Raw genomic sequence first — 104,990 nt, forward strand, 5'->3', positions numbered from 1 at the left:
ACACAACATCTTTGTTGGTATGTGGTGCTGAGGATTGAACCTGGGCCGCACGCATACCAGGCCAGCACGCTACTGCTTGAGACACATCCCCAGCCCTTCCCCAAACTTCTTCTCCCTGATCTTCTCCTTCCTGATCTCTCCTCCCTAATCTCATTTTCTCTGAATCACCTCTATAAAAGCCCCCTCTTCTTGCTGAAGGGCAGAATCACCGTCTTTGGGACAGGAGTTCCCTGTGTTTCTCCTTTGCTAGCCAAGCAATAAACTGTCTTTTTCCTTTTTCTCAAGACTGTGTCCTCGTTATTGGACGGGAATCTGGGATAAGGAGAGTTCTGGGCAACAATAGTTTCAGAGGTCTCAGTCCATAGATGGCCATTACCTCTGTGCCAGGGATGAGGCAGAATATCACGGCTGGGGGTCGGGGGAATGACTCAAGATTGACTCCAGGAAGCAGAGAGAGACTCCACTACCCAAGGACAATTTGTATTCCCCAGAGGCACAAGGGCAATGACCCACCTCCTCCCACCATACCTTACGTGCCTTCAGTTCCTGCCCAGTTAATCCCTATGAGGGAATTAATTTGGTGGGGGAACTCTGGCTTATTTATTATCTGCCTGCAGCAGACCCGGGCAAGCTAGTGCTCTGAAGTTCTGGGCCCCAAGCTGAGTCACACGTGTTGGCACCCCAACTTAACCATCACAACATTGGTGGGTTTGAATGCTTGGCCTCCATGACCAAAGACCATGTGCAGAAATTTTATGGGAAGTAGTTCACAGGTGCAGTACTAAGACCGTAAAACAGCATGATCATGAAGTGGCCTTTCGCACAGGCGGCAGTATCTCAAGATGACTTGAGTTTATCTTCCTAAGAGCTATATATTTTAGGAACTACAAAGTTATAGTTTAGACAGCAGTTAATTGGCCTAGCAATTAAGTGATGTAGCTACCTTCCTAGAGGTCAAGTAAGAAGGAGGGCTGGGGCTAGGGCTGGGGCTCAGGGGTAGGGCACTTGCCTAGCACATGTGAGGCCCTGGGTTCCATCCTCAGCTCCACATAAAAATAAATTAATAAAATAAAGATATTGTGTCCATCTACAGCAACAACCACAAAATTTAAAAAACAAAACAGGAAGAAAAGACCCTTTTCATAGGCACCTGTTGAATTCAGGCCTGCAGAGCCTGCCCAGAGGTGTTTACATATCAACAGGGCATCCTCAGGCTCCTGGAGACAGATACTTACAATCCAATAGGTAGGGACCAAAGTGAATCAGGTTCCCCACAGAAAGGCTGCCCAGGGGGCGGAACTTTAACCCTCCTCCCCACCTTTTTTTTTTGTGTGTGTGTGGTGCTGGGTTTGAACCCAGGGCCTTGTACGTGTAAAGCAAGGACTTCACCAGCTGAGCTATTTCCGCCAGCCCCCACCATTGGTTTTCTCATCCTGTTCTTAAAATTTCATTTTATAATCAGGTCTGGATTCTCTCTCACAAATTCACCGGGTGAAGGCTCCGATGACCCAATCATTTCACCTCTCAATCTTCTTGTCTCACACATGAGCTTTTGGGGGTCACTCATATCTAAACCATGATGTGGCTGCAAACCACGGAACCAAGGCTGTTCCTGTCTTAGGTGTTTTCAGAGCTGACATGTAGGAAGCGGAGGCAAGGCACTGTTTTGAACACCTTTCAAGGCTTGGCCCCTGTGAGGTGGTGCTGCTGGTCTCACTTTACAAAGGAGGAAACTCAGGCAGAGCCAGGTTAGGTGACCTGCGGGAGGCCACGGGGCCTTTCAGCGGCGGAGCTGAGATGAACCTAGGCAGTCCTGACACCCTGCGTCTGAACCTCTGAACTCCAGTCCAGGTGACTCCTAGGTCTCTCCAGTTCTAGAATTCTAGGAACATAGAATCCCAAGCCCTCTGCCACTCCAACCGCTGATGAGGGAGCGGGGCTCTGGTTCCGGGCTCAGGGGTCTCCACCTCCCACCAGGTGACACTGGTTGTGATTCCCAGCCTTCCTCTGAGCACTGCTGCACACTGGATTTTCCCAAGGAGGAGACCCTCTGGGCAGGAGATAAAAGAATGTGACCCCCACGGGCCTGGGCCCAGGATAAGTGGCTCTGTGAACCAGGCGAGCCAGGACCCACCTGCCAAGGGCACCGAATGTCAGCTAGATGAACGCCCTGCGGCCCCTGTGCCCAGAGCCCTGACCGTACACTGGCCAGCTGGCAGACTGAGCTCTGTGGCCCCTTAAGTCCTGAGCCTGCAGAGGGCCAGGCACAGCCAGAACAGAAGGTCTTCACTTCTTGAGGAGGGACCTTGTCACAGGTGGAATTTTTGCTCTTCCCTCCCCTCTGACCCTTGAAGAAGGTCCCTGTCTTATGATGACAATTCCAGATGTTCAGAGCACTCTACATGGTGGCAGCGTTTGGTTTCTCACTGCAAAATTCTTCCAGTTTTTGTCCCCCGCTCCCCCCCCCCCCGCCCACGGGGGTGGAGGATGGTATGTTTAACATTTTTCATAATAAAATCCTGGAATGAAACACTCCTGGCAGCTTGGTTCCTTCTGCTCCAAGTGCCTCCTGGCAGATACCTGCGCGCTCACTCCCCTGGCAGGCAGGCAGGTCCTGGGGTCCTGGTTCCCGCCCCCTCTCAGGAGGGTTCCCCCCATGCCCAAGTGCAGCACAGCCAGCACATGGGTGGCTTGTGCCTGTGGTACCAGCTGCTACAGAAGCAGGTGAGACTGGAGGATCCCTTGGAGCCCAGAAGTCCAAGGCCAGCCTGGACAACATGGTGGGACCCCACCTCAAAAATTTAAAAATGAAATCAAATCAAAGGGCAGCACTTACTCCACCCCTTCTGTTCCTGGTGCTCCCCTCACTTTCTTGCGGGCCCTTCTGAGGCAGTGTGGACTTTCACTTGTGCATTTATCTGTTGATCGCCTTCCCCTATAAGAATCTGCACAAGTGAGAACGGGGACTTTGGAATGCAGTGGCATCCTTAGCACCAGCAGGCTAGCTTCATACAAGAGGTTCAAAGCATAGAAGTTAACTAGTGAGATCAAAAGAAACACACAAAACTCAATTTATCTTTTTCTTTGACCAGGTCTGAGATAGCTCTCCCCTCTGGCTCCAGCCTCGAGCCACCCGGTGGGGCAGGAAGGTTTACACAGACTAGCAGGAGAGAGAGAGAGCACGCCAGGGAGTGGCCTTTTATTGGGGAACAAGAATTTCAGGGGAAAATTCCATCCAATGAAGGTCGAGGGGGACAGCATTCCAAGGTCAGGGACAGTGATTGGTCTCAGGGTCAATGGTCAGTCACACCCCCACAAGGATGAGCACCTAGAGAGGGTGGGGATTAGTTCCGACACAGAACGCCTCACACCCAATCAGGGAGGTGCCCGATCACATTCGAGAACAGCTTCCCACACTGCTCACCTGAGCCGAGCGCAGCCTGGGCAAGATCCAGGAAGTAGGCAGGTCCTCCACTCCCCACAGGAAGGTTGTCTGCATCAGGAGTGACCTCACTCCCAGCATGCCTGGCTAGTGTGGCTAAGGCATCACCATTCATTCACTCTAAAACCATGAGCTCTGGAGTCAGGCCACTTGGGTTCAAATTCTTGCTTTTCTAATTTATTAGCTGTGTGACCTTGGGCAATGTGGTCAGTCTCTTTGTTTCCTCATCTGTAAAGTAGAAAAAAAATCTGTTATGATGATTGAACAGAGTCTTGCATAGTGAGGTGTGTAGAAAATGGTCCATAAATGTTAGTAATTATTATTATCATGCAAACTTGGCATATTTACTGTAGAAAACTGAAAATATAAAGACACATAAAACACCTATGACTTCAATATCTCTAAAAACTGGCACTACATTTTGGGTATATACCCACTCAGATGTTTTCTTTCCTTTTTGGGGGGGCAGGGCGGATTGAACTCAGGGTTATTCTACCACTAAGCCACCTTCCCAGACTTTTTTATTTTTTATCTTGAGACAGGGTGGGGCCTAAATTGCTGAGGCTGGCCTCTAACTTATGATCCTCCTGCCTCAGCCTCCCCAGTCACTGGGATTATATGCATGTACCACTTCACCTGACTCAGAGCTTTTCTATGCATTTAGATTTGTGCCTTTTTATTCCCCCTACAAAAATGGTGTTATATAGTACACACTGTTTTGTAACTTGCTTTTTTCATGAACAGTATATGATGAGCAGTTTCCAAGTCAGAAAAAAAATCCTACAACACCACAGTCTGGTGGCTAAGAGCCCAGATTCTGGCAACAGACTGCCTGGGTTTGAATCTCAACTCTGTCACTTACCTTAGGCAAGTGGATTAACCCCTCTGTGCCATGATTTCCTCATCTATAATGTGGCCAATAATAATCTCTATTTCATAGAGTGTTTGTGGGGATTAAAACAAAATGTGTACGGTATTTGGAGCAGCGACTGTGCTATGTATAACCTTTCTATACACTACACCGACTTCCATGATAGAAATGTGCGATAATCTGTTTGACCAGCCCTCTTTGTGGAATATCTGGGTTGTTTCCAAAATGTCCCGATTGAACTCAGGGATGCTTTACCATTGAGCTACAGCCCTAGTACCCCACCTTTTTTCTTTCTTTAGAAACAGGGGTCTCAGTTGCTGAGGCTGGCCTCAAATTTGTGATCAATTCTCCTGCCTCAGCCTCCCAAATTGCTGGGATAACAGGCACACAGCAACGCAGCTAGCTCTCAACTGTCCCTGTTAAAAACAATGCAGTGAACATCCTCCGTATGGACACATGTATGAGAGTTTGTCATCCACTGTTGGACTCTGCTGTGACTCCTGCAGACCAGGAACAGAGCTCTAGGCAGGTGGGTCTGAAGGAATCCTAGCTGCTAAAGGAAGCAGGAAGGTCCTTTCGTTATCTGTGAAACATGACCTCTCTCCAGGGCTGCCCTGAACTCAGCTCTAAATGCAAGACCCAATCCCTTGCTCATCAAAAAGTCCCAGGAAGGCTGGGGTTGTGGCTCAGTGATAAAGCGCTTGCCTAGCATGTGTGAGGCACTGGGTTCAATTCTCAGCATCACATATGAACAAACAAATAAATAAAGTCCACGGACAACTAAAAAAATATTAAAAAAAAAAAAAAGTCCCTGGAAGAGACTGGCCTTAATTCCTACCCGGTTCTTGGTCAAGTGAATGAGAGCAAACTATTTCCCCTTTTCACTCGTCTATAAAATGGCCTCTGAGGTTCTCCTTTGCTCCCAGGTCGTTGAGTTGTGGGGGCTGGAGGCGCACTAGCATTCTCTGTGCCCTTAGAATTCCAGAGGCCCATCTCAGGGTTCAGAGTACACCTGGCTAGAGCCAAAGGGGCTTCAGGGAGGGTGGGCCAGGAAGAAAGAGCTGGTGGAGAGGAGTGAAGAGTATGGAGAAGACAGTTTTACTCTGGCCTGTCCTTGTACTCTTAGCAAGAGGGCTATTCCTGCCTTCCCACCAGATAGATCATCACCTGTAAGCACCAACAGCCAGATACAGCTCCAGGGTCTGTGCCTGTAGCCTCAAGGCTACCCGTGCTCAGCTTATTCTTGAGCTAAACTGCTCTACTATATTAATGATGTGACCTTGTTTTCTATGAGCCTCAGTTTTCTGTAAAACGGAGCTATCATGATCTGCTTTTATTTATTTATTTTTAGAGAGTATGAGAGTGAGAGACAGAGAGAATTTTTTTAAAAAATATTTATTTATTTATATATTTAGTTTTCGGCGGACACAACATCTTTGTTTGTATGTGGTGCTTGAGGATCGAACCCAGGCCGCACACATGCCAGGCGAGCGCGCTACCACTTGAGCCACATCCCCAGCCCCTCATGACCTGCTTTTAAACATAGGTTAGAAGCATTTCCAGAGGGGACCCTAGCACAGGGTGGGCAGGTGACTCAGCCAAGGATACCAGTGAGTTGTCATCTGAATTGAGACTGTAGCCCAGGCCTCTCTAGACCTTTGTACTGCTTCTTCTTAGCCCATCCCCCCGAGATTCTCTCCGACCTTTCTCTGCTTCTATGTAGCCTCAGTCACACCTGCCCATTGCTCCCAGCCACTGTGTACTTCTGTCACAGCCCAGGATGCCCTTGTCAGGAATCTGTATGGTGGCGGGCTAGACACTGAGGTCCAGAGAACGGGCACGTGTCCCCAGTGCCTGTGTCATCTTTCCCCTGGGTTACTCACCAATCCATTCCAAGCCATGGCACTGTCTTATCAGGGACACGGCTGGGAGTGGAAAGGATGACAGATATGGCCTCTCACCTCAAGGAGTTGACTGTCTTAGTCTCTGGCCCAGGTTATATGGAATTCTGTCATCATCGCAAAGAGGGATATTCAGATCTGGCTCCCCATGGAGTCTGGAGACAGGTCCTAACAAGGTACCTGTCTCCCTTCATCCATTCAAGCCTCCAATCCTACTGATTCAGGTCCCTCCTGTACTTTCCTCAGTGAACCCTCTGTCCTGGCAGCTGAAGCCTTTTCCTGCTGCTCCAGAAAGAATTATGTTCATGTCCTTTCTAAGCACCAGGCAGGCTTGGTGGAACTGAGCTCACAATTTCTTATTCTTGGTCACCCAGTGACACTTTATCAACACGCTGGAGTAGAGGCAGGGATGAAAAACAAGTGTACTGTTAAGAGCAGTTACTTGCTTTACCTGCTGCATGCCTGGCTCTGAGCTCATTATCCTCCTAGTCTGAGTACAAACCTGAATGAAATCAGAGGCTCTGAGAGATTCAGTAACTTGCCCAAGCTAGTAAGTGGCCAAGCTGGAATTTCAACCCTTGTCTGAAAAAGCAGATGCCCTTGCTATTTTCTAAACTTCTGCCTCCACAGGGTATAGATCTGATGCCCAAGGAGATTTTTGTTTAGGTGGATGGATAAACCTCACCTATGAAACCACACACCAGAGGCAGTAGTGATGGAAATGCTCTGTGTGGAAGCAAAGACGGAAGGAAGGGATATAAAGGTACATGGGTTGAAGAACAGTAGAGATATCTTGCTGGCCTGGGAGACATGGAAGAGAGTATCTCCCCATGGAGACCAGCTCCGGATGCCACACTAAAGAAAATGGATTTTCTGTTCCAGGCACTGGGAACCTCTGAAGGTTTGTGAGCAGGAGGAAGTTAACAGAGAGCAGCAATGGAGGACAAAGCATTGGTGGGTGCTGATCAACAGGTGATCATAGGGCAGAGAGAAGTCTGCTGTGTCCCAGGACAAAACAACAGGGCACCTTCTTCCTGGAAGTTTTAAAAATGTGCTCCAAGGCCAACTGCTCCGATGTTGTTGAGAAGTTAAGATAGTGAAGCCACTTGGTAGGATGTTCTGCAACCACCAGAAACATTTATAAAGGATGTGTAAAATGCTTATGTTAAAAAAGACACAATTAAATTTCTAATATGAGCACTATTCTATTTAATAATAGATTAAAAATATCAACTATGGAAGAAAATTGGGAGAAAAAATAAAAATAAAATACGATGCCAACAGCGGTGGTTCCCCCTCTTCCAGCTACTTTTCTTCGTTTTCCCCAGTTTTGCCAAATGACTTACATTCTGCTTTTTCTTTTTTCCACTTAAAAAGAAATCTTCGTTGTCCTTCCTAGTTGTTGTTTGGCATACATACTACGTGGCAGAGGAGTTAGGAGGAGTAAATGAGCCAACAGACGCAACTTGCCCAGCACCTTGCCCGGCACCATGCCCGGCACCACAACCGCGCTCCCGGAGCGTGCGCAGGGACGCTAGCTAGGCGTCCCCAACTCGGAGGCACCGGGCCTGAGCCCGGACCCGCCACACACCTCCCGCCCCCGGCACACACGCCCCCAGGGACAACGCTCGGCGGCCGCGCCCTCGCGTGTCGCACTGACTCCGAGCCAGCGAAGCGCACCGCCCGCCGGGTCTGCGGACGTGGAGCCCTGGCCGCGCCGCCCCACACGCCCCGGCAGCCTCGCGCGACGTCGCGGGCCCCACGGCCCCGCCCCCGTGACGCAAACCCGGGGGCGGGACCGTGCAGGCCCCTCCCATCGCGGCCTCCGATTGGCTGCCGCGCTGTCACCACGTCGCGGGAAGCTGGCAGGGTGTGTGTGTGTATGTGTGTATATGTGTGGGGTTTGCTTTGTCATTCGTACTGTGTGTGTGTGTATGTGTGGGGTTTGCTTTGTCATTCGAACCCCCGTCGCGCGCTGACGCGGCCGGCTTGACCGAGCGCTTCAGCGTCTGCAGAAGGGACCCCGGTGCTGCTCCCGGTATGCTTCCTTACATAATGACGCGCTGACTGAAGCACATGTCCGCGCAGAAACCCCACTTGCGGAAAACCCGGGCCTCCCGATTCATACATTGCTAGACGAGAGCCTACAGTGCCACACAGCACGGTGCGCTCTGGTACGGATTGCCAATCCGAAGCGCAATCCAATAATCATGAGGCGTACCTTCGCAACAAGGCATAATATAGGATGTTATATTTATAGGGCCTATTTATAAGCCTCTATTTAAATCTTTTCTGATAGGCCCAGCCATGGGTCCAGACACCATAATGATTGGCGCATTCTTCTGTCCTTCAAAGAGGCGGGTTCAAGAGTCCGTTTTGCCTCAGCGGGCCCTACTATTGGCCGTCAGCGACGCAGCGGCGCCTTCGATTGGCCCCGCGGGCCGTCCGTCGGGGCCAAGGAGGTGGGGCAGGCGGCTGGCTGGTGCTGGGCGGGCGGGCCCCGGAATTGTCATTTCTTTGTTTCCGAAGGCGGAGGAGGCTCTGAGCCCCCCCTCCCCGTGCCACCCCCTCCCCCCGGGTGCTGGCTCCATGTCTGTGTGACCGGCCCCAGGGGTAGAGTCCAGGCCCGACGCGGGGCGGGCCGGCGGCGGCGGCGGCGGCTGAGGTGAGAGGCGGCGGTGGCGGCGCGGGCACCGGCCCCCCAACGGGAGGATGAAGCGGCGGAACGCCGACTGCAGTAAGCTTCGCCGCCCCCTAAAGCGGAACCGGATCACCGAGGGCATCTACGGCAGGTGAGCGGCGGCGCCCCTTCCGCCGGGCGCGGCCCCGCGGCCCCGGGCCGGCTCCGGAGGGGCCGGTCCCCGTTATGTAACCCCGACTAGGCCGCACGCCCGCGCCGGGGGCTCTCCGGAGGATCGCGGCCGGGGAGCCGCCGGTCGGCCCGCCGGGGGTCCGCCCCGGGGCTCGGGGCGTGGCGAGGCCCGCGGGCCGGGCGGGAGGGCGCGGCGGGCGCGGGCTGGAGCAGCCGCCTGCCGCCGTTGGCAGCGTCCGGGCCCGCCGGGGGGAGGGGAGGCGCGCCCCCTCCTCGCCTGGCGCCCCCGGCCCAGCCCGCGGCGCCCGGCAGTCACTCCGGGCCCCGACGGACCTCCGCTGGCCCGGGACCCGCTGTGGCTAGGGAGTTTGCGGGTGGGAGCGCGAGGCGCGTGGCCTCTGTGCCCGGGGGAGGGGGACTGACAAAGTTGGGAGCTGACAGCGGCCCCGGCCCCCGGGGGCTGCGGACACCCTGGGCCGGGCCGCGCCGGCAGCTCTTTGCCTTCTGCTCCCCTCATGGGATCTTAAACTTGTCATCAGGAACCGAAGCTGATACCCCCAAATCATGCCCTGTGGCCCCGCTCCAAACTGGGGCTGATGTCAGTTTTGTCAGCAAACATTATTTTTGACAATGTCAAGCAGATATTTTTCCTTGAACCTTTTAAAAGAGGTTTTCTCCAAACTGAGATTTCCCTCTACTCTCTTTTAAAGGAAAGCAGTGTTCCTTTAAATAGAAATTGAATTCAGACCTCTGGAAAGGACAACAGGTTCATGGGGCAACTCAGGGACTATCATAGTGTCCCCAAGCTGGATTTGTGTTTTCTGGTTCTTTTCAGAATGTTCATTCTCAATGGTACTTGCCTTGAAAAAGAAACGATTTTAGTGGAGAAGCAATGAGTTTGTCAAGGAAAATTCTCAGCATGTAGATATAGGCTTAATTGAGTCCTCATGGTGCTTTACAATTTAACTCTTCAAACTGGGACTTAGAGAAACATGGGAAGTAGCTGATGACACCCAAGTTGCCTTAACATAACTGTACACCTTGCACATGCTGTTGTTTACACATTTGGAATGATTGCTTTCCACAGGCAGCTGACCGATGTAAATAAACATTGGGGGTTTTCTTCAAGTTTAGAAGCATTAAGAAATCAAAAAGTTCTTGGATATACCCTTATGTAATGAACCATAACTAGTAGGAATAATTCATTCATTCAACAATAAATGTTGAGTGAGCAAGCAGTGTTCTAGGCAGCCAGGATACAGCAGTAGGTAAAATAAAACAAAATACATCCTAAAATCTATCAGACCTGACTATTTTAATGGTAAAAGCAAAAACGATTTCTCCTATAGATTTAATGGGTTGGGAGAAAGATCTCTTCAAGTTACACGTAGTATATATTCTTGAATAAAGAAAGACTTTTTTTTCTTTAGTGGTTGAAAAAGACCTGAACAACTTCACATTACTAGAATAGAAAAAGTGTATTAAATGTAGTTGGTAGACTTAGGACAACTGTGGCATTTGAATGGCTGCTATTTACAGTAACATAAGATGATGTACCTCCATTTATAGCAAGAAGATTGAAAGCCTGTATTATTCACATTTTTTTTGCTGTATTTCAGCTTCTTGTTGTATTTAAACAAATATACCCAGTTTACTACCTACACCATCGTAGCCACTCAGTGTGAATTAATATTGAAGAAGTGAATTCATTGTTTAATGAGGACCTATTATTTTTTACTGATGGCTTTTGGAAGTTGAACTTTAATACTGTAAAGGTTAATGGTAATACTCTATGCAAGTTACTTAGTTTCATTTGTAAAATTTTTAAAAACCAGCCATACCTCAGCTCTCAAATCAGTCTGCTCTTTTCTGTTTGGTATTCTTTTAAGTTAAATGTTGATAAAAGAACCTTAATATATTTCGTCCTCTTTCCTGATTGGGGCATCATATATCAAAAGAATATTTCAATTCACTTGATTCCTAGTTTACATTAAAAAATATTGAACTGAAGAACAAGATTACATTTTTTTCCAATTGTTTTTAAAGAGAGATTTGGAAAATTTCCAGTTATTTCCAAAGCAAGCCAAACAAGTGGGCTAGATATAAATTAGGATGTTTGAGAATTCATGAATATCAAATTTCTGTTCATGATCAAATTTAAGACTACTGAATTGTTTTCATACCATCTATTGCCGATTTTGTTTCTCAACAAAACAATCTCAATTTTAGTGTCCATTAAACAGAGTTTATCCCTGCCCCCACTGCCCCCCCATGCTGAGGCTGTTTTGAAAGTTTTGATAACCACTGTCTACTGTGGCATGGCATAGCCTAACCTTTCGTAGCTTATTTCATGTTCTCAGCCTGTACAACTTTCTGAGCCTGGAAGAGAGCAGCTGGCTGAAGACAGCACTGGGCTACAGGCTTCAGGAAAGCCAGATTCAGACACAAAATCCCAGCTTTGGACACGCAGCATCCACTACTTTGAGCCTCATTTTTCCCATCAGTTAAATAAGTTTTAAGGACTAAAAAAGATGTCTCTAGTTTGTGAAACTCTATAAATTCTAGTGTGGTGTGCAAATATTATTTGCTATGTTGTTGCAATCACAGTTTAACATGTATGGCTTATTCTTTTTTTTTTTTAATTTTTTTTAGTTACTGATAGACCTTTATTTAATTAATTTATTTATATGTGGTGCTGAGATCTAACATAGTGTTTCACACATGCTAGGCAAGTGCTCTACCACTGAGCCACAACCCTAGCCCCTGGCTTATTTTAAAAAGGCAGGGGAAACTAAAATTCGGTGCAACTATAAACAAAAAATTGAGTAGTCAAAACAAGAAGTCAGTTACTGCTTGGTTTTACTTTTTAAAAATCCTGTTGCTGAGACACTTTTAATCATGGTCTTTTGTCCAGCAACTGTTACAGAAGCGATTGTCAAATGATATTTACTGTCAGTATTATGGCTGTGTTGGAATTCTCTTTTAGGGGAAAGATATAAAAAAATTAATATTAGATATTATATTAGTGCTATCTGCATTTGTATGTATGCCTGTCATTTGAAAATTCAAGTATGCTTTAGAAATGTTATTCCAGTTAATAATCAAGAATAAGATCTTTTGGTGATTTTTTTTTTTCATATTGCTAAGGGCTGAAATTCAGTGTAGTTTTTTTTTTTTTAAATATTTATTTATTTATTAGTTATTGGCGGACACAGCATCTTTATTTGTATGTGGTGCTGGAGGATCGAACCTGGGCCGCACGCATGCCAGGGCTACCGCTTGAGCGCGCTACCGCTTGAGCCACATCCCCAGCCCTCAGTGTACTTTTTTAAAAGTCTGAACCAACACAGGTTCAATCATAGAGTAGGCAGTTGGTGTTCAACAAATGTTGAGTGAGCAAATGAATACATGAAAATAAGCTAATCTGTTCCATTCATTAAAAACCTAATTGTTCAGTGAGTTGTGGAAGCTATAGGATAAGACATAGTTCCTTGTCTTCAAGGAGTTTGCTTTCTACTTGGCCGTAGTAATACCCTCTTTAAAAAAAAAAAATGTTAGTGCCTTATAATCATACATAATTGTGGGATGCATTATGCTGTATTTGTAAATGTACGTAATATAGTTTGATCAAACTCATTTCTGCCATCCCTTTTCTACCTCTCATAATCCCCATAGTAATATTCTTTTAGATTTATACAGTGGTTTAGAGGTTCCAAAGAAGTTTAAGTTTCAGTCAGGTAAAATATTTCTGTTAAGCCACATTTTAGCTTAGTGTTTTGGTAGTTAAAACCTGACACATTAACAAGTATATTTTGTCCTGTGCTATTTTATGAAGTAAGACTGTTGCCACTAAGTGTGGGAGTATTTTCTAACTCAAATGGGATAGATACTTGGAAAATTATGAAAATAAGTCATTAATAATGAAAAGTCTCCTTAACTATTACTCTTCTGAGGTCCTTGGATTTCCTTGTGATTCTTTGCCTTTGGTCTACCTTCACACACAGACACCTGCCACTCCCCCAGCAGCATCTCTTGTAGCAGCAGTTCTTCAGGCGAGGTGGGACTGTTGCTGTATAGAGAAGCCATAGGGGCTTCTTGATACTTCTCCCCACCCCTCATCTCTTGGAACTACTGACTTTATAATAGGAAGAAAAGGAGATAAAAATGTAGTAAATAGAAGATGGGGCAGAAACATTTATATTAAAAGTATATTCTGAGTCTCTCCAGTTAGAATTATTACTTACACAGCAAATATATTAAGACTTTTAAGTAAGTCCTATGGTTAGCTTCAGGAAATATTTTATATCTTTGTTACTGGTGGTTGAAGGAAGCATACCTTCCATGTAAATTTATGACTACTTCCTGTGCTGATTCTGCTTGTAGTGTTGCCTGAAAGTAATGTTTTCACAGCTTAATGCCTTAAAACTATTTGTAGGAACTTATGACTGCCCTAGTGTATATAATACTTTTCCTCATCTTTAGTTTAAGAAGTGTTCTCTGGTCTTTGGGACACTTCAAAAGTGACATTTTAAAATGGTCACATTTGCATCCTCCTCAACTTCCCACTTTTCCTTTTCTAGACCCTTGTCTAAATAATCTGGTCTTTAGAGATTTCACTTGACTGCTTTTCCTGTTTCTTTAATGATGCTTTTTTTTTTTTTTTTTTTTTTTTTTAGCCTGGTTTTAGACTCCTTTGGGCTATGGTTATTAAAGTCACCAGAGGCTACCTGCCTTGATTGTACACGTGTTCCTCAACGAGAATCCCAGATACCAGTGTTGCAATCTCACAGCCTAAAAGCATTTCAGTAATCATGGTAGGCTTTACCTTCAGCAGTATTGAACCTGACATGAGAGAGAGATTCTGTATTGTTTTATTATTATTATTATTATTTGGTACTAGGGATTGAACTCAGGGCTACTCGACCACTGAGCCATATCCCCAGCCCTATTTTGTATTGTATTTAGAGACAGGGTCTCACTGAGTTGCTTAGCGCCTATCCTTTGCTGAGGTTGGCTTTGAACTCTTGATCCTCCAGAGCAGCTGGGATTATAGCTGTGCCCCACCATGCCCAGCTGGAAATGTTATTTCTATAAAGTGTTCAATTTTTTTATTTTTTTAATATTTATTTTTTAGTTCTTGGCGGACACAACATCTTTGTTGGTATGTGGTGCTGAGGATCGAACCCGGGCCGCATGCATGCCAGGCAAGCGCGCTACCGCTTGAGCCACATCCCCAGCCCTATAAAGTGTTCAATTTGAAAATTTTTTTTTAATATTTATTTTTTAGTTTTTGCAGACACCACATCTTTGTTTGTATGAGGTGCTGAGGATTGAACCCAGGCCACACACATGTCAGGCGAGCGTGCTACCGCTTGAGCCACATCCCCAGCCCTGAAATTTTTTCTGCAATGTCATAGTATATTTACATTAAGTTTACAAATTGGAAATTTATGAATTAAGATATTGAGTGTTTATTCTCATAATGTACATATTCTCACTTTTTAAAGGCTTGGTTCTCTTGGAGGATTAAGGAATTATATGATTTGAAAATATATATATATATGTGAAGGCATATAAAGAAGAAAATATTTATATAAAGAAGAAAGCATTTAATAGGATAAGAAAGTTGAATATGGTAGATAAACACACAGGCTTTGAAGTCTTAAGGATGTAGGTTCAGATAATACCTCTGCTTCCAGTTGTGTGGTGTGAACTTGAGCCAGTCATTTACCTATTTTAACTCTAAGTTTTCTCATTTATAATACCTGTTTTTATAGGGAAGTTATAAAGCTATAGTAGTCCTTCCTTTCCGTGGTTTTACTTTCCTCAGATTTTTCTCTGTTTTTGGTTTGGGGATTGAACCTGTCATCACTTAACTATGAGCCACATCCCCACCCCTTTTTAATTTTTTTTTTTTTTTTTTTTTTTAGAGACAGGTCTGAGTTGCTTAGGGCCTCACTAAGTTTCTGAGACTGGCTTTGAATTCATTATCTTCCTGCCTCAGCCTCTCAAGCCGCTGGGATTATAGGCTTGTGTCACTTCGAGGCTACTTTCCTGTTTTGTTTTGTTTTTTTTGAGGGGGTACCAGGGATTGAACTCAGGGGCACTTGGCCACCGGGCCATATCCCCAGCCCTATTTTGTATTTTATTTAGGGACAGGGTCTTACTGAGTTGCTTAGAGAGATCTCACTTTTGCTGAGGCTGGCTTTAAACTTGTGATTCTCCTATCTCAGCCTCCCATGCCTGGCTTACTTTCCTCTGATTATTACCCATAGATACCCAAAATTGGAAGATGTTTAATGAAAAATTCCATAAATAACCAGTTTTTAGGTTATTCGTAAGTTAACATTGTTTTTATAATTAGTTATTGTTACTTTCTTATGGTGCCTAATTTATAAATTAATCTTTATCATGGGTATATATGAAAAAAACATAGTATGCATAGAGTTAAGTACTATCCAAGGCTTCAGGCATCTACCGGAGATCTTGGAAAGTATACCTAGAAGATATGGGGGGAATACTGTAATTGAGAAAGGTCACATAAAATACTCGGCATAAGTATGGAGATTCCTTGGAAAACTGGGAATAGAACCACCATTTGACACAGCTATCCCACTTATAAACAGCATACTACAGGGACACAGCCACATAAATGTTGATAGCAGCATAATTCACAATAGCTAAATTGTGTAACCAACCTAGATGCCCTTCATTAGATGAATAAAGAAAATATGGTATATATACACAATGAAATATTACTCAGCATTAAAAGAGAATAAAATTATGGCATTTGCAGGTACATGGATGAAGTTGGAGAATATAATGCTAAGTGAAGTTAGCCAGTCCCAATAAAAACAAATGCGGAATATCTTCTCTGATGTAAGGATGCTGATTCATATGGGGATAGGGGAAGAAAGGGAGGAATAGAGGAACTTTAGATAGGGCAAAGGGGAGGGAGGGGAAAGGAGGGGGCATATGGGTAGGAAAGATGGTGGAATGAGACAGACATCATTAACCTAAGTACATGTATGAAATCACAAATGGTATATCTTCTTTGTGTTCAACCAGAGACATGAAAAATTGTGCTCTATATGTATAATGTGAATTGAATTGCATTCTGCTGTCATATAACTAATTAGAATATATAAAATTTAAAAATAAAAAAAATACTTGTCATACTGGCTTTGTTATCTTATTTAGTCTCTTTAAAGGCATTAGCTTCAGTTTCTCAGGTGAGGAAACTGAGGTTGCCAGAGGTTTAGTTTCTTGCTAGAGACATATATCTCCTCATTCCAAAGTCTGTCCTCTTTTTGTTTCATTGCTTTGTGTCCCTTCATCCTTTCTAAGTGGTGCTTATGTGTCATAATTTATATGATCCTCTCAAACTCCTTCTACACATAGGGCAAGTGTCATAATGTTTATTTCCATGTGAAACAATAGGTGGGTTTCAGGAGTAGCTTGCCCAAGGCCATTAATCTTTTTTCCTTCTCAAAAAGAGGATCTCTCTCTCTATTAAGATTTTAAAAAGTAGACATGGTAGCTCAATGCAAAATATGATCCTGGACCAAGATTAATTTATCTTTCACTATAAAAGAAATTAGTGAGGTAATTACTGAAATTTGAATAAGGTCAGATATAGATCAGATAATAGTACTATATTAATGTTAATTTCTTGGTTTTTTTTGACAAGGATTCTTTTTTTTATATTTATTTTTTAGTTTTAAGTGGACATAGTATCATTATTTTACATCTATGTGGTGCTGAGGATGGAACTCCGTGCCTCAAGCATACTACGCAAACACTGAGCCACAACCCCATCCCCAATTTCTTGGTTTTGATAATTGTGGTCCCATTGGAGAATGCTCTTGTTTTGGAGAAATTTAGGGATAAAGTAGCATTACATCTACAACTTATTTTCAAATAATTCAGGAAACATATGTAAACATATATAGGGAGAGAATGTTAACAAATTTGAATGTCTTACCATTTGTGGAATCTGGGTGAAATGTACAAGGGAATTCTTTGTGTTAGTCCCAAAGTTATTTCAGAATGAAAAGTTGAAAAGAAGTATCATATGCTTGTTAAAAAACAAGTAAAAGCAGTATGATGATACAGAAGAATAATGTGAAAGCCCTTAGTAGTTCTGTCTTCGCATAGTTGCTGCTGTATGACTTATAAATATAGGTTTTTTTCTGTATATAAACAAACGTATATTTTTTACTTGACAAAAATAGGCTTCTATTTTACATGTTCACTTCTTTATATAGAGATTTACCATAAAGACATCACAGGTTTCCATGTAGAATGAACACAGTTCTTTGTGGTCGGTCTCCTAACTTGTCTTTCTGTGCTTTTTCAATAGTTTCCTGTAGCCTGTTAGAGTTCCCTGTTCCTCATTTTTTTTTCTTATAAAATAACAATAACTGTCTCACCTACTTCACAGTTGTGGAGATAAAATGAGATAATTAATAAAAAAGCATTTGGGAAAGATTACAAGTGTGATTAAAAATGTAAGGTATTGTTAATTAGATTATCACTATCAATGATAGTAATATTTGATTCACTTTTGAAGTGAATTTCAAATTTTATACAATGTTGACACAGCTCTTTTAGGGCTTGAGCATTGCTTTTATTTTTATTTTTCTATTTTGTTTCTTTATCTCTCCCCATCCTAAGCCCCATAGACTTCACACTGTTAAAAGTATTTTTGGCTGGGTGGGTTGGCGACACTTCTGTGACCCCAATGATTTGGGAAGCTGAGGCCAGAGGATTGCAAGTTCAAGGTCAGCCTGAGCAATTTAGTGGGGACCTAAGCAACTTAGTGAGACTGTCTCATAATAAAAAATAAAAAAGGATGGGAATGTGGCTCAGTGGTTAAATTTCCCTGGATTCAATCTCCAGTATCAAAAAAAAAAAAAAAAAAAAAGAAGAAGAAGAAGAAGAAGAAAGTATTTTTGAAGCAGAAATTCTAAAATTCCAAACTTTCCACTTAGATTAGGTTATAATACATTGCTATATAGTCCTTTATAAAAATACTATATCACAAAATTCTTAAAAACTTTTAAAATTTATTCCCATTCTGGGAAACTTTTATCTTTTGTTTCACATTGTTATATTAGTCGTTGCAGTGGCTGTTTAGGTATTTGTGTCTGTGTGTGCAGCCATATGTCTGTATGTCTAGGCATGTGTCTGTATGTGTGTTTGTGTGTGTGTGACTCTAGAAAGGCTTCCTTTGTTTTTTTTTTTTTTTTTTAGAGAGAGAGAGAGAGAGAATTTTTTAATATTTATTTCTTAGTTTTCGGCGGACACAATATCTTTGTTTGTATGTGGTGCTGAGGTTCGAACCTGGGCCGCACACATGCCAGGCGAGCATGCTACCGCTGGAGCCACATTCCCAGCCCAGAAAGGCTTCCTTTGTAGGAGGCTTAAAAATAGAAAAAAAAAAATATAGAATAGCTTGGATCATCTCAGCCTGCTCCCCTTTTATGGATTGTACACAAGGATATGCTTTCAGACTATAGCAGTGGTTCTACTTTTTTTTTTTTTTAAATATCTTTATTTTGTTTATTTATTTTTTGTGGTGATAAGGATGGAACCCAGGGCCTCACATGTGCAAGGCAAGCGCTCTGCCACTGAGCCACAACCGCAGCCCTGTTCTACTCATTTTTATTTAGAGGCTCACACACAATTATCCATAATTCAGATTTCTCAGAAAATTTTTTTGTTTTTATTTTAGGACCTTACTTAATGCTCTTAAAAATAACTGAAGCTGGGCTGGGGTTGTAGCTCAGTGGTGGAGCACTTGTCTTGCATGTGTGAGGCCCTGGGTTCAATCCTCAGCACCACATAAAAATGGATAAATAAAAATAAAGATACTGTGTTTATCTACATCTAAAAAAAATATGTATTAAAAACCAAACAAACAAACACAACTGAAGCCAAGCTGGGCACGGTGGCACAGACTTATATCCCAGGGACTCAGAAAGCTGAGGCAGGAAGATTATAAGTTCAAGGCAAGCCCCAGCAACTTCGTGAGACCCTGTCTCGGAATAAAAAATAAAATGGACTGGTGATGTAGCTTAGTGGTAGAGCACCTTTGGGTTCAGTCTCCAGGACTACTCAAAAAAGATCGAGAACCTCAAAGAGCTTTGGTTTTTAATCTATCAATATTTATTGTATTAGAAATTAAAATGACAAAGATTGAAAACATTTATTAGTTCATTTAAAAATCACAATGATGAACCCATGAGAAAAGAAGTGTGATTTTATATTTTTCTGTACCTCTTCAATTTCTGGCTTACTAAAGGATACTTTGAGAACCATTGCTGGAGTCAGACCCAGTAGCAGGTAGGCCAAATGGGATGATAGTCTGGCACCCAGAATAAGGCTGATTACATTTGTTTCTTTCTAGTGAGGAACAGGCAGAACAGATTGGAAGCAGGTGCATGGTAATCCTTTAGGCAGATGCTGTGTTGATATCTTTGTTGCTGTATTTGTTGTTTTGATCAGACACCCTCTTAGTCACCTGTGCATCATCTCTTCTATTTTCATTTTAACTGTGCACATTGATAAAAGCCCTATTGGTCCTAAACTCTTCTGCATTGCAGGTCATTCATTCAAGAAGAATTGTTGGGGGAAAGAAGTTCAAGTTCCTGTAATGTAGTGTGCTAGCTGCTGTGCTGGGCACTGAGGGTATGAAGTGGGGAACACAATGGCCAGATCATTTCGTTTGTGTAGACTTTACATCTAAACAGCTATTATACAAAATAGTATTTAATTTTAATTGGTTAAATACTTTTATAGTACAGGATGCTCTGTGAGCATTTAATGGGGTCCCAGTATTTATTTTGGGGCCAGTAATGCTTTTTTGAGGAAGTGATATGATACTCATGCTGTGTGCTGAAGGATGAGCAGCAATGGAAGTTATTCTTTTATATTTATTTGTACTTAGATGGGATCTTCTCTGTGATTCAGAAAGAATTGTAGAAAAATGGAAGAACTGACCCTGAACAGTTTCTGGTTGAGAGAAGGATGGTTAACAGTTTGGAGATAAGCACTGATTATCTGTACTGATTGTCTTCTTTCTGAGACATGGAATTTAATGGAAGTTCCATGACAGCTTGAAGTTGCCTTAATCCATTTCCTTTTGCTCTAACTGAATACTTGATACTGAGTAATTTATTTAAAAACAGAAATTTATTTCTTATGGTTGTGGAACATAGTTCTAGCATCTGTTTGGCATCTGGTAAGGGCCTTCTTGCTGTATCATAACTGCTCAAGTCTCTCTCGTCTCCTCTCCCCTCCTCTTCTTCTTCTTCCTTTCTCCCCTCTCTCACTTTCTTCCTCCTCCTCCTCTTCCTTCACACAGTCTCACTTTGTTGTCCAGGCTGGCCTTGAATTTGTAATCCTCCTGCCTGAGCCTCCCAAGTAGCTGGGATTACAGGCAAGAGCCACTAATCCTGGCTCTTCCTCTTGTCATAAAGGCATCAGTCCTATCATAGGGTTCCCATCCTGATGAGTTTATCTAATCCCAATTACTTTCCAAAGGCTCTACTTCCAAATAGCATCTGGTATGTGAATTTAAGGATTAAATCTCAACATGAATTTCAGAGAGATTTTTAAACTATGGCATGGAAGTTGTGTTTTTCTCAAATTTTAATGTATGCATAAATGGCCTAGAGGTCTGGTTAAAATACAGGCTTAGATTAAATAGGTTTGGAATGGGCCCTGAAATTCGGCTTTTCTAAACAGTTTATACATGATGATGATGCTGGGTCATGAACCATACTTTGAGTAGCAAGACTGTGTGTAATTACATCAGCCCACGTGAAACTTTAGCATGAGTATAAGACATATAAGGGGCTGGATAAATATTCTAGAGATGATGTCCAGTAGGAAGACCGTATTGGATAAGAGATAAGACAAAGCAGCTGGGTGTAGGAAGTATCTTGCCATATACTGAATGCTAAAGGTGATTTACAGTTGCCATTACCAAGAGGTCAGGAAAGCTAGGATTGAGATAGATGGCTACTAGTACAGTCAGTGAAATATTCCACAGGCTTATTTCTGTGGTGAGGACCAAGTGATCTAAATGGCTATTAGTCTGTGCAGGGAAAAGGTCAGGTACTGAGGATTGATGGCCTTCCTATGGTAATTATGTGGGCTCCAGAAAATGATGTAGGTGACAAGCAGCTAGAGATACTGAAGAGAAGGTGCACTTTACTTGGAAAAAGAAGAATGTTCTTTTTTTTTTTTTTTTTTAAAGAGAGAGTGAGAGAGGAGAGAGAGAGAGGAGAGATAGAATTTTTAATATTTTTTTTTTTTAGTTCTGGGCGGACACAACATCTTTGTTGGTATGTGGTGCTGAGGATCGAACCCGGGCCGCACGCATGCCAGGCGAGCGCGCTACCGCTTGAGCCACATCCCCAGCCCCAAGAAGAATGTTCTTTACCACTTCGTATTAATCATAGATTATTAATCTATAGATGGAGAGTATTACTAAACGAATTCAGGCAAAAAAATGGTTGTAAGTAGCACGATAGGAATAGAATAAAAAAATTTATAGAAAATATCCACTTTGAAGACTTGACACCATAAGCCTAATAATTGCATTTGCCTTTTCTTTATTTCATTGGCATTCAGAATAGTTTACAAGATCATCAGAAGATATTACTGGCCTGCCCTGTTTCAATATATAATTTTGAAGAATAATTTTTTTTTTTTTGCGGTTAGGCTTTACTATTTTATCATTATTAGCAAATTTACTTAGATTTGGAGACTCAAAATAATATCAAGTTAGCTATAAGTCATATGAACCGTATAAAAGTATATTTAATTATATCTTCTTCAGGGCTTAAAAGAAATATTTTGGAATTCCATAATGGTTTAAATTCCCCTGTGGAATATCATCACTTTGAATTTGGCAGAATCTTAGAACCTTCAGAATTTAGATGGAGAAGGATTAGTCAGGGTTTCTACACTGATGAGCAGTCATTTTAGATTACTATCTTTTAACTTTTTATATGTACCTACAGAAGGATAAACATGATTTTCTGATGTAAAAAGCTAAATGAATACTGAATCAGGCAGCTTTCTTAAATTTTCTAAAACTCTTTTAAGATTGAAATGGTTCAATAGAATTTAAGATTATTTCTTGAGAAAATCAGCTTTGTTAATTAGGTTGTCTTTTGATTTTAGAAGTAGGCCCACCTGAAAGGGGAGCCTGGGGAAAGCTGAGGGTGTGGCATATGTTTGTAAATGGTCAGGTTTCCTTATTAGATATTTTTACTTCTAAACTAAGACTCATTAAGAACTAGGAGTCTAGAACATCAAAAGTATAAAAGTAGTTGCTCGAGCAATTAAATGTATAAGAAACCCCTCACCTTGAAGTTACAAAATTGAAAAAGAATAGTCACCAACAAAGATGATTGTTTTTGTATTGCCTTAGTTTTAAATGATCCAGTTGCTAAAAGTATTCAAAGCAGGCTGCTATTCTTTTGGATAATGCTTTCTAAACAGTGAAATGGAGTATTGCCAGCTAGACTGGGATTCTGCCATGCCTTGGGGGAATTTTGGGCAGAGAGCATTTGGTATCACTGTTCCTTTTCCAGCTGGGGAATGGTACCATGAGGTACACGTCTCATTCAGCAACATTCCAGAGACAGCTCCCTGGGAAAAAGGATTAACCAGAAAAATTAATACACTTTCATGCCCCTTTTAATTAATTAATTAACTAACTAATTAATTTTGTAGTTTTGGGGATAGTACACAGGGCCTTACACATTCTAAGCAAATGCTCTACCATTGAGCTACAACCAGCCCTATGCTATTTTTTAAATGCTTTAAAAAGATGACCAAGGGCTGGGGATATGGCTCAAGCGGTAGCGCGCTCACCTGGCATGCGTGCAGCCCGGGGTTCGATCCTCAGCACCACATACAAACGAAGATGTTGTGTCTGCCGAAAACCAAAAAATAAATATTAAAAAATTCTCTCTCTCACTCACTCACACTCTGTCTCTCTCTCTCACTCACTCACTCTCTCTTTAAAAAAAAAAAAAGATGATCAAGAGGCTATCATACCTTGTTTAAGGTAGAAACAGTTCTAGACACAAAAAAAATTCCTTTTAGTTTTAAAGTCATGTAGCTTGGAAATCTAGTTTCAAACTAGATTTGTGATCCCTAATACCTGCCTGACTCAGATGTTCCTTCTAATAAAATGTGCTTTGCTCTCTATTGGGTCAGTTTTGAATTTAATGAGAGAATGAGATTGAGGGCTCTGTCTTCCACAGGGTGGTAGAACTGTAGTGAGTGAAGCTAAAAGAATTCTTAGAATTCAAGAATGTGTTCTTTGAGTTTGCTCTGGGTTTCTTGATTTTAGGCAAGTCTCTATGGAAGTTCAGGAATTAACATTAGAAATAAATCTTATATGACAAAATATGCCTCATTATGAATATTATATCATGAAGGGCAAGGGTGTCTGTTCTTGATATCTTTTACCCTAATGGCTTCAAAGGGCACAGAAAAAATCCTCAATGCTGGATCTTGCCCCCCACTCCCATGTAACTCTTTTTGTATCCTATTGAAATATCCTTCAAAATTATTTATTAAAAATCTTGATTTGAGCTGGTGTATAGCTCAGTAGTAGGACATATGTTTAACATACATAAAGCTCTAGACTCAATTCCTAGCACCCAAACAAAAACAACAACAAATTTTTGATTTTGTTGATATTTATTCAAATAACTAATTTGACCATTTCAGTATTGGAATGTTTGCACTGCAAAATGCCATGCAAGTTTCTAGCCCAAGTCAAAGTGAATTTTAGGTATTTTCAATCTGTTTATTTTGAAACCTTTATTTTGGGGTGGGGGGTGTGTGCTGGGGATTTAACCCAGGGCCTTGTGCATGAGAAGCAAGCACTCTACCAACTGAGCTATGTCCCTAGCCCTAGAACCTTTTTTTTTTGGGGGGGGGGTACCAGGGATTGAACTCAGAGGTACTTGACCACTAAGCCACATCCCCAGCCCTATTTTTTTGTATTTTATTTAGAGACAGGGTCTCACTGAGTTGTTTAGAGCTTCATTTTTTGCTGAGGCTGGCTTTGAACTTGTGATCCTACTGTCTTAGTCTCCCGAGCTGCTGGGATTACAGGTGTGTGTCACTGTGCCCCGCCCTAGAACCTTTTTTAATACCTCAGTTTGATCTGTTCTAGAATCATCAGGATTGGGAACATAGAAATAGGTACAATTTAAAGACCTGTATTATCCATTGTACAACTAATGGACTGGAAAATGGATTTTTCAGATTTCATGAAAAAATAGCAATTTTTTATCCATGTCCTTACCTCTTTTTTGAGCTTAGTGCAGTGGTTAGTTGTATCCTGACTGGCATGTCAAAGTTGTTCTGTTTAACATAAATCCTAAGGGAACTAGGAACACACACATTTACTTCTCAGCTAGAACAAGGCCTGGATACTTAAAGAGTTTTTTCTTCAACATGTATTTTTGCACCCTCACAGTCCTTTGGTAGTGATTGGCATCTGCTCCCTCAGTTAGTTTCTATTTTGGGAAGTCATTTGGTTTTTGTTTGGTTAATGCAGATGTAAACTATATGGAGAGGCAGGAGAAGGGGAAAAAAGACAGAATTCTTCAAGCATATAGGGGTTTGCATCAACAATTTCAAAGACTTTCAAACAGATGTAGAGGGGTGGAGAAGCAGCACATTTGAAGTCTTTCAACCATGACATTTTCTGCTAATGAAGAACAGCTTGAAAGCTATAATTTTGAGAGTGTTGCAGTATTTTAAAGCCAGACACTTAGCACATTTTTAAAATAGTGTTGAGATTTAAATGTTTTTTTTTTTTTTCCATCTTAAATGGGATTAAGCAATTTTGGTCATCATCTTATCTCAATAGTTATGAGTCTCAGAATGAACACTAGAGCTTTTTAAAATTTGGATAGGCCAATGGCAGCATCTCTATTTGTGCTTTATTTCTATTGCGCTCATGGTAAAAAAAGTTATTTTGTTTGTGTCTTTTAAACCGAAACAGTGCATTTTCTGTTTCTAGTTCTTCACAAATGACCTTGAATTAATTCTTTATTTTTATATTTTGCAGTACATTTTTATACCTGAAATTCCTGGTAGTGTGGGCACTTGTCCTCCTTGCAGATTTTGTCCTGGAGTTCAGATTTGAATACCTGTGGCCATTCTGGCTTTTCATCAGAAGCGTCTATGATTCCTTCAGATACCAGGGACTGGTATGTTTACTAATATATGCTTTCCAACACTCAGGGATTTGATGACCCTTCTCAGAAAATCTTCAATATCTGATGGTGACCTATTTACAGTAGATTTTATAAGCAATGTTTAGGAGACTGCTGTACTAGAATGAACTAATAGGTCTATGGACTGAAAACTGGCCTCTTGGGCTATTTTATCTAACCCCAGGTATTCATATCTTTTCCTTCTAGCCATTCAAGTAGAAGGAAGAGATTGGATAGACACTTAAGTAAGGAGATAGTACTGGAGGAAGCACTAAATTGTTCAGTTCTACACAGAAGTGCCTCTGAAATCACTGGTAGTAATGGAATTGGAGTTAGAAAAGTGATTCTCAAATTTTTGACTCAAGACCCCTTTACATTCTTAAAAATTATTGAGTACTTCAAAGAGAAGTATTCATGTGGATCATATCTATCCATATTTTTAATATTATAAATTAAAATAAAAATTAAAATGCATATTAACTTACTGAAAATAACAGTAGTAAGCCCATTATGTTAATATAAATTATTATTTTTTTATATTTATTTTTTTAGTTGTAGTTGGACACAATACCTTTATTTTATTTATTTATTTTTATGTGGTTCTGAGGATCGTACCCAGGGCCTTGCACAGCACTCTACTGCTGAGCCACAACCCCAGCCCACAAATTATGTTTTTAAACAAACAAAAAAAAAAATTAAAAATATATTAAAAATAGAAGAATGGCTTCATTTTTGCAAATCTCTGTAATGTCCGGCTTGATGGAAGACAGCTAGATTTTCATATATTGTTTCTGAACTCAATCTATTGCAATACCAAATGTCATGTAACTTTTAGAAATTTCTACTATACACATGAGTGTGAAAAAGTCAGATTATATCTTAGTATTATTACAAAAGCAGTTTTCACTTCAAAACCATCTGGAAGGATCTGAGACCCTCCAGAAATCCCCAGACCGCATTTTTAGAACTACTGGGTTAGCAAGGGCACAGGCCAGGACTTGTTCTTTGGGTTTGTGTGTTGGTTCCATTGTTGTTTCATAGCCACACCTTAAATCCGTAAATCTCCAACTAGGCCTGGTGCTTTGGTCAGAGCAAATCCATGCTTTAAAAAGATGGTGTCAAGCTCATGTCCAGCTGGTAATAGATAGTGGTAACCAGAGGATGGTAACCAGAGGAAGGGTACATTATTAAGATTAGTAACATCAGCTTATGTCTTACTAATATTATGGTTCACCTGTGTTCCAACAAGCCTATCCTTTAAGAATAAGACTCTTGTTGGGTGTGGTGGTATATGCCTGTAATCCCTGAACTGCAAGTTCAAGGCCAGCTGCAGCAAGTTAGCAAAGCCCTAGGTAATTTAGTAAGACCCTGTCTAAAAATTAAAAAAATAAAAAGAGCTGAGGATGTAGCTCAGTGGTAAATTATCCCTGGGTTCAATCCGCAGTGCCCACCCTTCCCAAATAAAAAGGCTTTTAGCTGGGGTGTGGCTTGCTGGTGGAGTGCTTGCCTAGCATACCGAAGCCCTGCATTTAGTCACCAGCCCTGAAAACAGAAACGAGACTCTCTAGGAGTGGTTTGTGAGGGGAGAGGCTTTTCTGGGTTAAAATTCTTATTCTTTCAGGTAACCCTCCCATAGCTCATTGTGGTCTAGTCTCAGTTTGTTCTGGTCTAGTTCTTCATGATTGAAAGACCATAAATGGCACTAACTCTTTAATGTTGATTTAACCACTACTTTTTTATATGAGGGATTTTAAATGTTTTAAAATGACCTGTTATTAATTTGCTCTGTTTTCATTAATTTTGTTCAATAAGCTTTTAAAAACCAGTGTTTGAAAATAACAAGTTCTAAGATGTGATTTCTTTTCTTCCATAGGCCTTCTCAGTATTTTTTGTTTGTGTAGCATTCACATCCAATATAATATGTCTGCTCTTCATTCCCATACAATGGCTTTTTTTTGCTGCTAGCACATATGTATGGGTTCAGTACGTATGGCACACAGGTAAGTGTTAATTATTTCTTAGATGGATAGAAATCTTAGGTTCAAGTTTTTAAAATATGGTTATTTCTTTTTTTTTCTTTTTTTTTTTTAGAGAGAGGGAGGAGAGAAAGAATTTTAATATTTATATTTTAGTTTTCGGTGGACACAACATCTTTGTTTGTATGTGGTGCTGAGGATCGAACCCGGGCCACATGCATGCCAGGCGAGCGCGCTACCACTTGAGCCACATCTCCAGCCCAGAAAATATGGTCATTTCTTTGAAAAAATTATTTACAATTGATTTTATGTGTTTTAAAGTTGCCTTTTCTTAATAGATTATAATATACTTTTACAAATTTTTTTGTATTATTTCAATCAAAAGTCTAAGCCTTTATGATTTGATGTCTATAATAGACATTTCAATCACCAACTCTTATTATGAAGATATCCTTTTTTAAAAAAAAGTTGAAGTGGTTTTCGTTTAAAAACAATTGAAGACAGCTGTGTGCCAAATTTTAAAAAAGGTTCCTAGAATAGGTGAACCCATAATTTGACAAAAGAATCCTCACAGTAGCCTTGGCACATGAGGGTTTTAACTCTGATTGAAAACCTACAATGATAAAGAATTTAACTGCCATTCCTGGTACTCTATTACCCATTTGGGGGCTGCTGTGATAGGAAGTTCTTCTTCATAGTGAACCAAACTCATCCTCCTTTTATTTTTAACCCAACATGTCTCAGCTATTTGGAAGCTCACTGATTCTCAGAGGATCTGAAAGGGTTTTCACCAGAAAAATATATGGGTCTGTGAAAACTTTTGCCTTAACATTTCAAGGGGTCTATAGACCATCCCCTCAAGCCAAAACTAAACCTCTCCCACCTTAATGGGTGTAATCTCCCTTCCCAGTTAACATTTCTTTAGAGATCTGAAGTTCCTGTCATATTCTTTTAAGTCTTTTCTGTTGGCGAAAATGCCTGGTTTCATCAGTTTTTCCCTGTGTGGCATTTCAAGCACACGTCACCAACCTGATCTCTCTAGTTTTTATAGGTTCTGTGTATTATATTTCAGGTATGTTCTAACTAGAGTGGAGCTACACAGCTACCTGCTGCCTTCGTAGAGCTACACTGTTAGTTCAAACCAAGAAAGATGAGATATTTTGACAGCTCCAGCCCACTGTGTTAGCTGGAAAGTGGCATGCAGCGAGATTTGAGGATTGGTTCTCAGAGTCACACTTGTGTACAAAGTTACATGAAACTTAATTCTTAGGCTCAGCTGTAACCTGTAGGGTTTTGACCACTGAGAAAGTGCCAAATGATAAAAGCTCTCTGGAGCAGCATTCATACTCTTCCCAAAGCTCCTAAGAGGATGATGTGAGCCCAATTAGAAGACACAATTGAGCCCTGTTATTCAAAGTATCCATTATCCACTGTATGCTTGATTTTCTCCATCTTGAGCACTCTTTTGTATTTGACTTGATTTATAAGCTACCACAAGCTGTTTGTAGTCTGCTGTCCTCTAATTAGAGTGATTTTTCTTTGCACCAGTTTTTACTTATGTGTCCTTGGCCTGAACTTGGTTTTTTTTTTTTTTAGAGAGAGAATTTTTTTTAATATTTATTTTTTTAGTTTTTGGCGGACACAACATCTTTGTTTGTATGTGGTGCTGAGGATTGAACCCGGGCCGCATGCATGCCATGTGAGCACGCTACCGCTTGAGCCACATCCCTAGCCCGGACTTAGGTTTTTCTTAAAAAGCAGACTCAATACTATCTCTGTGAACCTAAACCAAATTCTGGCCTTTACTTTTCTCGTCGACAAGATGAGGAGGTAGGCATAATTGTGAGTGAGTTGCCATTTACACTAGCTCTGCTCTCTAGGTCTCAGTTTCATGTCTTGTCATATGGAGGTGGAATAATCTAGATAATGTAAAAGAGAGACCCTTCTAGTGCAAATATTTTGGGACTTTGAGGAACTATGGTGATTCTCTAAATTTCTTGATAATATTTTAGTAAGGGAGAGGAAACTAAGCATATAACTCTTAGTAGAACCTTTCAGGAACTGTAGTTGAGTGAGTGACCCACCAGATAGCAGGTAGTTACATCATGAAATGATACTTGGCTCTCTTCAGCCCTTGGCTCAATTCATTAGAATAACTAAATTGTGAAATATGTTTTAAGTTGGAATAATTAGTACTGAAAAAAACAAGCAAAATAAAATGAAAACTTGTAGTTTTATTGGGCCTGACAAATGAGTACAATTTATATAACTTGGGGCTAATTTTTTCTCTAGTTCTTAAAATTTTAAATTGTTTTTTAAGAATATTAGGAATATAGGGGCTGGGGATGTGGCTCAAGCGGTAGCGCGCTCGCCTGGCATGCGTGCAGCCTGGGTTCGATCCTCAGCACCACATACAAACAAAGATATTATGTCCACCGAAAACTAAAAAATAAATATTAAAAACTCTCTCTCTCTTAAAAAAATATTAAAATTCTCTCCTGGGGCTGGGGTTGTGGCTCAGTGGCAGAGTGCTTGCCTCGCATGCATGAGGCCCTGGGTTCGATCCCCAGCACCACATTAAAAATAAATAAAAGTGAAGATATTGTGTTCATCTACAACTAAAAAAAAAAAAAAAAAAAAAAAAAAAAAAAATTCTCTCCCAAAAAAAGAAAGTTAGGAATATACAAATTATATATGGCCACAAAATAATGATAATACACTGTTGTAAACTTTTTCCTTGCTATTAAGAGAAAAAAAGGCCGGGCTGGGGATGTGGCTCAAGCGGTAGCACGCTCGCCTGGCATGCGTGCGGCCCGGGTTCGATCCTCAGCACCACATACAAACAAAGATGTTGTGTCTGCCGAGAACTAAAAAATAAATATTAAAAATTCTCTCTCTCTTTCACTCTCTCTTTAAAAAAAAAAAAAAAAAAGAGAAAAAAAGGCCAAGATACAAAACTGAATTTATAATAGAATTATTACTCTTATTAAAAAATGCTTCCAGTGTAGCTTTATTTACTGAGTAGATGTAGAAATATGAACATTTGTCTTTTTTCTGTAATCTGCTTATTATGTTTATAATAACTGAATACATTCATACAGGAAATAGGGAATATAAATTTTTGAAATGATTCTAAAAATTTATATTATAGGTTGCTATTTTTCTTTCTATATTCTGAAAGTACCTATTTTTGCTGTGTTAAGTCCATAAGAATGTTTGAAGTCAATAATCACCTTCACAGAGCTTCCCTTATTGATTTAACTTAGGGACCAGGCTTAAGAGGATTTTGGTTTTTCTTAAAAGCAGATTCAATACTATCTCTATGAACCTGAACCAAATTTTGCTTAAGTTCTGGCCTTTACTTTTCTCCTCAACATGATGAGGAAGTTAGGCATAATGATCTTTCTAGTTTCAAGATCCTATGATTTTTTTTTTTAATATTTATTTTTTAGTTCTCGGCGGACACAACATCTTTGTTTATATGTGGTGCTGAGGATCGAACCCGGGCCGCACGCATGCCAGGCGAGCGCGCTCCCCTTGAGCCACATCCCCAGCCCCCTATGATTTTTTTCATCTCAAAAATCCGTAGCAGAAAACCTTTAGGTCCCTAATTTTTCCCCCTTATGCCTATGTAGTCCACATTTATAATTATCCCGTTGTTAATCATGTCCTAATGTAAATGAATCTAGTCTGCAGGTTTTGAGTCCAAGTCATTTCCCAATATTTACATCTTGTTTATTCTGTTGCAGGTTGATTTTCCTCCCTTGGAAATTGTTTTTAATTACAAAATGAATATGAGCTGTGGTTAAGAAAAACACATTTTCAAATAGTACTTAAATGTCCGAAAAATACTATATTGTTTTACTGTTACAGCTGATTCATATTTAAGAATTTTATTTTTTAAAACATTTTGGGTGGGGTTGTGGCTCAGCAGTAGAGCACTCGCCTAGCATTTTCGAGGTGCTGGGTTCGATCCTTAGCACCACATAAAAATAAATAAACAAAATAAAGGTATATGTCCAACTACAACTAAAAAATTAAAAAAAAATACTTTAAGGAAAAAAAACCTCATAATTCCATGAGAATACAGATCTTTTCCATTCTTCAGATAATCTGCAATATATTTAAGTATATAAATACATTTATCACAATTAAATAGCTGCCTATTGATAGACATTTAAATTAAAATAAAGTTTTTATTATTGCAAATAATACTATGATTAATATTCTTAAACATTTATCTCAGGGCTCTTATATTTCTGTAGGGTAGAGTCCTAGAAGTGGAATTTCTGGAATAAAAGTACAAGTTAAACTGGGTGCCGTGGCACATACCTGTAATTCCAGTGGCTCAGGAGGCCGAGATAAGAGGATTGGGGCTTCAAAGCCAGCCTCAGCAATGACAAGGTGCTAAGCAACTCATTGAGACCCTGACTCTAAATAAAATATAAAATATGGCTGGGGATGTGACTCAGTGGTTAAATGCCCCTGTGTTCAATCCTAGGTACCCAAAAGAAAAAAAGTACAAGTTACATCAAAGAAGTACAAGTTGCCACAATTTTGATTATTGTCAAGTACGAGGCTAAACCTTTCCTCACACCTTTCTTGTACTTTTATTAGACTTTAAAGTTTTTTCTCTAGTGGGTTAAAAAAAAATGAATGTAATTATTTTATTTTGTATTTCCCTAAATTGTACTTTTTCATATTTTTTCTAGTCATCTATGTTTTGTGACTTGTAAATTTTCCTCAGTTCCTTTTTTTTTTTTTTGTTTTGTTTTTTTGTTTTTGTTTTTTGGTGGGGGTGGCGACAACGCTGAAGATTGAACCCAGTGCCTTGTACACACTAGGCATATTTTATGCTGTTCTATTACAGTTCCCTGACATCCACACACTCGTTTTTGTTTTGGGATGAGGTCTTACTGTGTTGCCCAGGCTGGCTGAGAACTTCTGGGTTCAATGATCCTTCCCCCTCAGTGTCCAGAGTAGCTGGGACTACAGATGTGGGCATCCCCCACCCCCACTTTCTTCAGTACCTTTTTTTAATTGATTTGTAGGAGCTTGTTGTATGTTAGGACTATGAATATTTTGTTTTATGTACTTTCTGCCAGAATGATTGCCTTTTATTTTATCAGTGATTCTATGAAAATGTTTGTCATATAAGAGCTTTTAATTTGCATCAGATTGCTTTTTAGTTTAGTGGAAAGTCTCAATGAAAGTTATTGTAGTTGAATCAGTGTCCCAAATAACCCATCTGTTGTGTTAGTTAATGTTTCATTGATGCTTGTTTCTCTGCTGCTTTCCCACAGAAAGGGGAGTGTGTTTGCCTACAGTGTCCCTCTGGATACTCTTTGTTTATATTGAAGCAGCAATTAGATTTAAAGATCTCAAAAATTTTCACGTAGACCTTTGTCGTCCATTTGCTGCTCACTGGTAAGTATTATCTATACTCAATCTATAATTTACTTCTTAGTGGAATGTTAAGTTCAGCTGTGAATTTTTTCTTATCGTGAGTCCAGGAGCAGAACAGCACTGGTGGTAAATAGCATGGACCCTCTTTTCAGGCAGATGAGTGCTGGAATCCCAGTTCCTGTTCCAACAGCTCTAAACTTCAACTTTCTTACTTGTGTCTCCTGGGGTCACAGGAAAGAGTAAATGAGGTGATACATGCAAACTATTTAACTTAATGCCAAGTACATTGAAGTCTGATAAATGTTAACTATTTTTATTATAATCTGATATGATTCCAAAAAGTCTTCATGAGAAATACACGGCTATTTTATGAAGCTTAAAAGAACTTAGAATTTCCTTATTTATAGAGTAAGAGAATATTACTAATAATTCTTCAAGGAATATTATTTCTTCTTATGAAATAAATGAATATCAAGTCATTTTTCATTTAGGCTTGATCAGAAACTTTTTTTTTTTTTAAAAGAGAAAGTGAGAGAGTTGGGGGGAGAGAGAGAGAGAGAGAGAGAGAGAATTTTTAATATTTATTTTTTAGTTTTCAGCGGACATAACATCTTTGTTTGTATGTGGTGCTGAGGATCGAACCCGGGCCGCATGCATACCAGGCGAGTGCGCTACCACTTGAGTCACATCCCCAGCCCAGAAACTTCTTTTTTTAAAATATTTGTTTAGTTATACATGGACACAACATCTTTATTTTGTTTACTTATTTTCATGTGGTGCTGAAGATCAAACCCATTACCTCACGTGTGTGAGGCAAGTGCTCTGCCACTGAGCCGTAACCCCAGCCCCAGAGACTTCTTATTTCCAGAAACTTTTTTTGCATTTATTAGATTTTTGTTTGCACTTATTATGGAAATCACCACTAAATGTATGTTTCTCTTAAACACACCATTTTTTATTTGCTAATATTTATGGAAAACCTAAAATAAACAAGAATCAACTAAAAAAATAAATATTGTTTCCAATATTTTTAGTCTTCTTACTAACAAGTGAATTAAATAACCTGGTCATTAAAACTTGTCACTTTAAATTTGTAGTGAGACCACATTTAGACTAATTACAAATTGATAAGGTTTAATGTTAATGAAGCTTAATGTATGTTCCACAATATTTGAAGAGTTTTTGAAACAGTATGAGGCAGGTGATAAGCTGAATTAAATATTTCAACTTTCTATTCCAGAAATTAAAGTTGTTGGTACACTTGGTTTAATTTGGTGACACAACCCAAATGTTAGCTTTCATATTAGATACTTATTTAAATTATTCTGGAATTTATGTGTGACAGTGTTTGTGGACTAATTTTCCAGGAATATATGGTGTCATTACCCCTGAGACAGCAAGACTGTGTCAAAGTAGTTACCTAAATTTGACCCTGCTTTCTAGTATTAAAACCTAAATGATATCTTTTTGAATTTTTATCTATCTATTTATTTATATGTGGTGCTGAGATTTGAACCCAGTGCCTCACACATGCTAGGTAAGCATTCTGCCACTGAGCCATAACCCCAGCCCCTTGAATTCTTAATACATAGAATGTTTACTTGTGGCCACCCATAAATTGTCTACCCTTTCAATTTTTAAAAGCATACAGATGTCTCAGTTACAATGCATAAGGCAGGTCAGTGTTTCTTCAAGGCATTAAGCTCTGCATCTGAGAGTCAGCTGTGGTGGTGACTCCTTGAATAGTTCAGCAAACACCAGAGTCTGATGGGAAGGGTTTTCTTTTGGTCTAGGAGTTCTGTTGATCCTTTGGGGGCTTGTTTTCCATGCAGCTGCCTCAGATTTCCACAGACATTTAATAAATGTAGACATGACATTTGTGTGTTTATTGAATACTTCTTCAACTACCATCATCAACTAAAATTTATTTTTTGATTCTAGGAATTTATTTTCTCATTTAAATCATGAATAGCCTCATGTGCTTGATGCATGTGTTGTTTGTTTTAAAGTTTGTTTATCTGTTTTCTAGTATTGGGTACCCTGTGGTGACTCTGGGCTTTGGCTTCAAAAGTTATGTGAGCTACAAAATGCGGTTAAGGAAGCAGAAGGAAGTGCAAAAGGAGAACGAATTTTACATGCAGCTTCTTCAGCAGGCCCTCCCTCCAGAGCAGCAGATGCTACAGAAGCAAGAAAAAGAGGCAGAGGAAGGTAGGTCTTTACCCTAAAGCTGTTGACTAAAAGGCTAGTTGTGGTTTTTGACTCTCAGTAGAATTATCTTTTAAGGAAAAATAGCTAGAATTTTAGATTTTTCTACTTTTTGGTGTTCCTTCTCAGGGCCATTGTTTGATTGTAAAATAAGGAGTGTAGATGATTTTTTTTTTAGTTTTAGGTGGACACTATCTTTATTTTATGTGGTTCAGAGGATCAAACCCAGTGCCTCATGTATGCTAGGTGAGCACTCTACCACTGAGCCACAACCCTAGCCCTTGATGAAATTTTTTATCTATTCTCTGAAGGCCATCAGCTTATAATTATAACTATGTTTATTTCATAATTTTTATTTTTAATTTCTTATTTTATGTCATAAATTTTTTAAAACACTTATTCTCGGAAACAAAATACATAACTGTAAATTTGTAATTAAAACAAGCCAAGAGGGTTGGGGTTGTAGCTCAGCGGTAGAGCGCTCGCCTCTCATGTGCGAGACCCTAGGTTTGATCCTCAGCACCACATAAAAATATAAATAAGTGAAATAAAGGTATTATGTCCAAAAAAAAAAAAAAAAACAAGCCAAGAACCAAAGTATAAGCAAGATAGAGATGTGGACATAGGAAATTGAGTTTTATATGTCAAAAGTCTTCAATGTAGAGCCAAGACTGATAGGTTCTATTCTTGAGTTTCTTGCAATGTAATGTGGATTTATTATTAATTTTTGTTTTCCTTTTGTACTGGGGATTGAACTCTGGGTATTTTTTTTTTTTTTTTTTTTTCAAAGAGAGAGTGAGAGAGGAGAGAGAGAGAGAATTTTTAATGTTTATTTTTTAGTTCTGGGCGGACACAACATCTTTGTTGGTATGTGGTGCTGAGGATCGAACCCGGGCCGCACGCATGCCAGGCGAGCGCGCTACCGCTTGAGCCACATCCCCAGCCCTGAACTCTGGGTATTGAGCCACATCCCCAGCCCTATTTTTTAATTTTATTTAGAGACAGGGTCTCACTGAGTTGCTTTGCACTTGGTTTTGCTGAGGCTGGCTTTGAACTCACAATCCTCCTGAGCCACTGGGATTACAAGCATGTGCCACCACGCCCAGCATAATGTGGATTTTAAATTGGACCATATCTAATGGAACCTGTCTTGTGGGCATTTAACGAATATAGATAGATGAATTCACAGTAATACTAGTTTTCTCAGTTTAGGAGTTGGAAGTTTGAGGTCATGTTTTTTGTTAATTAATACATGTCAAAATCTTTCTTTGTGGTACAGAAATCTCTTATGTAGACCTTTAACAACTTGGAATGTATAGAGCTGATGCAGAATATTCTTTACTAGTGATCTAATAAATAATATAGACTATTACCTCAGCACTGGACTTAAGAAAAAGGATATATGTTCTGCATCTTAAAATCATACCTCTTCTTTTATTTTATTTAATTTCTGTGTTTCTGTAAACAACAAAAAAAATGTCTGTGAAGTTGCTAGAAATTTATTCAATAGGCATCTTTTAAATAGGGCCTCTTAGGAGAAAATCTGCCTTTATTAACTCCATGTCAGACAAGTTTGATTTGACTGATATATGAAGTATGACTTGAATATAAAATTTCTTATCCTACTTTAAGGCCCAACCATAAAAGACTTCATATGTGATGGTGTTTGATAAATGATGATGATTTTCAAATTTTGCATCTTCTCCAATGTGTTTAGATTGGCTTCTTGAATTCAACACAGTGTGCTGTGACTCTTGCTTCTAAATGAGTTTGCATATTTATATGGTGAATTTCTAACCATAACTAATACAATTTGTTGAATCAGTACAGTATATGTTTTTAAAAAACTAAATATTCCGGTATGGGTTTTTTTTTCTGTTGGTTTGTTTTTGGTATTGTAGCAGCCAAAGGATTACCTGATATGGATTCCTCGATCCTTATACACCACAATGGAGGCATCCCCGCCAACAAAAAACTGTCCACAACTTTGCCAGAGATAGAATATCGAGAAAAAGGGAAAGAAAAGGACAAGGATGCCAAAAAACACAACCTTGGAATAAATAACAACAATATACTACAACCCGTAGACTCTAAAATACAAGAAATTGAGTATATGGAAAACCATATCAATAGTAAAAGATTAAATAATGATCTTGTGGGAAGTACAGAAAATCTCTTGAAAGAGGACTCATGCACTGCTTCCTCCAAAAATTACAAAAATGCCAGTGGAGTTGTGAACTCCTCACCTCGAAGTCACAGCACCACAAATGGGAGCATTCCTTCCTCATCTAGTAAAAATGAAAAGAAGCAAAAGTGCACTAGCAAGAGCCCAAGTTCACACAAGGACTTAATGGAAAACTGTATTCCTAATAACCAGCTAAGCAAACCAGATGCACTGGTAAGGTAAGTGTGTGTGCTGTGTCCCTGCCATCACTTTCCAATGAACTTGATATGTTCTTGAAAGACAGTCTCCCCTATGGGCCTGTAGGAACTATTGGTGATCAGATATTGTGAATAGGTGAATGGTGACATTTGGTGTTTGTTTTGCATAGGTTTGTTAACCACCTGATGCCATTGTCTTGCAGCATTGACTTAACTTTTTCATGTGCTCTAAAAAAGCAATGATGGTGATTACTTCCCATACTTGACAAATTTACATGTAACCATTCTCATAGGTATCAAAATAATCCATGTCCTTTTATGTTTGTATATCCAAAGTTGTTTTTGCCCTGTTCATGCAAATTTCTTTATTTGTCAAACAGATACAGATAGTAGGGGTGGGGTCAGAAAGTTCTTTACCACCTTGGGCTTGATTTATTTATTTTGTTTGTTTTTCTGCACATAGAATGTGAATTATTCCTAGATAACTCTGGTAAAATTAGGTTTGAAAAATAATCTCTTTGTAAAATGTCCATAGACAAATACAAGGTTAGATGGGGATTTTAATCAGAAGTGTTTGTTTTCTCATCTCTAATTAGAAGAATAGCATTGTTATATGACCCTGCCTGGTTCAGACTGTTAGGCAAACACAAATATGTTGCTTTTACCTAAAATCTTTATCTGGAAACTGATATCTGAACTAGAGCTTTACTTGTTATTACTAACTCAAGCGGGCAATTATAACTCTACTCATCCATAAATTATATTTCACTTCCAGTGGCTTAAAGGCCAAGTATAATTTATTCTAGGAGGGAGGGTTTCTAGTATTATAAATTTTGTTAACCAGATTATTAATTTGTTTTAATTTTCTGATTGGCAACTGGATTAAGGGAAATATATTTAGTTTCTACTGGTATAGGCTCTAGAAGTTTCATAGTGCCATGCTACTTTTGCAAGCCCACATGGCTGATGCTGGGTTGGGCATCCTCGCAAGTTTATATGAGATTCTGACCCCCATCATGCCCTACAGAGAAAATGCTAAGCAGAGAACCCTCCTCCTCTCCATGGGAGAAAGACCTGTTAGTGGACCTTCTATTTCAAAAGGAATTTCCTACAAATCTACTAGATGCTATAGATAAAAATCTGTCACAAGCTATTTTTTTAATATATGTATTTTTAGTTGTAGATGGACACAATGTCTTTTACTTTTATGTATTTATTTTTATGTGGTGCTAAGGATCCAACCCAGGGCCTCACATGTGAGGCAAGCGCTCTACCACTGTGCCACAACCCCAGCCCTGCCACAAGCTATTTAAACATCCCTTTCTTCTTATTATATGATTTTAATAATAGTAGACAAGCCAAAGAGTTTTCCTCTGTTGGTTTTTGCTGAGAGTGGTTAAAACTCAGTCTTGTGGGGTGTGGTGGCACACACCTGTAGTCCCAGTAGCTTGGGAGCCTGAGACAGAAGGATCTCGAATTCAAAGGCAGCCTCAGCAAAGGCGAGGTGCTTGAGACGCATAGGGCTGGGGTGTGGCTCAGTAGTTGAGTGCCCCTGAGTTCAATCCCTGGTACCAAAAACAAAACAAAAACAAACAAAAAAAACCTCAAGCCTTGCGATACTTGGGCCCTGGTGGTGAGGTTGTTTTGCTATCTCATATATCTTTAGTAGAGAATATTGAGGGCCCAAATGGCTAATTGGCCAGTAAACTAGAAAGGATGCTGTGTTTTTTGTGCCCCTCTATCTGCTCCTGGGAGGTATGCTTCCTCCTGTGGTCACCATTGTGTACTATGCCTTGACCTACAGGGCCCCAGGGCATTAATCTGTTTTAGAGAACTACTTGCTATCAAATAAATATAAAATGTTACATTTAAGTAGTTTTGTAAGCTTCCATGGGATTATTTTCAACTTGCTATTTATTTTTTTTTTTGGGGGGGGGTACTGGGGTGTTGAACCCGTGGGCACTGAGCTACTTCCCTAGCCCTTTTATTTATTTATTTTTATTTTGAGAGAGGGTCTTGCTAAATTACCAAGTCTGGCCTTGAACTTGTGATCCTCCTGCCTCAGCTCCTAAATCACTGGGGACGACAGATGGGTGCCACCACACCTGGCTTATTTTCAACTTTTAATGCAGTATAAAAATAAAGAGATAACCTAAATATCCAATAGTGCAAAGTATTTAAATAAATATGGCCCATTCACTTGGTGGACTTTTAATACATTATAAAATTTTTGAGCCTTATTAAAGAATATATGAGAATATACATGGTATGTTTCATAAGAAAGGAAAAAAAACATTTTAATTAAAAATAATTTTTTTCTTATATACACAGAAAAAGAATTGGAAAGGAAAAGAACCAAAGTGTTACAAGTTATTGCCCATGACAATACTGGACATTTATTTTTTATTCTTACTTTCCCACGTTTTAAAATTTTTCCATGAGGAACAACAGTGAAAGAGTTTGAAGGAAAGGTACTTATCAGCATATTATCCAGCTGGCCTGGAGAGGCCTTATCTCACTTCCTCCCATACTTGCCTGTCTCCTCCAGTTTGACTTCATATGTTTTCGAGAATGGTAATTAGACTGATGGATCTAAATCTGCCATGTTTGAGTTGCTAGCTAGGGGGTGTGTGTTATCTTCAGATGGAGAAGGCTAGACTCAGTGGTCTCTAGGGCTCCTTCTGCCACGAACACACCTGGGCCGACACTGAATACACATGCTCTTTGCTTCTGCAGGCACACCAGGGGTGTGCACAGCTCCAGGCTGGCTATAACTTCCACAGAGATGCTTTCTGTCCTCTTTCAAATGTTTAAGAAAAATTTTGAAAACTAATATTTATTATTTTAATCATTAACTCTACTACAATAATAAATTAATTGTAACACATTCTATACCTGTTTGTCTTAACACCAGGTTAAGAGCTGCTATTTTTGAGGGACCAATTCAGTGACTTTGAGTAGAAAATTAATTGCTAGTCCACCTCTTTTTCTCTTTTTTACCTCCCTCTCACCCTCTTTCCCTATTTCATCTTTCTCCATCCCTTCCACCCTTCCTCCTTCTCTTTCCCTTTTTTTTCTCTCCCTCCTTTCTTTTTTTCTCTCCTTCCTTCTCTTTTTTTCTTCCTTCCCTCCCTCCCTTCCCTGCCCTTTCTTTCTAACAGGGTCTTGTTAAGTCGCCCAGGCTGGCCTCAAACTTGAAATCCTCCTGCCTCAATTTACAGGTGTGAGCCACCATGCCTGGTCCCTGGTTCACCACTTCCAAGGAGAATTTTTTGTGAATTGTTGTGTCTGTCCAAATAAGATGCGATGGCATTCACTGTGAGAGGCTTGCAGTCCTGCAGGTCTTTTCTCAGACTCTCCAGGCTTCAAGGATGTTCCTTAGGATGCTGTATACCACAGGTTGGCAGACACAGCAGCACCCAAGCCAAATCTGGCTCACTGCCTGTTTTTGTAAATATAAATCTTGTTGGAACACAGCCATGCAGATTCATTTACTTAATGCCAGTGGTTGCTTTCATGCTACAGTGGCAGAGTTGTGTAGCTGTGACAGAGACTGTATGACCTGCAAAGCCAAAAATACTTTCTGGCACTGTACAGAAAAAGTTATATGACCTCCATTGTACAGTAGTTATTTGTTTGGAGGATCTTTCCCCTTTATTAGACTGTGAGCTCTAGAGGACAGAACCAAGGCCTCTTTTGTTTTTTTATTTCTCTGTAAAAATAAAGTTCTTAATAATCTACTCAGAATGCTGAGGCAGGAGGATTGCAAGTTCGAGGCCAGCCTGGGCAACTTAGTGAGACCCTGTCTCAAAATAAAACAGGGCCAGGAATGTAACTCAGTTCCTCCTTGCCCCTGGGTTCAATCCCTAGTACAGTATGCAAAACAAAACAAAATTAATGTTCTTAGTGAATGTTTGTTGAATAAATGAATAACATGAGGGCAAGGAACTGAGCCAAGGCAGAAGGCTTTAGTCTACAAAGAAGCAGAAATCCCAGCAGCTTGGGAGGCTGAGATAGGAGAATTGTGAGTTCAAAGCCAGCCTCAGCAACCATGAGGCACTAAGCAACTAAGTGAGACCCTATCTCTTAAAAAAAAAAAAAAAAAAATCAAAAAAACAACAACAACAAAAAAAAACAGGGCAGGAGCTGTAGCTCAGTGGTCAAGTACTCCTGAGTTCAATTTCAATCTGGGGTAACCACCTTCCCCCCTCAAAAAAAAAAAAAAAAGCAAGAGAGAGAGAGAGAGGGGCAGGCAGATTGCTAAAGGAAAGGAATAAGAGAGAATGTGGGGAGCTTGGGAATAATAAGTGTTACCTATAGAATTCTGCCCTGGAAAACTCTGAGAACTTACCGAAGCCTGTCCAAAGTCCTCTTTTGGTTGGGGAAATACATACTTTACGAAATGAGTCTTTTTCCTAGTTTAATTAATGAATTCTTTACCGAAGGTTTTTAAAAAACAGACTTTTAATTTTATGGGAAAAATTCTAGCCAAAAGCAAACAAAGTAATGAAAATCAGTCATTTTTTTTGTAAATTAGAATAAGATTTTTAAAATTTCCAGTGGTCAATTAAAATATATTTCAAGTTTCCTCAACACTGTAAACTTTTTTTTTTTAAATAAGCACTCTACAGATCAGGGCTGAGAATATAGCTTAGTCAGTAATCTTTTTTTTTTTTCTAGTTTTCAGCAGACACAACATCTTCGTTTGTATGTGGTGCTGAGGATCGAACCTGGGCTGCACCCATGCCAGACGAGCGTGCTACTGCTTGAGCCACATCCCTAGCCCCTGCAAAAAATTTTTTTACAGTTATGTTTTGTTTTTTAATTCTGGGGATCAAACCCAGAGCATTCTGTCACTGAGCTATATCCCCAGTGCCCCCTTTACCCCCTTTTTTTTTTTATTAGTACTTTTTTTTCTTTTTCCTGTGCTGGGGCTAAAAATCCAGAGCCTAGCACATGTTAAGCAAGGGTTCAGCCACTGCACTACACTGCCCTTCCCCCTTATCTTATTTTGAGACAGGGTGTCACTAAGTTGCTGAGGCTGGTGTCAAAATTGTACTACCTTCACTTCCTGAGTAGCTGGAATTACAGGTGTGTACCACCAGGCCCAGCTGTGAAAAAAGTTCCTAATAAAGTGGGGGGGAATAGTCCCACCACTATAACACAAATCACTGTTAAAATTGTGTTGTATTTAAAAAAATATCTCTATATATGTATATATATATATAGATACTATTTATTTATTTATTTATTTTTGAGAGAGAGAGAGAGAGAGAGAATTTTTTTTAATATTTATTTTTTAGTATTTGGCGGACACAACATCTTTGTTGGTATGTGGTGCTGAGGATCGAACCCGGGCCACACACATGCCAGGCGAGCGCGCTACCGCTTGAGCCACATCCCCAGCCCTATATATATTTTTTAAATATTTATTTTGGTTGTAGATGGATATAGTAACTTCATTTTGTTTTTTAATTTTTATGTGGTGCTAAGGATCGAACCCAGTGCCTCGATGTGCCAGGCAAGCACCCCACCACTGAGCCACAACCCCAACCCAATATATATAAAATATATGTATTTTAGTTGTAGCTGGACACAATACCTTTATTTTATTTATTTATTTTTTACTTTCTTTTTTTTTATTGGTTGTAAAAAACATTACAAAGCTCTTGACATATCATATTTCATACATTTGATTCAAGTGGGTTATGAACTCCCATTTTTACCCCGTATGATTGCAGAATCACATCAGTTACACATCCACATTTTTACATATTGCCATACTAGTGACTGTTGTATTCTGCTACCTTTCCTATCCTCTACTATCCCCCCTCCCCTCCCCTCCCATCTTCTCTCTCTGCCACATCTACTGTAATTCATTTCTCTCCCTTGTTTCCCCCCCCTTCCCCTCACTTCCTCTTATATGTAATTTTGTATAACAATGAGGGTCTTCTTCCATTTCCATGCAATTTCCCTTCTCTCTCCCTTTCCCTCCCACCTCTCATCCCTGTTTAATGTTAATCTTTTTCTCATGCTCTCCCTCCCTGCTCTGTTCTTAGTTGCTCTCCTTATATCAAAGAAGACATTTGGCATTTGTTTTTTAGGGATTGGCTAGCTTCACTTAGCATAATCTGCTCTAATGCCATCCATTTCCCTGCAAATGACATGATTTTGTCATTTTTTAGTGCTGAGTAATACTTCATTATGTATAAATGCCACATTTTTTTTATCCATTCATCTATTGAAGGGCATCTAGGTTGGTTCCACAGTCTAGCTATTGTGAATTGTGCTGCTATGAACATCAATGTAGCAGTATCCCTATAGTACGCTCTTTTAAGGTCTTCAGGGAATAGTCTGAGAAGGGAATAGCTGGGTCAAATGGTGGTTCCATTCCCAGCTTTCCCAGGAATCTCCATACTGCTTTCCAAATTGGCCGCACCCCTTTATTTTATTTTTATGTGGTGCTAAGGATCAAAGCCAGTGCCTCACACATGCTAGGCAAGTGCTCTGCCGCTGTGTTATGTTTTTTTATCAGCTAATTCTGCTACTTGTTGCCATAGTATTTGGTATTTGTGTAGAGTTTTTTATTTGTTTATTTGTTTTTTTAAGATTTTATTTTTTAGAGCAGTTTCAGTTTAAAGTTCATAGAAAAATGAAGTGGAAGGTACAGAGATTTCCCGTTGGTCCCCGTCTCGACATTATTAACAACATTCCCTGCCAGAGTGGAACATTTGTTATAATTGATGAACCTACTTTGACACACATCATTATCACCTGAATGAAGTTCATAGTTTGCCTTAAGATTCACTCTCAGTGGTAAACAGTCTGTGAGTTTGGACAAATTTACAACAACAGTTATGCACCATCATGATGCATCCAGAGTGGTTTCCCTAAAAGTCCTTCTCATGCCTATTCATTCCTCTGTTCCTTCTAATCCCTGTCAAGCAGTGCTATTTGACTAATGTTTTGCCTTTTCCAGAATGTCATATTATTTGAATCATATAGCATATAGCCCATTTAGACTGGCTTCTTTCACTTAGTAACATTCATTTTAGATTGGCACACACCTGTAATCCCAGGTACTTAGGAAGCTTAAGTAGGAGAATTGAAAAGTTTGAAGCCAGCTTGGGCAACTTAGCAAGGCCCTACCTCAAAACTTAAAAAAACAGAGCTGGGTATATATATTAGTGGTAAACACTGCTGAGGTTAATTCCCAGCCTTGGGTGGGGTGGAAGTGGGGGATTCCTCCATGTCTTTTCATGGTTTGATAGCTCATTCCTTTTTAGGACTGAATGACCCGTTGTCTGGAAGTATCATAGTTTATTTATTTATTCATCTACTGAAGAACATCTTTATTACTTTTAAGTTTTGGAAATTATGAAAAACTGCTATAAATATGTGACAATCCAGCTTCCCAATTCTTTCTTTCATGCCTTCTTTCATTATAGTTGTATGCGTAGTTTTTGTGTCCTTAATTTTTCACTTAAATTGTTATCAAAATCATTTTCCCAACTTAACCTCATTTTCTTGTGGTGTGGAATATTCCAAGACAGTTCTGTGTGGCCATCTGCAGCTGCTGTCTAAGATGGGCAGATCAGGTAGGACATCTGAACTGCTACCTGGGGTTGGGAGGCCTGCAGGCAGAGGATCTGCAGTTTGATTTGCATTTGGCACAAAGCTCCCTCTTAAGTACTACCCGAGACAGTGAGGCTCCTTTCTGGTAATGGTTACTTGTTTTAGTTTTCTGGGTAAGCGAGAGAATTCAAAACTCCAGGTTAACAAAATGTAAAGTGATCCTTATTCTGTAGAAATGTTGAAGCAAAGTCTCTTCTAAATTGATTTCCTTTCCATTGCTTTTTGTATCCAAAACAGAAGATTCTCTTTTCTTTAGTGTTGTTTTTAATATGATATCAACTTATTAAAGTGGTTGTTTTGTATCAGGTGTGAGGAGTCATTAAAAAAGAAGTATCCAGAGTTTACTTGGCAAAATATCATAAACAAAACTAAGCAGAATTAAGAACAGGTTTTTATGTTTTGTTTTGTTTGGGCTTATCTTTTTTTTTTTTTTTTTTGCAATTGGAAGACATCTAGACCAGTTTTCCCTGACCCCACTGTTTTTTATCTGTGAAGTAAAGGAGTTGTAGAAGATTAAGTAGCTAGTGCAGGGAGGCCAGCTCGAGGGGTAGTGCCAGGACCATACTGAAGTTTCTTGACTTCTACACTTTCAGTTAAACTTTTTAAATGCAGGATGTATATCAACCTCCTTTGTTTTTCTGCTTCATGTTTTTGTTTTTGTGGTTTTATTTTAAATGTACATACAACTAACATTGGCTCAAGGATTGGCACCAGAGTTCAATTTTATGATCTCAATGCTGAAATCTATGGAAGAAATGTTTAGAACTTCAGACTTTCTTTACTTTCCTTTCTGCTAGAAGGGTGACGTCCTAAGTGTTTTAAAATTTTTTGCTCTTGCCAAAGACACAAGGATATACTTATCTGTAATAAATTACAGGGGCCTGCTACTTGTGTTCTCAAAAGCTCATATTAGGCCTAGTTTAGGAATCAGTCTGGCCCACACAACCCAGAGCAACCCAGCATGGGATTTGCCATTAATTGCTTGAATAGGTTTAGCTTGGCAACAGCAGACCTAAGAACCCGAATGGAAAGACCAGGGGTGAAAGCATTAGCTTACCTGCAGAAAGGCCCCTATTGACTAGATTCCTCTTTCTGCTTAGGAGGCCTGGGTTCCTCAGGTGTGGGCACTGCTGTGATGGTAAGTTCCTAAAATTGTGAGCTGTGGAAGAGGGAAGTTCCTTTTCTTAAGGGGAAAATGGAAATCTGGGTGAAGTTGTAACATACTGAACACTCAACTCTTATTTCTTCCTAAAATTCCTGCAGTTGTTTTAGGCACACCATAATGTTATTACTAAAACTTGGTTTGCTCCTACAATTAATTCTGTTTGTTGACTTGAAAGTCCAGGGTGGGGGTCGGGTAGGGAGAGTGGAGAAAACTTTTCCCAGGATTTTTCCTGAAATCTTTTAACAAGTGATGTCCTGCCTCTGAGGAGGAAAATAGAGAAATGCTTACAGAGATTTCAATTTATTCATCTGCGCTGAGGATATTTAACTTACATGCATATCCAGGAACATTATCAGATCCAGATCTTAAAGAAATGCTTTTAGAGTTTATAGATTGAAAATATAACTTACAATATAATGTTCTAATTCATCAATGAGTTATGTTGATTAGTATTTAATAGTCTATGATATACTTAGTAATCTTTGTTATGTGTATTTCTTGTTTAAGCTTTGAGCAAAATATTGACCTTCTGGCCCACATAAACCTGTGTTTATATTTTATGATTTTAAGTTTCTCTTTAGAAAGGCAACAAAGACAGCAAAAACCAAAAAATAGTCAGCTTTCCCCCTAATTTGTGGTTGGCACAGATTGTTCAGATGTGAAAATTTGACTGATAGTTCACAGACTTTCGTATTTCTGAATCTAATTGTCTTCTTGATACCAAGATTTAAGATCTCTGTGTAACCTTACTGTTAGAAGGCCCCTTGTGGTGTTTGCACAGTTTATAGTGTTTCCTGTTTTCTATTTGCCCACATTATGTAAGATGTCTGCATACAATTTAAAATGATATATCCACTGAAAAGAAGGAGCATCATTTTATTTATTGATTGCTATATGGGTAGATAGAGTGCTCTGGGTTCAACCGCCATATCTATCTATCACTGGGCTATATCCCCAGCTCTTTTTGTTTTTTATTTTGAAATAGGGTCTTGCTAAGTTGCGGAGACTAACCTCAAATTTGAAATCCTTCTGCCTCAGCCTCCCAAGTCACTGGAGTTACAGGCGTGTGCCACTATGTCTAGCTGAAAGAGACATAGTTTTAGATGCTGATTTTTAATTGTCAGTAGATTCAGTATAATTTGGTGAGAATAACTATGAAACAGCAAAATGAAGGAATACTCTAGGGAGGTCCTATTTTGTGATCTTTGAGAAGTATTTCAAAGCAACAAGGAATATTGAGAGCTAATGTTCTTTGCTGGAAGAACAGAAAGTTCCTAATTCTTTTTACTGTTATCTGTCTTTCTATCTTTCCTATCCCTTTTTTTGTATATCCCATCTACTCTTAATCCTGGGATGGATTAAGAGTAGATGGGTTAAACAACCAGTGACATGAAAAATTGTGCTGTTTGCGTAGTATGAATTGAATTGCATTCTGCTGTCACATATAACAAATTAGAATAAATAAAATTAAAAAAAGAATAATGTATAATGTAATACATTACAAACTTCAATCTTCACAATCTTTTTGAAGATTGAGGTTTGTAATATATAAAATCCTTAATCTGTTACTATATTAATTCTAATAAAAATGTTTTAAAAAGTTACATAAGATATTGTTGTAGTTTACAGATTGTAGGTAAAAAATGTTCTTTTTGTCTGTAAGATAACTGGTATTAAAAAAAGGAAAAGAGGTATATAAAGATCTGTGTCAGGGGGCTGGGGATGTGGCTCAAATGGTAGCGCACTCGTCTGGCATGCGCGGGGTGTTGGGTTGGATCCTCAACACCACATTAAAAATAAAGATATTAAAAAAAAAAGATCTCTATCATGCCTTAATCTAATTTAAGGGGATCAGGAAAATCTTTGTAATAGGAGTCTGACTTAAGTCAGACATATTAGCAAGAATTACCCAAGAAGAGAGGATATGAAATTTTGATCAAGAAAGATATTCTAGGCAATTGTCAGAGCAAGTAGAAAGTCAGGAAAACAACAGAGATAAAAATATAATAAATATTTTCAATGAAAAAAAAAAACAACCAGTAGATGGGAATGGCTCCTAGCCCCAGGGGGGAGCAAGAATGGTGCTACAAGTTGCCACAGAAAGTGAGCAAGTTGCTACAGAAAGTGTGGAAGAACACTCAGAGACAAAGCAAGAGTAGAATCTAAACCTAAGATGTGACTCGGAGGAAGCTGGCAGAGCAGGTAGTTCAGGAGCTAGAAGCTCTGAGCAGTCCCTGGACTGGGAACTAGGAGGAAGGGGCCTTATTTTTGAGCCATTCCATTCCTCCTCCAGACTCCAAATAGTCCAAAGTGGGGAATCAGCACTTAAGGAAGAAAGATAACAGATTCTCTTGAACAGTGGAAACCTGTCTTAAAAGAAGGCAATGAGCTGGTACAGTGGTACAGGCCTGTGATTCCAGAGACTTGGAAGACTGAGGCAGGAGGATCATGAGTTCAAAGCCAGCTTCAGCAACTTAGTGAGGCCCTAAGAAACTCAGTGAGACTCTGTCTCTAAATACCAAAAACCCCCCAAAAAACTGGGGGTACTGGGGATGTGGCTCAGTGGTTAAGTACCTCTGAGTTCAACCCCAGTACCCCCCAAAAAAAGAAGAAGAAGGAAATGAAATGAAAAAAAACCTAGGGTTGATTGTCAAAGGAAAGTCGGGAGTCGAAAAACAGTTTATATAGTGTGAACTCGTTACAAAATATGGGTAGATGTGTTTTTAAGGTACACAAAAATTAAAATAAATACCAGATGCTCAGTTGTAGTTTTAGGGGACGTTTACTTCCTGCCTCATTTCTTTCTGGATAGTTTGAATTTTTACAACCGGCTTAGTATGTCCATAATAGAATGTCAACTCAGTGAGGGCAGAGTCTTCCTTTCCTCTTGACCATTACATGGACCTTGTCATAGAATAGGTGCTTGGTTAATATCTGTTGAATGAATATTTCCTTTGTGTAGAGAAAATAGTGGAGAGGAGGTAGCTGGGGCTCAGTAATTTCATCACAGTGCAACTCAAAGGCTTTTTGACATTAGGAAATGTAAATATTACTGAGGACCAACATCCAGTGTCAAATGATTTGTAGTTTTTGAGAAGGTCATTATTGATTTTATCTTTTTTAAAATAAAAGGCTTGAGGGCTGGGGCAGAGATCTTGCCTAGCGTGTGTGAGACACTGGGTTTGATCCTTAGCACCACATTAAAAAATTAAATAAAATAAAGGCATTCTGTCTATCTACTACTACAGAAAAAAAAAAAAAAGAAGAAAGGCTTTCTGCTTCACACACCTTTCCATGGTATTTTCCAGGAAGTTGTAGAGTTTGTTAGTCTGTCAGTACTTTTTCTCAAGGCTTTGTAGAAGGTGTAAGAAATTCTGTAAATTACATGTGACAAGGGGAGTGAAATCCTGAGAGACTGCTATTAAGCAGGCCATTTTCTCTGGCAGTGGGTTGGTTATGCTCTCAGCCAAGAACATGCAGGAAACCTCCGTTTGCCTTGTTCCATGCCTCTGTCCTGGGGGTGGGTCTGGTTCTCTGTCTATCTGCCAGCTCTCTTTGTGGCAACTGAAGAGAGTTCAGATTCCACATTTCTGTTCCACCTTTCTCTCTAAGGAAATCTCCCAGGTGAGGAAATGTGTTTGTCTGCTCATATATTACCTCCAGTGCTGCAAAGAGAGCGGTGCATTTGTTTGTTCTCTTATGCATTTGAATATATTTTGCCTATGTGTCAGAATAGTTTGAGAAAGAACATTTGATCTTGGGAGGCAGTGATTTGGGCTTCAGGGGCTTTCCCCTGGCTGCTGCTCTTGCACTCACCACCTGCTCTACAGCTGCTGGGGTGATGGCTCCTGTGAGTGATGGCTACTGAAATGGGCCTCTGCTTCTATAGGCATAGAGTAATGATTTATAATGGCATCATTTCTAATTGAGAGGAAAAATGTATGAAATTTTAGAATAAGGACTATAAGGGGCTAGTGATGTAGTTCAGGAGTAGAGTGTTTGCCTAGTTATTTAGTGAGTTGTTACTAAATAATTTAGAAATTATTAAGTAGAAAAAAATGTTGAAAAGCTGTGTATGTATTTAGAAAGTTTAATGTGTATTTCATCTTTATTGGAACATGTTTGATTTAGTTTGTCATTGTGCCTGAGCAGATATACATTGGCAGACCTGATTTATTTACTGCTATGTTCGTAATATTTTAGTTTCCATAGTTTTATTTAGTTAACCCTATTTATATTAATTTATAATAAAGTTGGGGTTTATTTTAACCACTGCAGAACTTTATTTATTTATTTTTAAATATTTTTTTAATTGTAGTTGGACACAATATCTTTATTTTATTTATTTATTTTTATATGGTGCTGAGGATCGGACCCAGGGCCTCGCACATGGTAGGTGAGCACTCTACTGCTGAGCCACAATCCCAGCCTAGGACTTTAAAACCTATAATATTCTGTGACGTAAATATGAATTTTTACTTAAATACAGCTGTTTTGTGACTTGAAAACCATACAGCATCTTAGAAACCAGGTATAAATGAATTTAAGCAAGCAGATTACCTAACGTCTCCTTATCCAAGGAGTCAAAACAGGAAGGAGATTATGTTGTGTAGATTATGAAATAACCCACAAATTATTTGGAGGGGTCCACAAAAGAAACATTGTAAAGTTGAGTCCTGGGTGTATATTCTATCAAAACAGTGATTTCTGAAAGTTTCCTGACTAGAATTGAGAAGGAACTACTGCAAAACTTTTGGTTTTGGAAAGGCTTTGTGTTCAATACAGAGTCAGGGCCTCTGCTGGCACATAATGAATTGAAATTTCCAGCTAAGGGAATTATGGGGAGATTCCCTCAAGAGGAGGTAACCTCAAGGAAGAGGAACCATGTTTTTAAAATATTGCTCATGCTGTTATTTAGAAACTGGACCTTTGGATACTTTGCCAGCCAGTGTGGGCATATTTCAGTATTTGAAAAATCTCTTGAGGATCTTATCGTCTTGAGGCTTTATCGTCTAGTCTGTTGAGACTCTTAGGATTAATTGTTTTTTCTTTCTTTTTTAAGGAAGAACAGCTCCTCTCCTCCATCACAAAATACATTTCATCTTTCTTGTTAATGTAGGAATAGATTCAAAACAGAAACTAAACAATGAATTGGAAAGGAGCGCTTCCATTGACACCCCCCCAACGCCCACATACACAGAGGCTCTAGGACAGACTCACACTCCTGCCAGAGTGGAAAATAGGCCCAGGAGTGAGTGCAGCAGGAGGGGGAGTGCTCTGGGGTCTGTGTCACCATCATCATTCAATACTGCATCCTTCACACCCAGGAGTTTGAGAAGGAGTTTGGGAGCATAAACTCTTCCAAAGGGTTCAGCCAGCTGTTGCCATGGGAGATTATAGGCCCAGTGTTGCCAAATCTTCTAATATTTTGGAGATGCCAAAATAGATATCTATTTTTGTAAAATCTTTTAGTTTAAAAACTTTTTTTTCCCCTTTTTCTTTGAGCATCATGTTGGAAAGGGCTAAATAAAACATGTTTTATGAGCCAGATTGTTTCACCAGTTTGCAAACTCTGCTCCCTACCCTTCTTATGCTTGTATGTTGTTCCCTCCTACTCTCTAGCCAATCAAAATTTGATTCTCCTATAGCAAGTGCTTTGGGCTTTTCTATCAGGAAGTATCTGGTTTTGTGTAAACTAATCTGCCATGCTTAATGGGACCTTTTTGCTTTCCTAAAAAGCAAGCAACATATTAATAGCACCTCCCCAGAGTGAAAGACCACTTCCTACCATGGAATCCCTATACTTAAGTGTAAACTTTAAGACAATTGAGGAGAAGCAATAACCTTGGGATAAGCAGGGTAGTTTGGGGCCATCTGGCAGCATTCCTCAACCAGTGCAGAGAGCTGCTAGATCACCTGTGGCTTCTTCCATGTCAAAATGTTTTTCTATTGTGTTTTTGAAGCATAAACCTAGCATAACTCAGGTTGTGGGCTGGGGTTGTGGCTCAGTGGTAGAGTGCTTACCTAGTATGCATGAGGTACTGGATTCAATCCCTAGCACCACATAAAAAAACTAAACAAAATAAAAGTATTGTGTCCACGTATAACTAAAAATATTAAAAACAACAACAACAAAACCCTCAGGATGTGGGCCTGGTTATTCATAAACTTCACAGGCTCACTGGTTTAGAATCTGGACCTCTCAGCAGTGCCCTGGTAAATGTAATATGTGGTAATGCTGAGTCCACTGCTGGGGCAACAGCTGCCTCCTGTGTCCGGTGTTTTAAGAGATCTTTCCATAGAAAGCCATAACCGGATGAGATGCGATAGCTCTGCAGTCTACAGATTTAGAAAAAACATTCTTTTGATGGGAACTGATAAATAACAAGTAGTTGGTGTAGATTTAGGAACTGAGGCAGTCTTTGTTTCAGAAAGGTAAGTTCCCCTTCTTTGGAATGATGTTAAAAGATAATGAAGTAAAGGATTTGGGTTTTCCAAACTAAATCTTTCAGGTTATTCTGAAACTGACCTGACAAGGCAAGCCTAAGCATAATGGGGAATGCTGGACAGCCACAACAAGCAGACCAGCAATGTCCTCTTTTAAAACCATTTTTCTTCTAATTATAAAAATAATGATTAAAATGTTAAAAATATGTTATAGCATATTTATTATCTTTGATTCTGAAGGTGAAGAGATATGACTATTTAATATAGCTCCTCCCAGCATCTTTTTACAAAACTAAACCCAGGGTTGGGGATATAGCTCAGTTGGTAGAGTGCTTGCCTCTCGTGTACAGAGCCCTGGGTTCAATCCCCAGCACCACAAAACAAAACAAAAAGCTAAACCATTTTGTATGTTGTGATATATGTATATATATATGTGTTTGAGTGTGTTATATATACAAACATTATATTTAAATGTCTTATAACTTGTTTTTCACTGACTTTATCCTGTGTATTCTCCCATGTTATCAAATGATCTTTAGTGACTTTTCTTTCTTTTTTCCCCCTCTTTTGTAGTACTCAGGATTGAACTCAGAGTTGCTTCATCACTGAGCTATATCCCCAATGCTTTATTTATTTATTTATTTGTTTGTTTGTTTGTTTGTTTGTTTGTTTGTTTATTTATTTATTTATTTATTTATTTATTTATTTATTTATTTATTTTTGAGCCAGGGTCTCCCTAAGTTACCAAGGCTGGGCTCAAATTTGTGATCCTCCTGCCTCAGCCTCCCAAGTTGCTGAGATGAAAAGTTTTGTGAAAGCCTCAATGATTTTTCAGTGATTTAGGTTTTTAATGGCATTCAGATTCATGAATACACAATAACTTATTTAGCTGGTATTCTGTTAAATATTTAAGTTCTTCTGTTTTTTGTTTGTTAAATATTTAAGTTCTTCTGTTAAGTTATTGTATATTCAGCATATTTGGTTTTACAACAAACATGCTTTTACACAAATCTTCCTGTGCCTCTTGGCTTGCCACAACTATGAGCATTTTAGACATTTGATACAAATCATCAAATCTGAGCACATTCCTTTAAGTACCTTATTAAAAACCGCTCGTTCTTGACACTAGTAGCTTTGTTCCTGAAGAGCTTCAAGAAGTCTGCACCATATTATCCTGAGTGACCAGTTGTGTGAAAGAATTATTTTTTTGTCTCTTTTTCTAGAATTCTTTTTCTGTCTCTGTTTCCATTCCTTAAGGAAAATTAATGTTTCCTTTTGTGGAGCAGAGACATAAGGTACTTTGTAATATGATTTCACCTAGTAATGAGGTCATCAGGCTGTTGACTATTTCTGGATGATTGTGCCTGGTAAGCCTTGTAGTCACCACAGTGAGACCCGAGGCAGCTTCATTTTGGTGTTTCCAAAGTTGTGATTTATAGAATGTACTACAGCATTGCTTCAAGTTAGTGTGATCCTCACTGTGGATGGGCTGTGTCACCATATGCTTGGCATATACTTGATCATTCACAGAAGTGAATGACCCATATGCTATCCTTTCCATCTGTGTGAATGACCCAGAGGCCAGAGGAGCATTTGGGACACAGGATATTTGGTATTTCTTCTGGGGACAGAGTTTTGATTTGTGAGCTCAACTTTCAGCTGTGCATTTCCTCAAGTCTTTGTGATCATTGTGTACCAGGGATTCCTAATGGAATTAGGTACTTATCCAAATGAAGCAATTGTTCTTTATTCATTCCTTTAATTTTTTTTGGTACCAGGGGTTGAACCCAGAAGCACTTAACCACTGAACTGTATCCCCAACTCTTTTTATTTTATTTTTAAAAATTTATTTATTTAGCTGCGCTGGGATTGAACCCAGGGCCTTGTGCATGTGAGGCAAGCACTCTACCAACTGAGCTATATCCCCAACCCTTTTTTATTTTGAGGCTACGTTGCTTAGGGCCTTGCTAAGTTGCTGAGGCTGGCTTTGAACTTGCAATCTTCTGCCTCAGCCTCTGGAGTCACTGTTATTACAGGTGTACAGCACTATGCTGGCTCATTTGTTCCTTTCTTGTTCACCTACTTTCTTCATAAGCAGATCTCACCCTGTCTCCTTCAGTTGCTATTTAAGTTAAAAACTTGATGGTCTGCTGTAGATAACTTCCAGAGCCTCCTATGTCATAACACCACCCGTGTTCTATTCTGAGCATTGAAGAGACGGGCGCAGCTTGAGGATTAAGAATTAGAGAAACTTAAGAAAATACAGTTCCTGCTTCTAATTTTACAGCACAGTCAGTTTCTGGCTCCAAAGAACTTACAGTCTTCTTAGAAATAAGATACCTAACACAGGAAAAGACTAAACACCAGAATGACATGAAGTGCTAGCAGTGAGGGCTTTAGGGCTCCACAAGAATGAACCTGGGGTACCTCGTGCAAATTAGTTTTTGTGGATGTTTTATAACTAGGCCTTAAAGAATGGATAAGAGTGAAAAATGGAGATCTTACTTCTCATGGGGTGACATCATTAAGGCAGAAGGCACTCATTGTCTGAAAACAAGGAGTGGGTCATTTGGGTTGGTGTGTGCGGTTCAGAAGGAAACCAGCCTCGGTCCCTGGGCTGTATATCTTGGAGAGGGCTTTCTGAAAGCTCCTTTTCCCTCAGAGCTAGCAGCAGGATTGATTGAGTGCATCCCTGTTGCCAGTTTTTAGTGCACAGAGATAAAGCCAAGCTGAGGCTCATCCTCCCGTGGGCTCACAGGGCCCGGCCAGCAACCAAGCCTGTGGTTTTCTGGAGTGCATGTGGGCATGACTGCTAGAGTGCTCAGAGAGCCTGTCATCCGTAGGTGAAAGCCTGTGTAGAGTAGCTCTGCCTCTTTTTTACAGAATTGGCTTCATGGGTAAATTTTCTGCCTTTGTGCCTTCAGCTTCCCCTGTGCTCCCAATTTCTTCAAAAGCAGGAACTTACTGGCAGGGCACACTGGAGATTTTAAACTTCAAAGAAGTTACAGTATTTGTTGTGGGCTGTAATTGAAATCATTTATCAAAAATAAGAATTCCAAACATTTAGACTCAGTATCTGTCTACCTTTTCAGATACTTACATACCCTTTTCAAATAAAAGTGGACACTTGTATACTGTACTTTGTTTTTCTACCTGCTGTCCTTCCAGATACTCAAAGATGTTTTTGCTATTTAGCCTGCCTAAGGCTAATATTCGACTTTCTTCTCTTGGTCAGTTAGGAGATTATTCCTTATTAAAATGTAAATCTTTTCCTTTTTATAGTTAAATTAATTATTAGTTACAAAATATTGGGAAGAAGCTGAAATATAGTTGAGTTAGAGTGGGTAAGAGGAAGCCTCAATTTGATAAATCTGCTTTGATTTATCAAATTTATCTGACTTGGGGACCTGAGGAAGCACTGTTGTAGATGGTCCTGCCTTTATTAGTAATACGCCAGGATTCAGAGGTAACCTCAAAACATCCTTATAAATTATCAATAAAAAATATCCTTTTAAATTATCAATAAGATAACTAGAAAGCTTACCTGGACCTAATATATAATATATAAAAGTTTAGAATCTAGGTTTATACAGTTGGGCAAAAATGAACATAGTTTGGTACACGTAGACTCCACCTTTGCCTTGGGCCCTCTTTGTATTCAAAGTGGTGATGACACTCAGCAGGCCTTTGTGAGGGTGAAAACTGGTTCCCCAGGAGCTGGGCAAACAGGAAGTGCATGCTTCCTGGTTAAGTCTTACTAAAGTTTGATTAAGTGCCTGGCCCAATATTTTGGGAGGATGGGTGGAGGATGAGATTGTAACTCTTCTGGGGAAAGTTCTCTTTTATCCTTTCAGGTTCCATAGGGTAGGGAAGAGAATAGGACTTGGCTCTGATAAGAAGGTTCCAAACTTATAGGTGAATATTTTTCCTCAATTCTTATTTACTGAAATTAGTTTCACGTGTTATAAACTCTTCCCTCTAGCTCATTTTATTTCTGACCACCTGCTTCTAATTTAGGTTGTAGCTATTGACAGTTTAATAAAATCTCAAAAATAACATTTGAAGATTTTGCACTAACCTCTTAACTCTATTTAATCAGAACTGCTTAGTACTTAATACTAATTCTATATCTGTATTTTACCTGGGAAGTATTGACCTTCACCATCTAGGAACTAAGTATTCTATTTAAAAGAAATAGGAGTTATCTGTTCAATAAATGCCCCAGCACTTGACTGGCTTTATTTGGTTCAATTTATTAATTCACGCAGTTCTTTCAAAACTCGTGGCACATATCTACTGAGAAAATGCAAAGTTTGAACCATATCTTAGAAAATAGAATTGTAGAGTGTATCCATACAGTGGAACACTATACAGCAATTAGTTATATGGAAATTTTCTAATAGTATGAGAGATACTTAGGATATATAAGTTGTATATGTGGTACTTATTTACCAATATGAAATATATTTACATGTATGGAAAAAACTTAAAAGACATACAGAAGTACACTGAATATGAACAGTGAATGGTTCTGTCTGGATGAATGGATTGTGAGTTATTTACATTTTTATACTCGATGCTTTCCTATTGTATTCTGTTTTTTATACTGACTTGGTATCATTCTTTTTTTGAGGGAGGTGGGTACCAGGGATTGAATTTAGGAACCCTAAACCACAGCCATATCTCCAGCCCTGTTTTGTATTTTATTAGAGACGGGTCTCACTGAATTGCTTAGCACCTTGCTGTTGCTGAGGCTGGCTTTGAATTTTCGATGCTCCTGTTTCAGCTTCCTGAACTGCTGGGATTACAGGCAAGCAGCACTCTGCCCTGCTCTGACTTGGTATTATTCTTGCAATAAAAAACAAATCCGATATGAGGTTGTATATTGTTTTACTGCCTACCTCAGTAAAGATTTGAAATAGGTAGTGAAGCTTCAAGGTTAAATTAATGCTTTCTGTAGAGAGGCAGTGAAAAATTGCTCATCATAATTTTAAAAGTTCCTGAGAGTTTTGCTACTAAGCACTGTAAGTTATTTTATATGTCATTAGTCAGTGTTCCTATAGTTCACTATTTCTTAAATCGGAAAGCTGATGTTAACTCAGAGGTTTACTTCAACCGTTTAGAAAACAGTAATTCATAATTTTATGAAGTGAATGATAGCAGTTAAAAAAATCATGAAATATTTTACTTCTACATCTTGTGAAAGTATATTTTATTAAGAACAAAAACAAAAAGTAACCAAAAAACCCTTTTCTGCTGGGCATGGTGGTGCACGCCTGTAATCCCAGCTGAGATAGGAGGATCATGAGTTCAAAGCCAGCTCTGTGCCTCTTAGTAAAATACAAAAAATGGCTGGGATGTGGTTCAGTGGTTAGTGCCCCTGAGTTCAATCCCCAGTATAAACAAATAGTATGTGTGCAATGTAACACACATATACAGCTGTGCACAAACTTTACATGTAAAATTTATGAATTTTCACAAAGTGAACATACTCTTTTATTGATAGTGTGCTGTTTGTCTTTGAAAAAATTTTCATAGAAGTTCCACATTTTAAAAATACATTGTTGAGTGTTTGGTGGGTTTCAGAAGCTGTGTGTAGTACTTGTTGATCTTATGACTGCCTTAGCTTTTTGGATTTTGCAGTTTTCTAGGAACTCTGAAATTTGCTGCAAAATAAATATTGTTGTTCTTAGTTTATGGTAGAAAAATGGCTTTTCAGGATTTAAAAATGAAAGAAAGCAGTAACTACAAAACAATTGACTGTAGCCTCTGCAGATTTAGTTTTGCTGTCATTCCCAGCTGTGGCACAAACTTTGCCTCTGTGGGCTGGGCATGTGGAACTTGATTCCTGTGCCTCTGCATAGAACACAGTTTAGTTTGCTAATCTGAAGCAGCAAATTAGCAGGCATCTGTTAACATGTCAGCTTTGGAAATCCTAGACCAGCCCGGGAAGAACTTTAGAGAGTGCCAGGCTCAAATGAGGAAACAGGCCTGGAAGGTGACAGCCTTACCCAGGGTCACAAAGTTGGCACCAGAGCCAAGTCCAGAACCCTGACCTCAAATCCTGCCAAGTTCCTTTCTCAACTGAAAAATTACCTTTTCTACCAAAAACTGCAATCCTTTAACTGCAGTTGACATTGACATTAAGGAAAGTAATTATCTAACTTATTTTCAACTGAAGTTCTTAGTGGGGATAATCTGACAGCATTGAATTGTTTTGGAATATGTCCCTTGGGTTGCTTCAGGTGAATGAGGGGCGATGTGGCAATGGTATAAATGCTAATCTGTACTGGTTCAGAGTAGTCCAAGAGTACTCTGAACTGGAATAACCCTGGCAATAGGGAAAGTGTAGCATGACGTCAACTGGTGACCCTTCCTGTGGGAGTGAGCTGTGTCAGGAGACCTAGCAGTGCTTCTGGAACACAAGGTTCCCAGGCCGTATTTCTTGGCCATGCTCCCAAGCACTGGACAGGAACACTTAGGGCTTGCACCTATAAAATGACCATCAGTGTTTCATGATTTGGGGTACTTGAGAATTTTCAAGCTGTTCAATGGTAGATAGGGGAGTAAAGCTGCCCTTTGGCTTTCTAAGGGAGGTCATTATTGAGTAAGTATGGGTCACTGTGGTAGTCCCCAGAGTTTTATTGTTTAGTAAAACATGTCTAACATCTGTGAAGTGCATAGTTCTCGAGAGAACACCAATGCTTTGCAGAAATCTTGGTTCTCTTAGATTAGTGACATGTTCAAGTTTTTCTTTCTTTCTTTTCTTTCTTTCTTTCTTTCTTTCTTGGTGTTAGTGCCAGAGATTGAACCCAGGGCCTTGTGCATGCGAGTCAAACACTCTAGCAACTGAGCTACCTCGTGTCTCCTCCCCACACCCCCGTGTTCAAGGTTTTAATCAGGGGCTGGGAATGTGGCTCAGGGGTAGTGAGTGTGTTTTGCATGCAAAAAGCCCTGGATTTCATCTTCAGCCTAAAGATGAATAAATAAATAAATAGAACAAAGTGACCTTTGTCTACCTGTGAGTTTTGTATCCTGGTAGAAAGTCTTTTCAGTCTCACATGGCACGTTCTTACCCTGACCGTCAGCACCACAGTCCTATCTACCACATACTTTCCCTCTCTGATTTTAGTACAAGCCTTCCTAAGAAGCCACACCTAGTGCTTGCCCCCAGATATCTATGGCTGTCCTGGCTCTGAGTTTTTGACTATGTACCACTCTCCCCGGTTTAGAATGTCCGGCCTCCCCTCTGTTTCTCCAAATCCTGTCCAGCCTACAGGGCCAACTCAATTCTCATTCTCTTGGCAAAGCCTGTCCCAGCCTTGTCTCCACAGAGCCCAGGTAGCACTTCTGTCTTGTGCTACGGATGATGCAACTGTTTTTGGCCTTGTGGAAAATAGCATGGAACTCTGGGGCTGCTGCCTCCGGGATCTTGGGCTGCTAGGATTTCCTGGCCTGGGAATCCTAATTGCACTTTACCAGTATGGAGATTAAATGAGTGCACAGCACTAAACCCGTAGGACAGGGTCTGGTCCATTTGTCCTTGTGAAACAGCAGCTCCTGTTTTTTATTCCTTCTAGCATGAATTTTATCATAGCCTCCTTTTTAGAGCATGTCAGTTGTTCCTTTTTTCATTCTTTTCCACAGTCTCCACTAGCAAGAACATTTTTAGCAAGGAGCTAACATGTCAGGATGTTGGATGTGAACATTGTTTTCTTCTCAGCCATGGTGGGAGGGAATTTCAGACCCTAGAGGCTGAGCTTTCAGAGTATCTCAGAGCTGTAAGGGTGGGTCATGAGCTGGTTGTTTTAACATACTCCCCTTGCTGAGGGGCATGGAAAAGTCATCCACAGGGAGGCCACCCTATCCTGCAGCCACACTTTCTGCCTTCTCTCATCCTTTATTAGCATATGCACAAGTACCATCTTTACCCATCAGTGTTGCAAACATTTAGGGCAAATCAAATTACCCTTAGTAGAAAAGGGTAGGGACTTAGGTGGTATCCTGCGGTAAAACTAAGCAGATTTCATACAGAAGTCCGGTGGGACAGTTTGCCTCCCACTCAGCAGTTCAGGACTACAGGCAGTGTCCTTCACCCAGCCCTGGGTATGTCCCCTCCCAGATGAAAATGCTACATTTCTCCTTCTCCTAGGCTGGAACAAGACATTAAAAAGTTAAAGGCTGACCTGCAGGCCAGCAGGCAAGTGGAACAGGAGCTCCGCAGTCAGATCAGCTCCCTCTCCAGCACCGAACGAGGGATCCGCTCAGAAATGGGCCAGCTCCGGCAGGAGAACGAGCTGCTGCAGAACAAGTACGCGCACCTGGCGGGTCTCTGGTGGCCGGACGCACCCTCCCCAGTTCCCCATATAAAATGACCATCAGTGTTTTTACATGTTCCCAGGGATGGGAGCACAAGCCTCCTGGTGACAAAGGGACCTGGCAGAGAAGTTTCTAAATAAAATGTTTAAAATATTTAATGTACTACCAGATGTTCTAGGTCTATAAAAACTTACTTCATTGCAACAAAGGTTTATTCATATTTTGTCCTTCTCATTTAATAATTTAAAATAGTTTCCATGATAAGTAAAGTTGTTAGGAGTAGTCACAGTTGGAAAATCTTGTTCCTCTGAGTGACAATTTCCAGAGGGGCAGATTATATCTACTTTGACTTATAGAACTAAAAAATGACATTAAACTTTGATTTTCTTGAAGAGGCAATCAAAAAGCCAGATCTGGGTGAATTCTCTTAAGCTTTCCATTAATTCATTCTGGAATTACTTGACTCAATGTAGAGCTGTCTTTTTTTTTTTTTTTTTTAATATCTAAGCAATATGTGCCCATCATAGTGATTACTATTATAGACTCTGGGCTTTTCCTGTTGGAAGAGGAGTCCTGCATTTTTTTAATGTAACTTCAGAATTTGAGCATTACAGGCAAAAACTCTCTCTAGCATTAATAAGGAGGAATGTTACCTCCTCACTTTGATATGTAAAGCTATGGGTGACTCCAAAGAGACTGATTCAGGGACATTAAGAAAATGTCTTACAGCTGGTAAGAAAAATCTGCAGTAGGTTCCATCATGATTGTATTCAGGATAAGAAAGACTCCTCCCTTCTAGCCTTATTTCCTTTTTGGTGGGGCTGGTTCCAGCAGTGTTTTTTTTTTTTTTTTTAACCCAGACAAAAATTCTTTTAAGGTGCTACAGGACACTGGAATTAGTTCTACAATGATTGTCCCCTCTGTTAGAAACTTCTTGAATCCTATACTCTGGACTACCTGCTGTAGATCACTTACCTTAACAAAACAGAGGGTAGGACTGATTCTGGGTAAGCAGCCTGTTTGTTAGTGTTTAGGCATTGTTATGAAGCTGTGTTTTCCCAGGCACACAGGAAGTTGGTACTTAAAGTTTGATGTTCATACGTTTTACTTGACCTTAAAATGAGAAAAAAGAAGCCTGTTTCTTATTATAAAAACTTTGTATGACAATTGTTTTCATATAGGTTACATAATGCTGTGCAAATGAAGCAAAAAGACAAGCAGAACATCAGCCAGTTGGAGAAAAAGCTAAAAGCTGAGCAGGAAGCACGAAGTTTTGTAGAAAAACAGTTAATGGAGGAAAAAAAAAGGAAGAAGTTAGAAGAAGCCACTGCTGCACGGGCTGTTGCATTTGCTGCTGCATCTAGGTAAGTTCATGTCACCGGAGTGTATAATCCAGGTTGGCTTTCCTTGTCCCAAGACATATGTGGGAATTTGCTGCCAAGGGTAGGATTGGACAGACCACAGTCTTGCATGGATGGATTGCTTTTAAGGGCTGTGTGTCTTGTAACAAATTAATTCCTTAGTGATCTCACTTATAAAGTGGGCTTAGCATCCCTGCACCAAGTGCTGCTTATAGAATGCCTCTAGTTACTTTCAGAAAAACTGATAATTACTAAATGTGTTGAGATCCCATCTGGAATTTTACTCCCTTTATAAGGCTCTTAAGTGTGGGTGTTTCTGAGTTTTTATCTTAAAATGGAAGAATGATAGAATCTTGGTTACCCAGGCACTGTGTACTAACTGCTCCTGGCTTTGTTGGATATCAGAAAACTATCAAATAGATGAAAAAAAAAGGTGAAATACAAGTTTCTATTAGATTTGTGGAGTGCTGAGCCAGGCATGATGGCAGTGATTATAATCCTAGATGCTCTGGAGGCTGAGACAGAAGGATCTGCAAGTTTGAAGCCAGTCTCATAGCAAGGCCCTAAGCAACCTTAATAAGGGCTGAGATGTAGGTCAGTGGTGTAAAGTACTCAAGGAAGGGAGGGAGGAAAGGAAAAAGAAGGAAAAGCAAGAAAGAAATATTTGTGTGGATTGTGTGGAGTGATGAAAACTGGGAACTACTTCTCATACCATTGAGAAGTACCTCTGCATGCAGATATTTCAAAAACTGATGTGTAACTGCCATATGGATTCCAGTAAAGAAGGAAGATTGTTCAGTCTCCCCCCCACTCCTTTGTTTCTGCTTCACCTTCTTTTTGTTTGTTTTTTGACTCGTGAATTCCATCTGCATGATTGGGGTCAGTTATGGGCTTGCAGATACAGAATGAGGGTAAATTTTTTATTTCACACTGAATTTTTGTCCTAATTTGTATCTATGTGGTATAATTCAACCACAATTCTTTCTTGAGTTTTACTTTATTACATTAAACAAGTAATTTACTTGCCAACCTTTGGCATGTTAATAACCTTCTTTAGGGTTCTGGCATTTGCAGAATAATTGGTGAATCATCTTGTCACCTTTCAGGAAATAGCAGTGAATAGTGAGAATGCTTCTTCCCAGTGTGCCACCCCCTACAGACTGTAGACTGCGGGTGGTTGAGACTGGGGGACTGGGGGCCATCTGATCTAGACAGACTCAAGACTCTGATCTAGACAGACCCCTGACTGCCTGCTGCTGATATGGGTTGTTTGTGTCAAGGTGTGTTAGCATTTCCCATACACTTGCACTTGCAGGATATTTTCTTGAATATTCATCCAGCATGGCCTGTGTTTTCCTTAACTTATCTAGAACCTACCTTTTCTAAAACCTTCTACTTAGTAGGATATAGCAGTACTTTTTTTTTAAATATTTTTTTTCTAATGGTAGTTGGACATAATATCTTTATTATTTATTTATTAATACATGGTGCTGAGGATCGAACCCAGGGCCTCGCATGTGCTAGTTGAGCTCTACCTCTGAGCCACAATACAGCAGTACCTTACCCACATCATTAGTGTCTCCATGCCTGAGAGTCATCAGTCAGTTGGTTTCAGGGTCTACTCTAAATCGCTTTTGCTTCCAGTTAAGCTTATTTATTTGGGTCTTGTCCTTGGAGGGCTCTTGTTTGCCATCTCTTAGGTGGAATGGCTTTTACTCTTGGGCAAGTCTCTCACTGGATCTTCCTTTGGTAATCAGAGGACACCTACTTCTCAGGCCTGGAAATTCAACACTTAGTAGTTCAGCAGCTCTGGACTGCCTCATCCCCTTTAGCTCATCCTTAGCCCTGAGAAGCAGCCTAATGTTGCTCTTTTGTTTTTCTGTTTATTCCAGGCTGCAGCAACTTTGTGACTAACCAAAGGTGAAATTTACAGTGCATAATCCCCCAAAAGTGGAAAAACAAGGGATTTTTGTGTGTTTATTGAGCCTTACTAGAGATAGTACATGTTCAGTTCTACCCAGCTCTGCTCTGTGTGTAGTAAGTCACTGTGGCCTGGTGGGAAGAATGCTGGACTGGGAAGCAAGAAAGCCTGTTCTTATCTCAATTCTGTGACCTACACACTAGGAGATTACTTTATCTGTGTTACCTCAGCTTTCTTATCTGGAAAATGGGATAATGTACTAAAGGGAGTTTGGGTAAAGTACCTAGCTTGTAGAGACACTCAGTTGATGACAGTTATTGCACATATTGAGCCAAAAGTTAAAAACTTACAGACCCTTGAGTAAAAGAAAAAACCTCAGTCCTATAATATAGGTACTGTCAGCCCTCCACAGCTATAGGCTCCATCCGCATCAGCAGATTCAGCCATCTCAAGATAGTTAATATTTGAAAAAAATAAACTGGATCTTTATTGAACATGTACAGACTTTTTATTTTTATCATTATTCCCTGAACAATGTAGTATAACAAGTACGTACATTTATATACATTTACGTTGCTTTACATATTTTAAGTAATCTAGAGATAGCTTTAAAATATGGGAGAATGTGCAGAGGTTATATGCTAGCGCTAAGCTATTTTATATACAGAAGTTGAGCATACATGGATTTTGGTATTCGTGGAATCTTGGAACCAATCCCCCATGGATACAGAGGGAAAACTGTAAACCTGTAGTCTTTGAAATTCATTTATTTCCTTCTCTTATTTTTCAAAAGGGGAGAGTGCACCGAAACCTTACGGAATCGGATCAGAGAACTAGAAGCAGAGGGCAAGAAGCTCACAATGGACATGAAGGTGAAAGAAGACCAGATCAGAGAACTAGAATTGAAAGTTCAGGTAAGAAGGAAACAAAAGTCTCCTCTTGACCTGGAACTCCCTTTTCAGTCTAGATTTTTGTGTGCTGTGCCGCAAGGTGGAGACAGTGCCTTTTGATACAGACCAAATCTCATGGCTCTAAAAATTCATAGGTGATAAAAAGATTGAACTCTTAATTTTGTCTAGCTCATTTCATATTATAGCCAGATTCTAATACAGGCCAGAAGTGTTGGCAATCCTTGAACATGTTTTACACCAGGATTTGACGTTCTGTAGATCCGTTTAACATTTTCAGGTTTATAGGCCAGATTAGTGTCCTTTGTGACCTAACATCTTTCCTGAGTCTATCTGTCCATTGCCAGGGAACAGCTCCTTCTGGATGACTCTGAACCTTAGAGTCTGTAGTCTTGAGCAGTGCAGGGTGAGGAAAGATGCCAGGACGGGGTGTAGCCAGTTTAGGGGGCCATGTGTACCTTAAACAGGTACTTACCATCAGCTCTTCATTAATGTCATATATAGTAAAGTTACAGTAATTTACATCATGAGCAAATGGTAAGAATTACTGGCAAGTCAGTGGAGTAGAGATAAAGCCTCAAGTATATAGTAAAGGTAATGCAGCCAGGAGAGGTGAGCAGGAGTTAGTAACAGGCTTGGGAACTGGATAAGTGATGAGAAAAATAAAATTAGAAGCTCATCTCACAGCACACAAAAAGAAATTCTAGATAAAGGGTTGAATGCAAAATAGCTAGGCAGAAACAGAGTAGACTTCATCTTGAAACAGGGATACTTTCTAAACCTAAAAGCAATGGAAGAAATCAGAGTAAAATAAAATCAGCTGGGGAAGGTACACATATTGTAGCAAGTATAAATAATTACCGAATATCCTCAACATGTAAATAGCTCATAAAATAACTAAGAAAAGTTCAGATATAGAGAAATAAACAAAAATATGAACAGATAATTCACAGAAGAAATACTGATGACTGAAAAAATGTAAGAATATATTAATCATTAAAGACATGCAGATTAAAATTAGAAATAATTTGTCTTCTGTGAAACTGGCAAAGAATTTTTAAGTGATAGTATCAGTCTTGGTGAAGATGCTACAAAATAGCTTCATGCATTGCTGGTGGATGGAAATATAACTTCTGGAAAAAATCAGGTACTTTTTAAGTATTTACCTTTTTAGGAATTCAGCCCTAAGGCAAATATTGAAAAATATTACCAATGATATATCAAAGATGTTTTGTGTAGTGGTATATAAATGTAAAAAAAAAAAAAAGGAAACTTAACAATGGAAGATTCATTCAAATTATTATATATATATACATATAGGAGTATTATATATATTATTAACAATTTGATTTTGGAAGAATATTTGAGAGGACAAGTTTTTAAAAACTATACAAATTATATATGTATTATTTCAGTTATGCTAAAAGATACACATAAACATTAAAAAGGCTCAAAGAAAATATATCACATTTTGCAGTGGTGTAATTATGGGTAATTTGCATTTTCTTTGAACTCTTCTGTATTTTTAAAGTCTCCATAATAGGTTTGGATTTCTCTCTTAAAAGAAAAAGTTCAAATATATTTTTATTGGCTATATTCCCAACTATTTTAAGTGGGCTTATTTTACAGTTTGTCCTGTCAAAATATCGAATATTTTTGCAATTTTTAAATGTGCAAGTTTAGAGAAGAGTTTTGGCAAATTTGACAGCAGCATTATACCAGCATTTGCAAGTAGTCAGCAGGGAAAAGTTCTCCATGGTTCTGAAGTAGGCTTGCAAGAAAGAGTTTGCTTTGAAGGCAGAGGCCATTTTTAGCTAGATTGTGCCTCATATAGTCAAATGATTATCCACTGAATGTTTTTGTGTATACATGTCACCATATAAATACATTTGCCACATGCTTGTAACTAGTGAGAACACCATGAAAGTACCAGATTTCTGTGTTCTATTGGCCAGGTCAAGAATAGTGGGATTTAATTTGTGATTTCAGGCTAATTTTTAGACATCGATGCCAAAACTACCATGTAGCATTGCTGTTTTGATGATATTGATAGGAGCTTCGGAAGTATAAGGAAAATGAGAAGGACACCGAGGTGCTAATGTCAGCCCTCTCCGCCATGCAAGATAAGACACAGCACCTGGAGAACAGCCTCAGCGCAGAGACAAGAATCAAACTGGACCTGTTCTCTGCACTGGGCGACGCAAAACGGCAGCTTGAGATTGCCCAGGGTAGGAGAGTGGTGGGCCCTGTTGGGGTGGTGGGGCTTCCGAGAGCAGACCTCCCCCGTAGAGCTCTGAACCAAAGGGCATTTCAGCTTTCCCTTCAAGTGGTTTGGTAAGTGCCCTGCAGACATATTTTGAGATGGAAGCATATTAAGTGCAGGGTGTACAGAAAAGACTATGAGTGTCTACGTTCTAGGAGCTCACGGTGTTGTTGAACAAGTAGATGACTCTGAAGTCATCAAAAGGTGCTGACATAGCAGCATGTACCAGCCCTGTGGGAATCCAGAGAGAGAGGTAGGGACTGAACTAGTCTGGGGAGTCAGAGGAAGCCATGTCTAAGAGGAACTAATGTCTGAGCTAGAGCTTGAATTATGGGAAGGGGTGGCACAGTGAATAAGAAGCATAGGGGAGCACAAGGGTTCAGGAGGCCTTTTGGCAGAAGATATAGACTGACCAAGTGCTGGAGGTGAGGCGGGGCCTTATGCTTTTGGAACTGCAGCTGGCTCTGCTTGGATGGAGCTGTGGGAAGAGTCTGGAGAGCAAGACATCCACTCAGCAGATTGTCACTGAGACCTGCTTTATGTGCCAGGCATCCCGAGAGTCCCTGGGGATTCCAGGATTTAGCCCTGGTGAGGGACAGTGGACAAGCCAGTGGGCAATATGTCAAAGGAGGATAAGGTTGATGGCAAAAATAAAGCAGTGGTCCCAGGGCTTGTGTGGGGGGGGCTGCTCTTTCTACCTGGCATCGTAGAAGTTCCCTTGAGTAGGCACCATTGGATCAGATAGTGGAGGTAGCTGGAGGAAAGCACTTCTAGGGTGGAGGGTAAGTACAAAGTCCTGCAGGGAACGGGGAATGCAGCCTCATATCAAGGGTGGGAATAGCAGCAACCAGGTTCTATAGGATTTGTGGTTCCCAGAAAGAACTGGGGACTTTTACTCTGAGAGACAAGAGGAGCTCTGGAAGGCATCTGAACTGAGGCAGGACGTGACCTGATGAAAACAAATTTGGAGGCCTGGAGTCGTGGCTCAGTGGCAGAGCACTTGCCTGGCATGTGTGAGGCACTGGGTTCTATTCTCAGTGTCACATAGAAATTAATAAATAGATAAAGTCCTTGGGTTTTTTTTTATTTTAATTGGATTTTCTTCAAGAAATTGATAGCCACCTAATTGACTAGATTCCTGAGTGGGATACTGAAAAAAACCTCCAGTTAATTGGCTTAGTGGATGGGAAAGACTGTTTCATCAGGACTTTTCTAGTAATTGTACTCTGCAAATCCTTATCCTGAAAACTCCAGGGGAAGCAGAGATGAACACAGCAGATCAGTGGGGGATCTACCAGGGCAGTGGTGTGCAAATTTTTAAAATTATTGAGTAGCACAGATAGGCTTATTTCAAGTAGATTATATCTATCATTATCTACCTATTTGAAATTAAAACTTAAAATTTTTATTTATTAATCTGTTATTTATTAATCCATTTTAATATAACATAAACATATTCTATTTTAACATAAATAACATTTTTATGAAAAAAAAAACTTTTTTCCAAAACAAAAACAAAAAAATGTAGAAAAGATTTTTACATGCCCAAAATGAGGATGAAGAAACCAGCTGATGTCTTAGGGTGCATGAGTTTGGTTTGAGGTGTTTTGTTTTAGAGGTGCACCCCAGACACCTAGATAAGAGAGATTTGTCAATCAGTGCCCAGTCTTCTGGGTGTGGTGGTGCAGACTTATAATCCTAGAAACTTGGGAGGGAGGCTAAGGCAGGAAGATCACAAGTTTGAGGCCAGCCTCAGCAATTTAGCAAAGCCCGAAGCAACTAGCAAGATGCTAATAGAAAGGGCTGGGGATGTGACTCAGCCTCTGAGTTCAACCCTTAGTATAGGAAAAAAAAAGAAAAGTGACATTGTTTTACATTTAGCATGTATTTGTGTGTGTGTGTGTGTGTGTGTGTGTGTGTGTGTGTTTAATTTTTTAGTTGAAGATGGACACAATACCTTTATTTTTATGTGGTGCTGAGGTTCAAACCCAGGACCTCACATGTGCTAGGCAAGTGAGCCACCCACTGAGCCACACCCCTAATCCTACATTTAGCAAATATTTTTAATGCTTGATTTAATGAAGGGTATTTTGATTCTCTTCTGGTTTTATATTCATTCTGTTGGGTTTTTACACTGTGTGTAATTTATAGAAGACTCCACTTATATTCATTACAAAATGAGGGTGCAGAGCCAGCTGTCTTGGTGTTATTATCGAGGCAGTTCTGACACTGTGGACCCTGCCTGCACTTCCAGAATTGCTGCACGAGGGCAAGCCAAGCAGATGGCCTCTCCACGAAGCAGAGGCAGAGGGCAGGAGAGGCCAGAGAAGAATTTAGGGAGGCTTCCTGGAGGAGGGGGCTTTGAAGACTAGGCTTGGAAGGATGAATGAGAACAGAGAATGGCAGGGAGAAACGCTGTTACATGAAGGAGTAAGTAGTATAAGCAAGAGAAAGAAAGTGTTGGGGATGTCTGGGTGAGTAATCTAGTGGCCTCAAGCTGGGGGATGAAAGAAAAGAGTGGAAGGTTAAGAGGACACTGATGAAGCCGTGCCAGAGAACATATTCCCCAGATTTTCCAGAGGTGTGAGGTGATGTGTTCTGGCTGCTAATTTGGATTTGAGAAGTGAGATTGAGAGGAGGCAGAGGGGTCAGATGGGAGCTTCTCCCTGTCTTCAGTGCAGGAGTTGAAGTACCAGGGAGTTGACTACTGGAGAGGGAATGGTCCTGAGGTCAGGAGATGCCTGAGGTCCAGCCGGAGCCAAGGAAGGGAGGTAGCATGGCTTAGGGAGCATGAGTTTGGTTTGGGGCGTTTTGTTTTAGAGGTGTGCCCCAGACATCCAGATAGGAGAGATTTGTCAATCAGTGGGAACCTTCATCCTAAACCAGAGAGAGAAGCCAAACCCCTGGGGGTGAAGGGTGGGTGTAGAAGTTGGGGGAAGTTAGTGAGGCCACAGAAGTAGCTGGGGACGGCCCAGGTGATTGACAAGAGAAGGGGATTGGGCACCAGGCTACCTTAGTTTGTGGACTTGGGGGAAAGGTGTGGCGAACAAAGGTTCCTGAGAAGTCACCTCTGAAGCTGAGTTTCTGACCCATTACTGGCCTTTTTGCTTGCCTGGTTCAGCTCCCTGGGGAATGGGCACCCGGCTACTGCACCCTGCTCACTTGCGTTTGCATACTTGAAAAGATCCCCTGGAGCCGAAGCAGCACCTGGCCTCAGGAGCCAAGGGGCCTTCCCAGCCCAGCTGTGCTTCGCAGACAGCTCAGGAATCCTCGGGAGTGAGGGGGGCTCTTTCCCAAAGCTTGTGAGATGTATTCATGTTCCTGATGAAAGAACTCAAATCTGCCCTGGAAAAGATAGAGTGGCTCACGTATCAGATGCCATTAGGTATTTTATTCATCTGAAGCTTATTTTGTTCAAAGCGGAGGAGGATATTCGATGCTCATTTGAAGCTTTCGGGAGAAGAAGGAAGTGAGGAAGCAGTCCCTTTCAAACACTGCTCCTGGCTGCTGCCTTCCCCACTGCCCGCCTCCCCTGTCCTGCTTAGAATATTCTAATAAGAATCCAGCTTTGTAATTCAAATCAAAACCCCCGTTGCTTTTCTCCTTCCTTTCTGTATCATTTGATTCATCCTGGTCACAAAATGACTTTCATCTCTACTACATCCTTTTAAAACATGTGCCTCAAGCACTCTCACTCCAAGTACACGGTCCTCTTCTGGGGACTCATGAGCGGTCTCAAAATAAGGGCAGTTCACAGTCAACCTCTTTTTTTTTTTTTTTTTTTTTAAAGAGAGAGTGAGAGAATTTTTTTTTTTAATATTTATTTTTTAGTTCTCGGCGGACACAACATCTTTGTTGGTATGTGGTGCTGAGGATCGAACCCGGGCCGCACGCATGCCAGGCGAGCGCGCTACCGCTTGAGCCACATCCCCAGCCCCACAGTCAACCTCTTTTGTTTTCTTTTTCTTAGTTGTAAATGGACACAATACCTTTATTTTGTTTATTTACGTATTTACTTTTATGTGGTGCTAAGGATCAAACCCAGTGTCCCACATGTGCTAGGCAAGTGCTCTACCTCTGAGCCCCAGCCCCTTTCTTTTCTTATTTACTTCCCCTCAGAGCCACATAACACGATGGCAGTCTCGTGGGCTTTTGAACATAGTGATCCTGGGCTTAAATCCTGCTCTTGCTAACTAAGTGACTTTGAGTGAGCTACAGAGCTTGCAGAGCCTCCGATTTTCACTAGGCTGGGCAGTGGAGGGATGGCAATGGGAAAAGATGGAGACGCAGTGTCTGCTCTCACAGGGCTCAAGTTGAGCAGGGAGATGATGGACACAGATCATCACTCAAAGAATTAGTTTCAGGAGGCAGAAGAATGCTGGGAGTGTAGACTGCAGCAGGCTGCATGGAGTCGAGCCCTGGCTCTCTGCTGTCTGTATTCCTTGGGCAAGTCACTCGACCCCTCTTATGCATTGGTTTCTTCATCTGCAGAATGGGTGGTGATGATAATTCCCACCTCTTAGGGTTGTCCTGAGAAAGAAATGAGCTAGTAGATGTGAGCACTTAGAACAGCTTCTGGCACCTGTGAAGCCCTATGAGTCAGTCACTGTCATCATGATTATTGTGGAGAATAAGGGACAGAAAGGAAGGTTGTTAGGGCATGTTGAGAGTCTGAGAGTCGGGGGAGCTGATTTAGATGGCAGGACCAAGGAGGGCTTTGCTGAGGAAGTGGAAACCCTCAAGTTAGTGGGGCAGGGACAATAGGAGAAGACCCAAAGGGGACAGGCCATGAGGCAGCCAGAGCTGATCAGATCACAAAGCTGAAGCCCAGTGATCACAGAGGGAGGGTGTGCCGAAAGCTGAACGGGATCTTGGTACTAACACGGCCAGCCAGCTGTACACTGGGCGGGGGTCAGAGGCATACTGTGCCAAGAGGCAGGGACACAGTGGCAGCCTTGGCCACTAGAGAGTTTCCCTAGGGCAGCAGTCCCAGAGCTTCTGCTTCTGTGAGGGAATCTGGCACCACTAGTTCTGAGGCCTCAGTTTTATATTCTTTGGTCTGACGTTCAGCCCATCCCCCCAGGAAAGAATTCCAGCCCAGTGGGTAGAGCTACAGTTCAGAACCAGTACCCCTCTTAGGCTGTTGGAGATGACTGCCAGTTCAAGATGTGGCTCCTGGAAATTGATTTTGTCACTCTTGTCACACATATGTGAGCAGAATCGCTTTTTACCTCTAAGCTAGGAATCAGTAAACAGCATCCCATAGGCCGGATCTGGCCTTCTGCCTATTCTTACACCATTGTGAACTAAGAATGGCTTTTACATTTCCTAGGGTTGGGGAAGAAAACAATGACAAAGACAGCACACGGCCCACAGTGCCTAAAATATTCACTATGTGACCTTTACAGTAAAGGAAAAGTCTGCTTTGCTCTTATAAGCCATAAGCCTCGTAAGCCTTGGAGTTGTTCCAGGGGAACCAAGGCCGCTCTGGGGTTGGCCCAAGGGAGCATTGTGCCGAGTGAGCCCTCCCTCCTTGCTAATGGCAGGTCTTTGATCTTACAGGACAAATCCTTCAGAAAGACCAGGAAATCAAGGACCTAAAACAGAAGATAGCCGAAGTCATGGCCGTCATGCCCAGCATAACGTACAGTGCCGCCACCAGCCCCCTGAGCCCCGTTTCCCCCCACTATTCTTCCAAATTTGTGGAGACCAGCCCATCTGGACTTGATCCCAATGCCTCTGTCTACCAGCCCCTGAAGAAATGAAGGCCAGCTGTGGGTTTGCCCAACCATTTGGTTACCAGAAGGCCTCACAAAGCAGCATCTCTGGCAGTCAAGACAAAAAAAGTTTATATTGTATTTTGTGGGACTGTATATGTTGTCATTTTTAAAAGGGGGGAAGATGACATCCAAGTCTGATTAGAACTGCCCATCAGTTGTAAATTTTTAGAAGACCTCACAGAACTTTGCAGTTTATTTTTCTTGGCCAACACATTAAAACCATTCTTGGATTTCAAGTAGCCAATTTTGCCTTTTCTGTATTCTTAAATAGTTTCCTCTTGAAGAAAAAAAAAGCAGAGTTTTTGCTTTTCAACGCTTTGTTTTGCTTTATTCTTAAATAAATAAGCAAAAACTGCACATTGGATTTACGTGTGATGAGGACAGAAGCTTAGTTTTTAGAGTGAATGGTTAAGTTACCTAACAGCTTTGATTTTTAGCTGCATTAAAGAAGATGATTATCGATATTATAGAAAGTGAAAATTGATAGCCCCTCCAAGGACCAAACCAATTCAAGGAGCATCATTTAGGCAGAGAGACTTGAGCGAGGTGACTAGCGTAGGGACGAACAGGGTTACGTTCCAAAAATTCACCTCCCAACGCTATTTAGTCCTAGGAAATGGCGGGCAGCAGTCTTCTCACAGTGCCTGGGCAAAGACTTCAAGAGGAAACTTGACCACTCTAAACTGTTTCCCCCTTCAGTCATCTCTTTCCTGTCTGTATCAAGCTCACTGCAGATCCTGCTGTGAAACTGGCAGGTAGCGGCTGTCCCTTGCCACCTGGCCACCTCTTCCATTCCCTTTGATGGAAAGCACCTGGTGTCCTGTGCTGTGTCGAGCGCCTGGGGAGGAAGCTGGTGGCGACTGTGTATGAGACTGTAACGTGGCTAATAAAAGCTGTGGTCTAGGTTGTTTTTTTCCCCCTCATTTCACGTAACTGTGCTTTATCGACTTTTCATCATCTTGTGTTTGAAACTTTAAAAGAGGCGTGACTATTCCTCAGCTCTTGTGCCAAGGAGGGTTGGTTTTTTGTTTTGTTTTTTTAAGAATTTTAAAATCAAAACTGCACAAAGATACTGGTTTCAACTCTGTATTATACATTGGTAGAAAAAGGTGTTTGCACAGGCAACTTTTGGAAGTGTTTTAAAATCTGGGTGGGGTGGGGGGAGGGACTGGGAGAGAGGGACAAAGCAAAATTGTATTGGAAACTAGGAAAAATTAAGAAACCAAATAGATTGGTTTTGCTTCCTTGCCATGGGTCCTGGAAGGACATAGTTCTAAAATTTCCTGTTAATTGGCATGTATGTCTCATTTAAAGCAAATTAAGTAGGACAAGTCAGTGAACTAGAAGTATTAAAAAGAATCATCCTTTTAATCACAGGTCTTATTTTGGGATTAAAATAAAAACTCCTAGCTTTAGCCAGGTGTGCATGTTGCTGCCATTTGCATTTTTGAATCATCTTGTGTAATCGTCACCATGAAAGTGTTATCAAAATTGTCATAGATTTTTTCATCTTTGTGCAAAAACATGGAAAATTGTCACTGACTTTGTGTTGAGGTTACCCCCATTTTGCTGCCCTTCAGACACTATTTTCGTTAAATACTTGGTCTTGGCTGCATTCTTTTATTTTTTCCCCCTGTGGGGTTCAAAAGAATAAACATTTTCTTACTGATAAAACTAGTTTTCTGCCTTTTTAACTTTTCAGGAGGACACAGCAAGGTAGACAGTCCGAGTGGGGCTGTCCTTTTGTTCTCTCTTGTCCTGCCCACGTCAGGTGTGGCAAGGCAGGGCCGCTGCCCAGGGACAGAGGGTCTTCGTTTGCCGTAGTTTCTGACGGGTGCTCTCCCAGCTCTCCTGCCCCGGCATCTGATGAGAGCCAGCACTGCCTTGTTTTCTGGTGTGACCCTCCTTTCCTCAGAAAGCAAGTAAGAGCACGGTTGGGGGATATAGTTGGTGAGAAAATCTCGAGGGCAAATTTCCTTCACCATGCCTTGCCCTCTCCCGTTTTCCAGAATCTTGTTGGCTACCTAGTGACCAGTGTCCTGCTGGGTGCCCTGTCTGCTGCAGTCCCGAGTGCCTCCATCGTCCTCACTTGTTTTTAAAGGCTTTGTCTGTTTTCATCTTCTGAGAAGCCAGCTGCCTCTCTTGGCCCGTGTTTTCCTCTCTTGGCCATTGTTACAATTGATCTTGGCTTGAGTTTTGGAAAATTCTGCTCTTGGCACCTCACCCTCTGTCCTTGCTGCTGGATAGCCTGAGTCTTGGCCAGTAAGTCTCTTGCAGACACCACACTTAATACCATGAACAGAGTTCCCCAGGGAAACGCTGGGGCTGGGCTGGGCTTTTGCCTTTGCCTTTCCTGAAGGAATGTGCCCGGTACTGAGTTCTCATTGGCACGTTCTTTTCCACCAAGGAAATCTTGAGTTGTTGTCTTTGTTATTTTAGGCCCACAATAAAGTGCCTCCACATCTTAGTACGTTGTGTTTATTACATGCCGCCAAGCACTGTTTGCCACTCTAGATGGTCAAACATTTACAGGAAGAATGGGCTGCGTGTGTTTTGACTCGCTGAAGAACCTCTTTTTAGCCATATCTCCCCACTTTATATATATATTCATCCTCCCTGTGAAGATCTTTCCAAGGCATCCTATAAAAATCCTTGCCTCCTGGTCTGGGGGAAGGGAATGGCCCTTTCTCCCATCATCCTCTTCCCTCATGCTCACTGGGCACCTGAACCTGGCTCTCAAGGCCTCCCAGGCGGACCGAACGTTTCCAGCAGCTGCCATCAGATCGCTGCTGGTGCCGTTCACACCACAGCAGAGGGAGCTGGAGAAATAGAAGAAAACCTACCCCGGAGCCCATTCTGTGAAGTCGAACTAGTAAACTGTTTTTGGGGAGCGAGGGGTCTGGGGAGGGATTGGTAGCCAGGCCCATGTGGGTTAAAGAGCCACTGAGATAAAGGCTGGCTGGTGTGACAGTGACGTGTACAGCCGAGCTGGCTTCTTCACAGGCCTGGCAACACTTGCCAAAGGCTCCTGCCACCTTGAGGGCCACTCTGCTGGAGTTGCCGCAGAGCCCTGGGGCATGCATGGCCAAGCCCCTGGACAGGGATGGGGATCTGCTCCTGGCCCCGCCCCTGCTGACCTCCACTGCCTTCGGCCTCTCTGGGTGCTCCTCCCTCACCTTTAAGGAGTCGTGTTCCCTGCCACCCCTCCTGCTTGGAGGGAGTGCTGTGGGGACTAGGGGATCAAAGAACACTGAATCTAACAGCTCAAACTGGCAGCAAGGAGTCCTGACGAGGACAGGGGATCCCACAGAGAACTTCTGCTCTGGGGCCAGCTCTGTCCTTCATAGCTGGAACCCTAAACCGGTGCTACTCAAGCGTCCTCAGCTGCCGCAGACCAGCAGCACCAGCACCCGTGTCAGGACCAGGAACTCGGGCTCTCCCCCAGAACCATCAACCTCATCTGAATCGGCATTCTGAACACATCTCCCAAGATTCCACTGCATTTTTTTTAAGTTGTAGATGAACACAGAAAACCTTTTTTTATTTTTATGTAGTGCTGAGAATCAAACCCAGTGCCTTGCACATGCTAGACAAGTGCTCTGCCACTGAGCCCCAGCCGCAGTCCCAACTGCATGGTGTTCTAGAAGCTCTGCCCTATGCTGACTTTCCTTACCTGAATCAGCAATGTCGCCCTCTCTCTTCTAGTTCAGAATAAGCCCAGATTTGGGCTTTGAAAAATCTAGAATTGAAGAGTTAATTGAGGCCAGGTTCAGTAGCACATGCCTGTGATCCCAGTGACTTGGGAGGCTGAGGCAGGAAGATCTCAAGTTCAAAGCCAGCCTCAGCAATTTAGTGAGGCTCTAAGCAACTCAGCAAGACCCTGTCTGTAAATAAAATTAAAAAAGAAAATGAGAATGTGGTTTAGTGGTTGAGCACCCCTGGTTTAATCCCTAGTACCAAAAAAAAAAAAAAAAAAAAGTACATTGATGAGGAGACATGCAGGAGATGAAGCTCTCCAAGACATGCCTCTTTTACAAAATTTGTTTCCCCACTATTAGAACAAAAGATCCATGAGGATCAAGATTTTTGTCTGTTTACTGCTGTAAACCCAGAATCTAGAATAATGACATCTACACAGTAGGTGCCGAGTAAATATTTATTGAAAGAGTAAGGGTCAATTAATAGATGGAGCATGTAAAATATGGTGTTGTCAGAGCACCTCTGCAGCAGTACCAGGAGAATGACAAGTCTACACAGAATTGCTTCTGGAAAGAAAAGAAGAAATTTGAAATAGCGTATTTGCTATGACATCTCCCATCTGCCTGTCTCTGGCTTCTGCTGAAACCTTGATTTTCTTGTCAGATTTTCTCTACAAACTCCTGCTTGACTCAGCCAGGTGCAAAGATTATCCTAAACAGCTGGATGCACTGAGAGCCGTCAGCTGTCTGGAAACCCTTGCTGCAGGGAATCTTCACGGGCACATCCATTCCTCACCCCATCGGAGCCTTAGACCTGACTTCCCCCAGAGCCAGCCCCCTGCATGGTGCGTTGGTGTGGGGATTTTTCATTTTGACAGTAATGGAATTCTCAAGCATTTCCTCCAGGAAGGGACCTGTTGAATCAGTATCTCAGAGGCTCTGGCAAAGGGAGCCATGCTTCCTTCCTTCTTGAGTGTCCTTTGAATGCCTGTGCATTATTCCCTTCTCAGCATTTGCTTTTAATTCCTCTGCCTTTGTCCCAACCTGGTTGGAGTCTTGCATCCCCCTGAGTTGTGATGCACCAGCTGGCAGGTGCTTAAAATTATTATTATTATTATTATTATTATTATTATTTTTTTTTAGTGGTGTTATGCTAGGCAAGCACTCCACCACAGGGTCACATCCCCAGCCCCTTAAATCACAATTCTAATAAGTTCCCAAGCGAGGCTTAGTCCTGGGCCCCCACTTCCAGAACCACTGACTTGAGCATAAGATTGACCCATGACTGCCCAAAGTCATCCCCCCGGGCTGCCACCAGGGGGCACATGCAGCCTCAGCCAGAGGTCTTGGTTCATTTCCAGCCAGCAGCACACAACACCCCTGGACAGCAGAGGTGGTTCCCTAAAATATCTTTATAATTGTAAGATGAATTGTTGTTATTATTAGGAAGGAGAAACGTAGACCTCACAGTGAGGTGTTCTCTGTCTGACAAGTATCAAAGGTCAGAAGGGTCAGCCCCGTGGAGGTGATGAATGTCCTGGCTCTTGAAAATGGCAACCAGTAATCCCCACTGGAGAAGGTCCTGGGTTCTCATCTACACTGCAGCAGGGCCACTCTCAGAACACCCCAGAATCTTTCAAATTAAGATGGTACGTGATTTTCATTTTCTTCTTTATGCTTCACATCTCCAAATTTTCTACAATAAACTTAATAATATTTTTACAATAAAGGTGATTTTTAAAAATACATTTTAAGTGCTATTAAAAGCCAAAACAACTCAAAAGAAAGACCCAAGAGTGAACTTGGGGTGAGCAACTTTGGATAAGGAGAAAGCCCCCACTTGGACTTGCCTCCCCCATTCTTTGTTCTGCTGGAGCATCTGCCCGGGGCTGGGGTTCAAGTGGGATCACAATCAGCCAAGTGCTCAAGAAAGCAAGGCTGAGGTCAAGGGAGAGATGGTTGTGTGTGCGGGGTCAGCCCATCATCTCTGCAGTGCACCTGTCACTAGAACTTGTGGTTGGCTTCAGGCAGCTCCAGCCAAAGCATAGTGACTTCCAAAGACCACGTGGTTGGGAGCAGGATAAAAAATGTCGAAATTTCAAGACTTTATAGGCCAGGTGCTTCTTTAGTGGCTTGCAGATCTATTTTATTTCATCTACATAGAATTTAATACATTTTAACTAACATTATAAAATAAGGAGATGTCATGTTATCTAGATTTGGGGATTTCCTGTTGAAAACTGAAGATCTGGCATCTCAGGGATGGCATCTCCCTCTCCACCCTCTGCAGGGCTTGGGAGAAGCAGAACGGTGGGTCTTGGCTCTGGCTGCACCTCAGAATCCCCCTGGGGAGCTCTCAAGAATGCTGTGTCCAGGGCCCACCCGGGGAGCTGCTGGCCTGAGCTGGGAGGAACCTGGGCACGAGCTGCTTGCCTCATTCCCCTCGGGGCTTCCTAACGGGCAGCAGCATTGAGAAGCTGGGACTAGACGGGAAAGTGGAAGCCTCGGTCCTAGCTGGGGTCTGCACCTCAGAGGCTAGGTGGGTGTTTGTGGGGCTGGGTCAGGAGCTGGGCTGTCAGATCTGCCGTCTCTGCTTCCTGTGGAGACCCCTGTCAGCTCTCCTTCCTCTGGTCCTTGGGCTTCCCTCCAGGCCCTGGTACCGGTGTTTACCAATGTCAGTTGTTAGAGTTTCCATGACATCACCTTGATTTATGGTGGGTGTTCTCTTCTTATTTGAGGCTTTGTTTTGGTTTGTTCATTGGAGATGGGGTCTTGCTAAGTTGCCCATGCTGGCCTCAAACTCCTGGGCTCAAGCGATCCTCCTACCTCAGCCTCCTGAGTATCTGGGACTACAGATGCATGCCACTGTACCCAGCTTTATCTGGGGTTTTTATATAGAAAGTCATAGAAACTTTTACACTGACTGTAGCCAGTGTAAGCCCAGAAAGCAGCTGAGTGGAAAGGACAGAAAGAGGGCCAGGCCAGCAGGGCTGTCTCCCAGTAGCCCTGCCCCTGGCATGAGCGAGTCCATGGCCAGCCCCGTGGGGGCCAGAGTCCTCCTGGGAGGCTGCAGTAGATGGGTACAATTGTTCCCAGTGGCTCATTCCATCCCCACGGCGCGGCCAGTGCCTCGCCCCGGTCAGTGGAGCATGAGAGGACATCCCAGTGCCAGGCTGAGCAGAAACTTCTGTACCTGCGTGGTTCAGGAAAGCCCCTTGCTTCTCTCCTCAGGATGGACAATATTCCCAGTTGGCGGCCACAGATGGTGAGGATTGAGCCAGTAAGAGTCACCCCCAGACCTGGGAGAAAAAATGTAGGTTTTTGGTGTCAGCCACTGAGGTTCAGGGCTGTTTGTTACCACTACAAACAGAAGAGCCCAGGTTTCAGTCAGCTGCCCTGCCCTGCCCTGGAGAGAGGGAGCCTGGGAGGGAGACGCAGGCCCTGCCCAGCTATGAATACTGTGTCTCCCTGCAGATTCCTACGTTGAAAGCCTAACTCCAGGGAAATGGAATTAGAATGTGGAACCTGGAGATGTGTTTAGGCCCGGGGCAGAGCCCTCTGAATGGTATCAGTGCCCCTATGAGCGAGGCCCAGGGAGCTGCCTCTCCCCTTCCACCAAGGGAGGACCCAGCGGAGTGGGGGGTCAGTCTCACCAGACCTATGGACTCTGCAGACGCCTCAACCTGGGACGTTGTGGCCTCCAGAACATGAGGACTGAATCTCCGCCTTATCAGCCGCCCACTTTGTCATCGCAGTGCACACCGACTATCGAAGGCCCTTAGCTTCAGTGGCGGACAGAGCTTGTGCCCCTCCAAAGCTGCACACGGAAACTGGGAGTTTGGATGAGAAAGCAAGCAAGATGCTCCTGCAGGAGGGGCCGAGAGACCTGGCGACGTCCCCGCGCAGGCGGTTCCAGAAGCCCACGGCAAGGCGGTGAGCCCTCCTCGTCCAAGGCCGCTTCACTTCCCTCATCTCCCAGGAGTGCCAGGGTTTAAAGGTTTTACCGGCAAACAAGACTAACCACCTGTTGTACCCGTCACCACCTGCCCTGTGGCAGTCAGGCGCCACTGCTCGCAGGACTTCTGATCCACTGACTTGGCCAGCGGAGCAGAGAAGCCAGAGAAGCCACCTTCCTGGTCACCGGTGCAGCCTCCTGCTGGCTTTCTCCAACAGCAGAGAGAACATGGGAGCCGGTACCTCCTTCCTGCCTCTGTTTTGGGACCCCAGATGGGAACCGACAGCTTAATGTGCTCCCTGTCCTGAGATGTGTCCCTCGAGCAGGCTGCACTGGAGCCCAGAGCCCTGAGAACTGGCCCAGGAGGGCGTTTCAGGGTCAGCAGACCCTGCGGCCCAGGCTGTTCCCCAGAGCCGCAGCCCCGCGTGCGAGCAGGCTGTGTTCCTTGTGGGAGCCAAGGGGGTGCGAGGCCCGCTCCCTCCAGGCTCTCAGGTAGACACACCTGGGTCAAGTGGCCTCACTCTCTGTGATCACCCAGGTCCCAGGGTCAGCTGGGGATTTCCACCAACAGGTTCTGGCGTGGTCATTACCAGTTCGTCCCCCACCCATTGCTGAGCCCCAGCTGCTGCAGGGGGAGCACGCCAGGCGCGGGCTGGGGAGCGTGGCAGGATGACAGGCGCGTGCCTGTGAATCTCTAGGTGCCCTTCAGGGCCACTGGGTGCAGGCACGCAGGCGTCTGTGCTCATGCTCCCCACAGATTTAGACGCCGTCTCTTTGCTGAGGACTCCCACATTTATCACCTCCAGCTTAGACCACCTCCTCAACTCCAGAGCTGAATTTCCAGAGGCCTCTTGACATTCGCTCTCGAATGAATGCCTGACTCCTGGGCGCCTCCAGTTCAGTGTCTCTGAGCCAAGGTCCTCGTTTCCCTGCAAACCTGTGTCCCTATCTGAGGTAACGGCCACTCCCTCCTTCCAGTTGCCCACCCCCCACTTCCTCTCTGCATCTGTCAGCTCTGCCTCCACTGCATGTGCAGAACCTGGCCACGCTCACCTCCTCCATGGCTTCCAACCTGGACTGACCCTCCATCCTCTCCCTGGACCTCGCAGGAGCCTCCTTGCTTCAGCCCCTGCCCCACAAGGTCGGATTTCAGCGAGCTAGAGAAACGGAGTTAGAACCCAGGTCAGATGATGTCGCTTCTGTGCTCAAAGCCCCCCTGTGGCTCCACACTGACCCCCGAGCAGGGCAGAGTCCTGAGACCGCCCTGCCGGCCTGTTCACCATTTACGCCCGCTGCCTACCTGGCCTCCTTCGTCGCACTCTCCCTGGAACAGTTCCCCCGTCAATCCCACCAGGCCCACTCCTGCCTCAGGGCCTTTGCATTGATTCCCCCGCTCCCGTATTTATTTTAGAACAGTTTTAGATTTAGAGAAAAATTGAGAAGATACACAGAAACTTCCTTACACTTTACATTAGTATGGAAGAAAGATTTCAGATTCCCTTGGGTTTCATTCACTGTCCTCCCTGTCTCCCAGGATCCCCCGGGATGCCACATTACATCTGGTTGTCACGTCTTCCTGGCCACTCTGTTTAGAATGCCTACCTCCTTCCCTTCCCCTTCTGATTGTCACATGTCACCTCAGTGAGGCCTCCCTGACCATCCTTCCTGGCTCTATTCCTCTCAATATTTAGCGCTATCTATTTTATTTTTATTTAGTCTATTATATTGTCTATTATCATCACCATCTATCATGTTTTTTACTTATTTTGTGGTTTGTTTCCCCTGGCAGAAATGCCAGGTTCAAGAAGACAGAGGTTTATCTCTGTTTTGTTCACTACTGTGTCCCTGGCCCTCAGAATAGTGCCTGGTGCCAGGAGCAGAGGCACATGCCTGTCATCCCAACCACTCAGGTCACATGTTCGAGGTCAGCCTCAGCACCTTGTGAGACCCAGTCTCAAAATAAAGTAAAGAGGGTTGGGGACATAGCTCAGTGGTAGAGCACTTGCCTAGTATGTGCAAGGCCCTGGGTTCCAGCCCTAGGACCACAACAAAACGAGACATGTTGGCATGTAGTAGATGCTCAGTAAATGTTTGCCAACTGGGAGAGGGAGCACTGGAACCCAGAGCCTCCGGCTGCTCATCCCACCCTCATCTTCACCCCACCTCCTTCCTCCTCAGAGCTGCCCATCCCAGAGCCACCAACAAGGAGCCACCTCTCTGAGCTCTTCCCCGTGCCAGGTCCTGAGTCTGCTTTTCGCGTTTGCTTCCTCAACAACCCAGGGGTTGGTCTATGGTGACCTTGTAGATGAGGAAACTGAGGCTCAGAGGCACAGGGACCTTATCCAAGGTCATGCAGATGGGAGCACCCAGTCTGGTCTGGCCCTGAAACCCCAGTGCGGTAGCCATGACATTGGCCATGGCGGTGTCCCCCTGGGCCTGGGGCAAGTCCCAGCTGTTCCCGTGGACAGGACACTTTCAGGCTCCTATGAGGGAGAGGTCACTCAGAAGGTGAGGGTGTCCCCAATGTTACCACTGAATGGCTTCTTCCCCCAACCACACCCTAATTTTTGCTCCTGGTGTTGACCAAACAGCTGTTCCATTCAGTCAGGCCACAGATGCCTGTCCAGGAGGACCTGTGAGCTACGGTGGCCACCCGCAGCTGCCAGGACCAACACCCTCTGTCTTCCAGGAACTTTTGTGGCTGATACTATCAGCCTGGCCAGGAGGAGGGGACCTCTGTCCAGCTCTTCCCCAGGGCCTAGAAGCTCTCTGCATGAGACAGCCGGACCCCACCCTTCTCTCACCACCGCCGCCTCCTCTGTCCTCCAGCCCCCGGACAGATCACTCTTCTGCCAGCGACAGAAACCCAACAGGCTTAGAAAAGAGGAATTTCTTTGGCTGCTATCGTTGAAATTTCCAGAGGACGCAGCTGGCTTTGCCTTAGGCCAGCTAAAGGGGCGTGGCTGCCACGGGGTCTGGTTCTTCCAGCCTCTGGCCTCTGCGCTGCCGCCTTGGGGGTGCTGGCTTCGCTGGTGGTGGCAGCATGGTGACGAGATGGTGGCAGCAGCCCCAAGTTCCATATCCACCAGGGCTCCCCTTCCATGGGAAGGAAGCAGAGGTCTGAGGGCCACTGTGCTGATTCTGCCTGGACCCTCAACAGTCCCCAGGGAAGGCCACACACTGGTGGCTCACATCTAGGGTGGAGCCCACCTTGTGCCCGAGAAAACTGGGTACTGCTCTAGAAAAGTAGGCGGGCACCGCGCAGGGTGGGCAACAGACGCCAGGCCTTCAGAGGGGCCTCCTGCCCTCTCCAGGACGGCCGTGGCGTCCTCCGCGGGCCAGTCTCCCGAGGCCCCATCCTGGCCCCCTGGGATTCCTGGGCCATCTCACCGCGGGGAAAGCCGGGCGGGGAGAAGGCTTTGTGCGCAGGTTGGCTGAGCTGGGAGCAGCCGGCAGGGGCCGTGGGGGGAGGAGCCAGGGCGGCCGGAGCCCCACCCCCAGTCAACAAGGGAGCAGCCGGGCAGGAGGCTCTCTCCTGGAATGGAGCTCAGGGCTGGGCTCAGGCCGCAGCTCCTTGGAGACGGTGGGCTCCACCTGTGAGCTCTCAGCTCTGGGAAAAAATGGAAATCAAATGTGCCGCCTCCTGGCCCCATCCCCTCCCGCCACCGCGGGGCCCGACCTTCCTTGGGGAGACTCCCTGCTCCTCATCCTGCTTTCAGGGCCCAGCTAACCCACCCAGCCCTCCTTCAGGCCACCCTGATGGTTTGGAGGTGGACATTCCACGCACACTGACCCAGGAGATGGAGGAGGGTTGACCAGCTGCTGTGAGGTCCTGGGGGCTCTTGGCCCGGACCTTGCGGTGCGAGGATGTGACGTTTAAGATGGTCAAAGCCATCTGGGGCCATGTGGGAAGAGCTGCAGGGACGAGGGGTGGGGTGGGGTGGGGGGTGGGTGGCCCTTGGGGTTGGTTTACAAGGTGCTGAGGCTTGGGTCCAGGCTGCTTTGAACCCCAGCCAGAGCGAAGAGGGTGTTCAGGGGACTGTCGCCACCTCTGTGAGCTCACACACCCCACAGCCCAGCAGGGACTAGGAATCCCACAAGTGCTAACCCCACAGGCCTCTCCTAACTCAGCCAAGCATTCTGCCATCGCCACCGCGCTGTGGTACGCATCCTTCGACTGCTCCCCCGTCCCAGTCTCTGAGCCTCATTTCCTCGCTAAGGGCGCTACCTCCTGGGATGTGGTGGGGACTAGCTGCTCAGTCCCTGTTAGGCACGCTGTGGGCTCACGGCCACCTCCTCAGCCTCCTTTCCCTCCGGGAGCCGTCTCCTTGGCCGTCAAGTGGCAGTCCATTCATTCATCGGCAGAGCTGTGGTCAGGACCTAGGACAGTTACCGAGGTGAAAGGCCAGGGACTCTGCCTGGAGGGACCAGTCTTTGGGGCAGGTGGTCAAGAGTTGCACCCGCAGGGGTGAAGCCACGGTGCCCGTGAGGTCTGCTGGCAGAGGGGGCTGTCACCTCAGAGCTGGGGCAACTGAGGGGAGGGTGGGAGCGGACTCTGCCCCTGCTCCTTCCAGTGTCTGCCGTTGGCATGAAGCCATTTAGGGGGGACTACAGTCGTTGACCAGATCCAGACAGAAAGGGAAGACAGACCATCAGGAAGCCCACGGTTTAGGGCAGAAAGATCAAAGTTAAGGGTCAGGGAAGAATGAAGCAAATTGCATCACAGGCATTGGAATATCTTAACCTAGGACATTTAATTTAAACTCTATATAAATCTAATCCCCCATATCTCCCCATTCACAGTACAGATGAGGCACAGCGCCTGGGCAGGTGCACTTGGGGTAGGCTTCCTCTGCCTCCTCTGTCTACACAGTCGGTGGAGGAACACAGCCTGCGGCCAGCACCAGGAGGTCCTAATCCTGATTCTTTAGATACACGGATCTTTTTGGAAAAGGACTGAAATGTTTGTTTTAATGGGGTTGCATCTGCTACGGGTAGCCAAATTCTACTGCCACCTGGTGGCAGCATACCAAAGTCACAGGTTTGTTTTCCGTTGGGATGAACAAAACTTTGCAAACAAGACTTTTGGACCCCACTGAAGATACTGAAGTCATTGCCCCCATCTCCCCATCTCCCCACCCCTTTGATAAACCCACTTGCTTAGTGGAAGCTCATAACTCCCAAGTTCCCAGGCTTTTTTATCCCGAGCCCCGCTTTCTCCAGGTGCCAGTAGACCAGCAGCCTGGCCACCTCCCTACTGCCCACCTTTGCCCTCTCAGGCCCCCCGCCTGACTGTGAGCTAGGCCCCAAGGGCCAGGTAGGACGGGCAGGGAGAGAACCCTTCAGGGGTCAGGGTTACGCACCCAGATTCTACCCCCTGACGACAGTGGGCTTGAATCCTGGTGGACACTCACTGGCTCTGGGTTTCCAGGCCTCTCTAAGGCCTCTGAGCCTCAGTTTCCCCATCTGAAGAGTGGGGTGGAATCTGGATTCAAAACAAGATTTCTTGTCTTTCCATACATGTCTACCTACTGTTCTTCCCACAAGAGCTGGAATCAATGGGGACGGGGACACGGTGGGCAGGGGGGCTGGGCCGGGGCCCCAGGGGAAGAGCGCCCAGCACCCGGCTGCAGCCCCGCTGCCTGGAGCTCCCTCGTGTCTCCTGCCCAGCCTCCCGCCCTTCCTCATCCCCTTGGCTTCCTCTTCCACATTCCTCAGAACCTGGTCCCCAAACCCCAGATGATCTTGTAACCCACTTAGCACAAGGGACAATGACTGAGCAGAGGTCCATTCCACCCATGGGACATTCGCATCACAAGCCCCTGCCCAGAGTGAGTGATGTAAGTCCCTCAAAAGGGACTTAAAGGTAGTGTCCCAGGCTCAAGGGAAGAGGGCATCTTGCAGCTGGGTGTCCCCGACCTTGGCAACCACCAGGGCTGCCCTGAAGCCTGGGAAACCAGCTTCCAGCCAACGCTCTCGCTGTCTGGACCTTGCTGTGTGGCCTCGGACAAATCGCTCACTCTCCCTGTGCCTTGGTTCCCCTCTCTAAGAGAGCCCCCTGCCTGGGTAGCTCTGACGACGAGGCTGCTGGCTGCTGAGGGCGTGGGCAGGGGTGGGCAGGGCGGGCAGGGTGGCAGGTCCCCTCCCTGCCCCTGCCTCCTCAGGGAACCCGCCCCAGGGAGGTGGACTCCAGGGGACCCGCGAGGCTCCCCACCCTCCCGTGGGCAGCGGTAGTCAGCGCTGCATTAATGATTACCACCTCCCCCGGGGAAGCAGATTCAAAGTGAGGTCACCATGGAAACCCAGACGTGGCAATGTGACCACATTTTTAAAGTGCTGAACATGTTCCAGGCAAATTATATCTTGGTGGAAAAGAAAAGAATGGGGCCTCCATTCTCCTCCTTGGTGGCCTCAGGAAGAAAAGCCCGGGAGCCCTGGTGGGGCCTGGAACGTGTTTCTACAAAGAACGGGGAGGCTAGAGCAGGGCTGGAAGATGGGAGCCCCTGCGCATGGGACCGGAGTGGAGCTGGAAGGGACAGCGGGACACCCTGAGCAAGCCTGGATGGCTGGCCAGAGAATCCGAGGCCCAGGTTCTAGTACTAGCTCTGGTGTCAGCTTGCTCTGAAGTCCCAGGCTGGTGCCTTGCCCTCTCTGGGCCTAAAAAAAAATTAAATAGAAAAAAAAAAAAGCCTCCCAGCAGTATTTCTTAAAGGACCAGAGAAATGAGCTACTGGGTGGTCAAACTCATACGGTGGTGGGGATAAGCGGAAAAGCGGAAGGCCAGCGGGTTTTGTTCCTCAGGCCTCCAAGGCAGAGAGACTGCGATTCAAATCCTACTTCTGCTACCCAGAAGCTGTGTCACCTTGGGCCAGTGACTTCACCCCTCTGAGCAATGACTTCCTTACCCCTAAGAGGCAGCTCAGCCAGGTGTGGTGGCACAGGCCTGTAACCGCCTAGGAGGCTGGGACAGAGGATCACACGTTCAAGGCCCGCCTCAGCAACTCAGCTAGGCCCTGGGAAACTTAGCGAGACCCAGTCTCTAAATCAACAGCGAGGGGGCTGGGGCTGCGGCTCAGCGGAGGGCAATCGCCTGGCCTGTGCCTGGCCTGTGCCTGGCCTGTGCAAGGCCCTGGGCTCGCTCCTCAGCACCACTAAAGATCAACAAATAAAATAACGCCAGTCTGTCCATCTACAACAAAAATATTTTTTCTTTTAAATGAAAATGGCCGGGGGATGTGGCTCAGTGGTAAAGTGCCCGGCTCACAGCCCCAGCTCCAAAAAAAAAAGAAAAGGAAACAGGGCTCACGGCGGCACCAGCGGGGTGTTGGGGGCATTTACCTGTTTCTCAGTGCTGGGGTCTGAGGCTGCGCTCCCGCTGGGACCGTGAGCATGGACACACACCCCGCTGTGGGTTCCAACAAGGTGACCCCAGCGGGGCTCCACACGGCGCCCCGCACACAGTAGTGTTAGTGTCACCATCACCGTGCTCACTAGTGGGGACCCCACGCACTGGGCTCTAAATGCCATCCACCCCCACATCCTTGCGGGTCCCTCCTGAGCCACGGGGCCACGGCTCACCCTGTTTTAAGGATGTGGAACTGAAGTGAGCAGCTGCGGAGGCTCACGAGGTACAGGGTGCGGGGAGTGTACCTCCTCAGAACCCAGCCCTGGCCATCATCACACTCCTGAGGAGGACACAAGGCGCGGGCTAGGGCCCAGTGAAAGTGTTGTGGCTCAGTGAACAGTGCTCACGAGAGAGCAGGTACCCAGGGCCAGGTAGGATGGCACGTGCCTGTAATCCCAGCCCCCTGGGAGGCTGAGGCAGGAGGCTTGCAAGTTGGAGGCCAGCCTCAGCAACTTGAAAGACCCTGTCTCGAAAAATAAAAGGGGCTGGGAAGGTAGCTCAGTGGTAGGGAGCTCGGCTAGCATGTGTGAGGCCCTGATTGTAATCCCCAGTATCACAAAAAAACAAATAAATAAAAAGTAAAAACATCAGGTGCCCATCAGCCTCTGTTTCACCGCTGGCCCCTTTCTTCTGGGACTCAGGTGAGCTCAGCACATCCCCGGTTCAGGTGGTGACGGACATGAGAAGCAGAACGCCCAGGGCAGGGGCCGCTGCTCAGGCCACTGCCCAAAGGGGTCACTCTGCCCTTGCCGAATGATCTGGTGGCCCCGAGGCGCTGGCTGTGGTCACACTGTGGGGACCCAGGCCTCTAGGAGCTGCGCCTGAACTCAGCCCACCCTCCCTGCTCTCAGGCCTTCCTGCTGGGTCAGCCACCCATCCCAGGCCACCCGCAGCCAGCCCCAGGCAGGACTGGCTTTCCCGGGACAGAATGAGGTCAGACCTGCCGGGTGATGGATGGACTTAATAACCAGCCTTCCCTGCCACCAGCCCATCTGTCCTTCATGGTCCCAGGTCCATGAGGAGCCAGAGTCATCCCCATCCATCGGAAGAGCAGGAGAGGGGTGGAGGCCCCCCTCCTAGTCATGTCAGGGCTCATGAGGACCCCGGAGCAGCCCAGATGAAGACCTGGACCGGGGACAGCCAGGCTGCGCTCGTCCCCCTCAGCGGCCCCAAGAGCCGTCTCTGAGCCTCGCCTCTGGGCGTGCACTGGAGGGGACGACGGCTGCTGGTGCCTCCGGGGTCACTGTAGGGACTGAGCAGCCACAGACGTGACCTCACCTGCAGGCAGCAGAGGTGACTCAATCTTGGCTGCTTTTGCCTGGATTCCACCCCCACCTCCCCAGGGTGAGCAGAGAGCAGACAGTTCCCTGGGGCGGCCACCGAGGTGGGGAGGTGCGGCAGGGCCGGAGGAAGCCATTTCTGGGTGTGCTGGTCACGGGGACAGTGAGACCGCTGGCCTCATCCCGCCATCTCAGTCCCCAGGCCCAGGGGGGAAGGGGTCTTAGATTGGTCTTCACGCAGGCCCTGAAGGCTGGCCCTGGATCCTCCAATCCCCACCCTCTCCCCGCCCTTCCAGCCTTCTCTGTGGGGCTGAGCCCGGCCCCCAGAGGGCCCCAGTGACTCAGAGCAGGAGCCCATCGTGTGCCCTGGAACCTCGCCACGAGGGCTCCCATCCATGCTCACGACAGGGGAGGGACTCCTACAGCCCATTTTGCAGATCAGGAATCTGAGGCTCACTCAGAGAGGCGAGGTTCCCTGGCTAAGGCTACACAGCTCAGAGAGGGGGATGAAGACTAGAAAACTCTAGGGTCTTTGATTTGTTCCCAGAGAGGCAGGACTTATTGTCGTGTGGGGTGCAAACGATGTTCAACGAGGGGAGAGAAGAAGCCTGACTTACCCATTTGCCAGTTATCATGGTGTAAATACTCCCTGGCCAATTTTAAGCTGCCACAGCCAAGTCACTGAGCACAGAGTCGGGGAAAAAATGGTCGGTTCCCGTGAGCTGGTATGAAGCATGACTCATACCAGAGCTCCAGAGCAGGAAGAGCTGGGACGTTTTGAAATCAACTCCTACCTGGCCACATGGCCCACAGAGCCAATCAGACTGAATTTTCTCTCTAGGGTAAATTTCTCTCTATATGAGTCAGTTTTGTGTCACTGTGACAATAAATACCTGAGATAAACAACTTCAAAAACAGGAAAGGTTTAGCTTGGCTCAGAGTTCCAGTCCATAGTCCCCTGGCCCTGTCACTTTGGGCCTGTGGTGAGGGAGAACTTTGTGGTGGGGGGAGTGCGTGCAGCCAGGAAGCAGAGAGAGGAGAAGCCAAAGTCCCAGTGCCCCCTTCAAGGGCACACTTCCCAGTGACCCAACCTCCTTCAACCAAGCTCCATCTCCTAAAGCTTCCAGTACCTCCCAACAGCACCACACACAGGGGACCAAGCCTTCAACACATGAGCCTTTGGGGACAGTTTAAGACCCAAAACATCATGGTATCCCACGGGTTCCAGCTCCACCCCTTTGCTCCTGGACTGTTCCTCCCTCGGAAGGAAGGCCCTGTTCCTCCAGTCTGCATCAGATCTAACTCACTTTTTTTTTTTTTTTAAAGGAATGACATTTATTCCTTTTCCAAATGTTACAGTAAAACCAGGTGGAAGAGAATAGTTTTAGCAATTAGGGAAAAAAAAAGTACAAATCTAGGGTTTGGCCATTAAAAGTCATTTACAACAGTGGGAGAAAAAAAGACAACAAGAAGCTGTTTCATGGGCTGGGGATGTGGCTCAAGCGGTAGCGCGCTCGCCTGGCATGCGTGCGGCCCGGGTTGGATCCTCAGCACCACATACCAACAAAGATGTTGTGTCCGCCGAGAACTAAAAAATAAATATTAAAAATTCTCTCTCTCTCTTTTTTATTTTTTTTAAAGAGAGAGTGAGAGGAGAGAGAGAGAGAGAATTTTTTTTAATATTTATTTTTTAGTTCTCAGCGGACACAACATCTTTGTTGGTATGTGGTGCTGAGGATCGAACCCGGGCCGCATGCATGCCAGGCGAGCGCGCTACCGCTTGAGCCACATCTTCGCCTTACAGACCTCCCTCCCCGAGAGCTCGACACCTGCTCACCGCGTCAAAGAAGAGACACGGTGGACCCACAAGCTGGAGGTTTGAACTTGAGTAAGACATTTATAAAAACCTAGACAGGGGCAGTGTCCTCCCCAGCCCGGGTGCCACTAGGCACAGCACAAGAGACTAAAAACTCAACAGGGGGAAGGCTGGACCCTCGGGGTTTGGGAGTACAAGCACCCCACTTCTGGCTCAGGGATTGGGGCGTGGGATAAACAAAACCTACTTGGAAAAGAGCTGGGAGAGAAAACCAGCAATTGCCTTCTGCAGGGCTGGGGCCAGGGAAGGAGGTGGGGCCAGGGACAGGAGCACTTCACGTCACTCACCTCCCTTGGGACATCGTCAGGGACCATCCTCAACTGGCCTTAAGAGAAAAACCAGGTGGCTGATGGGAGAACCCACAGGAGGGAGAGGAGAAAAGGGACCGTGGCTGGGAGGGGGCACAGGGAGGCAGCCAGGGCACCAGGTCCAGGCAGTGACCTCACAGGACAGCACAGTTTTTGCAGCTTAGAGATCACCCACCTGTCCCCAGCCAGCTACCCATTCTGCTCAACGCTGGCTGATGCAGGGCCACTTTCTGACCCCAAGGGAGTGGACGGCTCTGCAGCCTGGGGCCCTGCCCCTCTCCTGTGTCTCCTCCCTTGGAGGCAGCACGGGCCTCTGCCCCTTTGGCCTTCCCTTCCCGGGCAGAGCCCTCCTGCCTGCAGGCCCCCATCTCCCCCTGCCCCTGCTCTTCCTCTGGGGGAGGAGGCAGAAGAATCGCCCCCACCCTCTTCCGACTGCTCTTGAAGGACAGGCCACTCAATTTAAAAGGCTTCTTCAGAGAGAATTTCTCCTTTTTCTTAGGGGTCTCCTTGGGAGCGGTCTCCCCCTTGGCTAGGGGGTGCTGGCTCGATGGCATCCCCAGTGCCCCCCCGCCCCCCACTGCCTCATCTGTTCCATTCAGGGTGGGGGATAAGTCTCCATGGCTTTTCATGTGGCCAATCTCCTGTCCCTTGGCCTTCGTGGGGGGAAGTGCCTGCTGCCTGCTGGGGGTCACTTTGCCCCAGGGAGCCTTGGAGCTCTGGCTGCCCATAATGGGGGATCTGCTGGAGGTGCCCAGGATCACGCCACAGGGGATAGTCCAGCGGGTGGAGGGTTGGGGCTGGCACCTGGCAGGGAAGGGGGTGTGTGTTGGGGGACCAAGCTGCACCCCTGCTCCACGGCCGACCCGCCAGAATGCCGCCTCACTCACCTTTTCAGAGCCTGTTCTGGTCCCACCTCCTCCAGATGTATTTGTCAGGATAAGTACCTGTAGCTGCTATGACAAACAACCCACAATCTTATGACTTAGTCTAAGTGATTGCTCACGTGTCCTGTACACCCGTGCAGCCAGAGGACCCAGGTTCATTCCACCATCAACACTTTATTTCCAAGTTCACCCCAGAACTTGGAGAAGCCAATGCTCACCACTGATACCTGTTTCAGCCACCTCTTCCAGCTGCAAGGGGGCCGGGAAGTGGGGTTGAGATGGAACAGCAATTTTCTTCCAAGGGGAAAAATGAAACATAAAAATGAACAACAACAAAAAAAATAGCTTTGGATCCTACTTCTCCACCTTCCACAGCCTAACCCAACTTCTTTCTCTTCTAGAATCTCCCAGAACATTCTTCTTTCTCCTCTAGATTCTTCCAGAACATGCTACCCAGAGACTTTGATGTTTGATTCAGACTCACCACCGAGCTTCCTGGATGGGCCTCTTGAGCCTCCATAATCTCACAGAGGCTCGGGGCAGGGCTGCTTACCTCAGGCTGAGGATTCAGGGTTCCTGGGTCGTCTTGCAGATCTGAGACAGGGCCAGGAATGGCCATTTGTAACCAGGTTGTTAGGGAGTTCAGCTGCCCAGGTCACCCTGGGAAGCACAGAGAGAGTTCAAATGTCCCATTCCATGGTTGTGGACACGGGGGCCCAGGGAGGGGAAAGGATTCGCCCTGAGCCGAGGAGTAAGTGAAAGCTACATTGGAAGCTGGAACGCAGGAGTCTGACTTTTCATCCTGGGCTCTGTCATAGCACGAGTGTGTCTCATCTGAAAGGCCTGATTGCACTCTCCAGGGACTGTGGAGTCAGTCACAGATGACTAAGAAGACCTCAGGGACCAAAAGGTGTAGGCAGCCGTGGGTTCAAACTGGTGTAGGGACTTGAGAAGATGTTACTTTCTCTGAGTCTCAGTTTTCTCTTCTGGAAAATGGGGATGACAATAATACCTACCCCTTAGAGACTCTAGGAGGACAAAATACAAGACAAATGCTCAGAGGGTACCTGGCAAGTCCTCAGGATCATGGGATCAGATGGTCTGCGGAGCTGAGCGGTTGGTTGTTCCCCAGGTGCAGAGAGGCACCCGGAAGCCACCTCACAGATGAGACTTCTGAAGGGAAGAGAGGGCAAGGCTCCGGCCACCACACAGACAGACTTCATGAAAATCAGCTCCCTGAATGTACATGCTGATCCCTTGGAAACAAGTGCACAGCTTGATCTCAGTTTTTCTCCAACTTGGCACAGAGTGGATTGTTTTAAAAATACTCCCAGGCTGTGTCTGTATGTGCCAGCCCAGACATGCTCCCCGTAACCAGGGCTGTGTGGGCCCCTGGGCTGACGGGGAGGGCCAAGCTCTGCTGCAGTAACAAGCAGCCCCACCTCTCAGAGGCTTTTGAGTCTCTTTCTCAGTCTCTCTCCAAGTCCACTGTGGGCCTCTGCTCAGGTGAGGCACACAGGCGCGCAGGTGAAGGAGAGGCCACCAACTCAAATGTTGCTGTCCTCTGGGGTGGAGGGGAGCAGGCTCTGGAGGGCCTCACTCTGGCAGTTCAATGCCCCCCACCCCCCGAAACGGAGTCTCATCCTGGTGGCACCCCCATGCAGACTCCATGGCACAGAGGCAAATCCTGTGGCAGAAAGGAGATTGGAGCAGGACCTACCTCATCAGATGGGTGTGAAGGGGAACAGATGCGAAGCTGGGGGATGCTTGGGACAGTGCCTGGAATGGAAAAGCACTCAGTGGACCAGGGGGTCATAATATCTCAAAGTGAAATCTGCCTAAGTGTCCATCACCTGAAGGATGGGTGGAAATGTGGTCTCTCCGCACAATGGAGTATGGTTTAGCCATAAAAAGGAACGAAACACCGAGACACTTGCAAGCAGGCCAAGGGAAAGAGCCAGTCACTGCAGGCCTCGTGTGTCGCCTTCAATTGATCTGAAATGTCCAGAACAGGGCTGGGGATGTGGCTCAAGCGGTAGCGCGCTCGCCTGGCATGCGTGCGGCCCAGGTTCGATCCTCAGCACCACATACAAACAAAGATGTTGTGTCCGCCGAGAACTAATAAATAAATATTTAAAAGAAAAAAAAAAAAAAGAAATGTCCAGAACAGGCAAGTCCACAGAGACGGAAGGTAGATGAGCGGTTGCCAGGGCTGGGAGGGAGGAAGGAGCTGGGAGTGACTGGCAAAGAGCTCAGGGCTTCTTTTTGGGGTGATGGGAATGTTCTGGAACTAGAAAGGGGGGATGGTTGGACTACATTGGGAATATACTAAAAGTCACTGGATTGTACATGTCTTTTTTGTTTTGTTTTTAGAGGAGGAAAAGTTATTTGGGGGTCTCATGGTTTCAGAGGTCTCAGTTCATGGACAGCAGGGTCCCTTCCTTGGGTCTAGAGGTCAGGCAGGACAACATGGCGGTAGAGACGGCAGAGGGAAGCAGCTCACTGATAATCAGAAAGCAGACAAAGTGACTCCACTTGCCAGTCACAGAATATATACCCCCAACTCCCCGCGGCCAAGGACCCTCCTCCTCCGCCCACACCCTACCTGCCTGCAGTTGCCACTGCATCCCATCAGGGAATTAACTCACGGATTGGGTTGAGGCTCTCATAACCCAGTCACTCGTCCTCTCACACGTGAGCTTTTGGGGGACACGTCACATCTGAACCGTAACAGCCCCTGAGCCCCAGAGCCTGAGGAAATTCTTCAGGGTACCGAGTCCCAGGCTCTCACCATGCCAGGTCTGTCACTGCGCAGGGAAGCACAGGACAGGCCCCTGCTTCTGATCCTCCTCCCCCTCTGCCTCCTGGTCTCCTGTGCTGCTTTCCTGCGCAGACAGTGTGACATGAGGAGCAACGCGCTCCTCCTAGCAAGGCTGGGTTACAGACCGCCTTCAGGCCTCCTGGTCTCCTGGCCTCACGTACCCGAAGAATAATAAAGCCTACGTTGCAAAGCGTGCCTCAGAGCCGCGCTTGAGGCTCTGAGCCAGCTCCGGAAGCGGTCAGCTTTGCCCTGAGGGATGTACACCCATGAGCGACAAGGCGGGGACACCTGTGCTGCATCAGGAGGATGACACTGAAGTTTGCGCCAGGCAAATTAGATCTTTTTTTTTTTCTTTTTGTTACTAGGGATTGAACTCAGGGGCACTCGACCACTGAGCCACATCCCAGCCCTATTTTGTATTTTATTTAGAGACAGGGTCTCCCTGAGTTGCTTAGCACCTGGATGTGGCTGAGGCTGCCTTTGAACTTGCGATCCTCCTGCCTCAGGTGGCTGAATTAAATCGTTTTTTTTTTTTAATCACTTTTAACCACTTTATTAAGGAAAAAAATTAAAATTACCAAATTAGTATTTTCGAATGTACAGATCTATGTGCTTTGACCATGGTCTATGGCTGTTTAACAACCATCACAGTCAAGTTACAGTTCTCCAAAACCCCCGGAGCTCTCCCCTGACCTCTGCACTGCAGAAACTCCTACTTTCTGTCACTGAACGTTCACCCCCTGTAGAACTTCACGTCAGTCCATTTGTATGTTGTCTTCCGTATCTGGTTCCCTCCTCTACTTTGCATAATTGTTCAGAGATTGTAATTCAGATTCATTTGGAAAGACCATCGCTGCCTACATTGAATTACCCAGGCATCCTTTGTAGGAAATCAATTGATCATATATCCGTGAGTCTATTTCTGCACTTTCTATTCTGGCCCATTGATCTGTGCGTCTATTCTTATATGCTATTCAGAACATGTTCTGACAACACACTCCCGTCAGTCCTGGGAGCATTTATAAATTCCCCAATTTTGTTTGTTGTTTGGATTTTTTCAGTATTTCAGGTGTTTTGTATTTATGTATACATTTTAAAATTAGCTTTTAAATTGATAGGTAATTCCACTGAGGTTTTCAGGGGGGAATTACATCCTCACAATATCGCACTTTCTGGTGCATGAAGATGGTGACTTTTCCATTTCTTTAGGTCTTCAGTTTCTCTCAGCAGTATTTTGTGATTGTTAGTGTGCAGATATTGCACATTTTTTGTTAAACATATCCTAAAATATTTTTTATGCTATGCTAAGTAGTAGTATTTAAAAAAAAACAAAACTTACCATAGCTTTATTGAGGTAAAATTGAAGTACAATAAAATGCACGTATATGAAATATGCAATTTGGTCAATTTTGACATGTATGTAACCAATACAATCAATATAAAAAAGCATTTCCATTCCTTTTTTCATGATTTTTTGGCATGATTTATTATATTAGAAATCAATCACCTTAAGGGCTGGGGATATAGCTCAGTTGTAGAGCGCTTACCTTGTATGCACAAGGCCCTGGGTTCAATCCCCAATACCACACACACACACACACAAAAAAAAATCAATCACCTTAAAATATATACAGCCCCACCCCCACATGTCAACTATTTCAAAATTAGATGGCACACTGATAAATATCTCAGAGGTCAAGAAAGAAAGCACAAAGAGAGTAAAGAAAAAGTACTTTGGACTAAGTGATAATAAAAGCTTAAAATATCATGATCTCAGAGATTAAACAGTATTCAGATGAACATTCATAATTTAAAGTCCTTGTATCAGAAAGAAGCTAGAGTAACAATCAAATTATTTTCAAACTATGTAGTAGGAAGGAAAAAAGAAGAGTAGGAGCAGAAATATATGAAATAGAGAAAAACTAATGCAGCTAGAATCTGATAAAAATAAGCAAATCTAATCAAGCAAAAAGCAAGAACACAAAAATTAATACCAATGGAAAGGGAGCTGTCAAAATAACCCTACAGATGCTAAAAATATATTAGAGGATATTACAAAAATTGTTTGCCAACTTATGTGATAGCTTACATGACATGGTCCATATTAGAGAAGGAGCCGTGTGCTGCTGAGAAGAAAGTGTATTCAGCCGTTGACGGATGAAGTATTCTATATACGTCTGTTAAGTCTAAATTATCAATTGTGTTTTTTGCTTCTATAGCTTCTTTATTTAGTTTTCATTCGGAGGATCTATCCAGTGGTGGCAGGGGCATGTGGAAGTTACTCAGTATTATTGTGCTGTGGTCTCTTTGATTCTTGAAATTGAGAAGGTTTTGTTTGATGTTTGCAGATGCTCCATTGTTTGGGGCAGAATTTAAGATTGTTATGTCTTGTTGATGTATGAGTCCCCTAAGCAGTAGGAAGTGGCCTTCTTTGTCCCTTCTGATTAACTTTGGCTTACAGTGTCCTTTATCTGATAAAAGGACAGAAACCCCTGCTTGTTGACACAGGCTATGTGAGTGATATGTTTTTTCCATCCTTTTACCTTCAATCTGGAAGCCTTTGCCTATGAGGTGAGTCTCTTGGCGACAGCATATTGTTGGGTCTTGTTTTTTGACCTAACCTAACCTAACCTACCAGCCTGGTTTTTTGATTGATGAGTTCAGGCCGTTAATGTTCAAGGTTATTATTGAGATATGATTTGTATTCCTGGGCATTTGGGTTTATTTCTAGTATTTTTTTTTTTGAGAGAGAGAGAGAGAATTTTTTTTAATATTCATTTTTTAGTTTTCGGTGGACACAACATCTTTATCTTATTTGTACGTGGTGCTGAGGCTCGAACTCAGTGCCTCACGCATGCCAGGTGAGAGCGCTACCGCTTGAGCCACATCCCCAGCCCAATTGGAATTAATTTCTCCTCGGATTGATTATTTTTTTAGTGTAGTTCTTCCCTTTGCTGGTTTTCACTTATTTTTTTTTTCATTTCATCTTCAAGGAGTATTTTGTTTAGAATGTTCTATAGTGCCGGCTTTCAAATTCTTTTAACTTCTGTTTTTCATGGAAGGTTTTCATTTTGTCTTCAAATCTACAGCTTAATTTTGCTGGATACAGAATTCTTGGTTGGCATCCATTTTCTTTCAGAGCTTGGCATATGTCATTCCAGGACTTCCTAGCTTTGAGGGTCTGGGTTGAGAAAGCAGCTGGGGTCTGTATTTGTTTCCCCCTATACATAATCTGTTATTTTTCTCTCACAGCCTGAAAATTCTATCCTTATTCTCTATGTTAGGCATTTTCAGTATAACGTGCTTTGGTGTGAGTCTTATAATTTTTTACATTTGAGGTCTTGTAAGCTCTTGAATTTTTTTTCTTTCTTTTCTTTTGGTGGGGGGGAGGGTTACCAGGGATTGAACTCAGGGGCACTTAACCACTGAGCCACACCCCCAGCCCTATTTTGTGCTTTATTTAGAGACAGGGTCTCATTGAGTTGCTTAGTGCCTTGCCGTTGCTGCGGCTAGCTTTGAACTCATGATCCTCCTGCCTCAGCCTCCTGAGCTGCTGGGATTACAAGCGCGTGCCACCGGTCCCGGCTAAGCCTCTTGTGTGTGATTTTCCATTTCATTCTTTAGGTTTGGGAAATTTTCTGATATTATTTCATTGAAAAGATGGTGCATTCATTTGGTTTGTATCTCCACACCTTCCTCTCTCCTGATGAGCCTTAGAGTTGATCTTTTCATGTTATCCCATGATTCTTGGAAGTTCTGTTCATGGTCTCTTAACCTCTTCTCTCCATGAACGACTTCATTTTCAAGATTATATGTTTTGTCTTCGTTGCCCGAGGCTCCGTCTTCCAAGTGCTCTATCTGTTGTTGCTGCTTTCTATTGAATTTTTAAGTTAGTTGGTTGTTTCCTTCATTTCGAGGATTTCTGCTTGGTTTTTTTTTTTTTTCAGAATCTCTGCCTATTTACTGAAGGGTTCTTTCACTTCCTGTATTTTTTCTCTGATTTCATTTCTTATGCTGTCCTTTGCTTCGCGGATCAGTGTAACTAAGTACGTTCTGAACTCCTCCTCTGACATCTCTTCCCTGTGGTGTCCGTGGATTCTCTTATTGGAATATCTGGTTCGTTGGGGACAATTTGTTCCCTTGCTTTTTCGTGTTGTTTGTGTGCCCACCCGTGTAACAGTGTGGATCTGAGGCAGGAGAGTTTCCTCCTTGTGGATTTAGGGCATCCCTGAAGGTTCCCAGTACCTCACTGTTTAGGGGGAGACGAATAATAACACGAAACAGCCTTAAACCAACTGGTTCCCACTGCCACGTCTACAGTGTTGATCATCACAATAAACAGAAGTGATGTGATCCTCATCGCCTCCAATAAAAACAGCAAGTTTGCTAAAGGATTTATAATTTCAAATGGCGGACAGTGCCGGGGGGAACGGAAGTGATTTAGAATGTGAGGATCATGAGGGAGGAGGAGAGAAGAAGTAAAAACTTCAGGGAAGAGTGAGAGAGAACAATAGATTGGCTGTCAGTAGAAGAAAAGAGAATCAATATATGTGGTGAGAATTTCTAAAAATTAAAAATAAAAGAATACAAAACAAAACTAAAATATACTAACCAAACCTCCTAATTCACCAAAAACTAATCCATGAAAAATAACTGGCTTCGAAAATGCTAAAAATGAGAAAAAAAAAACAGACATGAATATAAGCGTCCTTTAAGGTCACAATTAAACGGAGAAAAGGAATAACGATCATAATAAAGATGTTGATGAGAAGTTAAGGAATTCTTTCCACTGGAGTTTAAAGGACTCTCGGCCGCTCTCCTCAGCAGTTGTAGGTGGGGTCTTGGGAGCCCAATGTCCCCGCTCTGGGCTCCTGGAGGAGGGTTGGGGCTTAGGTGGGCTCCAGCTCTTTGCCGAATGCCACTTAGGGGTCTGGAGGGTTTAAATCAGCGCCCCTCCAGCGCCCAGTACTTGCTGGTGTTCTCCCCTGGGTTCCAGTGGTGTGGTGGGGGACCCAGTTCTCGGTCCCCTAAGTCACCTTTGGACCCCACGTCTCCTGGTCTCAGTCTCCAATCCTCCACCCTCCCCTTTCCAGACCTGCGTCTCTGTCTGTCTGACGGAAAGCCACCTCCTCTGTTCTGCCATCGTGGGAAATCTGAATTAAACCTTAATGAGAGGCAGAGCGCTTGCCTGGCATGCGGGAGGCCCCGTTCACTCCCCAGCACCAGAGGAAAAAAGAGAATAAATAAATGGTGGCTGGTGTCCCCGCCTCCTAAGCCGTGGGCCCCACCCTAGCACCGTGGGCCCCCACTATCGTCCTTACACGGTCACCTCTTAAGGACTGGCTGTCCCCGCTGGCTCAGGAGCCCTTCAAGGCCTGGCTATTCTGTGTCCCCTTCTGCAGCCCCAGGTGGGTGCAGCCAGCTGTACTAGGCGCACAGCCCGTTGCTGTCACTGTCACTCACAGAGCCGTGGCCGTGCGAGCAGCTGGGGCTGCACCCTTGGGTGGGGCTGGCTCTCGTCTCTCTTCCTCCCTGGTCTCCCCAGGGCCCCATTCTGTGCCCTCAGGACCACGTGGGGTGACCATGGGCCACTCAACCCTTCCAATCAGGGGGGCGTGCCCAGGGCCACACCGTGGGGTGGTGTAGAGCTGGACCAAGACCCAGGATCCTCACAGCTGCCTGGTGTCCCCTCCAGTGTGGGACAGGACATGGGTGGCACTGGGAGGCTTGGGCCTTCTTGAGGCCCTTGCACAGGTAGGTCATCAGCCTGGGCTAAGAGGACATGGGGGGACCATGTCAGGGGAGGGTCCCAACCACGGTCCTGCCTCACTTCTTGTTTCCATCATAGCTGTGGTTGTGGGAGACGGTTGTCACCACAAAACCACACACCAACCCACCTGCTTCCGCCGGCCAGCACCCGTCCCCTAGGGCCTGCCCCCAGTCCTCCCCCTCTGGGCCCACAGGTCTGGGTCCCCCACATCAAGGATGGAGCTGGACCCTGACATGAACCAGCCTCTCTGGGAGCCACTGCTGTATCCAGGCCCACAGCCTCACTGAGGCCTGTCCCATTCCTCTTCCAAGGGTTCTGTGGTCATGCATGTATTGTGTAACTACTGTGTTCTGTGCATTTATTGAGCACCGACTGTATGCCATGCATATACTGAGCACCAACTATGAGCCAGCTCCTTTGGCATATGCTGAGGTTAAAGGTGAGAGTATAACCCATGCAGCCCTCATGGAGTGAGAGGTCTGAGGAAAGATGGCGGCCCAACAAACGGACCCAGCCCTCATGCTGGGTCACTGCACACACGTAGGGAGCTTTGCAGGGAGATCCTGATCCAGCCTGGGGACTCAGGGAAGTTCCTCTGGGGAAGGGAGGCCTGCGGGTAGAGGGCAAGTCTGGGGACGCAGCCCCCTCTGCTCTCTGGCCGGGCTCCTCCCAGAGCGCCTCCCAAACAGGGCAGAGCAGGGGCTTTGTGAGCCCACAGCGTCGGTGGCCTGTTGTGCACGTGTGCGGCGTGTTCTGTGTGCACATGGCCAGCGGGGACGTGGTGAGGGGAGGGAGGGGGCTGTGGAGCCCGGTGGTCCTGGGGGACACCGGGTTGGAACTTGATGGCCCGTGGGCAGCGGGACGGGTGCAGTCGCTGGTGGGTGGGCCGCAGCCCCTCTGTGCTCCGTGCAGGGCCACCGTGTGGTTCCTTGCGTTTCCCTCCCAGGAGGCTTCGGGGGCTCCAGTGGATCTCCCTGACTGGTGTCCTCCTGCCTGGTGTCCACTCGTCCTGCTGCTCGTCCCTCCAGGGCCCTCCCCACCCTGTCCTCCCTTCCTCCCACCTGCCCCTCAGCCCAGGTCCCGGGCCTGGCCCTGCTCAAGGCCTCGGACCACACGCGGACTGCCCCGTCTGTTGCCCCAGCAAGGCCTGCGGGCAGGGCCGAGGGCCCTGGGCTCCTGTGTCTGCAGCACCCAGGAGGGGACCTGGCAGCCGCTCGGAGGCCGCTTGTGCTCAAGGTCCAGGTTACAGGGAGAAGGCCTCAGAGACCCGCAGGCACAGACCCCGCCAGGTGGAGGGTCCCCGGGGGCAGGTGTCTGCGGACGGAGGCTGGGGTGCCGCCCAGGTCCCAGGTGGTCCCCAGGGCCACAGTGTTAGCTGCTACTGTCCTAAGCTCAGGACTCCCCAGGGGGGGACCTCTGTGAAATGAGACGCAGCCGGTGGGCACAGACGCCTCCTGGTGAAAAGGTGCCATTTCTGATGAGAAAGGAGAGTCTCCCGGGAGCTGCCTGTCCTGAACCCCGCCCACCTCACCTCTGCACAGAGACTGGCCTGTCACGTCCTGAAGTCTGGGGACACCAGAATCCAGCTGGACTCCACACAGCAGCTGGGCTTACGTCCTCCTCGGCCATTGCTGAGCGCCTGTTTGTGCACTGCACCGTCTTCCATTTACATGGCCTCCTTCAAAATAAACTAAGAAGAGTTCGTTCAACACACACACTCACACTCACACACACTCACACCCCCCTACACTCACTCATACACACTCATATACACACTCTCATACACATGCACTCACACTCACACACACCCACACACTCATACCCACCCACACACACTCTCATAACACACTCACACTCTCATACACACACTCACCCACACACTCACACCCACACACCCACCTACACACACTCACTCATACACACACTCACACACACTCACTCTCATACACACTCACACTCACACACACTCACCCACACACTCATACCCACCCACACACACACTCACTCTCATACACACACACTCACGCACACTCACCCACATACACCCACCTACACACACTCACTCTCATGCACACACTCACACTGATACACACACAATCACACTCATACTCTGACACACACTCACACTCACACTCACACACTCACACTCACATTCTCACACACACACCCCTACACTCACTCTCATACACACACTCACACACCCACCCACACACTCTCATACACACACTCACACTCTCACACTCACACACACACTCGAACTCTCACACACACACACTCTCTCACACACACTCACACACACTCACACTCTCACACACACACTCACACTCACACCCACCCACACTCACTCTCATACACACTCACACTCTCACACACACACTCACACTCACACACACTAACACATGCACTCTCACATACGCTCACACACACACTCTCTCACACATTCACACACACTCACTCACACTCACACACACACTCACACTCACACCCCAAACAGCTGCTAGTCTGGGCGAAGGCAAAAGTGATGATAATGGTCAGAAGTTGGGGAGATGCAGCTGTGCTGTGGCCGGGGCACGTCCTCCCTCTCTGGTCCTGCCTTTCCCCCCCTGATTGGATGGTCACCCCAGAGGGTCCTGAGGGCAGCAGGATGTGGCCCTGGGGAGACCGTGGAGGGAGGAAGCCCCTCAGGGGCGGGGGCCTGGCCTCAAGCCTGTGCTCGGGTGGCCTCCCCCTGGCCTGGGGCGCAGCCAGCTGGCCAGGTCCTCCTGGCCTCCCCACCGCCCTCCTGGCTTCCCCAGACGCCTTGGACCACAAACAAGGCGCCCCGGGGCCTGGCCTTTCCCCTCCATCTCCCTTTCCTCCTCCCTCCTCTCCATGAGCTGACACTGCCCTGGGTCCAGGGGAAGCTGAGGTTCCTGGGCACAGAGCGTCGTGGCACCCACTCCCCTGGACCCTGGTCTCCCCATGACGCCAGGTGCCCACATCAAGACCAAGAGAAGCCACCCCCAGTGACTTGGGGTGGTTCCTGGCACCATCACCACCACCAGACCAGGGCCAGGGCGAGGCTGGTGAGAATCCTGGCTCAGAACTGAAGGGTCCTGATGAGTGACCCTGGCCTCACACTAGCCCCAGCCCTACTGCAAAACACAAGAGAGAGAAAAGCTGCTGGACGGATGGGTGCTCTAGGGGTCATTGGGGTCCTGAGCCGTTCTTGCAGGTTATTCTTTGATACAACGTCCCAGGGAGGCTGATGGGCAAGACTGCTGCTTTAACATAGTTGTGTGGGTTGTGCACTGCACAAAGCCATGAAGCAAAGCAGGAAGCAAGAGTGGCTGCAGTCCAGCCTGCTCCCGTGTTGTGTCTGAGTACGGGGGAAGGGACACGTATTTTGTCCACTGGTGAGGAAACCTTTCTGACAATGATATCTAGTATGCTGTTGGTGGCCCTGCAAACAAGGTAAAGAATTTGAGATTAGAGAGGGACAGGGACTTGCCCTGGGATACACAGCAGCAAGGCTGGGATCCAGATTTCTTCAGTCTTCACTTCATAGTCCTTCCTTTACTTTATGTCACTCTAGTAAAATGTTTTGGGGAACTAAGCACTCCCCCAGGCCGAGATCAATCCAAAATCTGTCTTGCAGGGCGCACGCCTGTAACCCCAGCAGCTCGGGAGGCTGAGGCAGGAGGATCACGAGTTCAAAGCCAGCCTCAGCAACGGCGGGGCCCTCAGCAACTCAGTGAGAACCTGACTCTAAATAAAGTACAAAATAGGGCTGGGGTGTGGCTCTGTGGTCGAGTGCCCCTGGGTTGTCCCAGTATCTCCTCTTCCCTGCCTGACCCTGCCTGTCCCTGTCCCTTTGCTCCTCACTCCCCCACCCAGGCCCTCTCTGCCTAGAGACGAGGGTGTCTAAAAGCCAAAGGCACCTCTGGGGCAGAGCAGG

The 104,990-nt window shown here is 43.9% G+C and overlaps 1 protein-coding gene, 2 long non-coding RNA genes and 2 other non-coding genes across 5 annotated transcripts; 2 read left to right on the plus strand and 3 right to left on the minus strand.

Moving 5' to 3' along the window:
- Nucleotides 1-3,169: 3,169 nt before the first annotated feature.
- LOC144367947 (uncharacterized) lies at nt 3,170-7,972 on the minus strand. Its single transcript, XR_013427604.1, has 2 exons — nt 7,561-7,972; nt 3,170-3,670 (listed from the first exon to the last, which is right to left on the minus strand). It is a non-coding gene; the product is annotated as an uncharacterized LOC144367947 (long non-coding RNA).
- A 752-nt stretch (nt 7,973-8,724) lies between these two features.
- Maco1 (macoilin 1) lies at nt 8,725-74,730 on the plus strand. Its single transcript, XM_078025623.1, has 11 exons — nt 8,725-9,006; nt 25,141-25,282; nt 27,162-27,288; nt 32,568-32,691; nt 34,700-34,878; nt 36,777-37,278; nt 60,657-60,815; nt 62,005-62,187; nt 64,899-65,019; nt 67,067-67,241; nt 72,839-74,730. Exons 1-11 carry the CDS (start codon nt 8,927-8,929, stop codon nt 73,039-73,041), a joined length of 1,995 nt encoding a protein of 664 aa, XP_077881749.1. The 5' UTR covers nt 8,725-8,926; the 3' UTR covers nt 73,042-74,730.
- Nucleotides 29,770-29,842, plus strand: Trnaa-cgc (transfer RNA alanine (anticodon CGC)). The gene has a single exon. It is a non-coding gene; the product is annotated as a tRNA-Ala (tRNA).
- Nucleotides 74,731-85,492: 10,762 nt separating the features above from the next.
- On the minus strand, nt 85,493-85,622 carry LOC120891086 (small nucleolar RNA SNORA51). Its single transcript, XR_005735515.1, has one exon. It is a non-coding gene; the product is annotated as a small nucleolar RNA SNORA51 (small nucleolar RNA).
- A 1,396-nt stretch (nt 85,623-87,018) lies between these two features.
- On the minus strand, nt 87,019-90,443 carry LOC120890671 (uncharacterized). Its single transcript, XR_013427605.1, has 2 exons — nt 90,012-90,443; nt 87,019-87,366 (listed from the first exon to the last, which is right to left on the minus strand). It is a non-coding gene; the product is annotated as an uncharacterized LOC120890671 (long non-coding RNA).
- Between the last annotated feature and the right edge of the window lie 14,547 nt (nt 90,444-104,990).

Source organism: Ictidomys tridecemlineatus, chromosome 11 (genome assembly GCF_052094955.1).
Source record: "Ictidomys tridecemlineatus isolate mIctTri1 chromosome 11, mIctTri1.hap1, whole genome shotgun sequence".
Classification (NCBI taxonomy): Eukaryota; Metazoa; Chordata; class Mammalia; order Rodentia; family Sciuridae; genus Ictidomys; species Ictidomys tridecemlineatus.

Coding starts and splice junctions, on each gene's coding strand:
- Maco1 (XM_078025623.1), top strand. CDS start 8,927: ATGAAGCGGCGGAACGCCGACTGCAGTAAGCTTCGCCGCCCCCTAAAG. Junction 27,289..32,567: donor TCAGTACGTATGGCACACAG/GTAAGTGTTAAT, acceptor GCTTTCCCACAG/AAAGGGGAGTGTGTTTGCCT. Junction 60,816..62,004: donor AACGAGCTGCTGCAGAACAA/GTACGCGCACCT, acceptor GTTTTCATATAG/GTTACATAATGCTGTGCAAA.